This window comes from Acomys minous (genome assembly GCF_964271855.1).
Source record: "Acomys minous genome assembly, chromosome: 2".
NCBI classification, from domain to species: domain Eukaryota; kingdom Metazoa; phylum Chordata; class Mammalia; order Rodentia; family Muridae; genus Acomys; species Acomys minous.
The window spans coordinates 16,251,206-16,392,720 of NC_140484.1; the positions used below are offsets into that span (position 1 = coordinate 16,251,206).

The 141,515-nt window shown below is 47.5% G+C and overlaps 5 protein-coding genes and 1 pseudogene across 9 annotated transcripts in view; 2 read left to right on the plus strand and 4 right to left on the minus strand.

Moving 5' to 3' along the window:
• Positions 1–12,966: 12,966 nt before the first annotated feature.
• Positions 12,967–14,720, minus strand: LOC311581699 (heterogeneous nuclear ribonucleoprotein A3-like; annotated as a pseudogene). The gene has a single exon. The product of its transcript is annotated as a heterogeneous nuclear ribonucleoprotein A3-like (transcript).
• A 4,747-nt stretch (positions 14,721–19,467) lies between these two features.
• On the minus strand, positions 19,468–33,605 carry HIF1AN (hypoxia inducible factor 1 subunit alpha inhibitor). Of its 2 annotated transcripts, XM_084772595.1 has the most exons (8): positions 33,385–33,603; positions 32,889–33,139; positions 30,361–30,509; positions 27,468–27,613; positions 26,479–26,585; positions 25,884–25,947; positions 25,283–25,393; positions 19,468–24,536 (listed from the first exon to the last, which is right to left on the minus strand). In XM_084772595.1, the coding sequence occupies exons 1-8, from the start codon at positions 33,559–33,561 to the stop codon at positions 24,492–24,494; spliced, it is 1,050 nt and encodes a 349-aa protein (XP_084628721.1). In that variant the 5' UTR covers positions 33,562–33,603; the 3' UTR covers positions 19,468–24,491. The 2 variants fall into 2 exon arrangements, with proteins under 2 accessions (XP_084628721.1, XP_084628722.1); XM_084772596.1 differs by lacking the exons at positions 19,468–24,536; positions 25,283–25,393; positions 25,884–25,947 and adding an exon at positions 26,010–26,227 and having other exon boundaries at positions 33,385–33,605.
• A 7,358-nt stretch (positions 33,606–40,963) lies between these two features.
• NDUFB8 (NADH:ubiquinone oxidoreductase subunit B8) lies at positions 40,964–46,532 on the plus strand. Its single transcript, XM_084754488.1, has 5 exons — positions 40,964–41,121; positions 41,389–41,515; positions 42,930–43,029; positions 43,986–44,141; positions 46,346–46,532. Exons 1-5 carry the CDS (start codon positions 41,037–41,039, stop codon positions 46,436–46,438), a joined length of 561 nt encoding a protein of 186 aa, XP_084610614.1. The 5' UTR covers positions 40,964–41,036; the 3' UTR covers positions 46,439–46,532.
• Positions 46,533–54,731: 8,199 nt separating this feature from the next.
• Positions 54,732–81,133, plus strand: SEC31B (SEC31 homolog B, COPII coat complex component). Its single transcript, XM_084763631.1, has 25 exons — positions 54,732–54,816; positions 55,100–55,223; positions 61,184–61,379; positions 61,557–61,652; positions 62,271–62,414; positions 62,757–62,899; positions 63,668–63,767; positions 63,894–64,055; positions 64,526–64,660; positions 67,244–67,474; positions 68,954–69,028; positions 69,233–69,331; positions 69,603–69,702; positions 70,271–70,449; positions 70,685–70,811; positions 71,513–71,658; positions 72,918–73,091; positions 73,781–73,942; positions 76,846–77,020; positions 77,887–78,201; positions 78,446–78,504; positions 78,705–78,854; positions 79,120–79,233; positions 79,617–79,688; positions 79,850–81,133. Exons 1-25 carry the CDS (start codon positions 54,738–54,740, stop codon positions 80,027–80,029), a joined length of 3,537 nt encoding a protein of 1,178 aa, XP_084619757.1. The 5' UTR covers positions 54,732–54,737; the 3' UTR covers positions 80,030–81,133.
• A 2,176-nt stretch (positions 81,134–83,309) lies between these two features.
• On the minus strand, positions 83,310–103,860 carry WNT8B (Wnt family member 8B). The gene is made up of 6 exons (XM_084763638.1): positions 103,750–103,860; positions 88,036–88,069; positions 87,195–87,333; positions 86,478–86,603; positions 85,639–85,781; positions 83,310–85,470 (listed from the first exon to the last, which is right to left on the minus strand). Exons 1-6 carry the CDS (start codon positions 103,812–103,814, stop codon positions 84,925–84,927), a joined length of 1,053 nt encoding a protein of 350 aa, XP_084619764.1. The 5' UTR covers positions 103,815–103,860; the 3' UTR covers positions 83,310–84,924.
• Positions 103,861–130,457: 26,597 nt separating this feature from the next.
• LOC311587114 (polycystin-2-like protein 1) overlaps positions 130,458–141,515 on the minus strand; it is a 33,065-nt gene continuing 22,007 nt past the window's right edge. For 2 of the 3 annotated variants that reach the window (XR_014775783.1, XM_084763602.1), the window contains 3 exons: positions 134,303–134,411; positions 132,950–133,374; positions 130,458–131,304 (listed from right to left, as the gene is read on the minus strand). The gene's annotated coding sequence lies outside the window, so the exon portion shown is untranslated. The remainder of the gene's footprint in view (positions 131,305–132,949; positions 133,375–134,302; positions 134,412–141,515) is intronic. The other variant, XR_014775784.1, reaches the window with a different exon arrangement.

Below are 141,515 nucleotides of genomic sequence, written 5' to 3' on the forward strand. Positions count from 1 at the left end.
GGATTGTCTCCCTGCCTGTCTACCCAAGTCAGTCTATGTGTCTATCTGCTCATCTGTTTGTGTCTTTATTTGTCTTTTGGTCCATCTAGAAATAAACCCACTCATCAACTGTGTGTTTAGTCAGCACGCCCATCTATCCATCTTGTGCTTCTGGTCACTGTTGTCCTCGTCCTTCTTCCTGCCCCACATCTAACAAGTAGACACTTTCAAACAACTCACGAAACTCATTACCCGAGACAGACCACAGACCGTGAGGCCCAAGCAAGAATCGCAGCAGGGCAAGACCCCACATATATCGCCCTACCAGTCGGCCCACCCCCGGCCCCTTCTGTTTTGTCCAGGAGCTGGGCTTCTCTGGTCTGGTCAGGTCCCTCCCAGGCAGGAGCTCACTCTTTCATTCTTTTTAGAGGGTGTGTGAGGAATTACTTATTTTACTCATTTTAATTATTTTTCTCAAATAATGCCTTTCATCATGACACTCATTTGTTCTTAAATACGCATTTATTGGGAGTCTAGTTGGTGCCAGGCCCTTTGTTAGCCGATGAAGATGCAGAGATGACCAGGACAGGCAACACTTCTACCTCCACGAGCCTTACGGTCTGCGCACAGATGTGGCCACACTTACACAATCTTATTACGACTCTTTCTTTTGAGGCAGGGCCTATGTGGTCTCTAACTTCCTCTGTAGCCAAGGCTAGGTGCAAAGTTATGACCCACCATGTGCTGTGATTAGATGCTCTTACCCAGCTTTCTATATTGGCTCTTCAGGTATACACTTACACGTGTACAGCCACATTTGGTCTGTGTCAGCCTCTGCCAGTCCTTTCTGGACCTCATATATGGATGGCATTTCAGTGCTGTTCCAAAGCAGCCTATCTTCAGATACACACACACACACACACACGCGCGCGCGCGCGCGCGCGAGAGAGAGAGAGAGAGAGAGAGAGAGACAGACAGACAGACAGACAGACAGACAGACAGACAGACACAGAGACAGAGAGACAGAGTGAGAGTGTGTGAGAGGGTGCCTACTGCTACGGGTACAGGATCCTTTATTTCTCTTCCCAGCCCTGTATGACCTTGAATAGTCATTCCTGACTGGTGTTTCCTGGTAGAAACAGGGCAACTCATGGTGCAGGGATGGTCAGACACCTTTCTCTCTCTCCATCCTGTTCACATCCCTTTCTGGCCCCGGACTTGCTATCCATCTGTCTCTTCCCATGCATGTGTCTTTCTCCTTCTTCCTGTTTCTGGCTGCCTGACTCCACATGTCCCCAGAAGATCCCCTGTGACTGTTCTGAGTTTTGTTTCCACTGAGTGAGTCTTCGGATCTAGGATTGGCTCTCTGTCAGTGTGGGGTGTTTAAGGATTGGGGTGAAGTGCTCAGGGTCATGTCTGAGTGTACATTTGAACTGTTGTGTGTTGGTACCTCTGTCTGCTATGGAACTCTGTGTGTTTTTATCCAAGCACCCATTCGCGCGCGTGCGAGCGCGCACACACACACATACACACACACACACACACACACACACACATACACGCACGCACATGCCTGGCTCCCCTAATATGCTGAACGGGCCATTACACCTCTTGCATGCGGGGCTGAGGATGGGTGGGGGGACAGAGGGAGGCAGCAGGCTTCTGTAAGAACATTAAATCCCAAATAAAGTAGAAAATATTTTTTAAAATTACCGACTTCCCGTTTTCTCCGAAATGGGGTGAAACGAGGCTGGTCCCGAGGCAGGGGCTCCGCAGGGCCAGCCACTGGAAAGGGGCAGCGCTTTATTTTTTATTTTTGTAATAAGAGGAACTGAATTAGAAAAAACGGGGAAGGAAGAGCAGAGTCAGATTGTTAAAGGATTCAATGAGCTGTGGCCAATGTATTCGAAAGGTGCTTAAGGCGGCAGAGCCGTTCACCAAACACACACTCAAGCTCGCGTACGCACGCGCACACGCACACACACACACTGTCACATACACAGGCACACACAGCCCCACCAAGCACCGTACACCGCCATCACACTCACATGACTGAGACAAAGGCACATTCAGCTAGTCTCACATTGGGATGCACAGCCAGGGACACAAAGCCGCACTGTCCCACACAGGCTCCGTGTGAGCAGCACACACTCTGAAGTATGCAGGCCCACCTGAAGTATGCAGGTTCCAGGGTAACCAGATGTACCCCAAGAGACACCAGGCAACCTCACAAGCACAAACTCACACTCACAGTGACAAGTGATGCACACTTCTAGTCATGTACACTCACCAACTGGGATCCCCACAACTACGCACACACACCTCAGAACAGCCACAATATGAACATCTACATACCTGTACCCCCACACAGGATCACCCCAAAGAACCTACAGCCCCATACCTCCTTATTCTCTTGGCCAGGTGCCTCTGTGACTGGTCCACAAAGACTTTCAGACCTTCGAGCCCCCTCAACACCCAACACACCCCACATGCAATTATTAATAAGGATGCTGGGGTCCCAGGGGTGGGGCTCAGTAGGAACACACTTGGCAAGCATGTGCAAGACATGCACGTTTACAGTGCCTCTCTGCTGAGCTTTTCCATCTTTTCAGGCCCCACAAGCCTCCTGTGAAACAGTCATCTTATCTTTAAGGACCAGGCTAGAAAGCTGCCCAGAGCCATTTATGAGCAGCAGGCCAAGCCCCGGGGTGGTTTTAAAAATCAGATTCTGACATACAGACACATGTGGCCTTGCTCACACATCCTCGTGAACTCAGCCTCAGGAGCAACTGTTTACTCAGGTAACGTGCAGGTCGCCTCCTGACACCCCTGCACAGAAGCTCCTGGCGTTCTCTTTTTCTCCAGCCGCTGCAGTCCCCTGTCTCCTCCACACAGACTAAGTGGAGTGGAGTCTCTAGGGGCATGCGCAGGGCCCTTCCATCTTCAGCCAGCCGCGTTCCTCCTACCCCACCAAAACCGCACCTCCCGGGGGGGGGGGGCCTGGGAAAGGTGAGCCCCAGCATCTCTGCCCTACCCCTCCCACACATCCTAACCAAGAGGGACATTAAAAAGTGCTGACAGGGCAGGGGAGAGGCCACCTGCCTACCCGCCAGCCAGGCTACTTTCATCTTATGAGGCCTCCCGCCCGCCACAGCCACAGCCGTCTGCCCTGCCTTTGCCCCTCCAGATCTCTCCTTATTAATCTGTCCCATCTGACCAGCCAGGCCCACCCTTCACCTCATCTCCCCCATGGGGAAGCTCCCTCTCCCCAACATCTCAGTGCTTATAAGCAGAGAGGCTCCCTTCCTGCGTCAGTCTCCCCTGAGGTGGGACTGGGGTGAGTCCCAGGGAGCTCAGACTCCTCTGGATTAACTGTGGGAGTGAGGAGTTTACACACTACAGACACAAGGACGCATCGCACCTGCCAAACCTCACTCTGGGACACACATAGCATACACTGACACAGTATATCTAGACTGCACAGCTATGCATGCAGCTACCCACTCCTTGGGCCACTATTACTATCCCATGAAGTTACATACAACATTCACAGTGATAGCCATGCCCCACGGCAGCTGTAGAGGCTGTCACTACAGCAACACATGTGCACACAATGACATATACACTGGCACCACATAGGAACGCAATTACCAGTGACGCTGGCCGACCATATCATAATGTAATAGCGCTTGGCCCATCGTGGCTCTTGATACCTTAATATTTACAGAGAAGATAATAGTGGCCATACATTTGCACATGATGATACATACATATGGTAAGCAAGTGTGACAACCACCACAGTACGGACACAATACACATATTAGCCTAGAACCAATATACATATCCCACAAAAATTGGGACAGGCCCAGCTAAGAACACCCCAAACCACGTGACTGAGGTCAGAAACACAGAGAATAGAAATAAAGGCACATATTCCAGGCAGTGATGGCGCACACTTTAGTCCCAGCACAGAGATCCACCAAGCAGAGGCAGGCAAATCTCTGAGTTCAAGGCCAGCCTGTTCTATAGAGCAAGTTACACACACACACACACACACACACACACACACACACACACACACACACACACACACACCAAAACAAAACAAAAACCTGTCTTGGTCCCTCCACCCTCCCCTCCCCACCACTACCTCCCTACCTCCCCCCCTCCCCCGGCAAAAAAAATTTTTTTAATGGGACAGGATATTTAGTTACCTTTGCCAACAACTTTTTGAAACATTAACTTACTTAATACTAAAATAAAAAATCCTGTCTGCCATGGCTCCCAAGCACCAGTCACAGGACCTAGGCATATGATTTTCTCTTGTGCGGTCCTACTTTATCCTTAGTTGCGGGTGAGGTCCACCCCGACAGGGCATTCCTAATGCAAACTCAGCCCTCATCACCAAATCTTGTAGATAGAGCTTTCCTGATGCCCCAAGGAAGACGCCCTGACAAAAAAGCTTGGGGCCCCACAGTGTCTGCCTTTGCTTCCCTTTAGTTGTCAGGACTGGCACCTGGTAGTCCCAAGAGAACATACCGTCGTCTCCTTGGAACACAGTAAGTCCTCATAAAACTCTGCTAGGTGAACAAGTGACAAACGTGGTGCACATGAAGGAACAATAGAGTGCTTGGCTGAGGTCTGACTCCTAGAATACTAGACTCTGACGTAGGATAGTGAAATCCAGTATCTGCTCTCAATGTGTAGTCCTGAGCAGATCCCATCACTTTTGCGAGCCTCAGTTCCCTTGCCCACCTTCCAAGCACTTGGCTCTTCAGCAGTGTTCTTTAAAGCTCTGGGGGTTTTCAGACCAGAGCTGTGCAGGCAAGGATGGGGCAAGGGTGAGCACACTCCAGCCACAGTACATCTGGTGGTGTTGTACGGTCTCATGAAGGCCAGGCTGACTTTGAACTTGCTGAGGTTGACCTTGAACTCCTGATTCTTCTGCCTCCACCTCCCAAATGTTTGGATTCCAGGTATGCTCCAGCATGGCCAGCCTTACTGCTATCATGTGTCTGTATGTTGACGCATTCAGGACTAAACAGAAGGTTTAACATCCTTCTGTTGGATGGAGATTGTAGACTAAGTGATCTCTAGTTTCCCCTCTGGGACGTTGCAGAGGAAACAAGAGTGGCTCAAATATCGACCAGAACTTGCACTGCCTATTTTCTGCCAAGTTCTCTAAGTGGACCCCCATCTGCAGACTCAGCAGAGGAAGGGAGCAATAAACAGTGAATGAGCCCAATTGGATGGGGATTCCTGGGAGGGGAGTTTCCATCATCCCTTGCAGATCCCTAACTCTGGTGACAGACTCAAAGGGACCAGAGACCTGATGGGCGGAGGGAGGCAGGGCACCACTTCCCAGAAAGGACAACGATCAAAGCAACAGCTGAAAAAGGCTAGCGGGCCTGAATAGGAGTTGCAGATGACAGGGAGGGGTGGGAGCTGTGAACTATTTCAAAAGCCCACACACACTGAAGATGGCAAACAGGACTCTCTTGTAACACGCACCTTGGGGAGCTGTGCTCTATCCTCGGAGAGGCAAGGAGACATCAGGAAAGCCAGAGAAATGAGGATGGCCACAGGACGCTGGCTGCTTTTCTTGGGGCTCAAACTGGATGTTAAGTGGGCTTGGGGGGGACTCTTGCTTTTTTCTTACCCCCCCGCCCCCCCGCCCAGCCTCAGCATCTACCTCTCAAACATCTGCCTCCTGGGCTACTATTCTGTCCTGCTTGCCAAGCTTCTCTGCTCCCCCCCCCCCCCACACACACACACAATCCATCTTCTTCCTCCGCTTTCTCCCCTCATTGGCTCAGCTCCACTGTTTGCAGCCACTGCAGTGCCATTCACTCAGGTCGCCAGCTCAGATGGCAGTCAGTTCCTCTGCCCAACTCCTGCAACAACTGGGCTGGTAACAGGGAGGTCCACTAGAGCCACAGGAGCTCTCCTGGAGCCCCGGTAGGCAGAAGGCTCCATCTGAAGGTTTTCAGCGCTTCCCCCGCCACACTCTCTCCTCCAGGCAGGACTTCAAACTCAGGCTAGCAACTTCATCACACGAACAGTCCTCCAAGGGGCCCTATTTCAAAAGTGAACTGAGCATGGGGTACTCGGTGAAGGTGGATTGATGACTCCCAAGCTGGTACTTCAGGCCTGGCTTCCAACCAGCCGCTCCACTTCCCCAGTGGACATCTCCCCACAGAGGATCCTTCTTCATACTTTAAATTCACGGTGATCACCTTGAGTCCCAAACTAGCCCATCTCTCGCAGAACCATACTCCCTCGCCTTTCCACCATGCCCCTGAGAGAGCTGGCCCAGACCATTCCCCACTCCCGTGTGCTCACACTCGGCACCTTCCTTCAAGTGTCTCACACTGTCCTCTCTGTACACTCTGGCCCAAACCCCAGACCAGTGCACATGCCATCGTGGATGGTGTTTGTTTCTACTCTGTGAATGGATACTAGGTTAACCCCTCTAACCTGCCCTCTCTAGCTGCCTTGCCCTCATAGTCTTGTTCTGTCTCGACTGGGTACCACTCTTCACAGTCCCTCTCTGATCCCAAGTTCAGGTCGACGTAGACTTTCACCCAGGAGCCCCAGGCACTGGGATTGGTACCCTCCCAGACAGCTAAATCCCAACAGCTTCCGGTTGTTCCTCACATGCATCTCAACTGACGTAGAAGTGACCACTAACACTCCCGGTGCCTGTCGTTTAAAAGCTCTTCCTGGACACTGTGACAACAAAAACGTCATTGGTTGAGAACACCAGTGGATGACCCTCTTCACCTTGCCCCTGTGACCCTCTCTTAATTACCATCAACTGCCACCTGCCTCTACATCTTTAGTTTTTGGCCAGAGGTAAAGTCCTAACAGTGAAAGCAGTGACATTCTCTGTAACGGGAGAGGCTGTTGCTACCTATTCCACCCTTCCTTTCAGATGAGGAAATGGAGAAACTAAGCAACCTGCCTAAGGACACCAATAGACTTGGGTGTTGAGACCTGAGTGTCCAGTCTGTGTGACCCTGGCCGAGCTGCCTCCTCTCCGAACCTCATCTGCCTCCTTCGTAAGCTGGTCAGACTAAGATGCCATCTGGCTCACGGGGGTTTGAGAATTAGTAGCACAGAACAGCACTGGGCACAAAGCAAGGTACTTTCTGCACCTTCCTTTTCTTCTCTACCCTCTGAGCTCCTCCTGGCCTTATACACTAGCCCCACCTTTCCGCCATGAGGCATCAGATCAGACCATGCTCGCTTGCCCAACCGTATTGTCCTGCCTCCCATGCCCCCCCCCCCAGTCCTATTGTCAACACTGCAGACTTCTCTAACTGGCAGCTGGATTTTCCTCACAGCAATTCAACTTCTTCCTCTACTACTCTCCAGCCTCAACCGGGGCTGCCTGACTGGAAGGGGCTGCCCTCAATCCCTTGAACCTAGGGATTCCTTCCCTTCTTTTCTACCTCTCCAAAGGCGTTGATGTCTTCCAGTGCCTGATCCTGTTTCTTCCTTCCCCTTCTAGAACTCAGATCCTCCAAGTATAGACTTTCCCTCTCCAACGGCTCCTTCTCAGACACCAACCTGTATCCAGTCTCCAGTACTTCTGGAAGGGCGGCCAGCAACTGTCTCTACCTGTAGCCTCCATTTCCTCTCCATCCTTACTCTCAATTGCCTTCCAGCTAGCTGACTCCTCACCCGCTAACTCCAATGTACTTTGCTGCCTTCGCATATCTTCTGCACCCAAGCTGCTCCTCAGAGTTGACCTTGGACCTGACGTGGCTGGGCACAGCTTTAATCCCAGCCCTCAGAAGACAACTACAGGCAGATCTCTAGTTCTAGGCCTGCTTGGTCTACATAGTGAATTCCAAGCCAGCCAAGGCTACATAGTGAGACTCTATCTCAATAAATAAACTCTCAGGCTTGATCTTGGTGTAGAGACCTCCTGTCTCTTTCCTGCCATCCCAATGACCTCTGTTCTTTTGAAGCGGTGATTGGGATTGAAGCTAAGGCCTTGGGTATGCAGGGCAAGTGCTGTACCACTGAGCTGTATACCCCAGGCCATGAAGGTCCTCCCCTCTCATGGTTCCACACCCACTTGCCTGGAAAATGCTTCTCGGGCATTTTCACATTTATTGCGCTTAAACCATCTCCTTCTTAGGGGCCTTCACCTGTCCAGTGCTCTCCATTCCTACTAGGTTGAGACCAACCCTCTGGTACTAGCCAAGCGGCTTCTTCAGCCAGACCCCAAGCCCTTCTCCCTCACTCTGCCTCTACAGTGGTCCCTGCTCCCATCGCGCTGGTCTCTTCACTGGCCTCCAGCCCTCAGGCAAGTCCTAGCTTCTGTGGTTTTGCTCTTGTAGAACGTGTCATTCCTGTTCTTTCCCACTGCTGTGTTTTCTTCCTTCTCATTAACTCATACACAAAACACATCTTCCAATAGATCCTACCCATGGTAAGTGTATCTCCAGCTGCCCTCCACCAAGGAGCCCCTTCCACCCCACAAGATTTACTTACATGTGTGTGTGTGTGTGTGTGTGTGTGTGTGTGTGTGTGTCTGTGTCTGTGTGTCTGTGTGTGCCATATATGTGTGGGTACCTGTGGAAGCCAGAAACAGGTATCAGAGGTGGTTGTGAGCCACCTGATATGGGTGCTGAGACTAAACTTGGCTCCTCTGGAAGTTCAACAAGGGATTTAAAAAAAAGATTTATTTATTTATTATGTATACAATGTTCTGCCTGCATGTACACCTACATACCAAAAGAAGGCACCGGATCTCATTACAGATGGTTGTGAGCCACCATGTGGTTGCTGGAAATTGAACTCAGGACCTTTGGAAGAATAGGCAGTGCTCTTAACCTCTAAGCCATCTCTCCAGCCCCCAGCAAGGGCTCTTAACTGCCAAGTGCCTCAGCTCCAGGAGCCTTCTTTTGTAGGGCTTGATGCTACCTCTCACCTTTGCCAGCATGCTCATGACTGCTCTGACCACTGTGCCTACTTTTTCCGTGGATAATGTGTGTGTCTCACTTCCTACACCAGGCTGTGGGATCCTCAGAAGTATACAATGTTGTGCATTTGAATTGGCATCTACTCCTAGGGGTAAGCTAGAGTGACTGTATTACAGGTGCGCAAGCCCTATTGATCACCAATTTGGAACTGAGGGTTCTTTCCAGGATGTTCCCCTGGAAAGGTCTTTAAGGTCTGGTCAGGCAGCAGATGGCCGTGTGCTCATGAACTGCTGAAGGAGTGCTCTCCTTTCAGGGAGCTGGGACCTACAAGATATTAGGAGAGTAAAGTGATGTGGGAGTGGGTGGGCAAAGGTGATGGGAGTGTTTTGGAGATCGATTCCTTTGCCTGGAGCCCATCGGGAAATCCCAGAAGAAGCTTCTGGAAATCTTCTCACATAAGCCAACCTTCCAGAGCACGCACACATCAGCTTCACTCATACTCCCAGGGTGACGAGGTAAGGTCCCCCAGACCCTCTAAGAGAGCATCTTTGTCTCCTCTTAATTAGAGCACCGAAGAGTCCAGTATCTTGGGGCTACAATTCATAATGAATGGCTGTCCGCATGGGGCTTCGCGGGGCATGGTGACCTCCTTCCCATTCCTCCAGGGGTACAGCACCACAGGGGTACAGCAAGCCTTCCCCTTCAGTCCTCCAGTGTACCCCTCACTTCCTTCCTGTTCTACTCTCTTCCTACTTGCCACCTAATACCTCCTGCTCACATTTCTTCCAACAACGCATTACACTCAACACTAGACCCAGCACCCAGCTATCCAGTGTTCCCAGCCTCTCCATCACTTTGGCTAGTTACCTGGAAAGCAAGCTTGAGTTCCTTTTACCAGCCCAGACCCATGGTGGCCACACCGAGCCCAGCTGGGCTTAAAGAAATGTAGTCAGAGGACATCAAAATCAACTGGGAAACTGGCTAGGATTAGGACTCCGAGGTCCTAGACAGAGTTGCTAAGTGACTCTTTAGTTGTAACTAGAAACCCATATTTCCAAGACCCTCCCCTGGAGACCCCTGTTCCTGCAGGCCTTGCCCTAGACGGTGAGTGTGAACTCCTCTGCAGAGTTATTCGGCTTCCACCATTAAAGACATAACAGAGCTGAGGTGAACTAGTGCCAGTTACATGGCCTGTCAGTGACATTTGGGGTCTTCTATGACTCCACAGCTGTGGAGCTCTGGAACTCTGGGTGCTCCAGCTAGGAGAGTAGGCCCTGGTATGATGGGCTTTCCAGAACAGACAACAGGCCATTTGAACTGCAACTCAGATTGGGAAACATGGTGCCAGCCGGTGCCACAGCCAGAGTCCATGAGAGACTGGGCTGTGGATTCACTTCCAGAATTTTGCCTTCTTGTCACACAGGAACCTCAGGCCTAGCTGGCCTGTGCAGAGTGGGCCTCGCGGGCTCCCCGCGGTGGGCAGTGTGGGTAGCACAGCGCCATACTTGCCAACCACTGCGACACCCAAGTTGGCTCTGGATCCCTGCATGGAGCAAGTGCGCCACGCTGTGGCCACAGCAGGGGCGGCTGGTCCCAAGGGAGCACATTGGAGACAGGCGTGCTTGAGATCTGGACCTGCAGACTCCCTTCCATCCTACTAGCTCCTAGATCCCCTTTGGATCCCTCATCCTGAGACTTGGGAAGGCCGACATAAGGGAATGCAGGCTCACATTATATTTTCTAAATCTCAGAAAAGTCACCCCTGTCGGAGTCACAGTAGACTTTTGTCCATCCCAAAAATCTTAGCACCTCAGAGCCTCTGGCAACCTTCTGACAGCATTCATTCTCACGGCCCTGCTGGCTGCCTGTCAACTGAATTCAACCCTTAAAAGCAGAACAAAAAAACAATGATCATAAAATTGGACCCTGCATTCCAGAGGTGACTTGGCCATCTCAGCAGGCGGTGGCACACACACACATTCCTCCATCTGGCTTTTTGTTGTTGTTGTTAATACTACACATGACTATATTAGAGTTTTAGTAATCACATCACACAGTTGACTCATATTGAGCTTTCAGTCAACTAAACCCCCCCAGGTCTTTTCTCCGTGAACTGCTGTCAAGCTGGGTCCGCCCCCCTATCCAGTACTTATGTCATTGATTTTGTTTTAACCTAAGTGCAGGACTCTACATTTATCCCTGTTAAATTTAATCTTGTTGGTTCCAGCCTGTTGAAACCATTTTGAATCCAGGCTCTTTCATGCAAAGTATTAACTGCCCCTCCCACCTCCTAGCTCTATCACCTGCAACTTTGATGAGCCTGCTTGCTTCAGTCCGTTGTCAATAAAAATGTCAGACAGGACACATGCCTAGCCTGGGCCCTAAGGTGTACTTCTGGAGACTTCCCTCATACCCAGACTGACATGGATCCATCAATCAACTCTTCACCAAACCTCATGGCATTGGGTTCAGACGCATCTGCCACATGCACAGATATAATGAGGGTCTGTCAGCTGCTTTGGACGGTGTTCCTGACCTCAGATCACACCTGCCCTCCTTCTGTACCCCAAGGCATTTGCTCAGTCCTAACTTCCGGTGGTGCCTCTCCTGTGTGACTCTGGAGCATCAGGAGCTTCCTGGGAATATCTGGTCTTCACTAGCTGACATCCTTCTGAGCTTCAGGAAGTGTGTCCACCATTTTGTACTGTTGTTCCTCACCTCTGGAGATCTGTTTACAGTGGAGAATGGCCTCCCTTGCCTACAAACTAAAAAGCCCTCTACTAGCTGGAGTCTATCCAGCACTCCCAAACCTACTTCCTGTCTCTGAAGGCTTCAGTAGAAGACCTAATCTAAGTAGTGCAGTGGGCAGTGATGATGGAGATGGAGGAATAAGTCCACAAGGCTGTCGCTTCATAAGTGAGAGCCTGTTAACTCTCAGACCAGTAGGGTTGTATCAAACTAAGCAGGTGACCAGAAGTATGTTAGAACTGAGACAAGGTGGCGGGGGGGGGGGGGGGGCCGGGTTGGAACAGCCTAGTCTAAGCTAGAGATTTTCTCACAGTTCCTTTACAAGCTGGGATCGGCCCTTAGACTCAGATGAGAAGGGAAGACAGCCTAGTTGGAGATGAGAGCAGAGGAAAGTGCAGGGCTTGCGCTCTTCTTGGCCGTTATCCTCAGCTCTTAGGAACCCTGGAAAGCTTTAAGTTCAGAGGTCATGTAATAGCTCAAGCGTCTATATGGGGTGCACGGGTCACTTGAGACAAACCAGGTGTTAAGGCCCAGAATGAAGGCTGGAGACTGACCACTGTGATGGACACAAATGGAGTGGGGGTACAGACAGGTGCTACTCAGTTCCAGCCAATTGCTGTCATGTAGAAAACCTGATTTTATTATCATTAGATTGGCTGATTTTCCAGAGATGTCAAAAATCTCTTTAGATGGTGATTTCGACTTTTAATGCTATCAATTTTGAAAGATCTTTAAAGCAGTTATTGGGAAACAGAACACCCGTACTCTGACAGTGGCATCCTCTCTTAGCTGCCAGATATCTGGTACTTGGAGAGATCAAGTGACACGGGTTGGCATTTTGCTGTGAATTTTATGCCACAGGGATGACTTTTCTGCTCCACAAAGACAACTACTCAGAGGTTAATCTAAGCCCTAGTTCCTTCTGTCAGCTTTTAAGCTTAGCTTACAAGTCTCTGGATTTATTTGATTATAAAGCAGAGTATTCAAATTACATTTAAGCCCCTTCAATATGAAAATGGCAAATGTAGTTAATGTATTACTTTCTGATTTGTTTGAGACAAGGGCTTGCTATAGCTTTCAGCAAGGCCTCCCAGATGCCGGGATTACAGGTATGTGCCGCTACAACCATCTTTGGTTTCTGTAAGTACTTCATCGTCTGACCCAAACTAACTTTTGTAAGGACTTAAAGCAAGTTTTGGTCATTTTAAATCTCCCCAAACTACACAGAAACAAGTGAGACTGCAGCTTTAAGAGTCAACATAACCACTCAGTACATTTTTTTTTAACAGAGCAATGTACCTGATGTAATGAAAAGAAAAAGAAAAGAGCTGCAACAGATAAAAGACCTCAGGAATGTTCACCGAGCTGACACTACACTGCATTCATCAATAGCTGCACCTTTTGCCAACTGTGGCTATGACGTCCTGGACAAGAAGGGTTTCCTGTTTAAGCTGCAGTGACTTTTCTGACTGTGGATCATCGTTCCTTCTGTGGCAGATTTTCACAGCTCCTCTAATGCATCGGGGACGACTGTCTCAAAGTATCAAAGTCACCTGCAGCTTTCCTGACATCTCCTTGCTCTCTCTCCTGGTAAGAACTGTAGCCTTTTTCTGCCTTTTTTTTTTAACCTTGTGCTACCATATCCACCACTTCCACCACCAGATCCATAACCACCACCATAGGGACTGCCTGAGCTTCTTCCATCAGAACTGCCCCCCTTAATTGACTGCTGTTGTCCATAATTTGATTGCTGTTGTCCACTGTAATTTCCAAAGGCATTACAGTTCCCACTGCCACCATAATTACTTACCTCCACCAAAATTCCTCCTTCACTGTAACCATCATATCCTCCTCCTCCTCCACTGTATCTACCAGCTTGGTTTCCATATCCTGGTCCACCACCACCATTGCCTCCTCTACTACCATAACCAGGACCACCACCATAGCTGCCACCGTCATCTCCAAATCCATTATATCCACCACCTCTGTAACTACCTATGCTGCCACCACCTCCACCACCATAGCCTCCTCTTCCACCAGTTTCCACCATGACCAAAGTTACTTCCACCACCTCCAGAGTTTCCACCATAACCCATAAAGTTGCCAGATCCACCTCCACCACCTCTCTGTGATCCAGCAGGCTGCATCTCTTGTTTAGAAAGAGCCTTTTTCAGTTCACAGTTATGCCCATTAATAGTGTGGTATTTCTGAACAGCAATTTTATCAACTGTGTCATGATCATCAAAAGTTACAAAAGCAAATCCTCCTTTTTTCCACTCTGCCTGCCTTCCTTAACTTCTATGGTTTCGATCTTGCCATACTTTCACAGTAGTCTCTCAGGTTATATTCTTCTGTACCTTCTTTAATACCACCAACAAAAATTTTCTTCACCATTAAATGGGCACCAGGCTTTACAGAGTCCTCTAGAAATGACTCTCTTTGGTTCCACCACACGCCCATCAACCTTGTGTGGCCGAGCACACATCGCAGCATCCACCTCTTCAACACACGAGTAGGTCACAAAAGCCAAAGTCTCTGGAATGTTTTGTTTGGGGATCTCTCATTACCACACAGTCTGTAAGTGTGCCCTGTTTCTCAAAATGTTCTCTTAAGCTATCATCTGTGGTTTCAAGGCTCAGACCACCAACAAACAGCTTCCTCAGCTGCACTGGTGCCTTTGGAGCATGGCCCTCCATTCTAAAACTGGACTCACCTCTTCCAACTCGAGTTCAATATGGGCCGAGAAGAAGAGCACACTCAGTACTTTTTAAATGTTGGTATTACGTGGCAAATCTGCTCATCTTAACAAACTCTCTTCTGTGTATCTAGGACTTAAAACACACACTGAGAGAGCATGTGATAATGCACAGACACTAGGCTGGCACTTAAAGAGGGGCAGTAGGACAGAGAATGAGTTCAAAGCATGTCTGGGTTACCATCTCAAGGAAAACATAAATGAAAATCAAAACAGCTGGGTCTCTAGGTGAGAGAAGCATGGGAGAATGGGGAAATAGAAGGATCCAGAGGGTCCTAGAAACCTACAAGAATAACATTATGATGGCAGATCTGGGCCCAGGGGTCATGCTCAAAACTATGGCACCAGCCAAGGACAATATATGCAGTAAATTTCAAACCCCTACCCAGATCTAGGCAATGGACAGGACATTCTCCACAGTTGAGTGGAGAGTGGGGACTGACTTTCACATGAACTCTGGTGCCCCACATCTGACCACGTCCCCTGCATGGGGAGGCCTGGTGGCAGTCAAAGGAAGGATAGCAGGCTACCAAGAAGAGACTTGATACCCTATGAGCATACACAGGGAGAGGTGGTCCCCCTCATTCACAGTCATAGGGGAGGGGAGTAGGGGGCAAATGCGAGGGAGGGAGGAATGGGAGGATATAAGGGATCGGATAACAATTGAGATGTAATATGAATAAATTAATAAAATATATTTTAAAAAATCAAAACAGCCGGGTGTGGTGGTGCATGCCTTTAATCCCAGCACTCAGGGAGGCAGAGGCAGGTGGGTCATTGTAAGTTCAAGGCCAGCCTTGTCTACAAAGTGAGTCCAGGACAGCCAAGGCTACACAGAGAAACCCTGTCTCAAAAACCCAAACACCAAACATACAGATTATTTGAAGCAAACAGTAGTAATAGGGTTTGGCACACTTAGACATGCTTAGCATTTATTCTGAGGCCTTCACCGAAGATGCTTGCTTAGCAAGGAGGCAAGGAAGTCACCCCATGTATTGTGGGCTACTGTTCTAGATGCCTGGATATGCAAAATAGTCAGAAACGTTGGTTAGGCACCAACAGGATTCCGAAGGAACACAGAAACTCCTGCTTACAGGTGAGTAAAGCAGCCACAGGGTTCACATCACAAGCCAGAGGTGTTGGTCAGCCCACATGCTGGGTTCTTGTTCTGCACCTAGCTGAACTTGCTCACATGAGTCTAGAACCCAACTTAGATGATGTATTGTACATCTATCTTGACTAGGCTGGTCCAACTTCTTGGCTCTAAAAATAATCAAAACATCTTCCCACCTTAATAACATCTGCCTTCTATTTCTTTTCTTGGTGGGCCATCACTCCTACAGGTTTCCAGATGAAACCTGACTGGTTGTAGGGTCTCTCCTGACCTTGATCTGTGTCACAGTCTCTATGGTTCTGCTGAAAGTTCTCTTGTCTCCTCCCCCTTTGTTGAGTTCTGTCTTTACCTGGCCTTTTCCCTAGAGCACTCAGTGGTATCCTCTTAGGACTCCTCTCAGTCTTAAAAAAGACTATCACCTATCCCCAAGGGGAGTAGATGATCAAAGACCTCCCCACATGTTCAATACTGTAGAGTCCTTACCCCACTGCCCCCCTCCGTGACTCTATTCATAACCCCTTGGGACTACACATCTCCCCAAAAGAGAATGGAAATTTTGGCATTGTTCATGCTACGACATGAACAACCAAGTCTATGTTGGACAGACAAGCTACCTCCAAAGGACGAAAGGAAACTAACAAATTCTGAGCACTCAGTGGGCACTAGGCACTGAGGTCACAACCTCACTGTCTCCTTCATTCCTAGCAGCCATTCCTAGCATCTGAACGTATTCAAGCTCAGAGATAGTAATGTAACAGGCAAGACTAGGCAGAGGCAAAGCCAAGATTCAAACCTAGACTACACAACTTCAAAAGGCTTTTGTATACAACACTGCTTTTAGTTCTTAAAGAAAATTCTAGCCAGTCACATGGAGCAGAATGGCTCTGAAAACTTCTGAACTTTGTGTCCCATTTCTCTATAAAAGCTCCCCTAAAGCCCCCACTCTCAGTAACACCTCAGAAATTGAGTATTTACAGTATTCATTTTCTGTAATACTTTCACCAACTGCCACCAACTCTGAAAGGCAGTGGAAATTCGCAACTTTGGAGACAGGGACTGAGGCATGGCAGGACTAGTCACCCACTCTGCGCTTTGGTCACTGCTCTTGAAACGTAAGCTCTTCCCACTCAACAGCTGTGTCCTGCGCACTCATCCTTGCAGGACACCTGCTTGCCTCTCACCCTCTGTCCTGGGGTCAACATCTGTGCTCCTTGAGATCTTGTCCAGCCAGAACCGTCTTTGACCCCAGCCCTTCCTTATGGATTTCCAGTCCACTCTACTGCCTTGTCTCCATTTTCCTCTCCTTGCTCATGTGCACCTCTCCTGTGAACTCCTTGAAAACTGCACCTGGAAAACCAAGATGGAGTCGGACAAGCTCTGCTACCAGCACTTTTTCTTCTTGTACCAACAAGACGCTAGCTTTTAAAATAAACACATTTCCCAAGTGCCCTCCCTGAGCTGGCTCTGAAGCTAGCCTCACAAACCGTCAAACCTGTGATTTCGCAGCCCTCAACAGGAAGCTGAGGCCCAGAGAAGTTAACTCACCTCACATCAGAGTTAGGAAGTGAGTAAGCTGGAGTTCGGACTCACCCATGGTGTCCACATCGGTGCATCATGCAAGTCCTTGTGAAAACAGCTATGCTGACTGTGAAGATCAGTCAGAAGTGCAATTTTTTTTTTTTTACTTTTATTTATTTATTTATTTATTTATTTTAGATTTTTCGAGACAGGATTGCTCTGTGTAACAGTCCTGGCTATCCTGGACTCACTTTTGTAAACCAAGCTGGCCTTGAACTCATAGCGATCAGCCTGCCTCTGCCTCCTGAGTGCTGGGATTTGAGGCATGTGCCACCACGCCTGGTCAGAAGTGCAATTGCAAAGATGTGCAGAGGCAGCAACCTCTAGGCATGGTGATCTGCCTACAGACTACACGGCAGCCTGTGACAACTTGGTTTGCACCACTGTGGCCCTACTGTGACACTCTACACACATCAGTGTGTCTCTTTCCATCACCTGACTACTGTCACAAGCTAGCACACACCTTTATGCAATTAATCTTATTCCTGAAGGAAGGAAAATAAGTCTGTATTTTGGATTCACATTTTTTTTGTTTTGCTTTTCAAGACAGGTTTCTCTGTATAGCCTTGGCTACCCTTTGTAGACCAGGCTGGTCTTGAACTCACAGAGATCTGCCTGCCTCTGCCTCCCAAGTGCTGGGATTAAAGGAATGTACCACCATGCCCCACATTCTTTCTTTTTATAGTGTAGAAAATAAATTTTGTAAATTCACTGCCCAGAGATGGCAGTAGTGATAAGGTCCTTGTTAAAGCTAAAAGTCACTAACAAGAAGGGAGCCTTGAGCAGGAGTGCATGTCATCCCTCTCTCCTCCTGTCTCCGCCTACCTTGAGATTCACCACAGGGCCTTGTCGGGAAGCTGGATAGAGAAGTTGACTCTGGGAAGGACAGAAGGCTGGACCCTGGAGGCTAAGGAGGATGGCTGAGTTCCCACCATGGTCATCCTGCTGCTGAGCCTTTCCTCACCTACCTTGTTTTGTGTTACCATCAGAGTGCGTAGTTACGAAGAAGTCAGGCAGTTTGTCGTTTCCCTAACGTCAGGCAGAATGGCAGACCCAGGATGCACTCTTCATTCTCAACCTCACCGCACAGCACACTACATACTCAAGTGGGATTAAAAACCTGGCCCCCACACACCCTGATTTGGCGTTAATGTACAGAGCTTCCCCAAAGACAGGGCTCACATTAATGACCAAGTGTGAACAGATCTTAAGCAAACAACGCAAATTTGGCTGGTGCAGTAGAGAAGAGAGCCAAGGCCAGAGTTACACAAGAAAGGGTGACCGCAAAGTGACTAACTGTCCTGCAGCCCAGAGGGATGGCTTGGCCTAAGGCCTCTTCCCCCACGGGGCCAGTGCCAGAGCTGGAGAGGTTGCGTGGCTATGGAAGGAAAACAATCAAGTCTGGCACCATGACATAGAGGGAGGGAGGGAGCTAGGGGTGGTGCAGTGTAAGAGGTCAGTGGGAAAGCACTGTGGGAGGCGCTGAGAATCCCACCCAGCCAAGTATAGCTGAGGCTGAAGTCTGAGTAACCCCACTCAACACCTTCTCCAAGCAGGGGCTGTTCAGGGGCTGTATGTGAGGACAGTGGGGCACTTCCCATCTATCCGCCCTTCACAGCAACCCGACTGTCACATTGCCATGACTAGCCAATGGGTTTTACTCTTCTCGTGTCCCTGCATCTGGCTCTTTCCCTGGTGTGATTCATGCCAAATCCTTTGGACTAGGCAAAAGAGAAACCCGGGCAGAAACATGCCTTCTGCTTTTCCTGCAAACCCGGAGTGGCTCCTTGTCTTCTGGTCATCAGCTCAGGCTGTATGACTTCCTGTGGAAGGCCTACCCTGCTGTGAGCATCCAAGTTGAGTCAGGTGCTTGTCCTTGTGGTCCTTAGCTTCCCTACTGAACTGAGAGCACTCAGTACAAGGGACTAGCATGGAGCCTGGAACAGAAGCACTTAACAAACAGTACCCACTAATACTCCCTCATTTTTCCCCTATGCCCTCGTATAATCTTAACATACTTGTAATTTAAACACACTGAATGTCACAAAATTGAACTGAAGGGGCCCCAGCTGTCATACTCTCTTCCAGATGAGTGCAACAGGTCCTTGTGGCAGTCAGAAGTGACAAGAGGTAGGGACTGACCTGCACCAGTGCCTTGGCATGTGAGGGCAAAAGCTTCTCCAGGTGGAACAGGAGCCACTGAGCTCCCATGACCTGTCGGTGAGGGGCTCAGAGCTGAGAGTACTGCAGGAGTCTTAACTGACCAGGCAGAAAAGGCATTAGGTACCAAGAGGATGAGTCGCCGGAAGTCTGTTAGACATCACTAAAGGCAAATGTTTAAAATAAGTCACATACTGTAAACCAACACCACAGCCATTTATTAAGTGCTTGCCAGGCACTGTGCTAAAGCTTTACAGACATTATTTCAGTTAATCCAGCAACCCTGAGGTAGATATTTTCAAACCCCATCCCCACAAGTCATTGTAGTAAAGGAAACTGAGACTCAGGTTAAATGAATCAACCAAGATCAAACCCAGCCGGTAAGTAGCAAGCTAGAAATGTACTGAAGGGATCAGACCCCAAACACATGCTTCTAGACACGAGACTGTTTCCCCTTGAAAGTTAAGGACACACATTCCTTGCCAAAATGAGAACAGATTTTAGGTGAGGAGGGCGGGCAGTTTTAACCTGACTTCTTGAAGCAGTTCTTGTACTTATTCTCTTGGAGGAATGGAGAGTTATCTGGTGAGAAGCTGACTGCTGGGCCCTTCCTCTTGTCCCCCTCCTGTCCCAGCCTTTCCTATAGGAGGCCTCCACTCTTGACACCAGACTACTCAATCCGCTGCATCCCTTCTAGCAAGCTCAGGAACTAAGGGTCTGTCAAACTTGGTGACACTGAGCCAAAGACCTGAGAGAAATTAGGAGACATTCAGAAAATGTCCCTCATCCCTGAACTGCTGGACCCTAAGGCACAAGGACACATTCAGATGGCAACACGAAGTTCACTCCTTCCATTCTGGTTCCCCAAGCCTGGCCTCTTTCTTGCAGTCTCCTCACCAAGTCCTTCACCTCTCCAGGTCCCTCCCCAATGGTCTCCAAGGCATCGCTAATCACAGGCCCACGGGCCTTGGAGGACTTCCCCAAAGTACTCAGAGGGCTCTGTTCAGGGCCCTGTGGATTTCTAATTAAACAGAGCTGAGCAAAGGAGAAGCAGAGTGAGACAAGCTGAACTGGCAGGTACAGACAAGGAAATGGCAAGAGGACTGAGCAGACAGAACACGGGACTAACCAGGGACGAGTCAGCGGGGCCACCTGAGGTCAGAAGTGAAGAGGGAACAGGGAGGAACCCTTTGGAGAGGGAACCTAGAGCCACACTGTCCAGCACTTGTAGCCAGAGAGCTTCTGTGAGGAAAAGAGCCTTGTGAAGAGGCCACTGAGAGCCTGGGTAGAAGGCTCAAAGATCAACTTAGAGGTGGGTAAAGAGGACACCAAGAGAAACAGCAAACGGACAGGCCTGGGCCTCTAGAACCCCTAAGCTGCTACTTCTGGTCATCCCCATACCTGCCCATCTAGGTAGAACTGGTCAGAGGGTCACTGCTGGTAGCCCTTTCTAAATTCTGCACCAAGTTTTGAGGGATGAAAGACAACAGAGGTAGGGAACTTACCAAGGACTGAGATAGCACCATCCTTGAGAAGTTCACATTATGAAAGGAGACCCTTGAGGGGGCCTGGGATCTAAGCAGCACACTAATGGTGAGGACTACTGCTTGGTGCAGATTAATATTGTCCTAGGCCTTTGAAGGGACAGAGGGTGAGTGGTGAGGTGAATCTCAGACACTGGAAGATCTAAGTTGGATTCTTCATACCTTATTAATACTTAGCCACATCCCTGGGTCACTAGCCTGAGCCAGGAACCTCAATGTTCCCCCCAGCCATGGCTCACTAGTCCAGAGGCCTCCTTGCACACATCTGGGCTCTGCTACTTTTTATGGTTTCCTTTCCACTTCCACCAGTTCCTGGGGTTTGGTAAAGATCAGGTTTCCTGCACAACCTCAAGTGCTGGAAAGTGACAAGTACTTGTCACAGGTGGGAGATCAACAGTGTTGACTATGACAGATACATTTCCCGTAACAGTAAGCACATATCAAAACTACCCTATTGTTATTTGTTGCCCTAGGGCTTGTACTTAACACTTACTCATCTATCTTTAACTTCACTGGCTCATGCAGAAAGATATGCGGTTCTAAACTGACCTTGAGCTGGGACTGGGCTCCTAGCCTGTGAAGGCATGCAAACTCCACCCACACTTGTGGGAACCTCCAAACAGGTACTTGGCCCACAAGATTCTGGGGGTCAGAGACAGGGGGTGTCTCCCTATCCTGGGTTGGCCCACTAGTAAGGATCCTTCCCCTCTCTGTCTCCTAACAGATTCAGATTAATGATGGCTCATTCCTAATTGTCAAATTTCTTTTCCTTCATCCTGTGTCTAATCACCAGTGACAGAAACCATTACGCAAATGAGAGCAGACGACTTCCCCCAACTGTTCGCGTTGGTAAAAACCCTGTAATTTAGAGCTCTGATTTGTAGGGGAAGCTGGTCTCCCCCAAGGCATCCTGGGCATCTGCTCAACTGATGCCCAGAACGGCCCCTCCTCCACCCCATAACTCCAACCCCCCAGCAAATATTTGACTTCACAAAACAGTAGTTTTCACTATACTGCTGGTATAAAAAGGAGAGCTCGTAACATGACTGACCCCTGGACAAGCCCAGGTCTCCACCTTCCTTGGCACAGCTGACTCCCATGCTGCTGGCTAGCATGGGGAAACACTGTAGCAGCAATGTTTCCACTATTGCAAGTGCAATTGGAGCCTAAAGAGCCCTAAGCTAGGAGCGAGAAGAGGCCTTATCCCTAGGAGGAAGTAACACAGCCGAACATGAACCAAGCGATGTAGAAGTCCTTCAGCTCTGATGCAGAGGCATGCTCAGAGGAGCCGTGAGACCCTCACAGTACCCTCTCCCCAGCAGAGCTAGAGCCCACGCCTCCAGTTGTTCCCAGCACCGTTCACTTGTTAAGGTGGCTTTCAGGAAGCTGTTCCACGTCTCTTGCCGGAGCCTGCCTGTACACTGCCTAGGGAACAAGGCCTGAGGCAAGGAAGAAAACCAACAGAGTTGGAAAGAAATGAAGTGAGGAGCAGGGGTAGGGGTGGGTCTATAGCCAATAGCATTGGGTTGCTCTTGACCACCACTTTTCACCTACTCTCTGAGCCATTTCTTCATCTATGAAGCGAGAAGCTTCCATGCAGCATTGTGAGGGACAGAACTAAAAGCACTAGACACACATCAGGTGTCTAAATCAGGAATAGCTATTACATCACACCAGTATCAGGACCAATCTTACAATGGTCCTAAAGTTCACCTTTTCTCTCTTTGTTCCCAGCCACCCTAGGTCAGACCTGCGTGACGCAGAGTATCCTGAAAGATCAACCAAGCAGACCCAGATGCCTGGCTACCCGTCCTGGACACGTTTGAGGACAGAGCCAGGACACACAAGATCTGCTGAGAATGAAAATATGCTATGGTGGCCAAACTGATATTGCTCTCGTTTCACTCCTCTTTCTCACGAGAGATGGAGGCATGAGTTTATTGCAATCACACTGCCCATTGCTGGCTGTACCTGAGAAGGTACCAGGTCCACACAGCCATATTGCATCAGATGCCCAAAAACACACACAGGGGCGCACAAGCATATGCATGCATCTTCTCAGTCCACAGGGCACTATAAGCTGAGCTTCAGAGCTAAGAGCCACAGCTCAGACAATGGAGGTCAATCCTGGGGGGAGGAGGATAAAATAAGTGGCAAAGAAGGGAATAAAATCAGACTTCCAACTCATATCTTAAAGAAAAGGATGATGGAGAAGGGATTTGAGGTAAGTAGAGACACACGGCTACCAAACTGCAGGGGCCCCATTCCCTCTGAACGGATGTGACCAATGGGGCTGTGTTGTGTAACACTGAGCTGCCCAGCTATAAGCTGCAGCCCTCAGGAGTGTTCCCATAAATAGCTACCAACAGAAAAGTAAGCTCTATCTCCATGCTCTACCAGTTGTCCTATTCTAGCTGTCATGCGACATTATGTTGGGTCTGGCAGAGGCGCTGGCTCTAAGAGGCAAGAGGACATTTTTGCCCTTGCCCTGAGGTGGAAGAAAGGTATTGAGTTAGCTGCCTAAGTTTGACCCCATTTCATCTACTCAGCCAGGAAGCTCAGCAGGAGCAGGGGATGTGGACTGGACAGGGAAAGACATAGGACCTGGAGGCTCCAGCCAGTCAGCTTTAGGTAGGCTGCAGTGAGATCTGACCAGGATAGGATGGCTAAAATCCGAGTGTGAAAGCTACAGGCTAAGTCAGGCAGTATCTGAGGTTCACACTGTACAGTCACAATGGACAACGTAAGCAGTAGAGAACCTTGGTAAGCAAGAAGGATGGCAAGTGTGAACACCCATACATACAAGTGTGCAGAGGTGTACACACACACGTAGAGGTTCATATCCCTGGAGCCCAAGAAGTCAGAGCTAGAATTCCCTCAATGCCTAGCACAGGGCAGGAGCTGGTACTGAGAGAGAATAGCTGCATGTGTCTGCATTTGGAACATATGCACAATCTCCATCCTTAGGTCCCCAAGGTGTCCTTCTGTGTATGGCTTGAGCTTGAAGTTCTCGACTGGAACTCTATCTAATCCTCTTCTACTAGAAGCCTATCTAGGCTCCCAAAGACACGCCTCCTTCTCAATGTCCCCACCGGGGTCCCAGCAGCTACTGCCACCTGGTCTGTAGCCTGACTATGCTGCAAAACTGGCAGAAGACAGACTGATGCGCAGATTCATTCTGGCACCACAGCCCAGATGTTGTAGGGACACAGGAGCATCTCCTCTCTCAGGCTGAGGCACTAAGGCTTCAGGAGACAGGAGCTGAGAGCCAGAAGTGATATTCTGACCCAGGAAGAGAGAACAAGGAACACATAAATGCATGTGTGTGTATACATACATGCATATGCACACATGTACACACATACACACCCTGAGGTTGACAGACTAACACAGACATGATGACAACCAGAAGGTGGGACTCCACACACTAAATATAGGACTTCAGGGGGGCAATGAGGGAAGGTTCTGGGGCTCAAGAGGCAAGGGTGAGAAATCTTTCCAAATGGAGTGCAGTCAACTACCCTGCCTCGCCGCAGACACCTGCCTCCAGGGCCATGGCAAGAGTCCAGTCCATTAAGTGCAGCGTGCAATACTAGTGCTGGAGTGTCCTGTCCTCATCAACGAAGCATGTGGACGGGATGGCAGTCACCTGGCAGGAGGCCTTGACCTCTGGCAGGTTAGTTGTAACGGCCTTTAATCATGGTGTTCAACAAAGGCCCCACCTGTGAAGAGATATGAGGAGCCCATGAGAACTGCCTGTCTCCTGAGTAGGACTGGGTGGTCCTGGTGACATTCAATACTCAGCTAAGGACAGGGACAGGTGATCATCAATCAGACCTGGTTAATTTTCCAATCAACTTTTCTGATTGTCTTCTTAATATTCTAGAGCATGACCCTTTGGAGGCTATTTATTTTTCCTCCCCTTTTATAATATCCTGTGTATCTGCAAGCAACACCCATCAGCAGAAGATGGCCTGAGGAGCCAACAACCCCCAAACACCTGAAAGTGCGTCTGCATGTTTCTCCAATGTGCCTGAAATTTTTAAAATAATTCTCTACCCTCAACAAAAGGTAACCTGCAGTTAGTGTTGGGGAGCTCTCAACCTCACAGGAAGGAGTTAAGGCAACTAAAATACAAATCTCTCTCTTCTACCCAATGAACCAGTGACGTGCCTGGGTGAGAGGCAGGACCAACATACCTAGAGAAGCCCTGGCACAGCTGGGAGAGCACAAGGAGATGCTTTGTTACACACTTCCCATTCCAGAAGAATCCTCTCAGGGGTCCCCAGATGGCACATACACCCCAGGGCAGACATTACTACTAGCATGGAACGAATTCTAATGGATCTGCCAGTCAAGCCTAGCTCTCTCCAGAAAACAAGATTCCCCAAGTATGCACATGAACTAGGGGAAGACAGCAGCTACTGAGCTGCAGAAGCAGGAGCTACAAAATGCAACCAAGCCTTACCTCTTGTGGGTTCCCCAAGGCCTCTCCAAGCATCTTCTCAATGTTTCTCATGATGGCTACTTTCTGATGAGCTTTGAGCGGATATTCAATTCTCTTAGGGGTGGGAGCCCCCTACAAAGGAAGCAATAGCTCAGGAAATACCTTCAAGCCAAGCTTTCAGCATTACCACTCTAGTACCATGATCTTTTTGAAAATACAATTCAATTCTATTCTTCACCATCTCCCTGAGAGTCACTTCTAGGGATAACCAAAACCCCATCCCAGCCAAAACCACTTACTTCACTATGGCTACTTCACCCCAACTTCAGTTCCATATGGATACACACACACACACAAATAAAATAAAATACATGTCTGTGTGTGTGTATTATCAACAACAATAATACAAATAAAACATCACAAAACTGGAGAGATGGCTGACAGTTTAAGAGCACTGGCTGTTCTTCCAGAGGCCCTGAGTTCAATTCCCAGCAACCACATGGTGGTAGCTCATGACCATCTGTAATGGAATCTGATATCCTCTTCTGGTGTTCATGAAGACAAAGCGCTCATATATATAAAATAAATAGATAAATCTTTTTAAAAAATCACTAATATTCACCTTATACCAGAAGTTCACAGTGATGGTAATTCCCCCATTTAGTAATGATTCTATGTGGTGCCACCTATTGAACAGAAAGAAGAGGCTCTTGTTTACTTTCCAGAGACAAGGATGGAAAACTAGTAGAGTCCATTTAAGGGAACCAGTGCTTCACGCTCATCCTCGGAAACACACAGTGGGCTGGGGGCTGTTCAGTCTCCAAATAATGAAGAGGTGGATACAGTGATACAGATCTCTTTGGATTTGAGGAATTGTCTTCCTTTCATAAGAGACAGGGTTGTCCTTTATGCTCAGTACGCTCAGGTGTGGACACACTATCCTTCCTGCAGGCAATCCTGCCACAACTGAGAAGGGAAACAAATAAAGCTTTCTCAGAACAGGAAAGAAAAGGCCGGGCGGTGGTGGCACATGCCTTTAATCCCAGCCCCTGGGAGGCAGAGGCAGGAGGATCACTGTGAGTTCAAGGCCATTTTGGTCTACAAAACGAGTCCAAGACAGCCAAGGTTACACAGAGAAACCTTGTCTCGAAAAATAAAAAAATCTTTAAAAAGGGAAAGAAAAGGGTTCCCGATTGCCCCACCGCGAGCCTCCTCACCAGTACATGGGGATGTAAAGAACATCACCGGGGCCAACCACTGTTTCATAGCCAACCACATTTCGGAAATTGGGGAAACTCTCGTAGTCAGGATTGTCAAAGTCCACCTAAGGGTCAAGAAAAAGAAAAAGATCAGTCCAGAGATTGCTTGATATGGCAGCTTAAAAAAAAAAAAAAGAGTTTGTATCCCAAAGATATGGTGGCTATTAACTGTCCCCCAGACAGCAACGTCAGGAAGCCCATGCTCATACATTACACAATAAAGGATTCTAGATTTCAGTGCTCCTGAGCTCCAAAAAAGGCCTCAAAAGCCTTAGCACACGAGGAGTTAGGATTCATCCATTACCCAAACCTCCCCCCAAAACAAATTCTAACCAGAAATCACCTACATGAAGTAGCAAGGCATCATCCTCCTCAAGAGGATGTCAGGAGCTAGAGAGATCGCTCAGTGGGGCAGAGCACTCGCTGCTCCTGCAGAGGACCCAGCACCCACACGGTGGCCCCACAACTGTCCACAGCTCCAGGGGATCCAACGCCCTCTTCTGACCTCCACAGGCACCAGGCATGCACATGGTGCACATACATACATGCAGGCAAAACACTCATACAAAACAATATTTTATTTACCTATCTCCCTATCAAAAAGAAGTAGCATACATGATAAAAGAAAACAATTATTAAAGTCAGTGGAGGCATTCATATTTTGATGAAACTGAGTCAAAAAAAAAATCAAATTAAGTAATCTGAATCCACCAACAATAATGATGGAGTTTGCCCTCTAACTAGAAATATCTGGGATCATCACATGAGCCTGGAACATGAAGGCTACACTGTGAAATTCTTCTTTGGGATTGTTTGTAGGGCAAGACCAGCAGCAATGCTGACCTGACACACCCCTAAAGGGATGGGCAAAGATATTCTAGCCTCTAATCTCAAAGGCATTCTTAAAACCCAGCATTCTGTACCCTCTTCAGGCCACATAAGCTCACCTGGCTCTGCCTGTCACAGGGGTGATGGACAGGGTACGGGTAGAGGCACTCAAACTGATCTGGAGGAAATAAGATGCATCGCTTATGGCCTTTTATCTGAGCAAAGAAGTTCTGTTGCTCATCATAGTGAGCAGGTGTCACATTTCCTGTAAAAAAAAAAAAGAGGCATTTTCTCAGCTGAGGCAGCGGCTCTACTGCACAGGTGAAATGCAGACAGAACCTACTGCTGAGGTAAAGCCTAGCTGTCCTCCCAGCTAAGAGTTATTAAATCTGAGGCAGGATCAGGAAGTTGCAATTACAAAGCTGAGTAGTAAGCCCCAGCAACCATCACTGGTTAAGGCCCATCATCAGCTAGGAAACTGTCCTCACTGGCAGTGCATGCCTTACTGGCAACAGGAGTTCAATAAACACATCTGACAGGCCACAAGCTTGCACTCTTCCTGACTACGGCAAGAATCCAAGGGCAGCAAAACATGAGAAACAACCAACAGGGCTGGTACCAAGAGCACGCAATCTACTCTGAGGGGCTAGCCAGTCACTCTGAGTTCTAGGAATATGCCCTTGCTTTAGGGAGCTCTTTTTCTGGAGCCTGGAGAGTCTCAATTCTGTTCTCACTTTGCCACACTCGTGGGAGCACTGCTCAGGACAACACTGGGGCTGTTGACTCTCAATGAGAGAAAGATTACTAAGTTGCTGGAGAGAGAGCTGTAGAATGTAACAGACATAGCTTTGGATGTCACCTTGGCCAGGCATTATAGTGCAGGTCTGAAGTAGAAGGACTGTTATTTCAAAACCAGCATGGGCAACTTAATGAAACACCCCACCCCCACTCAACATGAAAACATTTTTAAAACAGCTGGTGCAGCTCAGTGATACAGCACTTGCCCAGCTCGCACAGGACCTATGTTCATACACAGTGCCACATGTTTATATATATACACGCATATACATGTTGCTACCGTCAATTAGTTTTGCCCTGATGCTCTCTACTCCTGTATAACCAGGGTCACTGCTGTACCTTCTGTATAATCTGAGCCTAGAGAATATTCCCAGGGTGCATGGTGGCACACACGTGTAATCCTAGCACTAGGGAGAGAGAGCGGGCAGAAGGATGGCTGTGAGTAAGAGGCTACCCTGAGCTATAGAGTAAGTTCAAGCCAACCAAGGATATTAGTGAAACTCTGTCACAACCAAACATCTCATGAGCCAAAATAGTTGCCTTCCTACTGCAAACAGTCCAAATATTCCTCAAAGTAACCTCAACAGCTCTACCAGAGGCATCTGCTTCCCTGCACCTGGCCACAGCAAAGGAAAGCAATGGCTTAACCCAGAATCAAGGAAAACAGAACCGCATTCTTTCTGAAAAGCCAAAGCTGGTGTTAAAGGGGCAGGTGAGTGTCAATTCCTAAGCTGTAGTGTGGGAAATCTCTTCCATATTGCTATCAAATCTGAGGAAATAACAATCAAAGGAGAAGAGACTTAGGGGCTCAATGACATTATTCTGTTTCTTTATTTAACACAATGTACTCACCACTCTCTACACAGCTGTTGATGGTCTAATGCTGGGCTGGTGCTGGAAATGAGAAGATATTAACCCTACTCTGCAAGTGTCCCTTCTCCTCAACAGCACTTAGATACTTCTTTCAACTCAAAACAAAAAACAAGTAAGTGGCTAGTTAGGTGCCTCAGCAGTTTGGTGCACTTGTTGCAAAGGACCAGAGTTTGATTCCTAGCATCCACGTGGTGGCTTATAACCACCCTACTCCAGTTCCAGGGGATCCAGCGCCCCCTTATGTCCACCTGCAGCACGTACACAGAAGGTGCACACATGCACACGCACACACATATGTAGGCAAAGCATTCATACGCATAAGACTAATTTTTTAAAAACATTTTTTAAAAATCAGAATATGGCCAGGCATGGTGGCACACACCTTTAATCCCAGCACTTGGGAGGCAGAGGTAGGCAGATCTCTGTGAGTTCGAGGCTAGTTTGATCTAGAAAGAGAGTTCAGAACAATCAAGGCTACGCAGAAAAACTCTGTCTCAGGGGGAAAAAAATCAGAATACATTTACATATTTACTTGTGTGTGTATATAAAATTCCTCAGCAAGAAACACAAACAAGCATGCCATGATGCCTCCAGAGAGGGTGAGCAGCTGGGAGTACGGGGAGAGGAAGACTGATAACTAATACCTATTTATATTCTTTCAACTTTGAGCTCCATAAATATGTATTTAAGAGACAAAGTGTCACCATATTAGAAAACTAGTTTCTGCCAGGCATGGTGGTACATGCCTTAATCCCAGCACTCAGGTGGATCTTGTGAATTCAAGGCCAGCCTGGTCTATATACTAAATCTAGGCTGGCCAGAACTACAAAGTGAGACAGTCTTAGAAAGGAAAAAAAAAAAAAAAAGGTAGCCTGGCATGGCAGCGCACACCTGTAATCCCAGCACTCACGGAGGCAGAGGCAGGTAGGTATCTATGTGTTCAAGGCCAGCCTGGTCTACAAAGTGAGTCCAGGACAGCCATGGCTACACAGAGAAACCCTGTCTCAATAAAAAACAAAAAACAAACAACAAAAATTTTCATTTGTATAGGAATAAAATCCTCACAATATACCAAAATGCATCTCAGCCTCCATGCTCACACAGCAACTGAGAAAAGAACTTCAAGACAGTGTGGCACTACCCAAGAGTCTTAAAATACACATTATCTCACTGACATGTGCTAGCCATTTATAGATATTATCTTGTTCCTTTTGCAGGTAAGGAAGGTGAAGCCTCAAAACGTTCCATGACTGGTTCAAAGTCACAGAGCCAGTAAGTGCTGGAGACAGGCTGGAACTCAGGACTGCAGGATGCAGCCACGCTTTGGAAGCCATCTCTTACCTTCCATGCCGATGAGCAACAGGTTAGAGGTCAGCTGCCCCCAGCCACGCTTGCCCTGTTGCTTATTAATCCAGTTCCAGTTGAAACCCAAGAAGTCCATAACAATCTTCCTACCCACAGTGTCGTTCAGCGTTTGCTGCAGATACAACCTACATTTCCCAAGAAAACAAACTTCATCAGTACCCTCGATCGGTCCCTGGTATGACCTCTCTGTGCCTGGAAACCCAAGTCTGTCACTAGCATCGCCAACAGAGGACAGTTGTGATCATGCTTGAACGTGGACGGACTCACAGAGCTGAATTCTTTTTCCTTGTCTGAGCTCTGTTCCACGGAAAGTTCTTTAAAGATGTGATTCTGAACTTCCTATAAAAAGGTCCGTACACACATGTACATTTCACACACTTAGTTTCCTGGAAGGCTTCTCCAAAGTCTATGGTGAATATGCCTTCTTCCAGACATTCAAGACCCAACACATCTCCCTTGGCCCAAGATGACCACCAGGGCTTCCTTGTAGGGGAGTTAACTCCTTGATGCACACATAAATCTGTCTTATTTAACTTGCTTTGACCAATAATATGTCCACAGAGGGACTTGTATAATTCTGAGAACTAGTCCATATTATCCTATTTTCCCCTTGGCTACATCCAACTGCAAAATTCCAGCTTGTAACTACGGGGACAAAATGTGTCTGAGAATCAACAAGATGGTGTGGTCCATGACGAACATATATCAGAGTGAAAATCAGGAACGTCACTGCCTTAAGTCCTAACAGTTATGGCAACGTTAATTAGGAATCTCAGTAACTCGAGAAACCAGCTACAAGGACCCTCTAAGGCCCTCTCACAATGACAGAGGCTAGCTGTAATTCTCCATTCTTCTGCCTCTACCTCCTGAGTATTGGGATTACAGGCATGCACCACCCTGCCTGGCTATAACTTACATATTAAAAACAAAAAACAAAAAGCCCACAAAAACCCAATCTCCCCTCGCAAAAAGGCCATGAATCTAAACCATATTCCTATTACAACAGAGTAATAAAATCTCAAATACCTCACAGTACATGTGGAGGTCAGAGGACAACTTGTGGGAGTTGATCTTGGGGATTAACTCGAGTTGACAGGCTTGGCACCCGGCACCTTTACCACTGAACCATCTCACTGGCCCAGACATTTAAAAATCTATTCACTTGGTTGCACACTGCTGACAGGAAGTCAGAGAATCAAGACGGGAGACTACAGAGAAGTCTAGACACAACCACTAAATCACTCACTATTAAGTACTTGGCGAAAGCAATTCCCCAGGGGCAGTTTTACAGAGTGGCACTGGCCGCTGTCTGGAACCTGTATCACTGGGCTGTCCTCAGAAAGAGGACAAAAGAATCACTCTTGTGAATGAGTTCTGCCCACTGGCAGCCAACAGCGTATCAAGCAGTGTGTCCTGATCCTCCCAAAGCTCCTTAGCCCAAACCGTAACAAACCACCTAACTTTCCAGCCTAAACTGTCCCCAGACAGGACAGCATTTGAGCATCAAGATGGCAAACTGTCAATTTCAGGGCTAAGTCCAACAGGCAATTTTGTCTTACTCTGTGTGCATGCGTGTGCGTGCATGTGTTTTCAATGTCAGAAGGGGCTCCAGAGAGATGGCTCAGCTGGTAAGAGCTCTAGAGAGGACTGGAGTTTAGTTCCCAGGACTCACATGGAAGTTAACAACTGTCTGTAATGCCTTTGCAAACACCCATACGCGCCTTTAATCCCGGCACTCAAGGCAGAGGCAGAAGGATCCTGGTGAGTTTGAGGCCAGCCTGGTCTAAATGACAAGTTCCAGGCCAGTCAGAGCTAGATCGAGAGACCCTGCCCCACCCCCCAAAACAAACCAAAACCCAAACAATAGCAACAAAAAGCAAACATCCCTTAAATAAAATATTATTTTTTTTCTCAAGCAGCCAGAAGATTTTAAGTAAGAATCTTTCATTTTGCCAGGCACATACCTATAATCCCAGCACTCAGGGAGACAGAGGCAGGTGGATCTCTGTGAGCTCAAGGCAAGCCTGGTCTACAAAGTGAGTCCAGGACAGCCAAGGCTACACAGAGAAACCCTGTCTCAGAAAAACTCATTTTGAACTTGTCTTGAAAAGTTAGAAGCATGGGACAGGCCTCCCAAATAAAAACACACCAACGACTTCTCACTCTGAACAGGATGGACACCTGCAGCCTTATTCTACTTCCAGCCTGACTGACATCAAGCCTGCCTTTCTTCTGACTGACCCTGTAAGGTAACTGTCACCCTCCATGCCTCAGATAGCAAATTAGACTCACAGTTCAAAGCTAACGCTATTCTCATCCAATAAACTGGAAAGAGCCATCAAGGACTCACAGCCCTTACACAATAGCAGAGCAGAATAATATTCATTCGTTCAGCAGCGGCACCCGGAGGCCGGAGATGTCAACCTCTTCTTACCCAATTCCACCACACCTTCAAACAAGCACAGGGAAGTGGGTGCCCTAAGTCTACTGACGGGGCAACTTACCGCTCTTCTCCCCCACGCTGCTGTATATCTTGTAGCTTCTCAACAAACTCATGAAATTTAATTTCCTCCCTGTTGGATCTTGGCTTAAAGTTCTGAAAGTTAGCCATCTTCTTCTCATCGTAGTATAGGAACTTATGGGTGCTGGCACTGTACACTGAAAAATCGCCGTTGCCAATATTCTCTTGCAGGTATTCGAGGTCCCATTTCAGAGCAGGATACACAAGGTTTGTGTCGGTCAGCACCACGGGCTCCTAAGCAAAAACATCAAGGGAAAAAAAAAAGAAAACCAATAAAGTAATTTTAAAGCGCTTATATGTTCTTTTCGTCGGTACCTGTACTTGCCAAAATCACAACAATTTCTCCTGTCGAGCATTCCTGACACACCATCTCTCCTTCCCGCCCCGTAAGTCTCTATCCACGGTGCGGCCAGTTTCCCAGCTCTCCCCTTAACTGGGTCCCGTCCTCCATCCCTTCAGCAGCAGCCCCGCCCCCCCACCTCATTTTCGATGAGTTCTTCCGCCCGAGGGTCACTCTGGCTCAGACGAGGAATGGGTCGGGTCGGGAAGCTGTAACTTCGTAGCTGGGACTCATCCCAGGCGGGACCCGGAGCTTCAGCCTCTTCCCGGGACTCGCCAGAGCCAGAGGCCGTAACCTCGGCTGCTGTTGCCGCCATCTCTGCTCGGGAGACGGCCCCCACCGGAAGCGGAAGCGCTGCCCTTTCCGGAAGCAACCACAACGGACACCATAGAGATGAACTGCAAGAAAAACCTGTCCAGACCCTTTAAGAAGGTGGTGCCCTAGGTTGAAGGAGCTCTCCCTAATGGTGACCTGCAGCACTACAGCCTAGGCTCCGCTCTTGGTTAGTGCCTCAGAAAAGGGGCAAACAAGACCACAAAATATTGTAGCCTCCGCGTCCTCAAGCTACAGAGGCAAAGACGGAGGCAAGTGTAATTAAGCTTTAATTACATGGGCTGGAGAGATGGCTCAGCGGTTAAGAGCACTGTCTGTTCTTCCAGAGGTCCTGAGTTCAATTCCCAGCAACCACATGGTGGCTCACAACCATCAATAGTGTGATCTGATGTGCACTGTATACATAATAAAGAAATGAATCTTTTAAAAAAAAAAAAAGCTTAGCCGGGCGTGGTGGCGCACGCCTTTAATCCCAGCACTCAGGAGGCAGAGGCAGGCGGATCGCTGTGAGTTGGAGGCCAGCCTGGTCTACAAAGTGAGTCCAGGACAGCCAAGGCTACACAAAGAGACCCTGTCTCGAAAAAACAAAACAAAACCAAAAAAAAAAAACAACAACAAAAAACAAAACAAAACAAAAAAAAAGCTTTAACTACATAATCTCATAGGTGAAGAGAGAAACCAACGCTAGATCCACTTAAGGAATGAATCACTAGAAAAATCAGTTAACACAGAGATCTTGGGTAAAGCTATCCTGAAGACTTAGGCAGACAATAAATGAGAAACTGAATTCCAACTACTCCAGAGGCTGAAGCAGGAAGATCACTTGAATTCAAGAGTTCAGAGACGCCGGGCGGTGGTGGCCTGCACACCTTAAATCCCAGCACTCGGGAGGCAGAGGCAGGTGGATCCCTGTGAGTTTGAGGCCAGCCTGGTCTACAGTGCAAATCCAGGACAGCCACCATGGCAAGCCACCATGAAAAAAAAAAAAGTAAAATAAAATCAAGGGAAAGATCCTTTTGTTTAGTATTATTTGATTCAAATCTATTCTTGAAATGAGACCAATGTTATTCAGCCCTAGGCATCCACATTTTCAAGCAATATAGACTGATTATAAAAGACCATGTCTATTGCTTTGCTTGCGTACTAGACAGTTCTAATGGATAACCACAGGAGACCAAAGGTGTCATCCCATGGTGTATATGTCCTATTTAAGATTCTCCCCTTAAATGACAGCAGGATCTGTGACTATGACAGGGTAGTGCTCCTGAAATTAGGTTACATTATATGCCAAAGATATAGTCAAATTCCCTAACCAGTCAAATTTGAGAACATCAAAATAGAGACTTATCTTGAGTAGGGCTGACATTATCTCTCTAGCCTTTTAAATCTGGGCTCACTTGTCAGAGACAAAAGTCTTGGAGATTTGAAGCCATAACACACGCCTGCTGGTTTGCCTTGAATATGTGTGTGTGTGTGTGTGTGTGTGTGTGTGTGTGTGTTTATGTTAGAGGTTGACAGGTGAATTCTATCCCAGCTGAGAAATACTATAGGCTAACAGCCAACAAGAAAGTGGGAAACATAGGCCTATAAATTTAAGTAATTGAATTCTGCCAATAACTGCCATGCTTATAAAAGGATACAAAGCCTCAGATGATATGGCAAAAACCTTGGTTTCAGACTAGTGAGAGACCCTGAGCTGTGGACCCAACTAACTGGAACCAATACTCATGGGAAATGTGAGATAATAAGTTGGTGTTTTGGGGCTTCTAATTATATGATTTGTTTAAAGAATACTAAGTTTAACTTAACAAAATTTAACTTACTATATGCAGCAATAGAAGTTAGTACACAGTCTTAGTTACATAATTTTGCTACATAGTAGCTATAATATAATCAACTGGCAACAGGGTTATCCAGATGAAGGGGTTTGGCAGCAAAATTTTATCTGCAATGTTTGAATTTTTCCAAATACATCAATTTATAACCTTGGGAATTAAAAATAAATCATACCTAGAAGTTCATATTACTAAAATCAGGAATGAATGCAGGAATATAATAGAACTTTACAGATATAAAAAGGAATATATAAAATACTATAAACAAGTATATGTTAAAAATAGAGAAGGTAGGGGCTGGAAAGAAGGCTCGGTAGAGGGCACTGACTGCTCTTCTAGAGGACCTGGGTTCAATTTCCAGTACCCATATGGCAACTCACAACTATCTGTGACTCCTGTTCCAGGGGACCCAACACCCTCACATAGACATACATGCAATCAAATGCCAATGTAAATAAAATTAAAATAAACATTAAAAAATAGAGAATCCAGATGATATTGAGGAATTCCTGTAAAAACACAAACTATAATAACTGATTCAAGAAGAAAAACAAAAACAAAAAAAAATCCCTAAATAGACCTATATCAAAACTACATTATGAATTTTTTAATCCCATAGGGAAAAACCTAAAACAATATGGATTCATTGATGAATCCTATCACTTAGAACAGAATTAATAATAATCCTTCAGAAACAGAGGAGGGAAGACTTGCAAATTCATCCTATGAAGCCAGCATTACCCAGATACCAAAATGGATAAAGACAGTGAAAGAAAAGCATATCAATATCCCTTATGAATATGCGTGCAAAAGTCCCCAGCAAAAAATATTTAGCACCATACAAAAGGATTAACACACCATAACTAAATGGGATTGATTTTTAGAATACTTACAGCCTTGACTGTACTGGAACACACTCTGTAGACCAAACTGGCCTTGAACTCACAGAGATCCACTTGCCTCTGCCTCCTAAATGCTGGGATTGAAAGGCGTGCACCACCACTTCCCAGCTTTACAGTAGACTCTTTTGACAGATGTCAAGGTGATATTTTTCATGATAAAAGCAGAATTCCAAAGGACATTGTTGAGACAGTAAAAAGACAGAAATGGTGATGATATAGCTCAGTTGGTAGAGTGCTTGCTGGTATGCAAAAAATCCTGTGTGCACTAGGGAGGCAGAGGCAGGTGGATTGCTGTTAGTTCAAGGCCAGCCTGTTCTTCAAAGTGAGTCCCAGGATAGCCAAGGCCACACAGAAAAACCCTGTCTCAAAAAATAAAAAATAAAAAATAAAAATAAAAATAAAGACCTGGATTTGCTGCCAAGCACCATACAGATCAGCCATGGTGTACAGATCTGTTTGTTACTCCAGTGCTTTAGAGGTAGAGGCAGGACGGTCAGAACTTCAAGATCATCCTCAGCTATATAGCAAGTTCAAGGGCATCTTAATCTACATGAGACTCTGTCTTAATGGGGGGGGGGAATGAGCTTATAAAATAGAAGAAATATTTGCAGATTATGTATTTAATAAGGAAACTGCATCTGGAATCCATAAAGAACTCTTAGAACTCACCAATAAAAAAGAAAACCCAGTTTAAAATGAACAAAAGTCCTGAATAGGCATTTCTCCAGAGAAGATCTATCACAGCCAAATGCACATGAAAGGGGGCTCAGGGGAGCAGAGGACAACTTTTTGTGCAGGGAACTATTTGAAGGGTCATAAGTCACACGCCTTTAATCCCAGCACTCGGAAGGCAGAGGCAGGTGGATCGCTGTGAGTTCAAGGACAAAGTGAGACTAGAAAAGCCAAGGCTGTTACACAGAGGAACTCTGAAAGAAAAAAAAAATAGAATTTCTGTACTCAGCTGGGAGTGGTGGCACACCCCTTTGATCCCAGCACTGGAGAGGTAGAGGCAGAGGCAGGTAGGTTGCTGTAATGTCCAAGCCAACTTGGTCTACAAAGTGAGTCCAGGAAAGCCAGTGCTCTGTAATACAGAGAGAAACTCTGTCTTGAAAAAAACAAACAAACCAAAACAACAACAACAACAAAACCCAAAAAGGAAAACCAAACAAACAAACAAAAAGAATTTTGGTTTTGGTTTTTGGTTTTTCGAGACAGGGTTTCTCTGTGTATCCTTGGCCATCTGGGACTCACTTTGTAGGCCAGGCTAGCCTCGAACTCAGAGTGATCCGCCTGCCTCTGCCTCCTGAGTGCTGGGATTAAAGGCGTGCGCCACCACTGCACAAAAAGAATTTCTGTACTCATTTGTGCAAACTTTCGCCCTGGGCTGAGGCAAGAAGGTGCATATAAATGAAATCCATGTCTTGGAAGAGAGCAGAAGGCTTCCCAGCCAGGTGTGGCGGCACATGCCAATACTCTCAAGCACTTCCGGAGTTTAGGCAGGAGCAGAATGAGTTCGAAGCCAGCCTAGGCACATGATGAGATCCTTTCTCACAACAAAACAAAACAAAAGAATCACGGTGGGGCGGGGGGAGGCAAGAGGATTCTTGGGTGCCATTTCATTTCAGACAGTCTACCCATTCCCATTAGCATATGTTCATGTTAGTGTTCCCAGTAGGCCCACCTCTCCTCATGTACCACTTATTCATCTCTGGAACAAAACACATGACAAGACCTACTTTTGGGTTTCTTTTAGCTTACAGTTTGCAGGTCCAGGCCATCAGGGCGGGGAAGTCATGGTGGCCAGAGCTTGAGAGAGCGGGTCACATTGCACCCACCGTCAAGCAGCACAGAGTGATAAAAGTGGTCCCGGGGCTCCCTTTCTCCTTTTTATTCAGGCAGCAACCCAGCCCATTGAACAGTGTCGCCCACATTTAGAATGTGGCCCACCTCAATTAACTTAATCAGCAACCCCCCCCCTCCCCCCTCCCCCCCCCCCCCCCCCCCCCGTCCCCGGATGCCTGGAGGGTTGTTTACTGTTGATTCTAAATGCCATCAAATTGAAGATTAATCTACACTCCCCATTATTATCTTTATTTTTTTCCATTCTCCGTGCTACATATCACCAGCCATCACAGTCAAGCAAATGAAAACGAGGCCCTGTTATCATTTGCTTGTGTTCCTCTAAAAAAGTATGTACTGGAAATTTACCCCTAATGTAAGTGTTGGAAGGTAACACCTAATAGGAGAAGTTCAGGTCGCAGAACCTCATTTTCATGAGTGATTCATAACCCTTATTATTAAAGGGCTTGAGGCTGGGAGCCCAACTGACGCTTCTGCACGTGACCTCTTGCCCTTCACCTCCTGCCTTTTGCCTCTGAGTGACACACAGGAGACCATCACAAGGTGTGGACCCCTCAAACCTTGGATCCCTCAACATCCGGAACTGTAAAAATAAAGCATCGTCCTTTTCCAAAGTACCCGGTATCCAAGCATAGCAAGAAAGATCAGCCACACCCACGGGCCGGTTATTACAGGAAAGACAGTAGGGAGCGTTGGTAAGGATAGGAAGGCATAGCGCTCGCTCTTGAGCTGCAAGGGTGAACAGGAAGAGCTGCAGCTGCTTACAGCAATCTGGGAGGTTTTCAGACAGTGAATCAGATGAGATATCCCGAGTGTGGAAATCTGTTTTTAGGGCACAGCCAGGAGAATTGAAGCCACACATCCAAGCTTGATGCAATGTCTTTCTTTCTCTGGAATCCCAGCACATGGCAGGCCGAGGCAGGAGGGTCTCAAATTTGAGGCCATTCTGAGTTTCAGAGTGAGTTCAAGGACAGCCTGAGTTATGGATGAGACTTTGCCTCAAGAAGCCAGCAAACTAGACCAAAGAGCAAAACAAACTCATAAAAACAAGAAAAAGGAAAATATACTATGTAAACTCACATTATAATGTGTACAAGAAAATTCACAGTAGGATTACTCACAAAAAACCCAAATGCTCATTAATTGATAAGTGTACAAAGTGTTATATATAATAGACTATCAGTTAGTCATAAAAATAAATATCTTAATACATATTGCAACATATTCACATTATGTAAAAGAAGATCCACACAAAAGCCACATATTGTTTGATTCCATTTCTATAAATATACAAATTAGGCAAAAGCATAGAAACAGAAAGGAGATTAGTGGTTGCCAATGTGTGAAAGTAGAGGGAACTACAGCTGGTATGAGATTTCTCTGGCGTAAGTGATGAAATGTGTACAATTTGAGAGAAGTGATGGTTACACTCCTTTGTAATGTATATTTTAAAAAAATCATTATACACTTTTTTTTTGAGATGTAGTCCAGACTTGCCTTAAACTTATTATATAACTCAGGCTGGCCTTGAACTCCTGATTTTTCTGCCTTTACTTCTCAAGTGCTGACTTACAAAAGGCATACACCATCATGTAAGTAAGAGTCCATTGTGGGGCTGGAGAGATGTCTCAGAGGTTAAGACTACACTGTTTTCCAGGGAAGTACGGACTCGGGACTCAAGTCCAGTGTTCAATTCCCAGGACCCCACAATCCACTGTAACTCTGGACCTTTTGTAACCCCAATTCCAGGGGGATCTGATGCCCCTGTGGCCTCCCCAGCACCACATGCATGTGGCGCACAAACATACAAGTAGGCAAACACCCATATACATGATTTTCTTTATTTAAAAAAAAAACTATATTCTACATAAATGATCTCCTAAACAGATAAATAACTTAGACCAATTTTGTTTTGTGAGCCACATGAGATCAGGGCTTGCTACTAGTTAAATGCAAATGCAAATGTTGTCAAATTAATTCTGACGATGTCTAGAGATTCTACAAGAGGACAGAGTGCACTACAATAAACATCTCCAAATTTATAGGTGAACACTACACGTTCGTGTTTGGTATGCATTCGAGCATGGATTCTATTCCAGTGGTTGTGTCTAAAGAGTTGACGGAAATATGTGTATACTCATCACGTGTAAAGTACCCAAACCCTACTTGTGTAGGTAAAATGAAAACGTAATAATATGCAAACATGTCTCCCAGTCTACCGTGTTAAGAGTTCGATAATTATAGTCCGTTTGAAATCTGGGGTGTTTTTTTTTCCTGGCAAATGGGAAGTTGGGCTGTATCAGGAGAGCCGCTGCCTCCGGTAATAGGCTTGGTTTTATATTTCTTGAGTTGAAGTGACTGACACATTTAGATGAACTGAGATTAAGGAGGCAAGTCTGAATATATATAAGGAAAGAGGTCAAACGATTTGGAGAAAGGATCAAAGAAAACCAAGAACTAAATCTGAAAAATGACTACATATGAGGACAGAAGGTGGAAACGTCAAAAGAGGGGGGGTGCGGGGGGGGGGCAAGCAACCTGAGAATAAGCTGATTTTACTTCGATCAATCGTCTGTGACGTTCGGCGGTGGCACCTTCGGAGGAGCCTCAGACAGCTGAAGGCGCAAAGGAACACCATAACTTGAAATATCAAATAAATAGTAGCTTTGTTTTCTCTCCTCTTGTCGTCTGTTCTGGCACCTCGTCAAGCCCTCAACACCCACAGCTCTACAGCGTATTTAAAGCCCGCCCAGCTTGACCCTGTGCACTTTTGCACTGGCTTCTACGGTCGCGTTTGGCCCCGCTCAGCCACCGTGACCCGCCTTTGCGCATGTGCAGGGTGAACAGCCGAGAAGGTGAAGATGGCGGCTGCCGGGGCTGCGGCCCTGGGAGTCCGGTGGCTGCAGAGGGCAACCCGCGGCGTGGTACCACTCGGGGCACGGACAGGTCCGCAAGAACGCGCGTGACTCTGGTGTAGGAAAGGGTTGTCTGAAGTTTGCAGTTTCCGGAGAGGGGGCGGCATTCTCGATACGATGGTGGCGGTGTCGCGGCAGGTTTGGGAAGCCCATGAGTTAGTGTGTCCTAAAAGGGGGTGCAGGGTTGCTGTGGTCCGGCAAAGTGGGGAACTCCGACCTCTGCAGTCACTGAGGTTTAGTGCTTTTGGGGGTGGCTAAAGAACCGTGCCCCATCTAACCTGCATCCCTCTGCATCCAGCCTTCCACATGACCAAGGACATGCTGCCGGGGCCGTATCCAAGGACCCCAGAAGAGCGGGCCGCGGCCGCCAAGAAGTATAATATGCGCGTGGAAGACTACGAGCCGTACCCGGACGATGGCATGGGGTGAGGTAGAAGGGGTCGCAGTCGCATCCGGGGCAGTGGTGGGTGAAGACTGTTGGAGTTGGTGGTGCGACTCTGATGTTTTCTCCGGATCCTTCCGGTGACGGCTCAGAGTCATTAAGTGTGGGTGCTTTTCTTGCTTGGGGGAGGTGGGAGTGTGTGGGTGAGCAGCTGCCGCCAAGAGGACTTCAATTTTTTTTCCTTGGCTCAGGCTGTTTTCGAGGAAGCTGAGGTTTTAATAGCTCCCTGGAGGACTCCAGAATAGCAGAATTCTTCCTTGGTTCCATCCAGAGCATTGGGTTTCATGTAGAGCATCTGCTGGGCTCAGGTGCTGTCATCTAGGCACGTGACCAGGCTGGACTCCTGTCAGGAGAACCTTCTGGTGGATGGGGATGGGGTCTCCTGTATTCTCTGTATGTCTGTTCAAAATCTTGTCTCTTTTTTTGCCATTAGGGATGTGAAAATCCCATTAACTGTTGAGCAAATTAAATATCAACCTTTATTCTCTGGTTGGTGTTAGTCCCTTTGCCCCTGTAGCCAAGCAACATGGTTAATTATGTAAGTGGTTAAAACATCCTCTTTACTTCCTGTGTTAGCATTTCTCTGTTCTTGTTTTCCTGTCATTCTCTTTGAAACATGTTCCATTATCGTTTTCTCTGGTTTTTTTTTGTTGTTGTTGTTGTTGTTTTTTTACTTTGTTGTGGACAGGAACAGCCTGTGTAGTCGTCTGTATAAGGTGAACTTGGATTTGTTGGGGGAGAGCCCAGTTAGGCAAGACCTCCTATGAGGCGTTTGAAACATGAGGGTATAGATCAACTTGTGGTTAGGAAACGTGGTAGCAGCCTGGCGTCATGCGTCATGGCCCACACCTCTAATCCCAGCACTCAGGAGGCAGACCCCCGCAGATCTCTGTGAGTTCGAGGCCAGCCTGGTCTACAAAGTGAGTCCAGGACAGCCAAGGCTACACAGAGAAACCCTGTCTCGAAAAACCAAAAAAAAAAAAAAAAAAAAAAAAAAAGAAAAAGAAAGAAAGGAAGAGAGAAGCTATGAAGAAGAAAAGCCTTTTCTAATGTGATTCCTTTTTGTTATTATTTCAACAAATGTGCATGGCATTTTATTTAGAGTCAATCTGATGAAAGTGAATTAATTGATTGTCAAATGCCCTTTCGTTCTAATTATAGAGTTGTGTGACTTTTCTTTGTAACTGAGGATAAGGCTGTGTTGTTTCAAAATTTGACTTAACCTCTAATGAGCCTGGACTTTTTTTTGGTTTGTGCTTAATACTAAGAGATCTTGATTTGGGGTAAGTTCAGTCCTAAGTGAAGTAGTTGTATCTGTGGCTTTGTTCCTGATCTTTGAGACTGCTCCCAGCTCTCTCCAGAAGTCCTCGCTGGCTATCTATCTATCTATCTTTCAGGCGTGGTGACTATCCAATGCTCCCTGACCGCTCACAGCACGAGAGAGACCCGTGGTATGAATGGGACCACTCAGACCTGAGGTTGAACTGGGGTGAACCGGTAAGATGAGCCGTTGCCCGTCTTACTGTCTCTCAGTTTCCTTATGTTTTCCTGGGACTCTCCCTTTAGCTCAAGTGATACTTTTTTTTGCTAAGCTTTTCTGATCATGGGAGCAAGGTCCAGCGATCTGAGACCGTGAAGTTCTACACATGGCACACAAAGTCTTCTGCGCTGTGAACACTGTATGTGTCCTGCTTGAGTAAGCTTTGATGGAGCCAGCACTCATCTTTAAGGCTGGCCCGTGTGTTGTGGACCTGGCTCTCAGGAAATTGCCCCCCACAGCCGGGCGTGGTGGTGGTGGCGCATGCCTTTAATCCTAGCACTCAGGAGGCAGAGGCAGGTGGATCGTTGTGAGCGCGAGGCCAGCTTGGTCTACAAAGGGAGTCCAGGACAGCCAAGGCTACACAGAGAAACCCTGTCTCAAAAAACAAACAAACAAAGAAAAAAAGAAAAGAAAAGAAAATTGCCCCCACGAAGTGTGATGCTTTTCTGAAGCTTTGTATCAGGCTCTGGCCATTCTAGATTGCCTGCTGTCTTAGTCAGGGTTTCTATCGCTGTGACGGAACACCATGACCAAAAAGCAAGTTGGGAAGGAAAGGGTTTATTTGGCTCACACTTCCATAGCACTGTTCATCACCAAAGGAAGTCAGGGCAGGAACCTGGAGGCAGGGGCTGATGCAGAGGCCAAGTTTACCGGCTTGCTCCCCATGGCTTCTTATAGAACCCAGGAGCACTAGCCCAGGATGGCACCAGCCTTAATTGGCTGGGCCCTCCCCCAGCAATCGCTAATTAAGAAAATGCCTTACAGCCAGATCTTATGGAGGCATTTTTTTTTCAGCTGAGGTTCCCTTCTTTCAGATAACTCTGGGTTGTATCAGGTTGACATAAGACTACCCAGCACACCTGTCGTTTACAAGGAGAACAAATGGTGACAGTCCTATGCCCTTCTACCACAGATACACTGGGACCTAGACATGTATATCAGGAATCGTGTGGACACATCCCCTACACCTGTCTCCTGGGATGTCATGTGTAAACACCTCTTCGGCTTCGTGGCTTTCATGGTTTTCATGTTCTGGGTAGGGGATATGTACCCCTCCTACCAGCCTGTGGTGAGTATCGTATGTGCTCCCCAAAGCACGCCTGCCTCCTTTTCTGAGGAAGTCAAGTCTCTGCAGTAGGAAACTAGCGAATACCAAGTTTGGCTTCCTCGAGTTTTAGAAAACAGGAAAATGAAGGGCCTCACCTACCATCCCAGCACAGGCATCAGAGCACTGACTCATGGACCAGTTTCGTGGAGAAGACAGACTTTATCACTAAATAGTGGGTGAGACTGTGGAAGCTAATCTTCAAAGCTTCCATTTGAGGACAGTGGGCACCATTTACATTTTAGTGACTGGCCTTTCAAGGCAGAGTCTGAGAATCTAGAGTTGAAACCTTACCCTGTACTGAGTACGGAGGCGGGGCGGGGGATACTGGGAACTGTTGTCCACGATGAGCATAGACAGTTGTGGCTCAGAGAATGCAAAGGCCATAGAAAAATATACTTTCCTGCTGAGTATAGGCGCACATCTGTGATCCCAGCACTTGGGAGGCAGAAGCAAGTGGATCTCTGTGAGTTCAAGGCCAGCCTGGTCTACAAAGAGAGCCCAGGACAGCCCGGGCTACACAAATAAAGAAAAAGAAAAGAAAATATCTATTCCTGTTTAAAGGAAGTATTAAGAATTTTTAGATAAATGACACAATGAGCGTCGTTTGAGAAGATGTGTGACAGCCTGGCATGGTTTGTACGTGGCCACCGAGAGTAAACGTTCAGAGTGGGATGAATGACTGTGAGGGAGAGGGTTAAACTAGAGGGTGGTGGGGAAGTCAGAGAGACCATGAGGACAAGCGAGTACAATAGGAGGGGCAAGGATGATGCGACAGGTGACAGATAACAATAGGGCCCATGAATGGCTCAGTGGGTAAAGGTACTCGCTGACCTGAGTTCAGTCCCTGGGGCCCATGTGGTAAAAGAGAGAGAACTGACTCCTGTGAGTTGCCCTCTGACTTCCTCATAAGTGCCGTGGCAGGAGTGTACCCACATATCTAGGTATTAAAAAAAAATTAATGTAATAAAAATATCCAAAAATTTAAATCAGTTACTAAAAAAAATAGTTCCTAGGTAAGCAGCTCTGTGGGTGTCCTAGAGAACTACAGTGCATTCACGTTTCTCAGGCCTGGGTCTTGGACGTCTGCATTGCATGGCTCTACAGTAGGCTTCTAGAATCAGCATTTTCAGCAATCTCTAGGTAATTATGAAATACATTTAGAATTGAAGATCGCTATAGTAAAAAGATTGTGAGGTAGCTGATTAGTTGCTTCTATTGTACAGCTAAGGATCTGAACTTGATGGCATAGTGGTGTAGTAGTTAACAAATAGTTACACAGCCTCTGCTATGTACCAGATGTAGGCCGTGCCAGGGAGGGGGGATGCAGGCGTCTTGGTTGCCTCTGGTACCAGGGAGCCGTCTTCGGTTTTGACTGGGAACCTGACATGATGAGGGCCAGGTTCTTAGGAAGATTGATGTAGGAGTGGTCCTGAGTGTTTGGGGACAAGAAGAACGGAAGGCAGGGAGGCTGCAGCGTTGTAGTCGGCTGCCCAGTACTGCCTCTGCAGAGATAACATCCTGAAGCTAGCTGCTACGGTGTGTGCACTGACACGAGACTTCTTGCCAAGCCCCAGGGACTCTTTGCTGGAGAGCATGTGGGGCTGTGGTGAACACTGACTTCAGGAGAGCAAGAAACAGTGTGGCTCTTGCATTTTTCAGTTCTGTGAGCACATCACCGTCTTCTCCTCCCTCTGAGCTGTGTTCTCTGACAGCTGTTTGTTGGTAAAGCCAGCAGCCCCGAAAGCACATCCCAGCCGCGGCTCCTCTGTACTTTCCCCCACCGCTGCTCCTGCACGCCTCATTTGCTAGGCCACTTTAGTGGTGGAACCATTAGAGGCTGAGTGACTTAAAGGAGATTGAGTCTGTCTCGACCCCGAGAGAGAGCAGGATGGATGGATGCATCGTCTCCTTTAGAAAGCTGTGGCTCAGACTTCCCCCTTCCCACCTCTCACTTCTTGTACAGTTTAGGCTCCCTCTGCTGTGTGTTGAGCAAGGCAAGGAGCATCACTTCTGCCGGCTTAGCTCAGCTGGGTCTGACCAGAGGCACTGTATGCCCATTCGCTCTGCGTGATTGTTAACTCAGAGTAGGGTGTAGTCGGGCATTGGCTGGCTGGCTGTCATTCTTGCTGACCTGTGTGCTTTTTGTTTTTTGTTTTCTTCCTTAGGGCCCGAAGCAGTTCCCTTATAATAATCTGTACCTGGAACGAGGCGGTGATCCTACCAAAGAGCCTGAGCCAGTGGTTCACTATGAGATCTGAGGAGGCTTCATGGGCCTTTGTGCCCTCTAACTAGGACTCCGTCACTCCTAGAGATTTAACCTTAATGAAATCCCCAATAAAACTCAGTACTGTGGTATCTGTGTCTCATTTTCCCAGGAACAGTCACTGCTGTGAGGAGCCTCATCCTTGCCCTACCCTCTGCCTGCTGCCTGCCACCTGCCTGCATTCCTGTTTTCCTGCTCTGAAAATGGAAGCATGGGAGGGAAGGCTAGGGAATAAGGGTCAGAAAATATCAGGTTGTTTTATTGGGGCTCTGAAAGCGGTTGAGGGCTGAGCTGCATTAGCACATAGGAAAGTGTCGGTCCTTCTCCGCTTACAGGGCCAAGAAGGGAAGGTGTGTGCTGACTTCCCAATGTGGAACAAGATTTGTTTCCTTTAAAAGCCTTTTTTTTTTTTGGTGGCACATACCTATAATCCTAGCATTCGGGAAGCTATAGCAAGAGGATTGCAAGTTTGAGGCTGTTCTGGGCTACGTAGGCTATAAAATAAAAACAATCAGAGGCTTTTAGTTAATAATTGTTAGGTTTAAAAGACCTGTGGTGTGCGCCTCTAACCCCAGTACTTGGAAGGGTGAGACAGGAAGGTCTCCGTGAGCTCAGGACTAGTCTAGCCTATGTAGTGTGTTTGAGGCTATCCTGAACTGCATAGTAAGACTTTGAAAACAAAGACCATTTATTTAAACTCTTAAATAATAGGTTTTAAAAGAAAGTGATGGAACAGTGGGAGAGGACTGGTAGAAAGCTGTGGCATTTCCGCATTCCTCCTTTCAAAGCAAGTTTTCTGAAACAGCTTCTGAGTAAGTTAACATTGTCCATATTTGTGAATTAAGGGATGCATCCAAACTCTGGGACAGCCTTAGAAGAAAGCTGTGTATCAAAAAGCATCTCTTATTTCCTTAAACATTTTCTAAAGCACATGTTACCAACCACAGATAAAAATTATAATAGACATCACCAAATAATATACAGGGACATCACGGCCATTTTGCCTAAAAGGAACATGTATCACCGAGAACTCCAGCCTTGACTTCTAGGTGTTACACAGTGGGAAGTTGTTATATCTATAGTGATTGGTCACATGGCTTTAATCCCAGCATTCAGGAGGCAGATACCTGAGCTCTACGCCAGCTAGTGAGATGCCATCTCAAGCTGCAATGGGGAAAGAGCTTATTTTTTAAGGGCATTGGCTGCTCTTCCAGAGGACCTGGGTTCAATTCCCAGCACCCACATGGTGGCTCACGACCTTCTTAACTCAGTCCAGGACATCTGACACCATCCTCTGGCCTCTGGGGACACTGCATGGAGTGCTCATATTTATTTTTTATTTTATTTTTATTTATTTATTTTAAGATTTGGTGTGATGGCATACACTTAATTCCAGCACATAGGGGCAGGGCAGGTGGATCTCTGAATTGCAGGCCGGTCTTGTTTACATAGTTTCAGGTCAGCAAAGCCTGCATGATAAGGCCTTGTCTCAAAAACACAAAACAGACCCCCCCCAAAAAGATTAAAAAATATAACGATCAGATTAAAACTGATTAAAGCAGTAGCAGTCATCAGGTGGTTATAGAATCTGCAGAGCAAAAGCAGCTACACTGCAGTCTAAGCACTAGTCACATTGGGTAGACGTGACTGGTGTGACTGCTAAAGAGTCAGGTGCATGGGTGTCAGGCAATTCAAGAAGAGAAAGTATTTGTTAAGCTTCAGAGGGTAAGAAGTGGCAGAAGGAAACGTGCCTGATTCTTGAAACTCAGACAAATAAAAGAAATGACACAAGTATCATTTCTGGATTTTGTAAAATTATGTGTCCGGAGAGCTATCCAAAGACGACGAGCTGAATACGAAGTCTGTCAGGGAGTCTTCCCAGTGACCAGTGATTCTGCTGTGTCAATGCATCTGCTTTTTCAGGTGACCCAACAACATACATCCTGAGTTTAGGGTTTTGTTTTGTTTTTTTGACAGAGTCTTACTATGTAGCCCTTGCTGAGATTAATGGTAGAGTATTTTCTTAACCTCATTTCGCTTGGAAATTGGCCTATAAGAAAACACGTATCTCAAGCTGGGCGTGGTGGCGCATGCCTTTAATCCCAGCACTCAGGAAGCAGAGGCAGGTGGATAGGGAAGTTCGAGGCCAGCCTGGTCTACGAAGGAAGTCCAGGACAGCCAAGACTAACACAGAGAGACCCTGTCTCGAAAAAACAAACAAACAAAAAAAAAAAAAAAAAAAAGAAAGAAAGAAAGAAAAAGAAAAAAGAAAACACGTATCTTCTGTATCTGTACAAATAGACCCACTTGACTTAGTGACTGTTCTATTGTTCTGACCATGACTACAGCAAGTATGAGTTTAACTAGGGCCTGGCTTACAGTTTCAAAAGCTTGGTCCCTCACCATCATGGTGGGGAGCGCGGTGGCAGGCATAGTAGGTGCGGTGGTGGAGAGAGAGAGACACACACAGAGACACAGAGACAGAGAGAGGGAGAGGGAGAGAGGGAGAGGCAGAGAGAGAGAGAGAGAGAGAGAGAGAGAGCGAGCGAGAGAGAGCGAGAGCATGTCTGGATTATATAGGGAAGAGTCTTTGGGGAGGGGAAGCCCAGCTCAGGGCAGAGGGCAGGGTACACCAGCCACACCTTGCAACAAGTGGGGACTGAGGGATGCTGGGAGAACCTGGAAGTCAGGTCTGATTTGATATGTTAAGTAGCTACCTCAGCCACTTGTCCTAGGTCTGAAAACCAACAATGTATGTATGTATGTATGTATGTATGTATGTATGTATGTGTTTATGTATATGTATAAGATTTGTTTAAATATATATGATTATATGCCACCAAAAATGGTGTTGGATACTCTGGGACTGGAGTTGGGCAGTTGAAAACTGCAATGTGGGTGCTTGAAATTGAACCTATGACTTTAGTTCAGATTTCTTCTGTCGTAATCCATCAGTGTGGATGAAGCTTCTGCTTTATTCCTTAATTTTAGGGTTTTGGTCAAAGTCAGCTTAGGGTGTGTGTGTGTGTGTGTGTGTGTGTGTGTGTGTGTGTGTGTGTGTGTGACAGGGTCTCATGTAGCCCAGCGTGGCCTTGAACTTGCTGTCCAGTTGAAGATGACTTTGAACTTTTGAGCCTCCTGTCTCCACCTTCTGAGTACTGGGATTACAAGGTAGCCACCACCATAGCTGTTTTATGTGGTGCTGGGAAATAAAGCCAGCGCTTCAAGCATATAGGGCAAGCGCTCTACCAGCCAGTCCATACCTCCAGCTCCTCAGGTTCTGTCAGGCATTGACCTTGTTCACTCCCTCACTCCACCCCATTCTCCACCACAAACAAGTCTCACCTGTTTCTGTGCTAGGAGATATATGCCTCCTAGCGCCACCTATGGCAGTCGCGGGCGAGAAGCTGTGTTGACCTTCTTCTCCCTGGGGACTGGATGGCCAAAGGGTAGCAGGCGCCCTGGACCTGGTTCCCCGACCCCATCCCACCCACTGCCACAGCGTTCTGACCCTACTAAGGCTTTTCTCAGAGCAAAGTGGATGAAAAGAGGTTTTTTTTTCCCCAGAGCAAAGTGGACACACACACACACACACACACACACACACACACACACACACACACTCACACACTAAATGTTTACTGTGTAGCAAGAATGGTCCTGGTGCAGACAGTGCCATTCATGGATTTCTGGCTGCTCCCGGAACTTCATAGTCCGTCATCAGCTATAGTTTCAGAGATGACTCAGGTAGGGATTACCATACAATTCACGCATCAAGTGGAACTTTCGAGTCAACCTAATTGGTTATCTTCGCCTACTACAGTTCTCTCAACTTGAAAAAGCATACGTGGTATCTTTGTACACTCTCTTTGCTCTTCCTTAAGGTTTCTAGCCCTGTTAACAGAGCCATTGCTCTCCCTGGCTCTCAAGTCTCAGCAGGTTTGAATCCTTGCCTTTCTCAGTCAGGAGAGCCTGGGCAGCTCTCCTTCAGTCACTTACTTAGTTACTATATTTATTTATTTATCGAGGCAGGGTTTCTCTGGGTAGCCTTAGCTGTCCTGGACTCGCTTTATAGACCAGGCTGGACTCGAACACACAGAGAGCTGCCTGCTTCTGCCTCCTGAGTGTTGGGATCAGAAGCCTGCACCAATGGACCAGGTTCAGCCGCCACTATGAATTCAGGTTTTCTTCACTTGTCCTTGGGCTGTTCTATTCCACTTGTAATTGGGTCCCTGCCTTCAGCAATTCTGCCTCCAAGGGGATCCACACCGCCAGATGCAGAATACAATCGCCACTAGTGCCTCTGGCCAAAAGTCTTCAGTAATTCCCTGTTAATAACAGAATTGATTGGTATTCCACGATCTATCGCCACCCGTTCTCATCCAGTCTTTTTGATTTAGGTGTGAGAAATGTCAGGATACCTATAAGCCACTTTGACCCTCTTTTGCTGAAATATCACCTAGTGTTCTTTCAGCTCCAAGGAGTAATGCCAGTGTCATGTGCCTGAAATCTTCCGTGAAGCCCCTGGTCCGTTGTCATCTCTTTTTCCACACACAGCCCTTAATCAGTTTACGGACACCCGCTACTGGTGTGTGTATCACTACTATTTATAAGCTCGGTTGGCATTTTACGTTTTTAGCTAAATGGACGCCACTGAGAGCTCATGGGCTAAGGGCCGGGTCTTCCCTCGTTTTAATAACTACATAATATCCTGAATTAGTGTTTTCCCTTTCCATACACAGGCTATCTATCCATGGAGGCTGGCCCAAATAGAATAGACTAGAATTTACTGGTTTTGGTAACCAAAACTGTGCAATCGTAAGCACACGAGGCAGGCACTGTCCGTGCGGCGGAGCTCTGCTGAGCAAGCTGAGGGAAGCGGGCGGTGGGTCGTGGCCAGAGCAAGTTTACTTTTGGCCCTAGGCAGCTGCCGTCCGCGGAGCAAGGGGCCCTAAAGCCCTTCGCTCGGACAGGACCGGCTCTGGCGGTCGTCCATGACCCCTTACCCGGGCGCTCGGTACAGGTGGGTACCCCCCCCCCCGAGGGTCTGGGGTCCTGGAGCACTGCTCCTCCCTCTGGAGGGCTCCGGGTAGCTCGCCAGTCGCCGAGACCGCACCCCGGGCCGCCGCGCCTCTGGAGCACCCCTACAGATCCCTCCGGCTGGACCTGGTCCCGCTCCCCGAGCCGCGCCGGGTCCCCAGCCCCCCAAGATCCAGAGGCGCGGCGCGCACCTTCTCCCCCTCCCCAGGCCCTGACTTCACCCACCCTGAGCTCGCACCCAGTCGCGGCGTCCTGGCCATGTGTAACTGGCGGTCAAGTGCCTCCTATGGCAGTCGCGGGCGAGAAGCCGTGTTGACCTTCTTCTCCCTTGGGACTGGATGGCCAAGGGTAGCAGGCGCCCTGGCCCTGGATCCCCGACCCCATCCCACCCACTGCCACAGCCGTTCTGACCCTACTAAGGGCTTTTCTCAGAGCAAAGTGGATGAAAAGAGCTTTTTTTTTTCTTCCCCCAGAGCAAAGTGGAGGAAAAGCGCATTTCACCTGTTGCCACAGTCAATGTTTTAAGCACGTCAGGAATGTTTTTGCTTAAGTTAATATAATGGTTAAAATCACGGGGTTTACGTTGCGGCTTTAACACGGGGTAGCAGTTTACAGAACTCTTGAGAGAAACTCATGCGCTGTGCCTGTCAAACGCGCTGTTGGTGATCACTGCACTTCTGTACGGCACAGTTCTGACCAGCAGGTGGCGCTGGTGAATAGTACAGTTTGCTGGTCGCGGGACAGAACAGAGCTTCAAGAATTTAGAAATTCCCATAAAGAGCTAAACTAACAACCTTAAGTTTCTTCGAACTGGAAAGTACAGTAGGGATTAAGTAATATTACCTCATGGTTTTATAGGTGGGACCGACGTGACTGGCTTGCTCGAGCAGGTCCGGCTCTGGCGGTCGCTCTAAGTGCCCCCACCCCTTTACCTTTTTATCTTTCTGCCCTCTTGTTAGCCTGTGAGGATGAGACCTTGACTGTACACTCGTTAGAAGTAGAAATCACAGAGTTAAAATGGATGTGGGTGGTGGTTCACGCCTGTAATCCCAGCACTCAGGAATCCGAGAGAGGAGGGTAAATACCTCATTCTCAGTTACATAGCACGTTTGAGGCCAGCCTCGGCTACATGACCTCATGCCCGGTCCCAACCCTCAAGAAGAGAAACAGGGCTGGAAAGATGGCTCTGCGGGGAAGAGCAGCAGCATACGGCTCTTGCAGAGTATTTGGGTGGGTGGGTGGGGTTTCCGGGGTTTCCCAACACTCACATGGTAGCTCAAAGATGTCTGAATCTTCTGAGCTCTGAAGATATTAGACACCCACGTGATACACAGACATGCATTCAAGTGAAAACACTAGTGCATATAATATGACACTCATACACAAAAATAAAAACAAATATTTAAGAGGTGAAACAAGACGAAAAGTAAAATGAGTATCAGCACCCGTTCATCACCCGCTTGCTCTTTCATCAGATGCTAAGCACTTAGTCTGAATTATCGTAGGTTAAAACACGGCCACGAGGCTGGCTTTTATGAAGCTTGCGTGTTAATGGGAGAGATTGACAATGGGGATGTCAATTAACAGATTGCTAGAAAGAAAGCAAGTGACACTGTTGGTTGGGAAGGTCCCCTCTGAAGATGTTAGACGCTCAGCTGGAAAGATGCGATAAAGAGCTAGCCATGCAGAGAGTGAGGGGAGGTGCATGCAGCATATGGGAAGCAGTATTTGTGAAAAAGCTCCAGTGTAGGCAAAAGCCACGAGAAGAAAAATGACCTGTGTGGCTGGGGTACAGTGCCTAGGAGGAAAGTCAGGAAGAGGAGGAGGTAAACTGCAGCCTGGGTTTTCTTTTCTCCATGCGCTAGGTCACTGGTTTCATGTGTGGAAAGCCAATGGTCTGGTTTTTAAGTTCAGTGATTCTTTGATGTGGAAAACAAATTAGATGACGGCATGGGTACCAAGGAGAGGATCAGCTGGGGGCCCTACCACCTTTATTATCAGTAGTAATACAAGCCAGAGATGATGGGACCTTCAGATGGGCTGGGGGCAGTGATTATAGAAAAAAAAGGATATTACAGCCAGGCGTGGTGGCACAGGCCTTGAGTCCTAGCACTCAAGAGGCAGAGGCAGGCAGATCTCTGTGAGTTTGAGGCCAGCCAGGTCTACAAAGTGAGTCTAGGCCAGCCAGGGAAGCACAGGGAAAACTCTGTTTTAGGGGGTACGGGGGTAAGGAGGGGAAAAAAAGGACATTCAAATCAGGGCGATGACGTGACGGATTAGAAATGAGAAAAGGTGAGATTGAGGGTGATTTTTCAGGTTTCTGGGATGAGAGATGATAAGGTAGAAATGCCGTTTACCACAAGGAAGAACGCTGAATGAAGAAGAGACGAGTGTAGGGAAGAGATGGGAGAATAGAGAGTCCTGCTGTAGGTAGGCTACCTCAGGTATCTTTGCTGTGTCTGTGAATATATATATATATATATATATATATATATATATATATATATATATATATATATATATATTTAACACATTTAAAATTTTACCTTTATTTTATGTGCACTGGTATTTTGCCTGCATGTATGTCTATGTGAGAGTGTCAAATATTGGAGTTACAGACAGTTGTGAGCTACCATGTGGGTGCTGGGATTTGAACCCAGGTCCTTCCAAAAAGCACTCAGTGCCCTTAACTTCTGAGCCATCTCTCTAGAATCTATCTATCTATCTATCTATCTATCTATCTATCTATCTGTCTCCCGGGCTTGTCTGAACTTATGACCCTAATGCCTCCATCCTCTTGAGTGCTAGGGTTATAGATGTACATCACAAGTAGAAATGTTTAATTTAGAATTTCATTTACTATTTAATTAGAAATTGGTACTCAGAGGGCAGATGTGTGTCAATGACATAAGTACGGGGTTCATTGGCACAAATACAATATTTAAAGCCAAGGAATTAAGGCAAAGTTACTGAGAAATTATCTAGTTTGATGGTTATCATCATTAGACCTGTGGTCACCAATGTGATTAAATATCTGCGGAATTTAGATAATTCAGTTTTAGCAACTGTGTAAATGAACTGTCCTTAACTCCTCAGGTGATCTTGTTTTTTCTCACTCTGTGTTTTGCTGAAACACTTCATCTCATGGAGAAGAGAGACCATCTCTGTGTCCACAGATGCTCCCTGGATTTTTTAATTTCTATTTTCAGTGGGCCAAAGGCCATATATGTTTTCTGCAACCCACAGGGCAGACCATGAAGTTGAAGGAACTTGAGAGGCCAGCTGTCCAAGCATGGAGCCCAGCCAGCCAGTACCCTGTGTACCTGGCCACAGGTATGTGATGCTATGGAGTAGGAGCTCCTGGGAGTCCTATGTCGTATCTAGGCCTCTTTAATGACCGTAAGAGATGGCTGTAGGATTTTGTCAGGTTGAGAACAGCCTTGGTCTGTGGCTGAAGGGGGACACATCGTGCTTCCCATGAGAACCTCTTGAGGAAGGATACTCCTAACCACCTCCTGTTCTGTTTCCCCTCCACTCCCTAACCTATTAGTACCCTAAGTCCATGCATGCGTTGGTTGCTCATTTGCTGCCTCTTCTTTCCTTTTCTTGTGACTAGGAACATCTGCTCAGCAACTAGATGCCTCTTTTAGCACAAATGCCACACTGGAAATATTTGAGGTTGATTTCAGGGACCCTTCTCTGGACTTGAAACACAAAGGAATTCTTTCTGTCTCAAGCAGGTACTATGTTGGGTCTGTGAATGGGTATTCAGGTCAGACTCGGATGGATTATGTCCTGGGGGTGGTGAGTACAACCCAGGGATCACGAGGCGGCAGCAGCAGCAGCAGCAGCAGTAGCAACAAGCAGCACACAGGTGATAAAGCTGCCTTGCACAAGCCAGGACCACGTGCCCCAGGTCTCTCTTGGAAGCCATGGATAGTGATTCCTTCCTCCCTTGGCTTCTGGTAAGACAGCAGCCTCACACAATATCACCTTCTTCTGCCAACAGGAGGTATGGTCTCTCTGCGTGGCCCTTAGGTGGTTATCGGGTACAGACTTCATGGCTCTGGCAAGCTGTGGATGCTCATGGATCTCTTGGGTACATTGTATAACAGCAATGAACCATTCTCTTCTTTATTGGCAGAGATGTCTACAAGAGGTCCTTGTAGCACTTGACAGGCTCTTGTTGACACCCGGTGCCTTTTGCTCACTCCTCAGGGGAAGCCTAAAGCGTAGATGCCGTTATGTGCATCTTCCGTGGGTAAGGGAAGCCCTGAGAAGCTGGACTTGGAATATAAGTATGCTCCTAAGTGCAAAGTCGGCTTCTCTCTATCATATCACAGCTTTTGGATTTTAGACAAAGTCTTGCTAAGGCTGGCTTTGAACTCGCAATCCTCCCAGCTCACCCTCCTGAGTAACTGGTACAGGCACGTGCCACTGTACCTGGCTCTTTATTGCCTTTTTAAGGGTTTTGTGAAGAAGGCTCCTATAGTCGGACACAATAGTCTGCAAGTTTTTGTACCATCAGAAAAAATGTGAATATTCATTACAGTATACTTTATATTTAATATAAATAGCATACATATATTACCATACTACTGATATATATGCATATATATATATATAAAGTATGTAAAATTTTAAAGATTTATTTATTTTGTATAGTGTTCTGTCTGCATGTATACTTGCATGGAAGAAGAGGGCATCAGATCACATTATAGATGGTTGTGAGCCTCCATGTAGTTACTGGAAATTGAACTCAAGACCTCTGGAAGAGCAGGCAGCACTCTTAACCACTGAGCCATCTCTCCGGCCCGTAAATGTTTTTCTTATAGGCCAGTGTATTTCCTTGCCCAGTCTAACTTAGAGATTTCTGGTCTCCAAGGCAGCCTTCCATCTGATAATTGATGGTTCCCTGTTCTTTTTCTCTTCTGCAAGCCATCCTATGCATGCTGTCATGGCAAGCATAGTTGTGCTGGGCTGTAGCCTAGCTGTGACGCCCGCTAAGCTGAGTGATTTGAATGAGTTATATCGGTTGCCTTGGATTTTCTCTCTTACTTTTGAAGAAGAGATCATACAAGATAATTTCTAAGAATCAGCTTATTAACATGCATCGAGATCTCACATTCAGCTCCCTCACCCACACTCTCTTTGTGAGTTTCTTTTCTTTCTTTTTTTTTTTCTCCCTTAAAATTTCTTGGGGATTGTCAAGGTGGCTCACGAGGAAAAGGTGCTTGCTACAAACGGCTGGCAGCTGGAGAGCTGGAGTTCACTCCTTAGAGCCTACATAAAGGTAGAAGGAGAGAACCAAGTTCATAAGGTTGTCCTCGGACCTCCACTGAGTGCAGCAGCACACATGCCGCACATACACCTTACAGAACCACAATAGCAATAATGTGGCCTTGCAGAGTATTTGGGGGGGGGTTCCCAACACTCACATGGTAGCTCAAAGATGTCTGAATCTTCTGAGCTCTGAAGATATTAGACACCCACGTGATACACAGACATGCATTCAAGTGAAAACACTAGTGCATATAATATGACACTCATACACAAAAATAAAAACAAATATTCAAAAGGTGAAACAAGACGATAAAAAAAAAAAACCTAACCCCTTCTGGGAATTTTTGATGAAAATAGCTCCTGTAGGCTCCTATGGAGTGGCACTATTAGATGTGGCCTTGTTGGAGGAAGCGTGTCAGTAAGGGTAGGCTTTAAGGTTTCAAATGCTCAAGCCGGGCCCAGGCCACTGCCTGTGGATCCCAGCTCCTTCTCCAGCACCATGTCTGCCTTCGTGTTGCCTGGATCCAGATGTAGGACTCTCAGCTCCTTCTCCAGCACCATGTCTGCCTTTGCGTTGCCATGTTTCCCTCCATGATGACAATGGACTAAAGCTCTAAACGTGCTCCTTTACAAGAGTCGCTGTGGTCACAGTGTCTCTTCACAGCAATAAAACCCTAACTGAGACACCTCAGCCCTCCTCTTGGCCTTTTCCTATTAACAAAATCCCTTCCTCTGCCTGCTCCTTCCTTCACACCCTTAGTCAGATTTGGGCCCTGAGCTGGGCAGTGGTGGCGCACGCCTTTAATCCCAGCAGTCAGGAGGCAGAGGCAGGCGGATCGCTGTGAGTTCAAGGCCAGCCTGGTCTACAAAGTGAGTCCAGGACAGCCAAGGTTACACAGAGAAACCCTGTCTCAAAAACAAAACAAAACAAACAGATTTGGGCCCTGGAGATGCCCTTTTTGCTCAATCTATGATGCGTCTGAGAAATCTCCCTATCGAGAAACAGCTGGCGGGAAGCAGTGTTCTGAAGTAGCCACGATAGTATCAATACAGAACAGCTTGAGCTGGGGGTACACTGAAGGGGTGCCATGGATACAGGCCGCCTGCTGCAAGCAGGATCGGTACAGGTCAGCACAGCCACCCAAGAACCCATATGCGGACCCTGGAGGTCAGTGTGTGACCTGTTGCTCTCTTCTGCTTACACTGAGACTCCAGATTTCTGAATCTCTGTAGAATCTCTGTAGAATCTCATCCTGGAACAAAGTGGTGGTCCATCTGCTCTTGTACCTCCATCTCAGCTCTCTGGATACTCGGAGAACACAGTTGGCCTCTCTTTGAGTGCTAAGGGACAATAAATACCAAGCTGGGAAGACAGTCATTCTGAGTGCTTCTCTTAGTGGCTGTCCCCCAGATTCGCCTTCCTTATAGCTGTATCAAAATCAGAGCGGAGAGACTGTGGCCTTTATTGTCTCATAAACCCAGGTTCAAACACAAGTTCTGCTAATTGCTGTCTTTCTGGAATAGAACCCACCTTTTCGGACTATTTTTTTCCCCACTATTAGCTCAGGATATAAAGTAGAAACAGCACTACTGTGCTCGCCAGGCATTTGGAGCAGTGCGTTGACTCTCTCACGGCCCTGCCCATCCCACTGCCGTTCTCCAGCCGGGGCCTGCTCTCTCCAGTCTGCTTCTTAAGGAGACTGCTTTCTCCCAGCTCTTTTGCTCTTTTTCACTTTAGTTAACTGTTACAAGGTTGGGAGTTTTTCCTAAGGAACCCAGTTAAATGAAAGCAAAATCTAGAATGAGGACGTGACTAAGATCAGGGGGGCATTTACGCAGCAGATGTTTGTAATCACGGGGTGGGGACGCGCTAAGTGCTGGTCTCAGGTGTACTCAGCTGGTCCAGCCTCCTGGTCCTGTCGGCTTCCGTTGATCCTCATCCCATGCCTGTCATTTGGTCAGTAACAGCCATGAGCTGCAACCGTGCCAGGAGAACTTCCGTGTCTCCTCTCACAGGCTGATGTGTCGGTACGTTGGTTCTCAGCCCTGGCTGCTTCTTTGGGTCACTTCAGTTAAAATGTAAAGTCTGGCAGTGAGTCTCTTCTCTGTTCCTTCTGTTTCCTGGCCTCTTATAGCAATAGTGAACCCGTATATTGTTTAGATACAGCCCCTCATAATCCTGGGAACTCCTTTATCAGAGAATTCCACACATCCTCATATTACAGTCTGTTTCTCTATACAAACTTATCTTCTAATGTCGCCTCCTCTACCTGTTCTCTCCTATTTTCATGATAAATGCCGTCAGTTTTACTCATACCTGTATTTCCTCTAAATAGAGATTTAGTTTTAGTTAAGTGTCTCTGTGTGTGTGTACATGTGAGTGCTTGGTGCTGCCTAAGGAGACCAGAGGTGTAGGATCCCTTGGCTAGAGTCACAGGCAGTTCTGAGCCACCTTACGTGGGAGCTGGGACTTGAACTCGGGTCCTTTGCAAGAGCGGCATGTATTCTTAACCACTGAGCCGTCTTTCCAGCCCTTAGCTTTATTTGTTAAAATTCCAAATGTACAGGAAGATAATGGAAGCTATAACGAACAGTCACATGGCCCTCACTTGAGGCCATGGTTACCTGGCCGTGTGTCCCTGCTCTCGCAGGTGCGCTCCAACACAGCCTCCCCGAGAGTTGGCTTCACCTCACTAACAAAGTAGTGAACAACGGAAACGGATTTGCTGCATGCGTGAAGAACCAATGTCCTGCTCTGTGTTCAAGTGGTTCCCCTCTTCTCCTACCATACAGTGATTTCCTCTTGAGGGCTCAGGTCCTTTTACTCTTATCTAAATGTCCTGTGATCTGACCTTTCTGGAGTCCCTGCCACCTTCCCATCTCTGGTTCCTGTGTGACCCTTGCCTCTTCCCTCCATCTCAGTCGTTTACCCATAGTGCTCTAGTTCCCAGATGACATGACTCCGTCTTGAGTCTGCCCCATGAAGACTGGTGCCGCTTTAGAAAACTGCTCACTGCCTGGTTGTAGCGGCAGAACCGCTTCAGTTGTGTTACCTTCCTCAGGTGTAGGCTCTGCCTGGACTGGTACTCAGCTCCGTGCTCTTGCCAAGTGGGCTCTGCTCAACTGCCTGGTAAACAAATTCTTGCTCTGTCCATTCTTGCTCACGCTGTCCCTTGCTGGCTCTTCTCAGGGTGTGGAAATGTCTCGTTGCAGTTAGGGATCTTGTGACATTTGATGTGAACTTGCCTCTCATGGGTAGCCACAGTGAGAGGGAGAGACAGGACTGCCCCCCATCCCCGCACCCCCCCCACCTCCACCCCCACACTCAGGCTTATGGATTTCAGATGTTTTCCCAAGGGCCTTTGCATGAGACACAAACTTTCTTGTAGGAGACAGTGTTTGTCTTTTTATTTTGTGCAAAGCACTGGCATTGTTTTTTTGGGTTTTGTGTTTTTAGAAGCATCCTTAGAAAGCCAGAGAATTGTTTCCCAATTGAGATGTTTAGTATATTGTGTTTATGTGTCTCAAAGCTGACCCATTGCATCCGCATGTCGATTCCAGTGGGCACGCACATGGGAAAGACAGGGTGCCGGGGGGGGTCCCCTAAGGTTTTCTCACTTGCAGTTTGAGGTGAGACAACAGTTGTTGTAGGGAGCTGATTCTAATCCGTACAGGAGAGGCTGTGGGATGAGATGGGCCGGACCTTAAACCTTGACACACTGAGCTCTGTGACGATGAACTGACACAACAGCTCTGTGTACAGAAGCTCTGTCATTCTCCAAGCTTGCTTTTCATACCTGAGACTGGATATAACAGACCTTCCTTCTAGAACTGCTAAATATTAAACTAGTGAATTCTTGTAAAGCACTTAAAATAGTATCTGTTACTGGACAAGTCGTCAATAAATGAGATTGACTTTTTTTTTGAGACTTGGTTTCATGTAGCCCGGGTTGGTCTTGACCTTGCCTGTGTAGATGAGGATGACCTTGAATCCCTGATGCTCCTGCCTGTAGTTCCCAGCTGTGGGGTCACAGGCAGGAGCCGCCACGCCTGGCCAGGTTGTGTTCCTTGACTATTTGAGCTGTGAGGACTAAATACTTCATTTGAGGTAGTTATCACAGTGTCTACATAGGTCAATTTTAACTTTAAAACAAAACAAATGAGCAAAACACTCCCATATGACCCACACAGTGGCTTTTTAGATTTGTTTAACATAGGTAAAATATTTTTTTCTAAAGAAAGGGCAAGACTGGACTGAAGAGACTTCCCTTCTGGGCCTGGAGAATGAAGAAAGCAAACAAGCAGACAAAGGCTTGGGCTGGGGACGCTTGCAAGGTTGGAGGGTTGGCAAAGATGTCTGACCTCTGCATGCTGCCATACCTAAGTTGGTGCTGATGCAAATTCTCTTCCTTTGTAGATTTCATAAACTAATCTGGGGAAGCTTTGGCAATGGGCTGCTGGAAAGCTCCGGGGTTCTTGCTGGTGGCGGAGACAATGGCATGCTTACTCTATACAATGTGATGCACATCCTTTCTTCAGAAAAGGAGCCCTTGATTGCCCAGAGACAGAAACACACAGGAGCTGTGAGAGCCCTGGACTTTAACCCTTTCCAGGTACTGTCTTAGTTTATTAGACCTGTTCAAGGCCTTACGTTGTCTGTCTGGATGGAAGCATTCTCTTGTGGCCTCCAGGCTTGTGGCTGTGAACCCTTTCCAGGCTGTAACAGGGTCTCCTCCCTCTCTTTTTCTGAGGTGGGACGGAATCTTTAGAAATATCTTTTGTTCATGCAGGGCAATCTCCTGGCCTCAGGAGCCAGCGATTCCGAAATCTTCATTTGGGATTTGAACAACCTGTCTGCTCCAATGACACCTGGGTCCAAGTCACAGGTGAGGGAGCAACCTTAGACCTGGGGGTACCTCTCAGGATGTTTTCTCCCGGTTAAGTTTTGAATTCTGGAGCCAGCGGAGTAACAGAAATTTCAGGCTTTCCCACTGGAGGGCGATAAAGCGCCACACATGGGCACCCTACTAGCCACCTAAGAATCACAGAGAGGGTGTGCAGAGCAGTTGGCTCACAGCGGTGAGCTGTTTAAAGGATCCCTGGAAGGAAGTGAAGGGCAGGGGAATCAAAAGGAGCGAAGAAAAGCAAGGGGTGATGTTTATTATAGTTGGGGGACAGGGCTGGGTAGGTCCTGTGCTCAGTGTTCTCTCGTGGATTTTTCCTCTCCTTTTCTATCCTAGAAAGAGGGGTTATTTTCCAATTTTGACTCTATACTTTTAAGAGAACTTTGGTGTAGAGCTAAAGCCAGATGTGCCAGCTGTTCCCTCCCACTTCCGTACCAAGACCTTAAAGCGTCTTTCTGGGAAAAAGTATTCCCAGCTCCTGAGGCCATGTTAGTGGGAGAAACCTCTTGCCTCCTTTGGGCATCCTGTTGATTGTTGGGAGGAGTGAAATGGTAGGTGTCACTTTATTCAGGGGATGACAGGTTGTCTCTTTTGTCTCAGAAGCCCCCAGAAGACGTCAAAGCGCTGTCTTGGAACCGCCAAGTCCAGCACATTCTGTCTTCTGCTCACCCCAGTGGCAAGGCCGTTGTGTGGGATCTCAGGAAGAATGAGCCCATCATCAAAGTCAGTGACCACAGCAGCAGGGTGCGTAGTGGTCAGGACACAGGCCTGCACTCTGGCTTCTCTCGTGTGTGTCAAACAGCTGGAGCTGCTCTTGTCCGGGACAGAGATCCATTCTCCAGTGTCAGAAGTGTGGCCTCAGCTCTCTAGCACAGTTCCTGTTAAGAGTGAATGACTGGGAAGCAGCTGACTTGGATTCCTGTAGTGTCCCTTCCTTGCTTGCTCCTGGTCATCACTTATCCCCGATAGCTGTGTTGTTGAAGAGACACAGCGTACCCTCAGAGTAGTCTCATTCCAGCTGCACAGACAGGTTTATAATCTGAGAGCTTAGGTTATATCACCCATTGGGATCTACTTTGTTCACAGATGAACTGCTCGGGCCTGGCCTGGCACCCAGACATAGCCACCCAGTTAGTGCTGTGCTCCGAAGATGACCGGCTCCCAGTGATTCAGTTGTGGGACCTGCGCTTTGCTTCCTCACCCCTGAAGGTGTTGGAGAGCCACAGCAGGTAGCATCCCAAGCCCCATCCACATATTTGAGCATCATTTTAGCCACTAACATATTCCATGGCTTCAAAGCCATTGCAGAGAACACAGCCAATACTCGCTGTATCTCTAGCTAAGAGGAATTTCTTTGGAGCCTTGGGAAATGACTTCCAGGCATGGGGTCTGGAGAAATATTTGCACCTCGTGTTAGTGTCCATCACCATGAGAACTACCTGATCCTAGGTCCTAGGTCCTGCTCTGAGAACAGAGTTCATTTCTCTGAGTGGGGAGCCTCCTGCAAGGCCTTAAGAAAAGCAACTTGGCTCCTATCTGTTCAGGAAGACCTGCACCCCACAGCTGTAGTTCTTAGGGCCCACAACAGAGGCAGCAACTCCACCATGTATTCTAACCAGGGGGCCATGCTCTCGTTATTCCTCCCTTAGAATCCATGTGGTGTGTGTGCCCACGCTGGCATGTGCGTGTGGTGTGCATGTGTGCGCACAGGCCAGAGGTCAGCCTCAGGTTTGTGTGACTCATGCTAATTCACGGTTCTTCTCTCATTGCTGAAAGGCGGCGGTAGGGGGATGCAGGGCATAGTGCTCAGGCTGTGATGTGGACTTCGGCTAGGCAACCGTCTAACGGATACTCACTTTTCAAAGCTTGGTTTTCTCCTTTGAAAAATTAGGTTAGATCATCTGTTTTGTAGAGCTGAGCCTTAGCGAAGACGTATAAGGTGCCTACTCAGATCTGGCATCCAGCAAACATTCGTTCCTTTTTGCTTTTGTTCTTAGGGGAATCTTGTCGATATCATGGAACCAGGCTGATGCTGAACTGCTGCTTAGCACTGCCAAAGACAGCCAGATTTTTTGCTGGAACCTGGCAAGCGGTGAGGTAGGCTGGTCCTTCTGCGGGCATGCTGTAGTGCAGAGTGACCACAGGGCGATCCCAGCTGTGCGTTCTGAGTTGCTCACCCCATCAGCGCTTCCGGTCCCTGATGGCTGTGCTCTCTCGTGGCAGGTGGTGTACAAGCTGCCCACACAGGACAGCTGGTGCTTTGACGTTCAGTGGTGCCCCCACAACCCTCCTGTGCTCTCTGCTGTCTCCATCGACGGCTGGATCAGTTTGTACTCTGTGATGGGTAGGAGCTGGGAGGTCCAGCACATGAGGCAGGCTAACAAGGTTTGAAGGGCTTGGGAGAGAGTGCTGGAGGGAGGAGCTTTCTGTGTTTGGGTGATGAGAGAAGGACGCATAGCTTGGGAAGAAATGGGAGCTAGTGAAGAGAGGGAGGCCAGGCTGTGGGTTGCAGAGGCTTGTGTCTTGCATCTGTACCTGGTTTCCTGGGAGGGAGTCAGTTTCTGCCACGGTATAAAGGAAACCTTATACTGTTCACTCTGAACCTCTGCTTGGGTCGGCTACCTCATAGTGTGTATAGCATAGCTCTCTCTCTGATGTCACACTCCAGTGTAGACTTTCACTACAGCTTTGCACAAGGCTTGTAGCCTCCCATTCATCCCCCATCGCCTAGACTGTGGCAGACTGCCTTTCCTAGGTCAGATTGGGCATCACAAGGATTCTTCCCCAAGTTGCGTTTAGAGTGCCTCGCTAAGCTGCCTCTCAATACTGGTGACACAGGTGGCCTTTCGCTCTAGATTGTCTCTTCCTTTAGCAAAGGCCAGCCTCTCCCACTGCTGCAGGTGCCTCAGCAGGTGACCCAAGAATCACTAATTCCTCCCTTGAAGAAACCTCCCAAGTGGATGAGAAGGCCAGCAGGCGTCTCATTTGCTGTAAGTGTTGGCAGTGTGCTGTGTTTGTGTGCAGCTTCTCACGTACCCAGCAAGGAGCTACATTCAGGAGATTTGTTCCTGGTGCCTGTCTCAGACCAGGCCCCACTCTACCTCTCAAGCAGATGTTTAACCTAGCTTCTCCCTTTGCCCTGTCACCATTCCACAACCTGGTTGACCCGCCAATCGTATCTAAAAGCAACCTCCCGCTTTAGCCCTCCTGCTCACGACGGCCAGCCTGAGCTTCTACCTGAGGACTCTCTAACTCTTAGATGTCTGGACAGTGAAGGAAGGAAAAGACTTGTGGATTCTTTCCTGTCCTTCCTCCACTCAAATGTGCTGCGCTTCCCTCGCCTTGTAGACTTAAGGCTGATCGTGCATGGGCTCCACTCACGTCCCAGTTTCTCTTTCCATCTCATTCTCATGAGTTCCTCGGGTTCCAGCCACACGGCTCATTTCCACCCCCGAGCAGCTCCTCACCTCTCTTGTATCTGACCCTTCAGCTTCTCCCCTGTTTCCACTGAATCCTTTGGCAGACTTTGAAGACCTTCTACTTAAATACCACCGCCTCCACCATCCCTGTCCTTAACCCTACTTAATATTTGCTCCTTCTAGAAGATCTATATTATTTTAGCACGTGCTACACACACACACACACACACACACACACACACACACACACACACTTATATGGAGACCTTGCCAAGTAATAGATTCTGTAAGGGCAGGCTGTGCCTTGTTGGTTCTTATATCTGCTCTGCATATATATTCACACTCTTGTCTGAGTAAAGGTCACTTGAGGATCTTACTAAAGCTCAGGTTCTGGTTCCGTGGATCTGATGTAGGGCTCTACATTTCCAGTATCTAGCAAGTTTCCAGATGGTATCTTTACTGCTAATCTGAGGACCAAGCACTCTGAGTAGCAAGGAGGCCCTGAAACACCTAACGCAATGCTTTTGATACTAGATTTGATTTGAAAAAAAGATGTATAGGAGGAGATTTTCTTTGTGTTCAGAGTCAGCAGTCTTATTATGAAGCTATGACATGCTCAGGAAAATAAAGAGGGGCGGGCGCTGGCGGTGGAGCTCATCAGGAGAAGGCACAGAGGCAGGGAAGTGAAGAGTTCTTGTCATAGCTCTGTTGCTAACTAGTTAGGTGGCTCTGAGGAAGTCATTTGTCCCCTCAGGACAGCAGTATCTTATTTGTAAGACAGAAGCAGGGTCCGCCCAGTATGATCTAACACTGAGATTCTAGCAAGTTAAGTGGTTTCGTTGAGCACAAAGCTGCGCTCCAAAGTTTGTTCTGTAAGTGACATAATTCTGCCTGGAAAATCCTCTAAGCAGGTGGGGTTTAGGAAGGGAAAGAGTGGCTGGCTGGGGATGGAGCAGTGCGTCAGTCTTGGTAGCACGTTGGAATAACTTGAGGGTTTCAAATTACTAATGCTCCTCTCACCCAGCTTCTGGTGTCATTGTCTGGGCTGTGGCCTGGTGACTGGAGAGCATTCCAGAGTCTTACTGTGAGGACTTCTAAACCTTTGATTTTGTGCCATGTGCTTGATGTAACGTGTCAGATTTGACTGGATGCCTCAAGTGGAGCAGTGTTGTAGGTAAAGGCACAGAAGTGGGGACAAGCTGGGCATTTTGGGGATGTGGAGCAGTCATATGAGTGATTGTGAAGAAAGATACTGGCTGGGGTAGACATGTTTGGTCCTAGTTTGTTTTGGATTTTGTGCATGCCAGAGAAGTGTAAGTGTGGGCTGCCAAACCACTATTCAGTCTGGCTAGCAGCTTGGCGGTGTGAGCAATGCAGCACACTCTAAGCCTCAGATTGGAAGAGTCGGGAAGGCAAAGGCTGGCACGGACTTCTAGTCATCTAGGTGTGCAAGCAAAGGGTGTGGGGAAAGAATAGCTGCATGGGAGACGTCGGACAAGGAGAGGGAAGATAAGCTTGGTGGTGGTGGTGGTATACCCTGAGAAAGTGCCACCTTGTTTAGGCCAGGTACCTGAGCGATGGCGGTACTAGGACTGGGAAGTAGGAGAGAGTACCATGTGGGGACAGGAGGATGGCTGTGGGACCCATCCGGCACTCAGTTTCTGATCCTGTTCCATCCTAGCAACTCTCTGTTGATTTCCCACGTCTTAGTCGTTATTCTAGTGCTGTGAAGAAACACCGTGACCAAGACAACTCTTACAAAAGAAAGCATTTAATTGGGGGCTTGCTTGCTCTTTTAGAGGTTTAGTCCATATCATCACGGTGGGGGTGCATGCTGGCATACAGGCAGACATGGGAGCTGAGAGCTGTACATCCAGGTATACAGAGCAGGAAGAAAGAAAGCCTTTGAGCCTGTTTCAGGCCCTTGAAATCTCAGAGTACCTTCAGTGACACATTTCCTCCAACAAGGCCACACCTCCCTATCCTTCCCAAGCAGTGCCACTCCCTGATGACCAAGCATTAAAACATCTGAGCCTGTGGGGGCCGTTCCAAGGCATTTAAACCACCGCACTACTATCCAAGGCATGCTCAACAGATTGCCTGCTCTAAAATCTTGAAAGAATAACCTTTTTCTTTCTTATATTTCCTCACCAGTTTGGGGGAAAGCTGGTTACTTTTGGCCTTCCCAGCGTTCCTGTCCAGCAGGTGCCACAGCCTTGCCCCCGCCCTGTCTACATCAGTCAAGTCATCACAGAATCCGAGTTCCTGGCGAGGTCAGCTATGCTGCAGGAGGCCTTAGGATCTGGGAATCTCCTTAATTATTGTCAGAGCAAGATTCAGCAAACTTCACTGCCGTGTGAAAAGATGCTTTGGCAGTTCCTGAAGGTAGGAGGCTTGAAGGCTGGCTGCTCTTTTCCAAAGATCCAGAACCCAGGCCCTGCCAACTCCAGGAGATGTAAGAAGCACTCTGTGACCCATTCAAGAAGCCCTTCCCCAGACTCGCTGCTTTTTATGTCCTCTGGACACATAGACTTTACCCCTTTTTAGAGGCTCAGAGGCCACTTATAAGACTGGGGTGGTGGGGTGTTGCCGCTGTTTTCGGTGTTCTGGATATTTTACCAGCCAATGCCTTCATAGCATCATGCCAAAGGGACGATTCCCTGGAGGGACACATGGAATAAGGAGTTTTGAGGTTGCTTTGAGGTAATCCAGGGCAGGTCCCTGTTGGGCCCCTCCACTGGAGCACCAGGGATGTAGCTGTAGTCTTTGCTGTGGCGAGTTATAACAAGGAGGAGTGTGTGCGTGTTAGAGATGTGAGAGCTTGTGGCAGAGTACTGCCTAGCATGCACGAAGCTTGGCACAGCTCCCCCCCCCCAACAGAGTTACATGCAAACAAATTTAAAGCACATGTGTACACATATACATGTGCTTCTACACATACACACACAAAATAAGAAAAGAAATGTCAAGTAAAATACTCGGTGCTGTCCATCGTGAAGGTTCTGAAGCTGGGTGTGAAAGCTATTTCCAAGAAAGAGCATGGAAAGAGGAGGAAGCAAGAGATGTAAGAAAGATTATAGTCAGAGAACATTGCTCTGTAAGGAAGAAGCAAAGGGTGGAGGTCAGCTGACCCAGCCTCTTGGCCCCTGGTGTCTGAGATTCTGTGTGGGAAGCTGACTGTGCACTGTCTCTGTATGTCTTCTCAACCCTGTGGTTAGATCCCCAAGACCACTGTGGTCACACTTGGCATCAGTGTCCTCAGGGTTTGAGACCAGGAGCAGTGGCAGTGGCACTCTTCTGTGGCAGTCTTTTCAGTATTACATGCAGCAGTTCAGAGTTCCCTCCAACTCCGCAAACAGTTCAGAAATGATCCAGGTGCCCTGACTACCAGGCTGCTAGGGCAGAAAAGCTGAGCATCACTTTCAGAGTCCCCATAGGGATATGTCCAGTTGCCAGAATCCATGAAACCAGAAAACCCTGATGTGGTGTCCATGTCAGTTATTTATGGCTGACTGAAGTCCAGGCCAAATGTGATAACCAATCAGTTAGAAGCAGGAGCACCTCAATACAGTCGGTGTTTTATTCTCATCAGGTCACCAGGGTAACTGAGTTAGGAAGTCAACTGAAGGTACAGTTCTCATGTAGGAGTGGCAAAGGGTTGTGATAATATTGTCTACAGCCCAGGAAATAAAAAACAGATGTGAGGAAGACAGGTAAGAGTTGGGTAGCAGCACTGTTTGAGGGTGCTTTTGATGGTACGTGGACCTGGATTTGAGGGTACACTGGCACAGATGCCCACTGTGGTATAGAAGGGTCACTCACATCCATTTGATGGAAGTGTTTCTGTATTTCCTGGTTCCTTAGGTGACCTTAGAGCGTGACTCCAGGCTGAAATTTCTCAGGCTGTTGGGCTACAGCAGAGATGAGTTTCAGAAGAAGGTGAGAGCAAATAATCCTGCTTAAGGACTCAGCCCAGGGTGACTGCCTTAAGTCACCACATATGTGTATTTTACCTCCTGGGACTAGGCTTTTCTCCAGAAATGTGGGAGAAGGATCTTGAAGAGTATGCTGTTGGGGGAATGGGGGCATGAGACTTGTGGGAATCTCACTGGAAAAGTGGTATTCATAAGGCTCTCCTCACAGGTGGACTCATGCCTGAAAAGTGACTCGAAGTTAGAGAGAAGCCCTCCCCTTGAGGCAGTTGACCCCAAAAGTGATAGAGCACACACCTTTTGCAGCCAGGTACGGTTGGAGGTCAGGCAACCTGACTGAGGTAGCGTAAGGAGACCTGCCTTTCTGGGGAACGTTCCCCTGAAGGCCCTTTCACTTGTTCTCAGTAAGCTTCTGGAGAAGTCTTTGATCTCTTGGAGCCAGAGTAGCACACAGAGTCCAGGGGTACTCCCCAAACCCACCTGTGCAGTCCTTTGGTGTTATGCACTAAGGCTCAAATGGTAGAGCCCTCTGTGTCTTGGCCTCAGTTCCTACACAGCCACACCTGTCCCTCTGTGTGCAGGCCTCCACGCATACCACCAAGGAAGCCTCTGCATCCTCAGCTTTCTTTGATGAGCTGGTCCCTCAGAGCCTGACTCCTTGGGAGATCCCCATCACAGAAGGTACGCGCCCTGCGTGGGGGCAGGTGGGGCCAGGGGGGTTGGTTTTAAGAGCCCCTTATTGTCTCCTGCCTGCCACCTAGGATCTCAGATGCTGGTGGGTCTTTCGCCAGTCAGTGCTGTCTCTGGTCATAGAGTCTAATAAATTGCCTTCCGAAATGGCCTTCTGCTAAGGCCTTTTTTCTGTTTCTGTTTTCTTGTATTCCTGTTTCTTTCCATGCTGGGCAAGCACACATCCTGCCTGGGGTCCTGCACACAGGCCCTTTCTGTTTTGAGTCCTGTTTTTGAAAGTGACAGTTGGACCAGGGCATCTCTGGGACATGACATTTTGTTGCCCAGAAGTGAACCTTGGGAGTTTTGTGGAACCAGGCAGCCTGAGTTAGAGAGAGTGTTTGTGGACAGGCCTCCAACACACCATGGCGGGGGCGGGAGGGGGGCACGACGGGGCTTCACTCTCTCAGCCTTCTCTGAAGAGCTGGGACCAGAGAGGAAAGGAAGCACCGTGATCTGGAAGGACAGGAAGTGAGTGTGTGAGGGCCTGCAAATGAGGAGGGGATGCCTCTGTCTGCAGACACTGATGGGCTCCTGAGCCAGGCCCTGCTGCTTGGGGAACTGCGGCCTGCGGTGGAGCTGTGTCTGAAGGAGGAACGCTTTGCTGATGCCATCATCCTGGCTGAGGCTGGGGGTGCAGAGCTGCTCCGTTGGGCACAAGAACACTACTTGGCCAAGAGGAAAACCAAAATCTCCCCGGTACTGCCCATCCCCCAGGAGAAGGGGGAGGCATTGCTTGGACCCCGACAGGTGGAGTCCCATGCCGTGGGTCGGGTGTTTGTAATCCACGTGTCTCCCCACTCTAACAAGCTCTACTTCACTGCTGTCCCTGTTGAGTGTTCTAACATGAATGGCCTTGTCAGAACATCCCTGCATGTCACATCTACTAACTCGATGGAAGCTGAAGGTCTCCTTCCCTTTCTGCCCAGTACAGCTTCTAGCCTGTATTGTAAAGAAGAATTGGAAGGACCTAGTATGTTCCTGTAGCCTGAAGAACTGGCGAGAGGCACTGGCCTTGCTGCTGACATATTCAGGGCCAGAGAAATTCCCCGAGCTCTGTGGTAGGCGTGACTCCAGTCCACATGTCAACAGATTTATGCAGGGAGAAGGCGAAGGGTCAGTCAGCCTGGACTCTGGAAGGCAAGCCTCAGCCAGGAGGCATCACATCGGTTCTCTCTTATTTCTCTGTTTCACATCTTTTTGTTTTGTTTTTAAAGACATGGTTTCTCTGTGTAGTCTTGGCTGTCCTGGACTCACTTTGTAGACCAGACTGGCATCAAACTCATTGATCCACCTGCCTCTGGCTCCCTGAGTGCTGAGATTACAGGCATGTGCCACTACCACCTGGCTGAGAGTTACCTTTTCTTTAAAAGATTAATTTTTTTATTTTTGTTTGTGCATCTGAGTATTTTGCTTGAATATATATATATATATATATATATATATATATATATATATATATATATATATATATATGTACCATGTGTATGCTTGGTCCCCGTGGAAGGCAGAAGTAGACATAGTCCCTGGAACTGAGGTTGTAGATAGTTGTGAGCTGCTTTGTGAGTTCTGGGAGTGGAACCCAGGTCCTCCAAAAGAGCAGTATGTGCTCGTCACCACTGAGCCATCTCTCCCCCTGAGTTATCTTAAAGCCATTGTAGACGCTTGTCTCAGAGCTTACGGTCCTCTGCTTGTTTCCGAACATGTGGGGAAGAACAGCACAGGAAGGTGTGCTGTTACGCAACCTCGCATCTCTCCACAGACATGCTGGGGACCCGCATGGAGCAGGAGGGAGGCAAGGCACTCAGCTCGGAAGCCAGACTCTGCTATGTGTGCTCAGGAAGTGTGGAGCGGCTGGTAGAGAGCTGGGCGAAATTCCCGCAAGCCTCCTGCCCCTTGGCTCTGCAGGTACCTCTTTTCTACAGAGTTCCAGACACTCCAGGCTCTTAGGAGAGACTAGGAGTGGGGATGTGTAGATGAGAGAGTGCCAGTCCACGTCTTCTGCTGCCCTCACGCATCCAGAGACCGTTTGTACACGGGCTGGGCTGGGAGGAATGAAGCTTAGCCAGGCTGGTGAGTTAGCAGACACTGGTGTATGTGGGGTGGGCTGGAGGAGCAAAGCTTAGCCAGGCTGGTGAGTTAGCCGACTCTCAGTCCAGCAGTGAGTGTGAGGAGAAAAAAGCCTTCTCCCAGACGGTTTTCAGTGAAACAGCTCTCCTTTATTTGGGGGAATGAGGGCTACATAAACCTTGGGGAAGTCAAAAGTGGGTTTTGGGATGAGTGTACATCATTGGCTGGGACTGAGGAACACTTCATTTGCATGATGAGGAATTCCAGGTGCTAGCTGCACATGTCCTTATAAGGAAATAAGTTGTACCTAAAACCTGGCCACCAGGTGAGTACCTCAAGGACGGCAGAGGTGGGGGTTACAAGGCTGTGTGCACCAGGTCATTCAGGCCCAGAACAGGGGGGGGGGGCAGCTGGTCCTTACTCTTGCCGGTCTCAAGATGAGATTTTTGGGGTTTGAACAAATCTCAACCTCACTTTTGCTCCTGGCTCTGGGGCAGCTTCCCCAGTAGCATGGCTCACCTGCCCCTCAAGAGAAGAGAGTTATCTGGGTAAGGTACTGCCAAGTGTTAGAGAAGAGCAGGAGCCCTCGGTTTCTGATGCCTTCTCCCAAGGGTGAGATGATCACCCTATTTCCTCAGGATGCCTAGGTTGGGTACGAGCCTTCATAAATTTTCTTCCCATCCAAGGATTCATTATCAAGTCAATTTAATATCTGACTAAGAGTTAGCTTCTGTGAAACAAAACACTCTGTGGATCTAAACTGTATCAGGTGCTCTGTGGGTAATCAGAAAAGGTGAAGTCATAGACTTGTGGGAAGTCTCACGTGAAACAATTAGTACAGCAGAGTCTGGTTGATGATACACAAGCAGGAAGGGATAAAAAGGTCCCAGGAAGAGACAGAGATACATAAGAACCCGAGGCCTGGATGCAGCCCACTGGTTCCATCCTCCATCGTGTCTCTTTCATGTGATTATCTGTTGCCTTCACCGTGGCGTGTCCATGTTCTCCTTCCCATGGCATGATGGTCCTGAATGAGCCACCTGGATAGAGCAAGATGTGCTTGGAAGAAGTTGATCCCTTCATCCTTGTCGCTACAGGACCTGGTGGAGAAGGTGATGGTCCTCAGCAGGAGCTTGGAGCTACTGCAGGGTTCTGACAAGATGAGCCCAGGTCCTGCCACAACGCACAGGCTCACCCAGTATGCCGGTCTCCTGGCAGCCCAGGGCAGCCTGGCCATTGCCATGAGCTTCCTGCCCAGTGACTGCATCCAGGTGAGGAGGGCCATGACGAAGACCAAATCATCATTTTCATTCATCCAACACCAAGCACGTCCATGTTTTAGGTCCTATGTGAATGCTGTAGCTCCTAGGAGAAATAAGAGCATGTTCCTTTAGTGGCTCAGTCTGTTGGGAGAGGTCACGTGCTAGTAACTTACGATGTCATAGCAGAAGCTTACACTAAGCACTGTGGGACTGGAGGGAAGAGGCCAACTTTTCTGGAGAAGTGAAGGACGGCTTTCCAGTGGTTAAAACAGTTTACTGAGCCTTTGGCGGATCTCTGTGAGTTTGAGGCCAGCCTGGTCTACAAAGCAAGTCCAGGATAGCCAGGGATACACAGAAGACCCTGTCTCAAAAACCAAACCAAACAAACAATCAAAAACCAGTTAACTGAGCCTTCAAAGAGAAGTGCATGTAGGAAACTCTGTCCAAGGGGAACAGCGTGAGGGGAGTTGTGGGAGGTAGGGAAGGTGTGGGAGGGAGGGGGAAGGAGAGGGAGGGGAGGGAGGGGGGAGGGGAGGTGTGCAAGTGTTGGGCAGGGATTAGGGAACTTTGTGTTTTTTCAGGTTACTAAAGAATATAGAGGGAGTAATCCAAAGTTTGTTGAAAGAGGCCAGGCTTGTAAGAGGAAATGTTTGCTTGTGTTAATTTCCTAACACAGCTCTCCCTTATTACAACTTTAGCCCGCAGTTCAGCAGCTGAGAGAGCGGCTTTTTCATGCCCAAGGTTCTGCTGTCCTGGGCCAACAGGCTCCTGCTTTCCCGTTTCCGAGGGTCGCTGTAGGAGCGGGCCTCCACTCGAAAGAGACATCATCGTACAGAATGGGGTTCCAGCCCCCTCACCAGGCCAGACCTCATTCGTTAATTAACTGGTTTATTCATCTATCCAAAAGTACTTATGCATCACAACTGGTTGTAGACACTTGGAATAGTTTAGTGAACAAAGCCAGATGAAAATTCCTAGCTTCCTAGAGCTGTTCCAGAGTCAGTTAGTTTCTAATAACTGTTTATTGAACAAACACTAGGATCTTAGGGCAGAAGGGACACAAACTATTTTCTTTGCCCTCCAGCAGTTCATCTAGTGGAAGGACATATATAGTAGAATTCAGAATAGGCATGATTGCAGTATGGCAGGGTGCTATGGGATTATGTAGAAAAAAATAAATTTTCTCCCCGTGTGTGTGTGTGTGTGTGTGTGTGTGTGTGTGTGTATGCTACATGTATGCAGATGCCTACAGTGGCCAGAAGAGGATGGCAGGTTTTTTTAGCACTGGAGTTATAGGTGATTGTAAGCTGCCTGATGTGTGTGCTGGGAACTGAAGTGTTAAAAGTGGGTTAAGACTGACAATCAAGAAGCCCGCATGGGTCTGCCATAGGCCCTCTGCATATGTTTCAGCTGTGTAGCTTGGCTTTCTTGTGGACTTCTAACAGTGGAAGCAGGGAAGGGGGGGCTGTCCCTGACTCTTTTGGGACCCTTTTCCTCCTACTAGGTCACCTTGTCCAGCCTTAATATGAGGAGAGGTGCCTAGATTATTGTAACTTTTGGTTGATATCCATGGGAGGCCTGCCCTTTTCTGAAGTGGGAGTGAACCTAAGGAAGAGTGGAGGCTGGGGGAGGGGACTGGACGGAGAGGAGGGGGTCAGGGTGTCATATATGAGAGAATAAGTAAATAATAGTGGGCTAAGAGAGAACTCCATCTCTCCAGCTATCCTACTCCCTGTTAAACATTTTATTTACCTCTCTTCCCAGTCTCTCTCCCCCACCTTCCTGCTCCTGCCTCCCTCCCCCGACCCCATCCATCCTCCTCATTTCTCTCCAGAAAACTCCAGACCTCCCATGGATATCAGCTAGCCATGGCAAATCAAGTTGCAGTAAGACTAGGTATCTCCCCTCCTAATAATACTAGACGAGGGAACCCAGTGTGAGGGAAGGGTCCCAAGGGCAGGCAGTAGGGTCAGAGACAGCCCTTGCTCCCACTGTTAGGTGTCACACAAGAAGACCAAGCTACACAACTGTTACACATCTGTAGAGGGCCTAGGTCAGTCCCACACAGGCTCCCTGGTTGGCAGTTCAGTCTCTGTGAGCCCCTTTGGGCCCAGGTTAGTTGATTCTTTAGGTTTTCTTGTGGTGTCCTTGGCCCCTCTGGCTCCTACAATCCTTCCTTCCACTCTTTGACAGGATTCCCCAAGCTCTGCCTAAGATTTGGCTGTGGGTCTCTGTATCTGTTTCCATCAGTTGCTGGGTGAAGCCTCTTTGCCGACAGTTGGGCTAGGCACCAATCTATAATATAGCAGAATACCATTAGGAATCATTTCATTGATGACTTCTTCTTCTTCTTCTTCTTCTTCTTCTTCTTCTTCTTCTTCTTCTTCTTCTTCTTCTTCTTCTTCTTCCTCCTCCTCCTCCTCCTCCTCCTCCTCCTTCTCCTCCTCCTCCTCCTCCTTTTCCTCCTCCTCTTTTTCTTTTCTTTTCTTTCTTTCTTTCTTTCTTTCTTTCTTTCTTTCTTTCGCCATTTGGTTCTATCCTAGATCTCTGGGGAATCTAGCCTCTGGCTCCTAGCCCTCCAGGCAATGTCAGGGGCGGGTTCCCTCTTATGGGGAGCATGGTGTCTCAAACTGAACAAGTCATTGGTTAGCTACTCCCACAATTTCTGCACCACATTTACTATCTTGTAGGCAGGAAAAAAATGTAGATTGAAGGTTTTATGGCTGGGTTGCTGTCCCAATTCCGCCATTGAAAATCTTGCCTGGTTACAGGAGATGGCTGGTTCAGGCTCCGTATTCCCCATCGCTAGGAGTCTTAACTAGGGTCACCCTGATTGATTGCTGGGAGTTTCCATTTGCACTAGGTTTCTATCTCATCCCAGAGATTGCACGCCCCCCACCACCAATATCAGTTGTCCTCCCCAGTACACCCTCTCTCCCTCTGTCCTCCCCACACTCTCCCCCAACCTGATCTCTCTCCATTTTAAAAAGCTTTTCTTTTCTCTTCATTTCTCCCTCCCTCTCCCTCCCACCCCCTCCCTCCTTCTCTCTCTCTCCCTCCCTCCCTCCCTCCCTCTCCCTCCCTCCCTCCCTCCCTCCCTCCCTCTCTCTCTCTCTCTCTCTCTCTCTCTCTCTCTCTCTCTCTCTCTCTCTCCCCCCCTCTCTCTCTCTGTGTAAGAGAGGGGGTGGTCTTACAATGTAGTCCTGGTGGGTCTAAAACTCTCTATGTAGACCAGCCTGGTCTTAAACTCACAGACCTATGCCAATTTCTGCCTACTGAGTGCTGGTATTAAAGGCCTGCACCACCATACTGGACTTGAAAACAATTTTTTAATGTATTGCATTTGCGTGTGTGTCTGTGTGTGAGAGAGAGTATGTGTGCCATGTGTAGAAGTTAGAGAACAAGCTGGGAGCCAGATCTCTCCTACCATGTGGATCAAGGCATCTTGGAGCCCTTGAGTGGATATGAAGGATTCCATTATTTAGACAAGGGAATGAGTACATTAAGTCTATTTTAGATGGTGGGGACAGACACGCAAGCACATTGAAACAAGCGGAAACAGCCTTTTGAGGAGCCACTAAACCTTCACTGGATTGTGGTCTTGGGGCGGGGTTAAATAAAGGAATAATGGGTGGGAAGTAGATGCTTGAGTCCAGTATTTTGTATTAAAGACCTTAGGCTTGACCCTGGTGTGGCTGCAGAGATGGGACACGGGAGAAATGGCCACCACAGCCAGCTCCCTGACCCTTTTCTCTCTTCACAGGTTCCAGCTCCATCTGCAAGGCCGAAGGCCACAGCACAGCCATTGTTAGTGCAGCCCTTCGTACCCTCCCATGACATCCCTTCTCAGGGCTCGGGGACACAGTCTGCAAGCGACTACGGGGTGCCTGGGCCCCAGGCGCCCCTGCCTTTGCATTTTGGGCCTGGAGGAAGGCCCGGTGAGTGAGTGAAGCTCTCTCTGGCAGAGTACAGAGGTCTCAGGAGAGACAGACAGACTGCCTCACTAGTCCCTGCTGATGAGTCCTAGAGAGAACATTGTTTTGTTTGGGGACACCGTCTTGTGTAGCACAGGCTAGCCTCCAACTTGCTGTGCAGCCTACGATGACATTAAACTGACCTTTCTGCCTATACCCCCGAGTGCTGGAATTACAGAAGTCTTTTGTCTTTTTAACACGTTTTTTAAAATTCTGTTTTTAAGAAAATTGCTTTAAGATTGAATTCCTAGACAGGCGTGGTGGCACACGCCTTTAATCCCAGCACTTGTGAGGCAGAGGCAGGTGGATCCCTGTGAGTTTGAGGCCAGCCTGGTTTGCAAAGCAAGTCCAGGACAGCCAAGACAACATAGAGAAACCCTGTCTCAAAAAACCAAAACCAAAAAAAAAAAAAAAAGGATTTACTTCTTAGTAGTGTCCTTTTATTGAATCCCTCGCCTCTCTGGTTAAAGGCTTTGTGTTTTTGGCAATTTACCAACATAGTTATGTCAGTCGTTTCGAGTCACTAATATTTTGAGGGTCAAATAGGCAATGAAGTTAAAAGGTGCTTTGCAGATTGCAGATTTCTCTCTGTGTGTGCTGATCATTCCCTGCTAGTCTCAGGTGTGGCTTTGCTTTTTCTTTTCTTAATGGACTCTTGCTTGGTTCAAATCCTGGCCTCAGAAGATCCGTCTCAGCCTCCCACGTGTCACTACAGCATGTGCCACCAGCCTTGCTTTTCTTGTTTGGTGGTGTCGGTTTGTTCCTGTGTGGCGCTCTCTGACCTTCTCCCAGATGAAGCTGGGTGATGTCATTTTCCTATTCTCCCTCAGCTGTATCTCAGCCACAGCGGTTAGGAGGACAGAGTGCTCAAGCTGACAAGCCGGCTGGATTCTCTGGAGGATGGCCTCTCCCTGGTCCTACTCCACTAGTGGCTTCCCCAGACATCATGCACCCTGGCTCCACCTACCTGCCTGAGACTCCTAGACTACTCCCTCTGCCTCCCATGGGACCACCTGGCCCCAACCCTCTGGGCTCCCAGCTCTCGGCCTCTCCTGCCAGTTTCCCTCTGGCTAGCCCTCCTGGAGGGCCAGGAGCTCCATGTTCTGGTGCCCTCACAAGCACTGGTATCTTCACTCCTCGTCCAGGTCAGTGCTCTTTCCATGGCATCCTCTTAGGGGTCATTGCCTCCCCCCACCCCCTCACCACTACTTCGGGAGTCTTCTCCCTCAAGCCAATGAACTAAGGCCCTTTGTCAGCCAGGAGTATGACTGATCTACAGGGGAGGTGTGGCCGCCTCTAGCCAAAATAATTTTTCCAGCTTTTAGATTAAACATTTTCAAGGCTTATGACTATGTCCCTAAAAATCCCCAATTTGTTTTTCCCCTTTAGGATCCCAGGATGCCTGGAAAGTTGCTCCAGCCACCCCGGGAAACCTCCAGAGGAAAAAGGTCCAGTGACCCCGCTTTCTAGTTCTTTAAGAAGTCCGCCCCCCACTTCCACTTACTCTCTTCTTCAAGTTAGTCTCTGCCTCTCAGCACCTCCCTCTTGTCCTCCCACATGCGTCGTTCTGTTTTCCTGTCTCCCTTTTTCAAAATCAGAGCCTGTAGTGTTTCTGGATTCACTCATATGCTTTTCTTTATCTCCTTAGTTGCCAGAGATGTTTGTGCCTCCGGCACCGATCACAGCTCCAGTTATGAGCCCTGGCCCTGAGCCACGTCAGGCTCTGCTGCCACAGCCCCAGGTCTCCGGGGTGAGCCAGTCTCCTCCTGGAGCCCCACGAGAACAACACAGCCTGCAGGTGACAAGAACAGTGGCTCCCCTCCCCTGGGATGCTTTTCTCACCTTACTTGGGCAAGAAAAATGAGCTCATAGAAAATGGAGTCCTTGCTCAAGGCAGAAATAACTAATCCTTGAGCCCGAAGACATGTCCTTTCTGCAGACAAGGGGAGGGGTGGCTCTCAGCTCTGCCTGGATGGCAAGGATGACCTTCAGTCACAGGGGACTCTGCCTTAGGGAAGCCATGAGGGCAGCTTGCCTTCAGTTCTTCCTCACTGTCCCCTCAGCCCCCTCAGCCGCGTCCTGAGAAGGTGGAGAAGGGGCTGCCCCCAGAGCATCGGTGTCTGAAGGACAGCTTTGAGGCTCTCCTTCAGCGCTGTTCCCTGTCTGCCACTGACCTGGTGAGTCTGAGCCTTCCTGCGCCAGCCTCCTCATCCTCGGAAGCTTCTAAATGCCCCCTTGCTGTCCCAGACATACTGACTGCATTTTGTGCTTCTGTGATGCCCAGATGAAGTGGGGGGCGGGGCTTGGAGTCTGCCCTAAGTCCAGCTTCTCAGTAGCAGGAGCAGAGAGCATAGGGATTTGCAATTGCAAGGCGTATTAGAAAGAGGGTGGAGTGTGTGTCACCTGAACAAGCCTCCTGCCATCTTTGGGCCTCTACTTGGTCTGTGAAATGAAACAAATAGCCCTGAGCCATTGTAGTTGTTACATTATCATGAGTGTTTATAGTGCTGTTTAGTGTGAGCCTTAGGGGGAGGGTCCGAATCCATTTCTCTCCCTGCAGAAAACAAAGAGGAAGCTGGAGGAGGCAGCTCAGCGTCTAGAATGTCTGTATGAAAAGCTCTGCGAGGGGACAGTAAGTGCTAAGTGACTCCCTCCGCCTGGCACCTCTCTACTAACCTCCCCAGTCAAAAGAAGCCCAGTGCCCTTCTTGAAAGGGGGTCTGGAACTTTCCCTCTCATGCTGTCAGACTCCGGCAGGGTGGGCTCATCTAATCTAAGCGTCAATCCTCCACAGCTCTCACCCCAGGTCCTGGCTGGGCTCCACGAGGTTGCCCGCTGTGCGGATGCAGGAAGCTTTGAGCAGGGCCTTGCGGTACACGCCCAGGTGGTGGGCTGCAGCAGCTTCAGCGAGGTGTCCAGCTTCATGCCTGTCCTGAAGGTTGTCCTCACCATCGCACACAAGCTGCAGAGCTAAGCCGAGCAGAGTCTTCTCCAGGAGGCCCCTTCTGCTGTTACTAAGCCCCTGGCAGAAACGGGGAGTTTTTCAACTGACTGTTTATTTCTCCCAACCCTCTTCCCTTGTCGCCAGTTTGTGATGCTGGGGGCTTGGGTCCACACCAGATGAGTGCCTGTTTCTTAGCCCTTTATGCCCGGGCCGCCTGGGGCTTACCCCCCGGAGCTGTCAACCTGGGAGGTGAGCAGAGTTGGATCTTACTTTCCCTAGTGTAGGAGCCTAACAGGCCCTTCCCCAGCACGTCTTACACAGCGATACTCTGTTCAAATGGCTCTGAGAGAGTGAACAGCGTCATTAGTTCAGTCTGCCTCTGCCACGACTCATCTTATAGGTCTGCCTTTTCTCTTCTGGAGTTTGAGTCTTAACTGTACTTTCTCCTTGCCTCTGTCTTCATATTCTATGGTCCATGGTCGCCCCAGGTTTTGGGGGAGATTTGGTTAATGTTCACTTTTTGAACAAGTCATGGGCATAAGGATTGGGTGGGTGTTGATCAAAATCAAGAGCAGAAACTAGCCCTTGAAAACATAGAGCAACTTCTTGTGAGGTAGCATTTCTCAGGGTGGGCTGTGTCGGGTGGCAAATGGAAGAGGTGAAGGGCCTTTTGTTCAGACTGCAGAGCAGTGGTTTTCAACATGTGTGTTGCAGCCTCTGTGGGTGGTCAACGGCCCCTTTGCCAGGGGTCCTCTAAGACCACTTGCATATCAGATATTTGTTTACATTACGATTCAGAACAGTAGCAAAACTGCAGTTATGAAGTAGCATCAAGAGTATGCTCATGACGGCAAGGTCACCGTAATGTGAGGACCTGCACTAAAGGATCTCAGCATTAGGAAGGTGAGAGCCACTGCTCTAGAGAGTGACCCTTGACCCCACCTGGGCTGGAGCCTGGCCCAAGGCCTTAAACTGTGGGTTTTAAGGCCCGTTCTGGCATCAGAGCCCAGCTTCTCGAAGGACCCAGGGCCGCTCTTCCCCTCAGCTAGCTTATATCCTCAGCTGCTCTCTCTGGCCACAATTTCATGCAGACCTCTTAACAGTGCAATAAAGTGCATTGATCTGCTTTCCAAAGTTGTTTCCTCTGGATCCTACTTTGCTGGTGCCTCTCTAGAGAGGTCTTCCTTCCTGTACCATAGAGGAAGGCAGGAAAGAGGTCTGGGAGAGATATGAACTCCAAAACTGAAGAAAAGACCTTTTAAAAAAAAGTGTATGAGTGTTTAGCCTGCATAGAGGGCATCCTGTGGGTGCTGGGAATTGAACCCGTGTCCTTTGGAAGAGCAGCTATCTCTCCAGCCCCAGAAAATAATTTTTTAAAAGTGTAGTCCCATGGACTTGTGCTGTAGGCCTTTCCTTGTAGCCACAGTGCTTATGGTGTGTGTGTGTGTGTGTGTGTGTGTGTGTGTGTGTGTGTGTGTGTGTGTCTGTCTGTCTGTCTGTCTGTCTGTCTGTTGTCTGTCTGTCTTGTCTGTCTCCATCTGTGCCTGACAGTTAGCTGCAGGGTTTCCCTCACACCACTTCAGGGCCAGCTCAGCTGCACAAAGGGCCCGGGTGTGAAGCCAGGGGGTACCATCCCTAATCCTGTTGTCGATCCCATCACGTCTGCAGGCTGGATGTGTGTGTTTGGGAGGAAGGGATTGTTAGGCAGTATTTGTTTGTAAAGCCACTTGCTCTTCAGATAATACTTGTGCTAACTTCTATTGATGAAGCAGTGTGAGCCCCAGCCAAGTCCTTTCCCAAAGTGTCTTTGAAGCCAAGAGCCCATTGAAGGGAAGAAAGGCCGGGAGAGGGGATTAGTTTGTTCAGCAGCTGTGAATTTCAGTGGGAGGTTGATGAACTCTGAAGTCTTTGTTTAAATTAAAGGGGGGGGGGGAAGAGAAAAAAATGCTGCTGCTGGAGTGAGAGCCCCACTTGGGGCCCTGAACTAACACAAGGAGAAGTCTGAGCTGCAGGGAGCTGTGTACTGACTGGGAAGACTTTTCCCAAACACTTTCGGAAAAGGTGTTGTGAGAAGAGAAGGGGGCGGAGTGGAGGATTAACATGTGAAATGAAGTTTTCATTGACTCCGGCGGCGGGGGTAGAAGGCTGTTTTAATGGTATTTTGTTCCCCTATTTTCTCCCCTTGAGCTCTTTAGAGATATTGTTTTGCTAAGACAGCCTTTCTTCCCTCTTCTTTCCAGTCTGAGGACTGCCTCTATGGGAGCCAACATAAATATTTCTCCTCCAGGAATGTGGGTTAATTAAAAGGAAACGAATGAGTGGAAGCATCCAATCCAGATGGACAATAGACGAGTGCCCGGCCTGCCCTTCCCTCCCACCACCACCAGCGCCACCAGCGTGCCAAGGCCGACCCTTTCTCTCTTTGCACTGACCTGCTCCTAAGGCCAAGTGAGGCTGGGATTCTTTTAAAGAAAAGAAAGCCCTGCTTATGTTAGGCTCACAGGCCAGGGACAGGAAGGAGACAGTGTTTTGCTCACCCGACCCAGTGTTCTCGTCACTTCTCAGGACCTCCCTCCTCCTCTGTCCTCAGACTGAGACAGATGGGCTCCTAGAGAGTACACAAGAGACGGGAAGGGGCCTGGGTTGCTGTGCCACCCGTTTTTCTCAACATCAGTTTAAATGTGTAAAACAAAGGTTTGACTAGCTGACCTCAGGAGGTGCCTCATCTTCCCAGTCAGTGTCTGCACAGCCTCAGTGATTCAGTGTAAGACAGAAGCCATGAACTGAGGGACGCTGGTGCACTGTCAGCTGTCCCCACTCGGTGTTTATTGCATGAACAGATGCCTGGAGGCGGAATGCATAAAGGGGGCAATATTTTCTTTATAGAACTGAGATCAACTGGGTGTCAGTCATAGCCGTTTGTGGATACAAAGCAACCATGAAAGAAGTGGCAGCCAGATGCGTTTGGGGTCTGGCTTTAAAGTTCTGAACCTTTGAAGCACAGTGCTTCTACCTTTATGCTGAGAGCCCTGGAAAGATCAGCTTTACTTTCCAACATGGAACCTTTATAGTTTTCGATTGCATTGCCACGTTTTCTTCTGTACACTATGGAGTGTATGTTGCGTGAGATGGTGGGATTCGTGTATACCATTGCTTGATTGGGAAAAAGAAAGGATAGCTTGGGAGATTTAGAAGTCACAGATAAAAACTGAGGCAGAAAAAGAGAGTCTTTTATGATGGAGCTGGAAGTGAAGTACCAGGAGCCCCCGAAGTTCCCTGCTAAAGGAGAGGACTCCCCTCCCCCCCCCCTGCGCCCTTAAGTGTTAATAAGACCTGAAGACGCACAGAGGTCTGACTCAGCCAAGGTCCTTTCGAATGTCCAAGGCATTCTACTCTGGAAGGGCAGCAGCCCCTGGGACTTTGGCATTGTGACCTCTGTGCCAGTAGAAGAGGACTGAAGTATGGAAGTTGGCTGGCTTCTGCTCCAGCAGTGCTGCGGATGCCCACAGCCAGGACTAGCCTGGGACAAGGGGCAGCTATGGGGAAGGTCTGGCCTCAACTGGCTCTTCTGTTGCCAGATCCTCATGGGCTGCTCCTCTCCAAAAAAGGAACCCCGGGCTCAGAAGTCCCAAGCTCTGAGCTTGCAAGGAGAGGCACTGGGGGAAGGTTTATGTGGATGATTTACTAATCCCAGGCAGATTAGCCTCAGTCAAATCGTGCTAACTACTTAGGCCATCAGGGAAGGCTACAGGGAGATGGTATCCTGCCAAACTGGGAGGGAGGAGAAAGTTTAGACTTTAAATTTCTACTCTGCTTCCCTCTACAGCCCAGTGAGCTCAGGACCTGAGGAAAGAGGCACATATCAGTGGCTGCTGTAAACTAAAAGGGTCAGGGTTCTAAACACCCTAATAGCAACAGTTTCACAGTGTGTGGGCAGAGGCGGTGGGGGTTGTCGGTGGCAGGGGGCGGGAGGGAGGTAGTGAGTGGGGTGTCGGTGGCAGACGGAGGGAGGGGTGAGTGGGGTGTTACTAAGCAAGGAAAGTGTCCATTGTTCTGAATCCTGCCTATCTGAGAACCAGGGGGGCTGGTTTCTCCTTCTGGTGCCCTGCCTTTAGAGGTACAGATCCCAAAATTGGCTTCATTTACCAGTTTTGGCTCAGAGGCTCAAAGCACCTGTGGAGAAGACAACAACGTATAGACAGACGGCTGCTGTGAGCAGAAAATGATTGTCACCTGACCACTGCCGACCTCTGCGCTCTGAGACCCCTTGGGAGTGCCTGGAGTATCTTTGGTCTTTAGGAAGGTCACTGCTCAGCTGATGAAGTCTGTCAGTGACTGGTGTCACGGAGGAATAACGCATTTGGTATGCAAGTTGGACTCTGGGGTTCCCTCTTACCCCGTATTCAAAGGATTACTTGTTCCCGGTTTTTGTTTTGTAGTTGCTGTTGTTTTTTCCAGGGCAAGTAGGGAAATGAGAAGACAACATTTAGATTCCCGAAGAGTCAACAGCAGGGAGTCTAATCACAGAGGCTCCGGCTCACAGGAGGCAGGTGCAGCTGTGGTGGGCAAGAGAAGGCGCGCGTCTTTACCTGGACTCTGCATATCTATCTGAGAGGGGTCCTTCCTAGGCCTGAGAAGCTAGGTCCAGCATTACAACAGCTGGGCTCCAAAGCAGGGTAGGGTGAGGTGAACAGACCCGCCTGTTTTCGTCCTTTTCTCAGGAACAACTTGTAGAGTTTTATAACAATTTTGAGACCTACGAGTGAGCTACAAAGACCACGCGGATGAATCCAGGAAATGTTTGGAAAGTGGCGCTCGGCCTCTCCCTGGGCTAGGGAGCACGAGGTCCCCATTCTGGCTTCCTCCTCATCCAGGATCTCTAAACGAAGCCAAAGACGTACAGGGAGGGAGTCAGGAGGGTACCCTTACGGTTTCTTGCCGGGTTTGTGCGCAGCGCCTCTCGGCGGCCGCTCAGCGCGGCTGCAGAAGTACTTGGTGACGCGCCGGCGGCATTGCTCGCAGCGGACCGCGCAGCACCAGTGAAACTTGCAGTTGCAGCTGGACACTGTCTCGGCGCGGCGTTCCTCCACCGCCAGCCCGCAGTCCCCACACAGCCGGCGGCAGCTGCGGCGCTCCCAGCGGCCCAGGGCGCGCCCGCGCCGCAGGCACTCTCGGCCCTCCGTGCCTAGCAGCCCCAGGGTCTTGTTCTCTAGGCAGTAGTCTGGGGAGTCCTCCAGGTGCACCAGCTCGCGGGTGGAGATGGAGCGGAAGGTGTCAGCGATGGCCCCACGACCCGCAGCGCTGTTGCTCGCACCCTGTAGCAGGTCCACCTTGAGCGCCGCATGATATTTCTCCTTCAGGTGCGCGCCTACCTCTCGGAACTCCGGCAGCTGCAACCAGCAGGTCTGCGTGGTGCAGCTGCCAGACACTCCGTGGCACTTACACGTGCGTTTCATGGTGCCCTTGACCGCCTGGGGAGAGAGCTGCGCGTAAGCAGCGGGGCCAGAGGAGTTGCAAGGCGCCTAGCTAATGAGTGGCCAACCGACTGGGTAGGATCTGTTAAGGAACCCAAGTGTTGGACCAGGTAGCGGATGGAGCCAGCAGCCTAATGCAAAAGGCTACGGAACTCAGGAACTCACCTTGCGGCCAGCTTCGTTGTTGTGCAGATTCATGGCTGCCCGGGCATCTTGTCCTGTCTCCAGGGCATCCACAAACTGCTTGGAAATTGCCTCTCCGAAGCCCACGTTGTCACTGCAGCCTCCCCAGAGCCAGCCTTGGCCTCCTGAAAAGGCAGGGGCAGGAAAAGCCATTGAGTCCAAAGCATCCTGGGGTCATGTGTCTAGTTGGGTAGAGTGGGTGTGTGGAGGAGACTCCCCGGTGGGGGTAGGGTGGGAAAGGGTTAATGTCGGAGGAGTGCTCTGTTTCTGGACTGGTTTCAATCTTGCTTTGTTTTTGCCGCCTTTTCTGCCCTTATTCAGTCTGAGCCAATCCCTTGCCCAGACCTACATGTCCCGTGCTCCTCTGCAGGAGAGCGCACGTGTCTGGCTGGCTGGAGGTTGAAGCCTGCAAAGGGACAAGAGTTCAGCCTTTGAGAAAGAAAGAGGGACCTAACTGAGGTAATATGGAGAAAGGAAGTCAGGAAGGCAGTGGAAAACCGCGGGACCAGGGAGGAACAGGGGACAAAGAAAGAGGAAAGGAAGCCCCTCCCCTTCCCCAGGGCCAGATGATTGAGTCTGCACACTACTACTCTGTTATTGTGTGTTTAAGTTGAGGAAATCCATCTGGGAGAACAAGGCCCTAACCTACCTCTGGGCAGGGTTGTCACTGTAGTGTGTGGGCTGGAACTGGCTCACTCCTTCAGCATCACTTCCCTCACGGTTAGAAGAACACAATGTACCCCCAGCTTCCCACCATGTCTTCTGCTGTGTACGTGAACTTCCCGCCTGCCTGCTCCCCTCATTTCCACATTTCTACTCACCCAGTTGTCCATTTCGGGAGTCATCACAGCCACAGTTGTCAAAATCTCCAAGGCTGCAGTTTCTCGTCAGGGTGTACATCACTCCCGCGGAACTGATGGCATGTACAAACGCTGTCTCCCGGTTAGCTGGGGGAGCCAAAGTCCCTCAAGAGTTAGAAGAAGAGGTTGCAGCCCCAAGAAATGCCATGTGCTACCTTCACCTGGGGCCTCCATCACACATGCCTCTGCCAGCCCTAGCCTATCCATGCCTAGCCTCAGCTCTATCCTCTTTCCCTCCCGTCTTTTCAAGTCACACACCGTGCAGTCAGTCTTCAAAAGCTCCTGAAATGGGCAGCCTTCTCCTTGTTTATCATTTCTATGGTAGCCTGGTCTCCAAATGTCTCCTGGCTCAGCACCGCTCTCTATGCTTGCTGCAAGGAGGCACTAAGCAGGATTCATGGCCCTAACCTACATCTTGGTATTATTTAGATGGTGAGGAAGCCTTTTTCCAACTGGGCAGCCAAAGGCAGCAAGGGACTGGAAATGAGGCGGAGGGTATTGAACAGTGAGGAAGGGAAGGAGGGAGGGAGAAGGAAAGAAGGAAGGGAAGGAAAGAAAATATAGGTAAGAAACAAGGGCCAGAGAAGGAAAAGAGAAGATCTCAGAAGAGAGTGATGTCCTGAGCAAAGGGATTGAGTGAAAATAGAGGATGAAGAGGAAGGACCAGGCTCTGCTTACCACTACGAAGTCCACCATGGCTGGACAGCTGTAGAGCCCTCTCGGGGCAATTCCAGCGGTCCCAAGCAAACTGGTATTTACATTCTTCAATACCACTCTGGGCGCCAGCTGCCACGCTGCTGGAGTAGACCAGGTAAGCCTACAGAAATATAGGCTCAGAATTTAGCCTCAGCATAGGAGACATTTGCCCCACACTGGCCAAGCAACTCTCTTACTGTCTGGTCTCCCAGCCTTCTAATATTGACCGAGAAAGCAGTCTAAAAATGCCATCTCATATGGTGTCAGCATCCCTGTGGATAAGGACCATCTTGTAGGTAAGGAAACCCAGGCTTGGGAAGAAGTGCTTTGCCTGGGGCCTCAGTTAGCAGATGGCAAAGGGAGAAGTTGAATTTGGTTTCTATCAAACTCCAGTTCCCACCAGTCTTTATTCATTAAACTAAACTGTCTCTCCAAAATGAGCCAAGTTACACAGTTCTTGAAATTTCCAGTGTTTGAACCCCACTACTAGCTAAGGATTGGTGTTTTGGAAAAACTTTTTGTGTGGCAGCCATGTAGTGCAATTCCCGCATGTGAGAGGGCTTGCACAGACAAGGATGTGGGATTGCATCTGTCAAAGCTGGTGACTTTTCTGGCTCTGGAGATTCAAGCCATAAATGTAGTAGCAATATACTCAAGTTCTCATCTCGGCTTTGACCATGTGCTAAGTGGCTTTGGGCAAGTCCCTATCTGTGCTATATACTACAGTATAATGGAAATTGTAAATACAATGAAGCCAGCATGTGTTTTCAGCCAACAAGTTAAGACTAGTGACATCCGAGTTAATCAAAGATCTTTTTCTTACCTTTGGACCAGTCATCAGAAAATTGTTCACTGACCTAGAAGAAAGAAAAAGCAGAGTGCAGTAGAGAGACATCGGTTTGTTTCTGCTCCCGAGAGTCACAGAGATTATTTCCACAATATCATTGAGAGAAAGAAAGGGAAATTTCATTTTCATAGGAAACATTAGACTTTGTCAAAAGGCCAGTAGCAATCACCTGCTCAGGGCCAGCAAGATAGATGACCCAGTGGGTAAATGTGCCTGCTGCCAAACCTCACAGCTTGAGTTTGATCTCAGGAGCCCACATGGTAGAAGAGAAACAGCTCCTGCAAGGGTCCTCTGGCCCCTATTACATGCTATAATGTGTGTGCTGGCTCCAACACATGTGCACACCCCCCAGAAATAATTTTAAAATAATTTTAAAAAATTAAAGATAGCCCATTTAGTTAAGAAAAAGACTAAGTTCAAAGTAGTATATTTCTTTCCATTAAAAAACTTATTTTTATTTTAAGTGTATGGGTGACTGGCTGGCTGGCTGGCTGGCTGTGTGCACACCATGTACCTGAGGAGCCCAGAAGAGATGCCAGATTCCCCTTGGACTGGAGTTAACAATTGTGAGACAGCCTGTGGATGTAGGGAACTGTACCCATGTCCTCTGAAAGAGCAACCTGTCCGTGTGCTTAACCACTAAACCATATATCCCCATCTCTTTGGAATTTTAAAGTCAGTTGTCATTCCCAACACCATAAAAAAATATAAAGTTATAGCTTTCAAATGGAAACGGAGCTAATTTTAACTCTGAGTATCAGATGCTATTCAGTATCTCACATCATGTAGTTCTTTGAAATCATCTCTGCCCCCAAACGTTATTATCTCTGTTTTGTCCAAGAGAGTCTAAGAGGAGGCAGCTAACTACATGTTCAGGATCACTCAGCTGATATCTGTGGAAGTAGGATCTGAAGCCAGGCGTGTCCGTCTCCACGGAACTGGAGACAGATGCCCATCTAATTAGGAACTGGCGAACAGTGGAATATCTGCCCAGGCTTCCGGTAATTGAAATACCAAATGAATGCCCAAAATAAAGCTGAATCTGAAAAAGTAGCCTGGCCTCTGTTTCTTCGGACTGAAAGTAGGCCAGCTTTCAGTGGTCCAGTGGCTTCACTCTTCAGTCTTTATCCCAGAGGAATGAAGACTTTTTAGCTTAGGAGTGAGGGGTGTGTGTGTGTGTGTGTGTGTGTGTGTGTGTGTGTGTGTGTGTGTGAACTTCTGAGTGTGAAAGTTAAAACTGTAGCCTTTGCTGGCCTTGATGGTGCATGATTGTAATCCTAGCACTTTGGAGTTGGCAGCAGGAGGTCAGGAATTCAAGGCCAGCCTCCTCAGCATGTTCCAAACCAGCCTGGACTACTTGAGACGGTCTCAAACCAACAAACAAAAACATATAGTATTGCTTATCACACACAAGGCCGCTGAGTTCAAGCCTTAACACTGCACCATGAATAAACATACTTACAAACAACAAAAATCACCAAGTATAAAAACAAAAACCCAAACCCCCAAAACTGGCGATTCGAACCATGGAATACGACTCAGCAATAAAAAGAATGAATAAAAAAGAGTGAGTGCAATCCAAGTTAATCACAAGGAAATTAGATAACGTCAGTCTCAGGCTGCAGTGACAGCTCAGTCATGTGTGTGACTGCTGACTAGCTAGCTAAATGACCCAGTGAGCTCTGGGTTCGAATGAGAGAGCCTGCCTCACTATGTAAGATGGAGAGCAAATGAGACACCTAATATCAACTTGTAGCCTTTATGTGCATTTACACAAGCAGCGCCACACAGATGAACACACCCACACAAACACCACACATATACACCCCCAAACCAGTCAATTCCAAGAGAATACCTATTGCTGGGTCTGGTGGTGCCCGCCTGTCATGGTCACCACCTGTGAGGCAGAGGAAGGAAGATCACAGGTTAAAGGTGTGCATGAACTACAGAGCAAGTTCTAGCTCAGCCTGGTCAATTTATGAGACTTTCTCTCAAAAAAGTAAAAAATGCTGAAGATAAAATTTAAACGCTCACCAAACCTGAAAGGATCAGATCCATGTAACAGTGTTGAAATAAGGTAATTGTAGAGCTAAAAACAAAGTAGTGTGGCTAATAACAGGTCACTGATTTGCCATGAGTTTGGAATGGGACGATGGATGTGGCTATTAAGAGTCATGAGCCTAGCCGGGTGCAAGAGCAAAACAAACAAACAAACAGAAAACCACAGACATCTACAAAATCTAGCAAAAGGATGGCCTGCCTGTTAGAGCTCGGCGGACAGAGCTAGGTCAGCAAAAACGAAGCTGCACTGTACTGAGGGGGCGGAATCAAAGAACTCACAGAGAAGTTCAAGATGGCTTGAACGAGTTCACAATCGTCAAAGCCATGCTAGGTTCCGAGATAAGTTTCTGATCCTTAAAGCCTTGTGCCAGAGACATCAGAAAGGTCAAGGAGCTTACCCTGTCACAAAAGAGCAATCTTTACGTTCGGAATAACTTGCAAGCTACACATTACCAGACCAGACAGAATAGTTACCAATTTACAGGACAGACATTACTGGGAAAGAAGATGGAGCGAAACAAAACGTGAGTGACAATGAACAAAGCTTTGGCAAGCTGGACTAGATTCTCTCTAGGGAAGTGTCTAAGGTAGGACAGTGTGGGGGTAAGGGACAGAGAGCCTGGAGGATATTCCTTTCCTAGAGAACCTATAGTATGAAAAGTCTTGTGTTACATGCTTGTCAGCTGAGCCAGTTAAAATGGCGGGTTTAACTGGACACCTGTCGCGTGACGAGACTGTGGGCCTTAATTGGCCAACATTCCCACGGTCATGTTCTTATTCGTAGATACACCTGGTCCACCTTTACTGCTTTACCTTTATGTAAAATATCCAACATCTTAAAAAGACTGTGTCCTCCTGGTAAGCACCAAAACAGGGTAGGCTTAGTTTTGATAAAAACTCAAAGCAGCAAGGATGCTCATGTGTTGCTAGTTAGATTGTAAAAGAGTGCATGCACTTTTGAAAAATTGTTTAGCAATTCCTCCACAGGTTAACTACGACACTGAAGTTCTACCACAAGGAGGACATATTCAATAAAACATATCCACTGTGTTTATAGCAACATTAATTAGAATATCCAAAACCTAAAACTGCCCAAATGTCTAGCAGCTAATGAATGAGTGGCCGCAATCTGGTATATCCATGATAGAATATTATCTGACCATAAAAGTAGATGAAATACCGCATATGAGCCAACAGAGATGAGCATCGCTCTAAGAGAAAGACCAACAACCATATGAACTCTTCTTGCTCTTGATTTTACAAGAAACATCCAGAAAAGACCATTGTGGGTTTTAAAAATATTTACTTTTAAAAATTTTTATGTGCACTGGTGTTTTGACTGCGTCTATGCCTGTGAAGGTGCCAGAACCCCTGGAACTGGAGTTACAGACAGTTGTGAGCTGCCATGTGGGTGCTGGGAATCGAACCTGGGTTCTCTGTAAGAGCAGCCAGTGCTCTTAACCACTGAGCCCTTTCTCCAGCCCCTAAAAAAGACTGTTCTATGGAAACTGAAATTAGATTGGCAGTTATCAGGGGGACAGGGGAGAACACTGGGGCATGGCTGATAATGAAAAGGGCTTTCTGTCAGGGTTGATAAAAATCAGAAATGGATTGTGTTGAGGCTTAGACACATGTGGATCCACATGTATGTGGATTTCCTAAAAAGCCACAGGATCTTACTCCTCAAAGAGTGAGTTTCCTGGTGTGTGGATTCAGTCTCAATAAAGCCGTCATCTAAGTCTTTCTTATTTTCAGGCAAAGCTCTAGTTCAAAAGGCAAGCTCAGAAATTCTGTTTAAACATTTGTGTGCTTATATTTATGTGCATGTGTGTTTGCCTGTGTGACTGTGTACAACATGCATGCAGGAGCCCATGAATGCCAGAAGAAGGCACAGGATCCCTGGATCTGGAGTTACAGGCAGATGTGAGCTGCCACAAGGGTCCTGGGTCCTCTGCAAGAATAGTAAATGCTCTGAGCTGTCTCCCCAGGCTCTTCAACCAGCACCCCCTGAAGTCTCACTGTGAGTGTTTTGAGGAGTTGAAGTGGGTATTGGACCCAAGACCTCAACATTATTAACCGAGTTACTAATTTTATAATCCAGAGACTGCTTGGCCCAGCCCTCGCTTGCTTTTTCTCTTTTTCTAAGATAGCGCCTCACTATGTAGTCCATGGCTGGCCTTGAGCTCACAACCTTCCTGCTACAGCATCCTAACTACTGGAGTAACAGGTGTGTACCACCATCCCAAATATCACAGCGCTCCCCACCCCCACCAGGTCTCACTTTTTATCCCAAGCTGGCCTTGGTTTTCTTTTACTGCCATGCTTCTGATCATAAGTATGGCTTGCCTGACACATTGGTGCCCCCCCCAGCTCCCCTTATATACTGCTTTGACATAGAAAGCATTCTGTACAAGTGGGTTGAATTAAAGGGTTTGGAAAGGGAAAATAATGACAAGATTCTTAGAGCCAATTGGAAATTCCAGAAGAAAAAGGATTCCAAAAAGATTTGTGGGGGAAAGCCATGGCTCCTACCCACTGCCATCTCAGTTTGTTTATATGGAGGAGATTCTAGCGGAGACAGAGGGGAACCCACAGATTTCAAACCCAGGGGCTCCTTTTTCATTCTTTCTAAAACGTTTACATCCTCAGCCCAGAAGGCAATGCCCTGTCCCCTCCCCAAAACCTACAAACCTAGAAGTGTGCATGACCCGGATGGATCTTTGTCCTGGAATATTATTTGTATTCGAGGCAGTTCATAGGCAGCACTTAGTCTTTTAATTAAAATGTTCTGCAAAGAGAAGATGTGGGGGACATAAGGAGGAAATCTGGGGCCAGCAGCGGCGCCCCCTCTTACTTGTTGAGATGAGTAGGGGCTGCATCAGCAGATGATCATACAGCAAAGGTGAAAGCAAGGACCCCCGAGTGAGTGCACACGGTGGTTACCGTAGACACATCCACAGCACCGCTTAAGGCTATGATAATCATCATTGTGGTTCCTAGTAACTCGGAATGGGTATAGGCGGTTTGCATAAACTGTAGTTTTTCTATTATACTGCCAAGTAAATATTTTATTGTTTCTTCTCCTTTTGTTACACACACACACACACACACACACACACACACACACACACACACATATTCCATATATGTATCTCTGTATAAAGTGTGATATCACAGTCCCAGGGATGGTAGCACATTTTTTTATTCCCAGTCCTCTGAGGCAGAGGCAAGTGGATCTCTGTGAGTTTGAGGCTAGCCTGGTCCCAGACTAACCAGGATTCCATAATGGGAAGCTGCCCCAAACAAGTATAATGTAACATAAAATTCAGTTTGTGTCACATACTAACATCTAGCATGATCACATATGTCAGAGCAGTAGTGTTTTACCTGTAACACATTATAAATTTTCGTAACAACTCAAGTGTTTCTGTTGTGCACAGAAAACCTACTGTAAGAAGTTTAGTGCTTGAAGCCCACGCCATTGCCACAACAGTTAGAGAAAATAGAACGAGTGGGGCGTGGTGGCACACACCTGTAATCCCAGCACTCGGGAGGCAGAGGCAGGAGGATCACTGTGAGTTTGAGACCAGCCTGGTGTACAAAGTGAGTCCAGGACAGACAAGCCTACACAGAGAAACTCTGCCTTGAAAAACCAAAAGGAAGGAGGAGGAGGAGAAGGAGGAGAAGGAAAGAAAGCAAGAGAGAGAGAGAGAAAATAGAATAGAACGAATCTGTTCTCCACTTCACAGATACGCAAACCACATCATGGCACCATAACACACTAGTTCAGTGGGGGGTGGGGGTGGGTCTGGAACCTACACTGTCTCACTCTAGAGCAGTGGTTCTCAAACTTCCTAACGCTGTGACGCCTTAGTACAGCTCCTCATGTTGTGGTGGCCCCCAACCGTAAACTTATTTTGTTGCTACTGTAGCTGTAATTTTGCTACTGTTATGAATTGTCACGTAAAGATGATATGCAGGGTACCTGATATGTGACCCCTGTGAAAGTGTCATTTGATCCCCTTGTGGGGGTTGAGGACATACACCGCTGACCATGTGACTCATCTGTCCCCTGCCTCAGTCCTTCCGCTAACCCAGGACTCTTAATTCCTCAAAGTCAGAAATGGGTCTTTTGGAGGTCTTAGTGACATTCTACTTAGTGGTTGGTGCCTAAGCTCAGGAAAGAAGTCCAAATAGTGATCACATGGTCTTGGCTACATTTTTTTTCCTTGTAATGCTCCACCTTTCCCTTCTAGAAGCTTCCATGCTCACAGGGACAAGGGTTCTGGGAACTACCAGATCTTCCCCATAACTGATACTATTCACCCAAGCTCTTGTAGAAATGAACAAGGGGATGGTATGGGAGGACGCTACACTTCTTGTTTCATTTTTCTCTAGAAACATGCTAAAAATAATTGTGCGTTGGTTTTTTTTAAGTAAGGACAAATGTCTTTTATCCCCCTACCCCTGGGGTTTAATTTTCCTGTGTGAGTTTTCATATTGTCATTTCCGCAGAAAGGTCATAAGGAGGTTTGCTTACATTTTGGCCCAGATGTGCCAAATCTAAGTAGTGGCCACCTGAGAGGCCCTGCAAAGGGTGGTCCTTTCAAAGAGTACCATTCTTACAAAAAAAACGTGTGAACGAAGCCTGAGGTGACTGCTGCTGCTCTTCCTGGGCTCAGCCTTTGGGGACTTCGAGGGGCTGCTCACCACCAGCGATGCACAGTCAGTCTTGGCACGTGGCCTGTCTATGTTCAGCCTCGTCCAACCCCACAGTGACACCAGAAAAGCACCCAAAGCTTGGCTGACTAGAAAAGACTGTAAGGCTAGTTATTATCTTGGGAGCTGGCAGTTTTCACCCATGGATACTTGGGTCTCCCAGATTAGCATAATTCCTCAGTAGATTCTAGCTCTGTCAAAGTCCCCAGGTGCTTGAGGTGGCTTTGGTGACAGCATCTTTCCCAGACAGCCATCTGGTCTCACTGCACCCCAGAACAGGAGGGCATAAGCAAACAGTTGCTCTCTGCCAACTCCCATAGGCTGCCGGGAAACTGAGGTGCCTGGTTGAGGTAGGGTTGGACTGTCTGCTCCTGTTCCTGGCTTCTCTCTTTCTCCTTGTACCTCAGGTGGTTCCCTCACAATGTGGCTGATTCCTGCCTTCTTCTTTACAGCACAACGAAATGTTTGCAGAGGTGGCTTATGTTCCGAAGGATTCCGAGTCTGGCCAAGGCCCACCCGTTCTTCTTCTGGCCCTTCACTCACTGCCTCTGCTTCTGGAAGTCTTTGATACGTCAGCTTCCTGGGCTTGCCTCTAGACCACATCTACACTCCAGTCACCATGCCTAGAGTGAAGCTTTGATCCACAATTTGTGCTTTTATTTTTCTTATACTCTTCTACCTTATTCTTATGCTACCTTATTCTTATAAATTACTTCACAGCAAGAATTAGGGAGAGCAGTCAGATCTCCCTGCCTTGTCCTCTACACACTTCCACAGAGTCCCTCTGCTGTCACAGGCTCCCAAGCCAAGCTGCTTAGCCAGGCCCTGTCTTCTTGGGCTTGACCTCACCACCTTCAGCCGCAGCACCCCTAACACAACCCCTAATGAGGGGGTTCCTCTCTTTCAGTTTCCCGAGTATCTGAGTCCGCACTGTGCTCGTCATCTTAATTCACCCTTCCTTCATTTCAGGGCCGTCTGGGATCCAGCTGCACACCCCGGCCCTATGTGTCACTGGAGCTGTGTGGGTGGTCTTCACAGCAGAGCTATGCCGAAGTTACCTCCCTTCCCATTGCTTCTCCTCTCAGGGACCTTCTCCCATGGAAGAACCTCAGAGACTAGGCAGTAGGCAAGTCTCGCCTTGATTCATGAGGCTTTGTCTATAGCACCGCACTTGTCCGTTGGTTCACCCACTGAGATCTAGTCCACAACCAGCCTCATCTCAATAGCTTTTCTGAAGGAGGTGGAGGAGGAGAGGAAGGCCTTTGGAGCAATTCACATACAAGTGCCATTGCAGCTCTGTCAGTGCCTGGAAAGCCTCCAAAATTTTTCCCTTAAGAATGTATGTTTCCTCTCCTAATATTAATTACACACATGCACATGCACACATGCGCACATGCACACATGCACGAGCATATGTATATATACACCCAAAGCCTTTTTTACCTGATTTTTTTTTAAGAAGTTTGCATTATTTTTCCAACTTAGGGAGCTAAGAGACAACTGCAAGCCCCTGTCTCTATGGATTAGAACTTCTCGTAGGCAGGAGTTAAGCCACTGCCCCATCACCCCCCAGTGTGAGGATGATTCTTCGTCTTGGCAGTTTGTATAACAACACCATTTTGTCATCAGCAGGTTCTCAGCCATAGTCAGGACTCTGCCTCACTATGGGACTGACAGACCTAGACCAGAAATGTTCAAGCACAAACTCTGTCTGCATTCATCTCTTAGCATGACTAGGACCTTGTCCCTGGGCTAATTTTGGGTGCCTGGCTCCCACTCCCCTTCCTGTGTAGGCGTCTCATTCAGTGAGGTCCCACAGACTGGCTACTGTGCCAGGCTTATTTTGAGTCCAGCGGTTGATGTGGCTTAGACGTCTGATGAGGCCTGATCTCCTTTGCTCTGTCCCACTTACGCCTTTTAAAGACAAGTTTGGAGTGGCTTTCTAGAACTTTTTTTTTTTTTTGGTCCTTTCAAAACAGAGTTTCTCTGTGTAGCCTTGACTTTCCTGGGCTCTCTTTGTAGACCAGGCTGGCCTTGAACTCACAGGATCCTCCGGCCTCTGCCTCCTTAGTGCTGAGATTACAGGTGTGCACCACTGTGCCTAGCTGACTTTCTAGAATTTTATGTTTTATAGTCACTAGCCAGAACTTTCGTCTGAATCCCCTCTGCCTCACTTTTGTCCTGTCTCCCTTTGCTGTCCTTACAGGCCTGTGGCATCCTCCCTTCGATTTTCTTATAGATCTTTGACATTTTTGGCTCCTCCCTCATCTTTAATTGTATCTCTTAAAGAGACACAGAAAGTCTGGAGTCACGAGGCTCCCATTGGTTCAGACTGTGGGGTTATGGGTAGGCCAGGGGAGGAGGCATGATGGTGAGTGTGGACTACAGATCTTACGTCGAGACACACAGAGGCATTCAGGGAAGATGCTCAAAGGCTCCAGAGTAGGAAGATGCCTGGAGCTCCAGCTAGAATGGCCTCGCTCACAATTTTCTTTCTCAGTGGAGTTCACATCATGCTTGGCACTGGGAAAGCTGAGTCAGCCCCTTCTGGGATTTCCCCAATGATCCCCTGCATTCCACAACACATGTGAGCACACATGTGCAAGCGCTCGCACACACACACACACACACACACACACACACACACACACACACACACACACACCTGCACAGGCAAGAGTCTCACTAATCTGGATCCCAGAGTTCTAGAAGTTTCTCTCACTGCCTTCTAACAATACCCAGGGGTATTTAAGCCAGGGGTCTCCCGCTGCACAAGGAGCTGAAATTCTTGTGCATTGAAAACTACAAATCACAGGAACTGACCTGTTATAGTCAGGGGAAATGAGAAGGTACAGACAGACATCTGAGACCTTAGAGGGGAGAAAGTATGTAGAATGTCAAAGATCAATTTCCTTCTACTTTCAAATGTGTCGAGAAGGAAAAGAATCGCAAGAGGGCTGGGGATATAGCTCGATGATGGAGTCCTTGCCTAGGTATAAGCCCTAGGTTCTGTGCCCCTCACTGGGCATGGGAGACAGGGACGAGGGAGAGCCACTGTGGACAAGATCTTGTTGGGGGGTGAAGAACACAAGCTTGGGTTCAGAGAATGATGTTTTCAAGCAAGAAAAGCAGCACGTGTGAACTTGAGAGAGCAGTGAGGCATCAGAAGAGATGAGAGAGAGCAGACAAGATTGTGGCCAATTCTGTGGCCAGAGGAAAGGGTTGTTGTTGTTGTTGCTGTTGTTGTTGTTTTCAAGATGGGTTTAAAGGTGAAACTCAGGAGCTCATGGAGTTGGGCCATGTTCCTGTAGCTACTTCATGGCTTAAAATGCTCTTAAAACACGTTGCGGCCCTACAAATCAGTCTAAAAATATTTTTGTGAATGTAAAATTTCTATATGATGCTGAAACATACTATAGATGAAAGTCTTACAAACCAGTTGGCTAAAATAAAATGTTAAGCATTAAATATGCCCTAAAATGCCACATCAGTTCAAATTTTGCCCTTGCCAAATAATTATTGGCAGAGATCAATGGCCAGCCTTTGGGACAGCATCAAGCCAAGAAGCTCTGCCAAACAGGCTCAGAAGGATTTCTTTTCACCCCACCCACCCCCAAGAAAGTCATCAGTTTTCAAGGAGTTATTTTTTTTCCCTGCCAAGGGTTGTGCTGTCAGTCCAGGGGACCTCACAGAGCCAGGGGCTCTCCTCTCTCCGTTTCCACCGTTCTTTGTGCATTGCAGCAAGCTCCACCGAGAAAGCCAGGCTGCAGGAAAGCCCTTGGCACTTGGCATCTAAATGAGGAGGGAAAGGACCCAGCAGCGGCCCCTTCCCAGCCTCTAAGTGAAAGTTGCTGAGAGGCAGTCCAGGACACTGCCCCTGAGAAGCCTGGCATCATGGCAGCTTCTTAGCCATCACTGTGCAGGCAGCTTATGTTTCCCGACCCTGTCACTGAGGTCTCTGTGTAATAGATTTGAAATGATTCTTGTTTGTTGCACAGATGGACACAAACCCACTGATTTCCAATACCAGAAACCTCGTGTGACCACAGGAGTTACTCCCCACCCCCTAAACCAGCCAGTGAACAGCTCAAGGCATCAGAACCAACAGATGTCCTCAGCATTTTAGGACCGTTTTCACTACCTAATAGAACGAAATTCAAGTGGAGAGTGAGACATCCCTCCTCCCAGTCTGCCCCAGCCACTCATCTTGTTGCCTTTGCTGCTCAAGGCACAAACAGACCCAAGCCTGTATCTGAATGATGCTCTCGCTTTTGTTAATGGCTATTCCTGACTGCCCCCCAAGGACGATCGTAACTGTATACTGTCCCCAAGATTCTTTCTACTTGATGGCCCTAGATCTCTCAGATGTCTCTCTCATGCCCTTCCTCTTCCTGTTTTGAACTGTTTGACAGATTCAGAGTCAGAGAAATATATGCAGCAGGAAATGCTACAGAAAGTGTAGGCAAAACAGAGTAGACAGGAGTTCACACTGGTTGGAGCTGCATTATAGGGGTTTCTGACATATCTGTTCACTGTGCTTTTGTGAAGGAGGAAGATGAGGAGGAGGAGGAGGAAGAGGAGGAAGAGGAGGAAGAGGAGGTAGAGGAGGAGGAGGAGGAGCCCATGATATAAACTTACAACTAATCAGCATGCCCCTGAAGCAATAGCTGTGGAGTCCGAGCTCCGCAGAGACGCTGATGAAGAAATGCCGGCCAAGCCAACATGAGCAACCTGCTGGCTTGCTGTTGTCATGAGTTAGCAGGGTAGGGCACTCAGACTGAGTGTAAGACCAAAGACTGGAATTTGGTACAGCAGAAAATGACTAAAACACTAAATGGAGGGGACCTTTTCCCTTTGTGGAATGGCTTTTGTCTAGCCCAGAGAAGGCAAGAATGTCATGCCAGAGGTTGACAGAAAGACTAACATCAACTTTTTATGGAGTCTGACTGGCCTGGGGGATGGGAACACCGGAAACACAGACTGTTTGGAACAATGGATTTGGGGGTATGGTGGTTAGACAGTGGTGAGAGTAAATGCCCCTGTATAGTCTGATTTTTTCTTTTTTCTTTTCTTTTTTCCTGAGAGAAAACTCTAACCTCAGAAGCATAGAGAGAAATGACACGATCGATACCAGGGGCTTGCAGAAAAGATTGAGAAAAACAAACCGTAAAAGTTGGCCTCATAATGAGGCTGCAGGTCCATCCGTGTCCACAGTGGATGCTCATTTCTCTCGCGAGACTTCGGGAACTAGGCACATTTCAAATGGGATCAATGGGCTCTGTATTGATAGGACCCAAGCACACAGTTTCCCATGGCTGTTAACCCAGCCTGACCTTTGGTTTAGTGAGAAAAATATGCTTTCAGGAAAAAAAAATTTATTCTTTTAAAAAAAAATATTGCCTAGACCTCACTCTCTAAGCCATATGAACTCTCCGTCTTCTGATGAAAATAGAAAAGGGTCGTCAGAGCCCAGAAAAAAAAAGGAACTTTATTCATTGTCCTAGTCAGCTGACAGAGAGCAGAATCGAACCAGCCGTCCAACCACAGGAAATAAACAACAGTCTCTTCCCATGGACGGAAGCCAGTGTGGATGAAAAGGCCTTTGTTTCTGCTCCCTTCTTAAGTCCACTTTATCTCTATATAATGTCCCAAAACAGAGATCCTTCTGTGCCATATTATTTTTGATGCACATGCACACACACACACACACACACACACACACACACACACACACACACACACACGAACGCACACACACACGCACACATACTATGTACCTACCTCAGAGCATCCTTCCCATTACAACAAAAGCAGTAGTTGTGTATTTTCTCAGAACCTAATGCTTTTGGTTACAATCAGTATAATAGTACTATCACTGTTGTCATTTATGATCGGAGACATAAGGATTGTGAAAGGAGACACGGGCTGCCGTTCTTCGGGAAATGACGAGTAAGTGGGGGCTGACTGTTGCTGGTCCTGTCTCTAGCCCAGCCTCCTGCCATGCGGCTGCTCAGCTAGGCCACCTCCCAGATGCCCCTCCATCCCTGCTGGGTTTGAACTGTGTACTTGTTGATAGGCCAGGGAATGCTGCTGGTGAGAGCATTGCACGTACACCTTAGCACACTGTTTCCTAGATTCCAAAGCAGCTCCTCACGCCTCTCTCCAGGCTCTCTGAGGAAGAACACACCTGGCTGATATGACCAGCTTAGTGGACCTGCCCTTGGCTGAACTTCCCTTTTTTCATGTCTGGTAGGGGGTAAACTCATTACGAAACATATAATACAACAAAGAAACTATCATGAACTCGAAATGTTTAAATGTGTAGCCTTGGCTGTCCTAGAACTCATTGTGTAGGCCAGGCTGGGCTCAGACTCCCAGAGATCCACCTGTATCTGCCCTCTAAGTGCTGGAATTAAAGGCATGGGCCATCACACCTGGAATAAATTTGTATTTTACTTTCTATAGCATCCATTTAAAGACAGTGGCAGAAATATTTAGAGACCAATAGTATTAGCTATATATAGTGCTTGGTGAGGCTGTGCATGTAAAGATCCTCTGACAATAGTTTACCCCTGTGTGGTGCCCTAGCTCAGCGGTAGAATCGACTGCCAAGCGCAAGGAGACTCTGAGTTTAATCCTCAGTGTCACCAAAAGCAACACCCCAAATTGATTTGTTTCCTAGTCAGGCACTAGCACCTCAATATCAGATGTAATTTCAATATCCATAAAAATGTTACTGAAAAACAAACAAACAAATACTCAGCTAGGTGGTGGCACCAGAGGATTAGAAGAGGTGGGGGCAGAGGACCTGATCACCCATTGCTATTATGGGATATTAGCTGGGGTGAAATAGGGTGAACAGTTAAGGAAAAGCATTTTATGCCTATTTCTTCCTGAGAGAAACTATCAGGAAGACAGCCTCAGTTCATCTGGTCCCACTGAGGCAGTCACTATTTCTCTCCTTGGCTGTTTTGTGCATCCCTATTCTCTGTTTTAAGGAACCATTGGAAAAAAAAACATTTCTCAAGTTACTGAGGAATAACACTTTTCAAAACCAGGAAGGTTTGCTGCCATACTCTTTTAGACAATAATTTCAAGCAGCCCGACAACTGAACAGCCGAGCAGAAATTGTGGTCCTTTCTTAGATGCTTTTGAGGTCCTTACATAAAAAGTTGATAATGAAGTATTTACGAGAAACATGTCAAAGGCTGTGCTTGGTCAAATTTCTCTGCCCGGAACAACGGGATGACGACCTTCCACAAAGCCTGGAGTGCTTCGTTAGAGGAGTCATCAATATTTATTGTGAAAAGTCACTTTTCAAACGTTACTCAGACACAGGACCTTGGCAAAGTGTGTGTTTTAAATTCCAATCAAGACTTTTAGGAAGAAACAGTTAAAGTCTGAGCGCCTTGCCTAGGAGCTTTCGGGTATTCCCCCCCCCCCCCCACACACACATCAGGCTGGGCAGGGAGGGCTCTAAAGTCCTGTGTTTAAATTAAAACGAACTTTCACATTTCTTTTCTCTTGTTTTCTTTTGGAATCCAGACCCTTGAATTTGGACAGACAAGCAAGGCAGCCACCCTTCACTGTGGCTGTGTCAAAGTCGGAATGGAGTGAGAGCGTGACCCCCTTCAGCAGGGAGGGAGACACACAGTAAAGGTATTTTTTTTTTAATGGAACAATTCTTCGCACTGCCCTGGTGACTAGGCAGAGGCGTCTCGTGTTTCTCTTTTGCTGATATTGAATCAGCTGAAGACACCAGTAGCAACGCCCTGAAATAGTCTCCCGGCCCTTTTGTCGTTTTGTTCTTGTGAAGCAGAGATGGCCTTTTCTCTCTTTTCATGTCGAAATATTCAATTAAAAGGCCAATTAAAACTGGCCAATTATTTGGCAGTTTTGCTCATAATCAGGAGTGTTGCAAATCGTTAACGTTTAGCTGCAAGTACCTTGTACTAAGTTGGCGAACTTTGAAATCAACGCTTTAAATAGAGATCGCTAGGCTCATTTGCGACAAGAATACACTCTCAATTAGCACCGGAAGCAGGTTCCGGCAAAGGCATTGCTACCCTGGCTTCCTGGGTAGGTTGTGGCGCAGTTGGACTTGTATCTTAAGTAGATGGCCAAAGTGAAAACTTAAGCAGGGGGAGTAAGGGGGTGTTGATTGAGACGGCATCTGAATTGAGGAGAAACTCCAAACTGCCTAGCGACACGCGTTCCCCAGGTCAGGCCTCCTTAAAATGCTCATATTCTTGCTTATTACCAAACGCATGTGCAGATGCTTTTCCTGGAGAGCGAGGAGAATGACACCTAGCATTTGTCCCTGAGTTTGCAAAGCGCTCTCACGTCTCATCTGACTCTCAGAGCAACTTAGGGATTTCTGTACACTGAGCAGATAAATATGTTTGTAGAGAAGCTCACGTTTCTCGAATATTACCCTGTTCGTCAACCCAACTCCAATAGCTCCAACGCACTTTAGACAGTCTAGGGAGTGCTAACATGAGTAGTTTCTTAGACTATTCTGGAAAAAAGTCAGAAAGCGCAGAATCGGATCCGGCTCATTCTGTCTCTAGCAAGGGGAGCCCACTGGGAACTTGCCCTGCAGCACCTGGCCACAGCAGGGTCAGGAATTAGAGCTCCAGGCTACTGTCTGTTTCTCCCCAAATCACTTGAAATCTGTGGTATAAGCACTTACAAAAAAAATATACAAAATCCCTCATTTTTAAACCCAACCTTTTATTGGCAAGAATCCTAAAGATTTGCGGAGCCCAGCTACACACTTACAGAGCAAGCCCTACTGCATAGACTGGCTCTCCCCTAGACAGATCTCAAGGCCTCCTAGGGAAATGGAAGCTAGCTTTCTCCAATGTGCCACACACCCATACACATCCCACGCCCAAGTAGGTGACTTACCAGGCATGGCTGAGGTGGAGGACACAAGTGACAAGAAAGATGCACACAGGCTTTCTAAGAAACATAGTCTTCCGAGAAACAGAGGGAGAAATTCTCCAAAGCTGGGAGGCAGAGGAGGTGGGCAGCCTTCCCTTCAGGGGTAGAGGGATCTCCTCAGAGCTCTACTGCTTTAGTGTGTAAGCGATCCCAAACAGAGTTGAGGGGTGGTGAAATGGAGCTACCAAACATCCAAAGAAGAGATTATCTACTTAATTAAAGTTTTTCCCCCTCGAGGTCCTTCAGCCAATCAGAACTCAAGTGCCAGAGAAAGATTGAGTCGATCAAAAGAACACTCCAGGATCCTCCCAGACAAATGCAGAAGGGGACGAGGAGAATGGGGACAAAGAAAGGAGGGGGAGAAAGAGACATAGCCAAATCCCCTCCACACAAGCACTGCGTGGAGTTGCCTGTCTCTTGCTTTTCTCTGCCCACTACAGCACGGTCGTGCCCCTACTGAAGCGTATGTATACACAGGCACATCCACACAGGGAGAGCCTGGTCCCCAACAGGGATTTAGAGGGGTCTTTGTAGCACTTTGAGACTGGATTTGCATTTGGGATAACTTTCCTTTCGTCCTGGGGAGCCATGGGCCCTCTGATCTGGGGTCGCTGGCTGTGCATCTTTCTCCGAGGAAAAGAAAGTTTGGGGACTTTGGGAGGTTGATATCCTGACAACTTTTCCACCAGTACCTTACCGAGTACCTGGTACATTCTCAGCCCAGTACTAGACACTGTGAAAATTACATGCACGCACGAACGTATGTACGCACACATGCATGCACAGGCATGCATGCACGCACACGGATATGCACACCGCGCGTGCACACACACACACACACACACACACACACACACACACACACCCGCACACACGATTTCTACCAGAACTATATTTATGCATAGTACTGTGGTAATAAAAAGGCGTGGGTGCGTGAAGTAAGACACAGCTACAGATTGCTTGTAACTCACACAGGGTGACTCAGGGCAAGTTTTATGAGAAGATACACCGGGTGTTTGAAATAAAGGAGGTTCAACAAGTAGATGAAGGTGACTCCAGAGTCCCTAACGTCTCATCTCAGGAGCGGGGGGGCCAGGGGCGTTCCTCTAGGTCACACTGTTCTGCATGCTCCCCTAGGGGGGAAGAGTCACCTCAGCCTCAGTGTGGGTGCTCCTCAGAGGGCTCCTCACTCACTCTGAGCCTTCCTGCCACTTTGCTCCGCAGCTCCCCAGAGGCTGCGCTCCTCTTTTATTTGCGTTCCTCTTGCCCCTGAGCTCTCTGGCCAGATTGATGCCAACAAGCCAAAGAATTATCGAGCTGAATTGTTATCTGTATTGCTCAGACAATTTAGAGGTCTAGCCTTTGCTATTCTGGTAAATTTATCGTCCACTTGGAAACTTCCAGACCAGGTCTTCCTTTAACATCACAGTGATCTTGGTTGTTAACAACTTTGGTTATGTCATCTGTCCCCATGCAGAAAGGCAGCCGCAGACTCACCAGGGTTCACATCTCTTTTTCTTTGGCTAGTGTTAATACTGGGATAGTATAAATTGCTGAGTTTGCAAGTAATCTTAGTTTCTTGGGTTTTTTGTTTGTTTGTTTTGTTGTTGCTTGAGATAGAGTTTCTCTATGTAGCTTTGGCTGTCCTAGACTCACTTTGTAGACCAGGCTTGCCTCAAACTCACAGGGATCCACCTGCCTCTGCCTCCCAGTGCTGGGATTAAAGGCGTGCGCTACCACCGCCCGGCTAATCTTAGTTTCTTTTTGAGATAGAGTCTCCCAAACAGGCTACCCTCGAACTCTCCTCACCTTCATCCCAGCCTCCTCAGCAGGGAGTTACAGGTCCAAGCCACCAACCCAGGCAAATAGCATTATTCTGCTGCGTGTTTGAGAACAGGCTCTGTACGTTTGTGTTTTAAGACAGTTTAATTCATATAAACTGTCAATTGTGTAAGCAGTCTTATTTTGCTGAACATCTGGCTTGTTTTCATTCTAATAAAGGGGTTGGTAACTTTTCAGTTCATTTCAGTATTGCTGTTTCAATCAGTTTGGCATAGGAGAATAAAAAGCATCGATTTATTGAGCTAGAGGTCTCAGCTCGGTGGATTAGATACAATAGATTATCAATAAAGGTATGAGACCCTCTGTACTTTTGTTCCAACTTTATAACCCCATAAAATCCTCTCATCAGCTGCGTGTGGTGTTGTACGCCTTTAATCCCAGCACTTGGGAGGCAGAAGCAGGCGGATCGGTATGAGTTCAAGGCCAGCCTGGTCTACAAAAGCGAGTCCAGGATAGCCAGGACTTTTATATAGAGAAACCCTGTCTCAAAAAACAAAACAAAAACAAAAACAAAAAATCTTCTCATCATTTCCAGGTCCTAGGGCTGCTTCAAATGTCTCCAGAGCACTGGGATTAAAGACGTGTGCCACCATGCCTGGCCCTACTTATTTGCTTAGATTTATTTTATTTATTTATGTGTGTGTGTGTGTGTGTGTGTGTGTGTGTGTGTGTGTGTGTGTGCCAAAAGAGGGTATTTGCAGGCATGAGTATTTGCAGACTTTTATGTGGGATCCACACTGTGGTCTACCTGATTCTCAGCGAGCGCTCCTAACCGTAGAGAACCAGGGAGCTCAGGTGCAGAGTCGGGGTTGAGCTCAAGTTCCAGGTCAGCTTGGCTCACATAGACTCTATCTCAAAACCAAAAAGAAACACAAACAAATGTAAATCCAAAGAAGAGATTATCTGGAGAGTAAGGGAGAGTGGAAGTGGTTCCCTAAAGGAGCAGAGAGGCAAGGCAGAGTGTCTGTCTAGAAGATGCAAATACTTGAATGAGTCTAAGAGGGGGAAAAATGATTATGACCTCTATGACAGTGACAAAGAAGTAGGCTTTGTAGAAAGGGAATAAAATCTGTGAGACAACAGCCACTGTGACTGACATGTATGTAGCGTAGGAATAGGCTGGAACATCCAGTAGGGTGCAGGTGTGGAGGGGCCCTGTGTTGAGTTTGGAGGTCATCATCACTGAGACACTGGAAACCAGGAGAAATACACACATACGAACACACATACACACACATACACATACACACACATACACATACCACACAGACACACAGACACACACATATACACATACACACACACACCTTTTAATTTTATTTTTTATTCATTTGTATGCATGGGGGGGTCTATGCACATGCTAGAAGATGTTAGCAGAGGCCACAAGAGGGTGCCAGACCCCCCAAAGTGGAATTGCAAGTGATTGTGAGCCACCAGACAGGAATTCTGGATGCCAACCTGGGCCTCTGGACAAGCAGGAAGTGTTTTTAACCCCTGAACTATCCCTCAGCTCCCTGCTTAAGCAACATACAGTTTTGAGGGTCAGGGCATTATTTTTCAGAGGCCATGAAAGATGCATAGAGCAAGGTGGAACCAGAGGCTGAGACGATTTAGCCCATTTTCAGAAGCCAGGTGAGAAAAGGCAAAGGCTGAAGTGTGGCAGTAAATGGAAAACACCAGATTTAGGTCACTATCTAAGACAACAGAGGCTCTAGGTAGGCCCAGGAATTAGTTTGACATTTATTTACATAAAAGCATAATTTAAACTTACCCAGGCATTAAAACTCTCCCTGAAACAAAAACTTCTTCTTATAAACCAAATAAAAAAAAACTGATATAAATGGGAATATTTTCAACATACTTTGTTAAAAAGAAATATAAAATATGACCGGCTATTAAAAATCACTAAGATGGATGGGCGTGGTGGCACACTCCTTTAATCCCAGCACTCGGGAGGCAGAGGCAGGTGGATCGCTGTGAGTTCGAGGCCAGCCTGGTCTACAATATGAGTCCAGGAAGCCAAGATACACAGAGAAACCCTGTCTTGAAACTCCCCCCCCCAAAACCAAAACCAAACAAAACAAAAACAAAAACGACAACAACAACAACAACAACAACAAAACACTAGGATGGACCAGCAATATGGCTCAATGGATGAAGGTGCTTGCTATGTAGGCCTGGAGACCTAAGTTCAAACACCAGAGTGCACATAAAGATGGAGGGAAGGAACCAGCTCCACCAAGTTGTCCTCTGACCTCTACGCGTGTGCTTTAGGTTTATAGAAGAAATGCAAAGGCAACGTAGAGTTCTCCGCTGCCCCACATTCACTCATCCTATTACCAATATCTTAGGTTAATACGATCTGTTTGACCAGTCAGTAATGGTATAATAGTAGTAGCCAAGGTTCACAAGATATTCCTAATTACTTAGCTTTTGTTTAAATATCCTTTTTCCTGTTTTAGGATCCATCCAAGTTATCATATTATATTGAATGGAAATTCCTCTTTGTGCTCCCTTTGGCTCTGATAGTTTCTTATATCGGGGCTACCTGGACCCGTCCGCAGTATAAGTAATGACCCAGAGGCTTATTAAGAGTTTACAGCTTCGGCGTTTTAGCTGGGCAGGCTTTCAGCCACTCTGTCTAACCTTATCCCAGCTAATCCTGGCACTACATCCGCCGCATGACCATGTCTTCATCTCTGTACCTGTTCGTGTCCCTTTACCCTGTCTCGCACTGGTGAGTCTGAATCTTCTCTCAGAGCCTCTCGCTCTGCCCAGAAGTTCCACCCCCAACTTGCTACCAAGCTATTGGCTGTCAGATTTTTATTAAAGCCAATCAGATACAATTCTAGATTGCCTTAGACTGGTGAGAAAGGAGCAAATATTTACGGAATATATGACTGATGAGGGGGGCCATAGCTCTCTCCCAGTACTGAATTTACAATCGTACATACAGAGATGTGCCTTCACACAGTACACACCAACAGCTTCTCAGTCTTTCTTTGTTTTTGATGACCTTGACAATTTTCAGAAGTACTGGTCAGATATACAAAAAACAAAAAACAAACTTGGTAAGAAAGAATTCAGAGGAGGAAAACTCACAACAGACAACAATAACCAGATTTTAAAAATACAAAACAGCCTACAAACAAACATAAACAAGAAAGTAACAGATCTCTCATTAAGACACTTAAAAAAAAAAAGAAGATATTGAGGAAGACACTAGAAGGTATAAAGCCCTTCCAAGATCATGGTTTGGCAGAATTAATACTGTAAAACTGTATTCATATTGCAGAAATTAATCTACAGATTGAAAGGAATCTCCACCAAAATTGTAATGATATTTTCAGAGAAGTAGCAAAAAACCATCCTAAAGCTCATATGGTAGCAGAAAAGACTAGAATAGCAAAGCAATCCTAAGCAGAAAAGGAATTGCTAGATGTGTCACAATACTTGATCTCAAACTATACTACAAAGCGGTAGTAAGGACAGCAGCAAAAACATAATCCTGGAGCAAACACAGGCGGGCAGACCAATGGGAGAGAGGACCCAGAGAGGAGCTGACAAAGCTGTAACTGGTCAGTCTCTGATGAGCAAAGACAGTCTCTTTAACACACGGCACTGGGAAAAGTGGGTAGGAAATGTGTCAAAGAATGAAACTGGACTGGTACCTCTCACTCCGCACAAAGGTCAGCTCAAGATGGATCAAAAAGCTACATCTCTGAAACTGTTAAAGGGAAGGAAATACAGGCAAAAAGCCAAGGACTTTTTGACAAGGATTTGGAGTTCACAGGAAATAATAGCAAACACTGGCAGATACATGTGTGTGAAAAATAAAATGCTTACGCACAGTCACGGAAACAGTCCACAGTGGAGAGGCAGCCTACGGAATAGAAAACATTTTCCAGCTATACATCTCGCAGAGGGGCAATATCCACACAGGGGGATGATAAGAAGGTGTGATGATCAACATGCATAAAAAATGTCACAATGAAATCCATTTTTTGTTAACAAAAATAATTAAGAAATAAACAAAAGTAGATAGAATATAAAAATAAAACTTTGCCGGGCATGGTGGCACACACCTTTAATCCCAGTACTCCCAGAGGCAGAGGCAGGCAGATCACTGTGAGTTTGAGGCCAGCCTGGTCTACAAAGTGAGCCTAGAACAGCCAAGGCTACGCAGAGAAACCCTGTCTCGAAGAAACAACAAAAACAAAGACAAAACAAAACAAAGGAATAAAATGTCAATCTACAGAAGTTTCTGAATTTAGAGACATAGATTCTTCAGAGCAGTGTTTAAGACATACTAAGCGGTGGCTGGAGGTTTAGAGCAACTTGCCTCTCTTGCAGAGGACCCAGGTTCAATTCCCAGCACCCACATGTTGGCTCCCGCCCTCCATATTTTTGAGGCAGGGTCTTCCTCGTTTCTGCCGAGGTCATGCTATCTTCAGGCTGGCTAGCCTGTAAGCTTCTAGGTAACTCTGTCTCTGTCTCCCATCTCCTCTCCCAGGACTGCTGGGATTACAGATGTTCCAGATGTGTGCTTCTGCACTGGGTTGTTGTCTTCTTATTTTGCTCCAGGGATTGAACTCCTGTCGCCAGGCCTGTGTGGCCAACGCCTTTACTGCCTGAGCCATCCTCTTGCTGTTATTTGGTCGGCATCCCGTGGACCACTGAAACTTCAGACCTGTCCCTGAAACTTCATAACCTGCTTAGAGTCATAGAAACCAAAACATAGATCAGGAGATGCTAGGCTCTGCATCCTTCAGTACTTACAAATTGTCTGCTCTGTTGAACCTGCTGGTTCTTGAGAACACCCTAGTGTGTTCACAAAGGGCTATTACATATGTGTCCCCCAAAGACAAAGATTAAGAAAGGAGCCTTTAGTGCCAGCGCGCGGGAGGCAGACATAGACAGATCTCTGAGTTCCAGGGCAGCCTGGTCTACACAGCAAGTTTCAGGCCAGCCTAGAACTCACTATTACATAGTGAGATCTTATCGTGAAAGAAAGAAAAAGAAAGAAAGAAAGGAAAGAAGTGTGGTGATGTAACAACTGCTCTCTAAGATGGGCGCTTTGAAGTGAATTCTCTCTTGCATGGCCACTATTTCAAGCCAGGTATTTGTCACAGAATTTTTACAAGGAACGGAAGAGAGGAGGAGCAATGCTAGGATCCTGAGAGCTGCAGCTGGCGTTGAGAGGCTTAAGGATATTGCTGAGCACCAGATCAATGGGAGAGACAGCACATACTCTGGGAAGCTTTGGTTCCTTTCCAGCAAGTAAAAGTGACTTCACTGTCAGAAAAAATGTAGCATCTTCTGTGTCGATGTCAAAGGAGAAAGCAGGCTGCTTTCTACCGTCAGTGCCCCAACATGTGCACTCATCCCGTCAGCATAAATGCCGTGTGTGCTCATGACATGCTAGGTGATGTCTGGGCTCTCGGGTTTCAGCTGTGATGAGCAAAAATAACCCTTGTTGCCATGGTGATGCCCTGGGGAGGCAGAAAGGGATTTCATACGATGCACAGTATAAAAAAGATGACTAACAGCCAGTTAACCAAAGGCTTATTGTAGATCTGTCAGGTCATGGATTTCTGAGGTGACATCCCAGGTGAGAAACAGGAGGAAGAATCAGGAAGTAGACTTAGGGAAGAGATTCCAGGGAGAGGAACAAAAAATGCAGAGTTAGGCAGGTCTTGAGTGCAAGGGAAAGGTCTGACGGGAAGCAGAGTAACTGAAAATAAGTCGAGAACCTGGATGCTTAGGTTTTAAGAGAACCTGGGAGCTGGGTGCTGTGGTGCATGCCTGTGATCTCAGCACTTGGGGAGGCAGAGGCAAGAGGATCTCTGTGAGTTCAAGGACAGCCTGGTCTACAAAGCAAGTCCAAGACAACCAGGGATACACAGAGAAACTTCATGACTCAGGAGCAGGGAGGAACACACAGGCAGGCTCTACAGTGGTCCAGGTGAAAGACAAGGGCAATTTTGTCAAGGGCAGAAACAGGAGACAGCAAAAAAAAAATTTTCTAGTAGCTTGAATCCATCATTTGCAAAGGGAACTATACTTCTATTATTTTTAAAATTAAAATAATACAGGCAAGCCGGGCTTGGTGGCGCACACCTGTAATCCCAGCACTTGGGGAGGCAGAGGCAGGCTGATCTTTGTGAGTTTGAGGCCAGCCTGGTCTACAAAGTGAGTCTAGGACAGCCAAGGCTCCCCGGAGAAACCCTGTCTTGAGAAAACAAAACAAATACAGGTGTATGAGAACTTTATTTATTTATTTTGCTGTTATTGTTGTTGTTTGAGACAGGGTCTGTCTATTTAGTCCTGATTGTCTTGGCACTTGGTATGTAGACCAGGCTGGCCTCGAATACACAGAGATTCCCCACTTCCTTTGCCTCCTGAATGTTAAGACTAAAGGTGTGAGCCACCAGGCTTTTGTGACACCATTTTTTCTTTTTGTTTGTTTTAATCAATGCTTTCAGAATGGTGTATGTGTGTCCATCATCTGAGGGCATTCTTAGACATGAGAGCCCTAATCAAAACAGTGTCGCTGGTGTCAGGCAAAGTCTTCTCAGCAATGGCTCTCTCTTTTGGTCCCTTCCTTGAAGTCACCCTATGCTTATTGGAAATAATGTTAGAAGGACGAGTTAGGGCATATCCAACAGAAGCTTGTGAGCCAGGCTGCCACAGTACAGATAGTTCGTCTTTGCAGTGTTTGGCATCAAATCCATAGCCTTGTGCACGCTAAGCAAACACTCTACCGCCAAGCTATCTCATGCCCTCTTTGGCCTCTGGGCACACCGGGCATGCATGTGGTACTTATAGCATCCATGTAGGCAAAGCACTCACACACAGAAATAAAAATACATCTTTAAAAATAATAGTACTCTGTGTGTATGAGCATACGTGTGTGTACATGCACGTGAATGTGCACACCTCTGCATAAATTTCTGTGCAGCATATTATAGTGTACCCACAGATAGTTGTGAGCCACTGTGTGGGTGCTGGGAACAGAATCCAGGTCCTCTGGAAGAGCAGAAAGCACTTTTAATCTCTGAGCCGTCTGCTCATTCCCAGGAAACACAGTCTTGTCACGTAGCCAAGGCTGGCCTTGTATCACTATGTAGGACAGGTTGGTGTTGAATTTTTGATCCCCCTGCCTCGGCATCCTGAGTGCTTGGATCTCAGGCATGTGCCACCACGCCCAGCTTCAGTAAAGGTGTTTATGAACACAGAGATGTCATGATAAAAAGCATTTACGGACAAAGTTAGTTAGAGTTGGTGAGGCCCTGGGTTCTATTCCTGCGATTCCTCCCTCCCTGCCCCAGTTAATAAAATCAAGACTGGAGAGAGGGAAATCATCTAGAAAACTCTTCTTATGTTGTACACATGAGAAATAATGAGGCTCTGGATTTGAATGGTGCTGCCAGAACTGGACGGGGAGGAGTGGGATGGAAGGCATTCCAGAGGCTAGCTCGGCCCTCAGGACACCGTGGAACCAATGGACGTTAGTCAGAGGGACAGAACTGCTCAAAGACTGCCACTGACGTGTTGAATCTGAACGACAGGCTCCATCACAAGGAGGCAAGAGAGGAAAATGATGATCCGGGACTAAAATAAGTAAGATTTGTTTCACAACTATATGGATATGTAGTGCTCAAAATGGCTAGGATTATAAAAAAAAAAAAAGTATGTTATTTTTTTTTAATGAAAAGAAAGAAGAAACAGGATGAAGAATTGAGCGGTCAGCACTCAGGAGGCAGAGGAGGCAGGTCTCCGTGAGTTCAAGGACAGCCTGGTCTACAAAGTGAGTTCCAGGACAGCCGGGGCTACACAGAGAAATAAAAGAAATAAACAAACAGAACTGAGTGGTAACAGGAAGCTGTTCTAGTAGCAACAGCAGGCGGGGGTGGGGGGTGGGGGACTGGGGGGGAGGGGGGAGAATGCAGCAGTTGTGACTTTCCCCACATGTCAAGGAAGCCAGTGGTGACCATTCGCTTTAGTCCTGCTATGGAGAAGCGTGATGCCTAGTGACCTGTGAGGGCTTGCCCCAGAGCCTGGATTCTCCGGAGGACAGACAGTTCTTTTGCTTTTCTTTTCTTCACCGGATGATGGTGTTAGAGGCCAAGCAGCTGTCCTCAGAGCAGGACACAAAACAAAACAAAACAAAAAACCACGTGCGCGGTGGGCTCAGATCACAGGGGTGGAGGGGACTGCAGAGACCAGGCAGGGTGCTCAGGACAGCCCGGAATCACACGTGAGTCTTACAAGCAGCCTCAGAGGCAGGTGACTGTCTCCACATCGTTAGACATTATCAATCATCCCACGGTGAGGGGATTGTTAAGTCAGGACTCAACCCGGATCTGAATGATGCTGAGAACAGCCAGGTCCTGTCCTGTTTCCCTTCCTGGGATGCTCAGCACACACTTTCCCATTTCTTCCTTTCTTTCCTTCTTTCTTTCTTTCTCTTTCTTTTTTCCTTTTTTCTCCTCCCCCCCCCCCCACACACACATTAAGATCATCTGGAGAGATTTTAGAGAGAAGTGACTGGGAATTTCCCCACATTTAGGAATCAGACTTCCCTGGGATGCAATGTGGGACCCTGTAAGACAGTTCCACCGGGGACTGTGCAGGGAGCCAGGTTTGGAACTGTTGGAAGCATCCAAAGAGCTGGCTGTCGGAAGTGAGGGTGGCTTTCCTCATTGAAAGGGTCAGATGGGGGAGCCTAAGGAAGCCCAGTGGACAGAAAGCCTGCTAGCTTTCTTCCTCAATCTCCCCCTTCTCCTATCTCCCTCATCCTTCTTTATGCCTGGTTCCTGCAGTCCTGAAGTTTTCCTGCCCTTCGCTTTTAGGACAGTGCCACTTGGAGCAGCAGCGCCGCACAGTGGAAAGGAACTGCACTACAGTGCTACGCGCACCGCCGGATGGCGCTTTATTAGAACCAGGAGCTTCAGGTGCCCACGTGTCCTGCAGGGGGCAGCACGCCCCTACTTGCTTACGCGGGGACCTTGCGTACCTTCCTGATGGATGAGCCCCGCTGTGCCAGATCAGAAAGCACAATGTTTCAGGGTCAAGTCCACGTTCCGAAACTAGAATGACGGCGGGAGAAACGAAGAGGAGAAGCCTGATAAAACCAGTGTTTGTGACCTTCCAGCGTAGGGTGAAAGTACGAGCTCCTCCAGACCTCCGGTATAACTTAAAAACAAATATAGGAGGCTGGAGAGATGGCTGGCGGTTAACAGTGTTCGCTGCACTTGCAGAGGGCTCTGTCTGATTGCCAGAACCACGCTGCAGTTCACAACCGTCTGAAACTCCAATCCCAGGTCGTCCGACGAGGCAAGCACGTGGTTCACATGCATAAATATACATGTAGGCAAAACACTCCTGCAGATAAAATAAATAATAAGCAACAACAAAGAACACACTGGCCCAGAGGGTCCTAGAAACCTACAAGTAGAACATTATGATAGGCAGATTTGGGCTCAGAGGTCCCGCTCAAACTAAGGCACCAGCCAAGGACAATACAGGCGGTAAACTTTAAACCCCTACCCAGATCTAGCCAATGGGCAGAACATTCTCCACAGTTGAGTGGAGAGTGGGATATGACTTTCTCACATACTCTGGTGCCTCACATTTGACCATGTCCCCTGGAGGGGGAGACCTGGTGGCACTCAGAGGAAGGACAGTAGGTTACCGAGAAGAGACTTGATACCCTATGAGCATATACAGGGGGAGGTAACTCCCCTCAGGAACAGTCATAGGGGAGGGGAATAAGGGGAAAATGGGAGGGAGGGAAGAATGGGAGGATACAAGGACTGGGATAACCATTGAGATGTAACAAGAATACATTAATAAAGAAAAGAAAAGAAAAAAAAGAACACATTGGCCTGTGCACCTGCTGCCAGGCTCGTCTTGGGAACAGTTATGTTTGTGCTGCACACGAGTCAGACGTTAGTTCTTGTCCGGTGATATTTTGGCCTGATGACACATGGCTCTGTGTCGCTGTGGTTTTAATTATGCCTCATTTGCCTTGATTTCCGGCACAGTTGCCCTGCCTCTGTCTGCCTTACTCTCAGCCTCCCCATCTCACACAGACACGTGCACTCCAAAGCTTTCTGATATTTATGTAGACATGACTCTTCCAGTGCCGCGGTGAGCAATGCAGCTAGATGGATACAGGGGGAGATAATATTCCTGATGTATAATAAGTCCACCTGTCTACCAAATAGCCTGCTAGCTTTCTTCCTCAAACTTCATCCCTGCTTCTGCCTCCCAAGTGCGGTGACTAAAGGTGTGTGCCACCACACACCTGTATTTGCTCCGTATTTGTACTTTTGTGTCTGGCTTATTTCATTTGACATAGTGACCTCCAGCTCCATGCACATTGCTGTAAATCACAGGACTTCATCCTTTATGTGTGTGTGTGTGTGTGTGTGTGTGTGTGTGTGTGTGTGTGTGTCTGAATGGCATCACATTTCAAACCCCATTCATCCACTGGAAGGCATGTGGGTGTCACTCCCCATTTTCACTATTGTGAATAGTGCTGCAATAACCATGACAGTGCAGGTGTCCTTTGGGGTAGCAGTGTCATGTTTGAACTTAAGCCAGTTGTGGACTTTCTGATTCCTGCAGCTTCTTCTTTCAGTTTTGTGAGAAATTTCTATATTGTGTTTATGACTGTTACAATTTATATTCCCTTTAACAACATTTCTGTTGGGGTTTATGGGAGGGGTTATTTGTTTTGTTTTGTCTCTTTGACAATAGCCATCCTAACTGGATGAGGTGGAAGGTCACTGAGGGCTTTTTCTTTAGATATGTGTATTTATTTAACCTATACGCATGCGTATATGTCTGTGTATGCTGTGTGTGTGCTCTGTGTGTGCGTGCACAGTGGGTCCTTGCAGAAGCCAGAAGAGGGCATCAGATGCTCTGGAACTGGAGTCTCAGGCCGTTGTAAATTGCATAATGTGACAGCCGGGAGTTAAAGCCAGGTCCTCTGGGAAAGCAGCAAGTGCCATCTTAACCACTGAGCCATCTTCCAGCCCCTGGGGTTCAGCTTTTGAATTCATTATACACTCTCCATGTCAGTCACTAGCAGAAGAGTGAAATTACGTCCCCTGTTCTCTGTACACAATAAGCAACTCAAAGTGGATCAAAGGCCCCAGGCTCCCACGTGTTGCAAAAGACAAGATTTCATCCTTTCGTGGTTGAATAATATTCCACAGTGTATTGGTACCGTAGGTGTTGGTTGGGGCTTGTTTGTTTGATTGAGTTAATGGAACTTTGTAGCCATTGATGGGCATTTGGGTTGCTTCCATGTCTTGGCTTGTGAGGATGACAGTGTAATAAAAAGGAGAGTAAGGTGTCTCTTTGGCATGAAAGCCTCATCTCTTCTGGACAGAATTGCAGTAGTAGGGTCTTTGAGTACTTTGGTCTTTTGTCTGTGTTATTGAGACAGGCTCTCACATGCCCTGACAGGCCTGGAACTTACCATATAGCTGAGGATAACCTTCAATTTCTGATCCTCCTGCCTAACGCTAGGATTGCAGAGCTATTTTTATTTGTGTAGGGTGTGTGTGTGTGTGTGTGTGTGTGTGTGTGTGTGTGTGTGTGTGTATGTGTTCATGCAGCATATGCACGTGTACACATCTGTGCTGATGGGAGAATCCTTGTGGAATCCAGTGAAGGATGCTGGGTGTCCTGCTCCATCACTTCATCTCTTAGTCTCTCTGAATCTGGGACCTGTTGTTTTGACTGGGCTGGCTGGCCAGTGAGCTCTGAGGAGCCACTTGTCTCTACCCCACAACTCTGAAGTTACAGGCATGTGAGGTTGTGCCCAGTGCTTTCACTTGGGTGATCTGCCATCTCTACCTTCCAGTGTAAGCAAGCCCAGCTTTATATGTGACTGCTTGGAATTTAAACTCAGGCTCTCACATTTGCACAGCAAATGCTCTTACCCACTGAGCCTTCTCCTAGTACCTTTCCCCTTTTTTTTTAATTTTGAGGAACCTCCAAAACGTTTTTCCATAACACCTCACTAATTTTCATTCCATTAGCAATGATCTTATTTTTTTAATCCTATTTTGAGAGAGATGAACCCAAGGCCTTGTGCATGTTAGACAAACGCTCTACCACTGACCTGTATCTCTATGCCCCCGCCCCCCCCCCCAAAGACGGGGTCTCTGTGTATAGTCCTGGCTGTCCTGAAACTTAGTATGTAGACCAGGGGCTGACCTCAAACTCATAGAAGTCTGCCTGCCTCTGTCTCCCGAGCGCTAGAATTAAAGGTGTGCACCACCACTGCCTGGCTAGACCCTTATTTTTAATAGATGTACTTAGGCCTCTGCTTTGGGAGTAGCGCTAAGAAGGGTGTCATTATTTTTAAACCACATAATATTTTGTTGTACAGAGGGCCAGTATGTGGCTTCTCTGCTTTGACATCTAGCTACTCAGGCCCACAGAGTGACCCTCAAAGCCAAGATTCTGTGGGCTCCTGCAATGGTTTCTGCACTGATTTGTTTCTTCTGATGGGTTATCTGCCTCCCTGATCACACCGAACTTCTGTGCTGCAGGCTTCATACCAAGACCTCTCATGCCTTCAAGCACACTGGCCTCACCTTGCTGATCTTGCTCTACCTGCAGGCTCTCCATATTAAGGCTAGTATTTTGAACGATGAAGAAAGATGTTTTAGGAGAGTGAGAAGTAAAAGAAAACTAAGAGAGAGGTAGGAATTTTTAAAAAAATGTTTCTAAAAGGACTGATTCACCAAGGAGAGAAAGTGGCAGCTACCAGAAATGTGACAATGGAGGGGAAAAAAAACAACTGAAAAGGTCACATCTTGACCTACAACTGCAGGGAAGGAGGAGTGAGGAAAGAGAGAGAGAGAGAGAGTGAGAGAGAGTGAGAGAGAGAGAGAGAGACAGAGAGAGAGAGAGAGAGAGAGAGAGAGAGAGAGAGAGAGAGAGAAGTAGGAATCTTGAACCTCAAAGCCTGCCAGTGACAAATCTCTTCCACCAAGGCCACACCTCCTAATCCTTTCCAAACAGTTCCACCAATCAGTGACCAAGGACTGAGCTAAATGAGTCATTCGCATTCAAATCACCACGTGCCATTCCTAGGCCCTCACAGGCTGGTAGCCATATCTGTTGTTGTAAATATATTAGACTCTTGAAGGCTTCTCTATCTACCCTGGCTAATTTCCAAATAATTAACACAGAGAGACTATAATTTATTTTATAAGCTTTAAAGCACTAGGGCTGGACAGATACCTAATTTCTATGCTATCTTGTCTGCTTCTCATCCAAATTCTCAAACACTTGCACATGTTCCACTTGGACTGCTTCTGCTCCATCACGTGAGTCCTCAGAGCAAGCTGCTCTTGGCCACGTGCTCATGGTCCATTCTGCCCCATGGCGACTTCCTTCTCTCCGGCTTCCTCTCTTCCTGCTACATTTCCTGCTTCCTCCTTTTGTCCTGCCTTGTGGTCTTTCCCAGACCCCAAGCCCAGGAACCTAAGCTCCACCTACCTCTCTTCTGTCCAGCCCACTTTATTAGCCACTCAGGGATAACAGGGAAGCAAAGTTACACAGCATCACTTGGTGTATGTGAGAATGTGCTTATCTGGGACATAACCAGATCTTGGAGGCCAGTAATTAACAAATACATTAGTGCACTAGACCAACCTCCAGCACATATCTTTTTTTAATTAATAAGTTAATTTATTCACTTTACATTTCAGTCATAGCCTCTTCCATCCTCTCCAATACATATCTTAATACAAAATGCAGATAGCCCAATTACAAAAGTCCCCATTTTCATTCCTAGTCTCAACACTGTTTGAAAATCCATGTCTCTTCTGAGATTCAAGGCAATTTCTTAATTGTAAGCCCCTGTAGAATTAAAAAAGCAAATTATATACTCCAACACACAATGGCACATAATATATATTCATTCCAAAAAGGAGGAGAGGGGGCAAAGGGAGGAAATGTTGAACCAAAGCAAGACTGAAACCCAGCAGTGTAAACTCCAAATCCTGTAGCTTTATACTCAGTGTCAATGGGCTTAGATGGCTCTGCCTTTTAACTTTGCTGCCTAAAATACACCTCTCTATCTGAGCTGGGTCCACTCCTTATATGCAACTTTCCTTAATGAATGTCTCACAGCTCTGGCATCTCCAACATCCTAGGGTCTCAAACACAGCCCAGGTTTCACATCCACAACTTTATGCAAAGACCTCTTAGGGTCTCTTGTCCTCTCAAGGCTTCCATACAGAGGCTTCCCTACCATATATTACCTGGCCTCAGCAGGTCTCTGAAACCATGAAGAATCTTTGCCACAGAGATGAGAGTGCCAAACTTGACTGCCAGCTTGGGATGGATCCTCACCCTGTGGAACTACATTAACAGCAGCTTTTTAAAAAAATTGCTTTTGGGGGTCAGGAAAGCTCTTAGGTCTTTTCCTTTTCCAAGTTGGAGGCTTAGCTAAGTGGGGCCTTTTCCTGAGGGCAGCTCTTCCTCTACTCCAGTGTGGATCAAGCATCTCCTTACTCTTATTATCTCGTTCAGCACAAGCATTGGCTGTAACATAAAGTTTCCTGGTGCTCCCTTTCCTCTTTAAATTGTGCTTTTTTTTCACAATAAGAGGGATCACTGATAACAATGTGACAGAGTCAGTATTAGGCTGCCTTGAAAACTCATCTGCTGAAGAACTTGTTCTTTTTCTTTTAAGTTTAGCCCCAGGCAAGTTCTTAGAACAAGGGCAGAAAGCAGCCACTGTTTTTTATCAAAGTATCACAAGAACGTTGTCTGGGCCAGTTTTGAGTACTGCGTCTTCTGAAATCTTTTGAGCAGTCAGTGAAGCTCTCAGCACTATGGTTTTCCAAGTTCTTACTACAGTGGCCCATTAACTCTGCCTGCAGTGTTTAACCACTTTCCTAACCCAAAGTCGCAAAGTCTTCCATAGTCCCCCAAAACACAGCATGGTCAGGCAGGTCTGCCACAGCAACACCCCATTCCTGGTACCAACTTCGGTCTTAGTTAGTTTTCTATTGCTGTGATAAGACACCATGACCACAACCATGGCAACTTTTGGAGGGGAGGGCTTGCTGGTCTTATGCTTCCAGGGGGATAAGAGCCCATCAGAGTAGGGAAGCTAGCAAGCGTGGCACCTGGAGCAGAGGCTGAGAGCTCACACCTTAAACTGCAACAAGTGACTTTCACATGGTCCAGCAATCTCACTTCTGGGTACTTGCCCTCAAGAATTGCAGCTTACTATCAAAGTAGCTTCATACTTTGCTCATTACGGTACTTGTTACATAGCTAAGCCATGGAATCAGCCCAAGAGTCCATCAACATGGATAAAGCACATGTGGTATATAAACTTAGTGGAGTACTGCTTAGTCATAAAAAAGAATGAAATTATGCCATTTTCAGGAAGACAACCAGAACTAAAGATCACCGTGTCGAGCGACCACAAAGATAATTATCACATTTTTTTCTCCCCTGCGTGTAGGAGAGGAAGGAGGGAGATGATGAAGGATATGAAAGCAAGAAGATAAGTGGGGGCATGAGGAGGGCATTTTATAGGAAGTGACTCTGAGCCAAATATGTCATGTGCAGGTATGAAAATACACAGTGCAACCCCATTTTGTATGCCAACTTGAAAACTAGTTGTTCAACTTATTTTTGCACATACTCATTGAGCTGGCTAGTTTTATGTCAAATAAAACACATGCTAGAGATATCTCAGAGGAAACCTCTATTGAGAAAATGCCTCCGTAAGATCTTTTGTAGGCCAGGTGTGGTGGCGCACACCTTTAATCCCAGCACTCGGGAGGCCAAGGCAGACGTACCACTGTGAGTTCAAGGCCAGCCTGGTCTACAGAGCGAGTCCAGGACAGCCAAGGTTACACAGAGAGACCCTGTCTTGAAAAAAATAATCTTCTGTAGATAAATCTATAGTCATTTTCTTAGTGATTGATGGGGGAGGGCCCAGCCCACATGGGTAGAGCCACCACTGGTCCTGGGTTTTATAAGAAAACAGGCTGAGCAACCCAGGGGGAGTAAGCCAGTAGGCAGCACCCCTCCATAGCCTCCGTATCAGCTCCTGCCTTCTGGTTCCTGCCCTTCTTGGGCTCCTGTATTGACTTCATTCAGCGATGAACACCGATCTAGAAACATAAGCAAACTAAGCCCTTTGCTCCTCAAGTTGTTTGGTCATGGCATTTCATCACAGCAATAGTGACCCTAACTAGAACACCAGATATGCTACTTCTAGAGTGTTCTTAAAGCAAAATTCAAGCACTTATGTCATGTGCATCTGTTTCTACGCAGAACAACTCTCGGCCTCTGAAGTGACTGCTTCTCTCTGGAAGCTTTTCATATTGTTGAGAGAGAAAGAATCCATTGATTTCGTGTAGATGTGAGATGCTGGGATCTGGAGTGAGATGCTGGGATCTGCAGTGAGATGCTGGGATCTGGAGTGAGATGCTGGGATCTGCAGTGAGATGCTGGGATCTGCAGTGAGATGCTGGGATCTGGAGTGAGATGCTGGGATCTGGAGTGAGATGCTGGGATCTGCAGTGAGATGCTGGGATCTGCAGTGAGATGCTGGGATCTGCAGTGAGATGCTGGGATCCGCAGTGAGATGCTGAGATCTGGAGTGAGATGCTGGGATCTGCAGTGAGATGCTGGGATCTGCAGTGAGATGCTGGGATCTGGACCAGGGATTTGGTCAGGGTTGTAAAGAAGAATGAGTGAGTCTGGAAAGAGTGAAACCTGGAACGGAGCACACTGGGTAATTGGGTTTCTGATTAACTACGGGTTAATGGGAAGACACTTTTTGTCTGAAATCTCTCGAAATTGTCTCAGCCCATTTCCTTGCTTTAATAAGTACCCTAATGAACACAATTAAGTCTCCCCTTACTGACGCTGCATCCTGCAGAGCCTCGGGATCACGGCTCTGAGCACAATGTGCAATTCCACCTGCACTGTAGCTGCAGAAGGAGCTGGCTTCCTGGGTGGCTCCTACACATGCCCTGACTTAAAAATGTAAACACAGGCTGGGGATGTGGCTCAGTTGCAGAGTACTTGCCTGTCAGAAGCAGCATAAGTTAACAAATATCAAATTAATGAATCTATGGGATTTGTGTCTTTCAATTTATGTAAATTTATGCTAGATAAACAAATAAATGTCTCTTATAGATTCTGGAAAAACAAACCAATCCTTCATTCTACAGGGACTTTCAAGTTCGTGAAACTTAACACCATTGCATAAAAACTTTTTTTTTTAATTTAAAAACCAAGGGCCAACAAGTAGCAAAGGGGATCTGTATGGCCAGAGCAGCAACGGAGTCTGTTGACTGAAAGTCTGTGTCCCTGTGCCGGGCTGCTACTGTCCATTAATATAAGATTCTGTTTATTTCTTTCTCTAAAACAGAAAAAAAGTGGAGTTCTTCTCAAGAATAAATACAAATCTCTCTAAATGCCAGCTTCATAGGGCAGGGGCTTGTGTCTGCTTCAATCAGGGATGTGTTCTTGGGACCTGGAACGGCCTGACCCTTAGGAAACCCCTAATAAATGCTAAGTGCAGGGAAGAATGAGATGGAGATTGGATTTTTATTATGCACAAGGCAACTTGACTTTGGAGCAGGTAACAAATAAACCCCATTGCCTGTGCTTTACAGCGCGCAGCTCTGCATTAGCGCATTGCACATTCATTAAGGTTGGTAAAGCATGGATACAAATCAATGTGTGGGCTGGGAATACAGCTCAGTGGTAGAGAATTTGTCTAGCACATGGCAGGCCCTGAGTGTTTATGTCCCAGCATTGAATAGAAAACACACACACACACACACACACACACACACACACACACACACACACACAGCCACCCCTAAAATTAGCTCAAACTGTGAGGTTAGAATTATAAAAGAGGAAGATACTAAATAGTTGCCACAGTCAAACACCCTAAGCTTTCTCCCTGTTTGACTATGTGTGTTAGACTCAAGCACCAAGTGGGTCTAATTAGAAGCCCAGATAGCGAACTGTAATGTTCCTTACTGAGGCCTGGCACGGTGGGCCACGTATATGATCCCATCATGCTGGAGACCGGGGCAAGGACAATGGGTTCAAGACTCCTGTCTACAAACAAATAACAAACAGCCACTGCGGCCACCACCAGTCACTTTGATGATATTTACTAGAATCCAGTAGATAGAAAAATGCCAAAATTCAGCATCTAAAGCTGTTTTTCAATCTACCATCTGCACAGTTAACACACAGCCCTTCAGTAAGGCCAACAGGGCTGTCAAAAGATGGAAACACAGAAAACGCTGACGCTGTGCCTGGGGCTGATTGTCAGTCCTGCCCTCGACCCTCAGGACTGGCGAGCGTGCTTAGAGCGCCCTCTGGATGAGGAAAGACCTCAGACACAGACAGACCCAGAAGGCGGGACCTGACAAGAGCTTCCCTAGAGGGCCAGCCTAAACTCCATCAGTGCAGGCATCTGAAGCTGTCTGGCTGCTGTTTGGACAGACCCGTGGTTTTGATAATACAGACCAAAGATGGCGCTTCCCTGCAGAGGCATGCTCACCATCCTATTCCAGAAAAGTCCAGGCCTCGAGAAGCCTTTGAATTTCATCACTACTAAAGCATAAGCTGTCTGAAGTCAAAAATCGTGTTCAGATCACAACCGTGTGTGCAGTGTTAGCTACGAAACTAGAAAGAGAAATCATCTCAAGTATGGTTGAAGGAATGCATTTCGGGGGACATACCCGAGGGCCAGCTGCTATGCTTAAAAGATCCATGGGCCATGTGAAACAAGGAGTACTTGGGGCTCAGAAACTCATCCCTGGGTGGAAGCGATGGATGAGGATGGAAGAAACGAAGACTAGCATTTTTGTCCGAGTTCCAGGCATGGATGCTTCTCTGCCTGCCTCTAAGTTCCTTAGTCCACATAATCGCAGTTACCTTCTGGAAACAGAGTTTTGTGGGAACACAGTCACACAAAGCCGTGCGCCCTGTCGCTTTGTGGTTCCACACTCCGCTTCCTCCCTTCGGGCATTCAGGCGCTGCTGCACACCAGGCTGGAGCCTTCTGGAAACAGTTCTTCAAGTGTTACAGCCTCTGAGTCCGGAGCTCTCCCAGTGGCACGGCAACTCTTAGATGACATTCTGTGAAACAGCTTGTGGGTTTTGTTCGGGGTAGACAGGGGCTATATGAACCGTGGGGAGTGGGAAGGGACTTTCAGGACAGGTACATATCATTAGCTGGGGCTGAGATGGTAGCAATCCTTTATTTGCATAGAGAGGATTTAGGTGGTAGGCCATGTGACTACCTTGAGAACTGTGAAGGGAGGGGTTGAGACTACGTGCTAAGGGCATGCAGGCACAGAACAGTGAGGGAGTGGTCCTTACTCCTGCCGGTCTCAAGATTGAAAATTTCGGGCTTTTGGCTAGGTCTCAGCCTCGCTCTAGCTCCATATGGGTTTCCCTGCTGGCGTGGTCCAGGTGCCCCACAGTTGCTAAAGTCCACTGAAAACATCTTTGCTATCACTTCCTTATTCCTTGATGTTTCTGAACACAGTAAGAGCCTGGCATGTGCCTGAAGAGTCAGTCTGCCCTCTGGGGAGAGATCGGGCTTTCTACACCCTTAACCTCAGTCGTCTGCTCAAGGCACTCTACCCTCTTCTGAGCCAGCACTTTTGGAGTTGAGCAAATGACAAGGTAGTGAAACAATTGGACATAGAATTGCAGAAGAGGGGACTCTCCTGAGCCCCTTTAGACTGGAAAGATGGCCTCCGGGGAGGAAAGGAGCCAAGGACTGGCTGCGAGGGAAAGCAGCACACTGCGCAGACTCAAGACCACAGGGCTTGTAGGATGCTGGGCCATTACAGTTCGGTCATAGACCTCGGAACGCAGGGGTGTTTTGAGGACCTGGTTTTCTCTTTACAGTCTCAAAAAGACACATCTCATGCCCAGCTCCCTGATTATATAATTCTAGAAATGTTTAAAGTGGAAGAGAATCTATGTATCAGTCCACTTTCCAAACGGGATGATGGATAAGCCACAGTGTTGTATTGAATTTGCTCTGCTTAATACCATCAGGAAAGGAGGTGTCACCTGGTGTTAAAGCACACCACACAAAATCTAAGGTTCACTTTTAATTTGTGTGCGTGCGCACAGGCATGTACGTGCACATGTGTGCGTTGGGGCATGCAAGCATGAGTGTAGGTGTCCACCGAGGTCAAAGGTCTCATATCCCTGGAGGCTGAGTCACAGATGGCTTCCAGCCACCTGATAGGTACTGGGTGGGACCTCTTGACTGCTGAGCCCTCTTGAGCCCCACCAATGGTTGCATCACTGGGCCAACATCCCTGTAACTAGAAAGAAGTACAGGGAAGACCTTCCAGCAACTCACACCCATACATAAGCAGAGGCTAACTGTTCATTTGAGTTTCTCAGTCAAGAGAACGCCTGATGCTCTTTTCTTACTCTTTACTTTTTACTCTTTCTTCCCCACTCTCTCCACTGGCTAGTTTCTTTGCAGGCCAGCCTGGGGAGCTTCCGGAGGGTTCGCAGACTTAGCCAATGCTCTCTCTTCTTGCTCTTTCAAAGAAGGGTCCCTTTCAAAGAAGGAAGCTGTCTGTGAGAGGCAGAACTCACTGGCCACCCAGACCTGATGGTCATTACAGGTGAGGACTACAGTGACCCAAGACCAAATGAGGTGAGCTTCTGTATAGCCTCCTTGTCAAGGCTGAGAGTTTTGCCCTCCCCTCCCCCCCACCATTTGTTTTGTTTTATTTGAGACAAAGTCTGGCCCAGAACTTGTTGTGTAGACAAGACTGGTCTTAAACTCAAAGAGATCCATCCACCTGCCTCTGCTTCTGCTGCCTCAAGTGCTAGGATTAAAGGCCTGAGCCAACTGTGCCTGGTTTTTCTTTACAAACAGAACCAAACCAAAGCAACCCTTGAGTTGTTCATTTTCTCCTCTCTGAACAAATCTTTTCCTATGTATTTCTAAGTTACGTGTTGTTGTGTAAGTGGGTGCGCATGTGGCAACCAAAGGACAACTTGGAGTTGTTCATCTCCTTCTGTCATGTGAGCTGTGGGTGTTGAAGTTAGGTCACCAAGCCTGATGGAGAGTGCTTTAACCTACTGAACCATCTTTCCAGTCCTGAGGAAAACCTTCAAAGTCATCATTGGAAGCTAAGGAGGTTGTGGCTCAGTCAGAGCCCTTGCCTGGCATACTGACAGTCTTTAGCATCGGGGAGGTGGGGGGTGGGGGGGATATCAACCAGCTAACTGACCAATTAATGAGTGAGCTGCTCTTACTTGCTAAGTTCTTGTCTCTCCTTTTCACTTTTACCTAAATCACTCGGCCTTATCTATTACTCTCTTGAGGCAGGTCTCTCGCTAAACCGGAAGCTTGCCTTTTCAGCTAGAATGGCCAGCAAGCCTCTGAGACCCACCTGTCTCCACCCACCTTACCGATGTGTTGACACACACAGACATCCCTTGCTTTTTGCATGGATGCTGAGGATTCGAACTCAGGTCCTCACACTTGTACAGCAAACACTCTTGGGTCATCTTGTAGCTTGCACAGCTAGTGCTCTTGCCCACCTCACCATCTTCCCAGGCCTTCCTCCATCCTTTTTTTTTTTTTTTTTTTTTGAGACAGGGTTTCTCTGTGTAACAGTCCTGGCTTACTTGGACTCGCTTTTGTAGACCAGGCTGGCCTCAAACTCACAGCGATCCACCTGCCTCTGCCTCCCAAGTGCTGGGATTAAAGGCGGGTGCCACCAACTCCCGGCCAGTCCTTCTTTTAAGTCTCCTGCCTATTCACTTTCTCTAACCCAGAACATTGGCCCCACCCCCCTGTCTTGGCTCTATACCAAACCTTTGGTTGTCACTTTCTCGTGTTCTTCAGTGGTTTCATTTCTATTCTCACCTCAGTTTGCCTGGTCACAAGCTTCTTAGTCTGCATTGCTTCTTCTGTAGCCAGGATGTCCTATTTGATTGCCTGTCCTGCTTCCCTGAAGTTGCATATCCTTTCTTTGTTTTCTGTCATGTGAGCTGTGGGTGTTGAAGTTAGGTCACCAAGCCTGATGGAGAGTGCTTTAACCTACTGAACCATCTTTCCAGTCCTGAGGAAAACCTTCAAAGTCATCATTGGAAGCTAAGGAGGTTGTGGCTCAGTCAGAGCCCTTGCCTGGCATACTGACAGTCTTTAGCATTGGGGAGGTGGGGGGTGGGGGGGATATCAACCAGCTAACTGACCAATTAATGAGTGAGCTGCTCTTACTTGCTAAGTTCTTGTCTCTCCTTTTCACTTTTACCTAAATCACTCGGCCTTATCTATTACTCTCTTGAGGCAGGTCTCTCGCTAAACCGGAAGCTTGCCTTTTCAGCTAGAATGGCCAGCAAGCCTCTGAGACCCACCTGTCTCCACCCACCTTACCGATGTGTTGACACACACAGACATCCCTTGCTTTTTGCATGGATGCTGAGGATTCGAACTCAGGTCCTCACACTTGTACAGCAAACACTCTTGGGTCATCTTGTAGCTTGCACAGCTAGTGCTCTTGCCCACCTCACCATCTTCCCAGGCCTTCCTCCATCCTTTTTTTTTTTTTTTTTTTTTTGAGACAGGGTTTCTCTGTGTAACAGTCCTGGCTTACTTGGACTCGCTTTTGTAGACCAGGCTGGCCTCAAACTCACAGCGATCCACCTGCCTCTGCCTCCCAAGTGCTGGGATTAAAGGCGGGTGCCACCAACTCCCGGCCAGTCCTTCTTTTAAGTCTCCTGCCTATTCACTTTCTCTAACCCAGAACATTGGCCCCACCCCCCTGTCTTGGCTCTATACCAAACCTTTGGTTGTCACTTTCTCGTGTTCTTCAGTGGTTTCATTTCTATTCTCACCTCAGTTTGCCTGGTCACAAGCTTCTTAGTCTGCATTGCTTCTTCTGTAGCCAGGATGTCCTATTTGATTGCCTGTCCTGCTTCCCTGAAGTTGCATATCCTTTCTTTGTTTTTAGTCTGTTTTGGCTTGGCTTGACTCTTTGAGACAAGGTATCAACTGTGTGGTCCAGGCTGGCCTGGAACTCACTATATAGCCCCGCCTGACCTCAAACTTGCATCAATCCCCTGCCTCACCCTCCCCAGTGCTAGAACCACAGTTATGAGCTACCACACCCAGCTAGAATTCCATCCCTAATTGCTCCAGGACATCTTCCTCTTAGATGCCTCACAAGCCATGTTGGAAACTCTTCTTAGATATAGTAGCCTGGAGATGACCTTGGAGTCTTCTGGGATTGGGCATCTCCCTGCTTAAATCTTTCCCTCGCCTCTGAGCACTCTCCCACTGTGCTGGCTTCTTTTTATTTCCACCATTCTCATTGTGAGTACCTGAAAATATACCTTAAAAAAACAAAACAAAACTGAAGATACTTAACAAGAGGTAAGTGACGCCTCTTCCTGGAAGCCTAGACAACTACCCAGGGCTAGTGAAGTCATGGATCTTGGAGAAGAACCTACAACCGAGACTTTTTTTAACCCAGACCAGTCTCTATCTACGCTCTAAATATCTGTTCTGACACCCACAGACGAATGTATTTCTTACCCTTCATCAAGAAAACATCTTTTTGCAACAGACAGCGACCATTATAGAAAACCACAACCAATCAAGATGCAGGGTTGTGGAGCCTAGTCCCGGTGGACACACCTACAACACAGCCTGCATCTAAGGCTCAGGAATCACCTCGGAAGAGGGGCATAAAGTGGGATACGGAAGGAACTTTTATTCACCTTCTTCAGTCGTTGTCTCGGAGGCTTACTGCCTCTGTCTGCTAGCCTAGGCTTGGTCCTGGAAGCTTCTAGGCTCCTTTCAATCTAACCTAGGCCTAGAATGTTTTCAGCCTCTGAGACTTACTGCTCACCCTTACTTGTTCTTCCTGAGCTCTGGCCTGGCTGGCTCAGCTCAGCTGTTCTGGCTCAAACACCTCTCCCAGCTGACTTATTCAATCTGGCTTCTTTCTCAGCCCCTGAATTGCTCTGCTTGGCCTCAAACTAACTCCAGCAGTCTTTTCTAATCTGGCTTCTTATTCCCTGGCTCATTTGGTCTTCACCTGAACTCTCTGTTTGCAAACTGTCTATTACTATCCTGGTAAAATTGCTCCTCCTCCTCCTCCTCCTCCTCCTCCTTCTTCTTCTTCTCTCTCTCTCTCTCTCTCCTCTCTCTCTCTCTCTCTCTCCTCTCTCTCTCTCTCTCTCTCTCTCTCTCTCTCTCTCTCTCTCTCTCTCTCTCTCCCCTCTCCCCCCCCCTCTGCATTGCCCCTTAAGTAACTTCCCTGTCCTCTCTCTTCTCATGAGAGTTGGGATTATCCTTTTCTGTCAAATCTTTCTCTGATTTGTCACTTTTTCTGCCACTCAATAGATATCACTTTCAAACATGGGTGCTTCCTTCTAAAAACTAACTTTACCGTTGTTGTTTGGGATTAAAGGCATGCACCATGCCTGGACCTAAGCTTCTCTTTACCTGACACTTTCTCTACACCAGGCTGGCCTTGAACTCAGATCTGCTTGCCTCTGTCTCCTGAATTAAAGGCATGTTTGCATTTCAGCCGGATCACACAGACCTAGAAGGTCTTTGGGTGTGATCTATTGCCAGAACAGTCATGTTCTGAATTAAAATTTCTCCACAGGTAAAAGCCAGAGAAACAGAGTGTTTGATGTGAATCTCAGAGGAATCTCAGAAGCTGCACGCACTAAGCCCTAAACATGAGCTGGCATGTTCACATGCATGGAGAAAGCTCCCAAGGCCTCAAGCCTACACGAGAACTACAGGCAACTAAGAATGGGAGAAACAGCCTTCCCCAGGGAAGAGCACTGCAAATTGGTCATCCAGGAAGCAGCGGTCAGCCCTGAAAACACACGCAGACAAGTGGCGTTATACAGACTGAAAAAAGGGGCCATGAACTTTAAGGAGAGCAAGGAAGCATATATGGGGGGCCTTGGAGGGAAGAAACTGAAGGAAGAGATGATACAATGATGTCATAATCGAAAAAAAACAAAAACAAACCATGACATCTTGCCATATGGTCCAAGCTAGCCTACAGCTGGCTGTGCAGCCCAGGCTGACTTAACATTTTTGATCTTTCTGTCTCAACCTCTTGAATGTTGGGGTTACAGGCATGTTCCCCCCATACACACCTAGCTTCCCAGTAGCCTTTCACTTGTTTTCTGCAAGTCTCTGGAAGGCTTAGCAGGCTACCTTTCCATGCCAGATCCTATCTGAGCTCCGAGTGGTTTCTCTTTGGTGACCTTCCTTCTGCTTGTACCACATGCTCTTTGAGCAGAGGCCACATCTGTCTTGGTCACTGTTGTCTCCCTAGTTACATGGCACAAGACAGGCTTTTACTATGTGTGTATTCCTCGACCTTGTTACATAAATCACGGGGGAAGGACGCTCAAGGGCTCTTCCTTTAGGCACTAGATGTGCGTTCTGCTGGAAGCAGAGGCGAGCATGGGATTCAGTGCAGGCCACGGGGGTCAGTATTTTCAGAAGCGGAGAAAGATGAGATGGTAGGTCCCCAAGGAAGGTTTTGTCCTGCAGCCATTTGGGAGCTTCCAGCAATCCTCAAACCACGCCGTGCAGTTACAACTGCTGCCTTTCACCCTAGGATCAAAGGCAGGAGTGAGCCAGGAGCAAGTAGAGATGAACCAGATACATCCTGGCCCAGCGCATCACTGGCTGCGAGACCTAAAGGAAGTTCTTTCCCTGTTCTTCCATATCATGGCAAGTATTTCAATGTGAGCTCATCTTCCTCTGTGTGTGTGTGTGTGTGTGTGTGTGTGTGTGTGTGTGTGTGTGTGCGTGCGCGCGCGTGCAACTAAAAGGCAACGTATCTCACTATTCTTTACCATTTTCAGATGCAAAAAAAAAAAAAAGTTTTTCCCATTGTGGAATTGAGATTAACTCAGATTGCTGTCGTGTCCTCCACAATGAAACCTGATCAGAATCCCATCTTTCCCCTTCCTGCTCCTGCCTCGCCTCCCTCTGCTCCCTTCTTCGTCTTCCCATCCCTCCCTTCTTCCCTCTCTCCTTCATGTCTTCCTTCCTTCCTTTCATGAATTCAACTCCAATGCTCTTGGGTAAGCAAGGTAGATGTTGTGGTTGGGATTTAGAGGCTGGGGTACCAAGAACACAGTGCTCCAGTGTGAGCTGGTGAGTGGACCTTGTGTATGGTCTGCCTGGCCCTGGGCCCTGGGGCTGTAGTGGGAGAAATGGGACACCCTCATGGAGGGGCAGCTTGGCATGTTGTCTTGGCACCCAAGTGCCGTGAGAAAGATTAACTTTTGGTGAAAGGGGGATAGATAGAGCTTGAGGCTAGAGACATTTCCACTGAGCTGTCTTATGGCTGGACACTGTGGAACTCTGAACAGTTTGATGTTTTGTTGTTGTTGTTGTTGTTGTCATCTGGTTGGTTTTAAAAATGGGTCTGGCCGAGCGAGGTGGCACACTCCTTTAATCCCAGCACTTGGGCCAGCCTGGTCTACAAAATGAGTTCCAGGATAGCCAGGGCTTCACACAGAGAAACCCTGTCTTAAAAAACAAAAAACAAAAACAGATAGATAGATAGATAGATAGATAGATAGACAGAGAGATAGATACAGACAGACAGACAGACAAGACATAAAAATGGGCCTCGCTATAGTCTGGGCTGGCCTAGAATGCCAGATCCTCCTGTCTCTTCCTTCCGAGGCTGGTGTTACAGACATTTACTTCTACGTCCTGTTTCAGTTTGAGGATTCTGTATCCAGACATGGCACCCAAAGCTGGGGAGGTTGGTGTTTTAAGGTAAAGGTAAAGAACATTTTTTTTTAATCCCATTTGATCTGACAGTTTGATAGATGGCTTTGCAAACGCCTGCATGGAGCCTTTCTTTTGTTCCCTGACTAGGCAGGCTCCTATGATGGAGAGGGCAGGCTTATTAAAAACCCCTTCCCTTCATGTTATAAAAACAGAAATTAAGCAAGTAGAGTTTTAAAAGCCCTTCGGGCCTTGCCGTGCCTTTCACCATGATCTCTTAAAACTGCTGGTAAACATTTCATAAGCCAATTGGCACGGGGCTATTTCAGCTCTGGGAACAGCTAGCTTCTGCCAAGTAGCCATCTCAGAGCCAAAAGTCAGGACTGGAGATGGCCTGACCTGATTTGAGGGCCACGAGCTCCTTCCACACTTCAGAACGGACACGTCACTGGCTCAACTCTGCGCAGACTGAGCCTCGTGGTCTTTGTGTGTGACCTTCCACATGACTCACCTTGCTCTACAGAAACCAAGCTGTCAAATTCAATAGACCAATGGTTGGCTCTTCAGGAAGTTGGCCAAAGTTGGTGTTTTTCTGAAAGGTGAATCTGAAACTACCCCGACTTCTCTCTGTCCTTCCATTTCTTCTGTTCCTGCCTTCTTCCTTCCCTCTAGCCAGGCAGGTACAGGAAAACCAAACCAAAATTAAACAAAAGCAATAAATGGAAAGTTCTTCCATCCTGGGGTGGGGGAAGAGAAGAAATTAGTTATATAAAGGAAGTGAATTAATGGAGCCAGACTGCTGCTGCTATCTCATTTCTAAGACGGTCTGTGATCCTTCTCAAGCCCAGAAACTTCTTCAAATTCTCTCTTCATCATTGATACCCAAGCTGAGTGGACAATCCTTTGATCTTTGAACTCGAGGAAGGGGCTCTCTCTCTGCATGAAGAAGGAAAAGTACAAACTGTCATGTGAAGATGTTTTATTCATGAGAAGCAGCAGGAAAACAGAGCACTGTGGAGAAAGAGTGATGGGTCACACCCACCCCCCCACCCCCAGCGCTATCTCCAGCCTCATAACCCTCTCCGGCAGTTGGATTACAGAGAACTAACCCCAGAGCTTTTGGCTGTGGCTAAGCCTGACTCAGGCCTGATTGCCGTTAACAGCAAGACTGAAAAATAGTCACACAAAAAGAGTCCTTTCCAATTCAGAGATGCTAGTATTCTGCCATTATGAGAGTTTGGGAGTATGAGTGCTCAGCTGACATGGGTAGGATTCTAGCATTATCGGTCCCTGTTGAAACTCTGACACAGCCTAGCCTACTGAGGTTGCACTGGACACATCTTACCTTGATCTTATGTTAGTTGTGGTCACACAGGTTACAAATACAGGGTTTTTTAAAAAGGTGTTTTCTTTGGCTGCATACAAAGGATTGGAAAGCAAGACTTTCACAGGCATAAGAAGAAGATTGGTCAACACTCTGAGTGACTCACTTAATACTGGACTGGTGAAAAAAGAGCTACTATAGACACCCGAGGTCAAAGATAACTGGAGGAACACCTCAGAGGGCTAGAGCGAGGGATGGGTGACAGGGCCAGGGTCTGGGCACAGCAGCACATCAGAGTCCAGTGAGTACAAAGAGCTCTGACAGAAGCCCACATCTCACAGCATCTGATGGGGGCTCTGGGGGTGCAGCTCCCTCAGCTGCTCCAGCTGCAGCTCTGACCCCGCCCTGAGCCAGCCTGTCCCCACTGAGTCTCAGGGCTTGCACCAGCTGCATGGACCCTCATCCTTGGCATGCCTCAGTGTCCCCAGGACTCTCACTTCTCCCTTGTAGTCCAGTGGCTGAGGGAAATGTCTGCCTCACCTTCAACACTGGTCCTCATCCTGAGAGAGAAAAGGCCCAAGTCTTGCACCTTCCCTCTGGCTTTCTTGGAAACCAACTCCACAGTTGTCAAAGGGGTGCTCTGTGAACTCTGGAAAGGAAGCCAACACTGCAGTTTTATGCAAATGTATTCATAAGGGCCTCTTCTCCCTGCCTCACTCCCTGGCCCTAAGCTGGATGCAAATGAAATTTGCCCAGGAAGGAGGTCAAAGCATCCTTGCAGGAAGGCAAACCCTGGCCTGTGCTTCTCCCCAGGGAAGGAGCATCACTCTGAGGGGCTCTGCATGCCTGCCTCCCAGGAGATGTTGATCCCAAACTCAGCCTGGACACCTGTGTCCAGGTGGCCTGGTGCTTCAGGGGACAACAGAGACTCCTGCATGCCTTTGTGTCTGTCCCATGATGACCTTGAACCTGGGAGGAGTGAGGGGGAGGGTGTCACAGAGGGCATGGACCAGCCAATCGAGAGGTTTCCATGGAAGTTCCCATCGCTTTCTGATCCTGTCCTTACAGATGATGGCATTACGTGGGTCTCTGCATATCCTATGGGACTAGGTTCCTACTCTCTGTAGACCTGGAGTGAAGTGTGGGCACATGCTTCCCACAAAGCCCTGCGGCAGAATCCACCTCCCTGCTCTTCATGGGCTGGGATCTGAGTTTATATGGCTGACATTAAAATGGCAGCTCAGCGGCCACTGATGGGTGTAATGTCAAGTCTCTGCCAACACTCTCTCTCTCTGGGATCTACCCTCTCCACAATGTCCCTAAAGTTCAAGCACTTCTGTGAGCTTAACTTTTGTTTGTTTGTTTAGGTTTGTTGTTTGTTTGTTTGCCTTCCCCCAACAGGGTATCCCTGGCTGTCCTGCAACTCGATCCATAGACCAGGTTGACCTTGAACTCAGATCCACCTACCTCTACTTCCTGAGTGCTGGGATTAAAGGCTTGGGCCACCACTGCCCGGCTGTCAGCCTCACTCTGTGTGACATCAGCCCCAGCTCACAATGCGACTTTACAAATTCACTATGTACATTACAAAGCTTAAAGCACATACCACTGGATTGCCTTTCACTGTTAGGGAGAGGGGGAGTCACTCTATACTGGAGATATTAAATCAGCAGCCTCCATGTACTTCCTACTTGATACCCTCTGCTAAGGCAGACCCTTGGGAAATGGCCACACAGACGGAGCTTTGGAAATGAGAATGCGGCGCAAAGGAGACAAGCAGCAGAATGTCAGAGCAAGCTCCATGGATTGGGCAGATTTTAAATACTGCGTGAAATGATTATTGGGCCAAGGAGTTAGGGAAGAGGACTCGGGGAAAGGCTGCTTTGCTCTGTGTTTTTGTCACGCTGGCATCAGTGAACAGCAAGCGGCCCTTCCAATTTAGCCAAGACTGAACGTATCTAAAGAGTCAAGTATGTGGGAGCCTGAGAGGCCATCTCTGTTTTCTTAGAAGATTTATTTTAAATTAGGTGGCTGTGTGGGGGTTGTTTTGGGGTGGTGGCTGGTGGGTGGTTTACGAGTGAAGATGTCCTCAGAGATGCGTCTCAACCTCCAGGGGTTGTGAGCCACTCGACATAGGTGCTGAGAACCGAACCTGAGTCCTCTGCCAAAGCTGTGCGTGCTCTTAACTGCAGAGCTATCTCTCCAGACATCTCTTCCTTTACATCTTTCATTCAACCACTGTTTACTCTGTGCCAGCAGTTGTCTAGGAAGTCTGGAAGAAATGAAGGCCGAAAAGAAGGGCAACACCTTCCACAGAGTATCTGAGAGTTTAGCGGAGGAAGTAAGATGCACCCTGTGAGCATCTAGTGTGAGACTGTGAGCCAGGCTGGAAGCAGCATGGGGAGCTTTCCTGGTGTGACAGGCGTTATGTGGGCAGCTGGCCTTGAACTGAGTGTGAACAGGAGGACATTACAGTCACAGAAAATCACAGAGAGGGGCTGGAGAGGGCTCAGCAGTTAAGAGCAATGGCTGCTCTTTCAGAGGACTCGGGTTCTCCCTAGCACCCACATGACAGCTCACAACCATCTGTAACTCCAATTCCCCCCTCTGGCCTCCCCTCCATGGCACTTGCACACAAGTGGTACATAGACATACACTGGGGCACACACACACACACACACACACACACACACACACACACACACACACCTAAAACAAAATAATAAATACATCTTAATAAACAAACTATAAAGTCGAAGGCCCTCCTCTGTGAGGTCTTCCCTGACTCTTCCCCCCCATTTGTCATGACGTGGACTCCCCACCCTTTCTGATTTCCGGAACAATGTGATTTGTACAGTTTTGTCGTAACAATTATGTTGTGTAACTGTTAGCAAGGTCGCCTCCCAGGTAAACTATAAACTCCTTTGGGGCAGAAGCTCTGCCTGCCCTTTCATGTTTGTTTCCCTGACATTTAGGAGTGCTCCTGACAGGGATACCCGCTCAGTGAATTCTTGAGGGAGAGAAATCAAGTACAGCATGCCTTCAGGGACCAGCGGGTATTACGGTCTGGCAGGGATAAAAGATTCATGAAGTGGGGCAGTGGGAATTAAAGCTACAGAAATAGGGCGGGGGGGGGGGGGAGGGAGGTGTGACAGTATCAAGTGTTGGTGGAAAAGTAGGGCAGCGGAAACTTGTCCAGCATCAGTAAGGCTGCAAGTTCTCACACAGCTGCCTTCGAGAACAATTTTATCAGTATCTCATAAATCACTCAGGTCCCACATGCCAGGTCCCAGTTCTTGTGAAACACCTGTGTGGACACACAAGAGAGATGCAGAATACTCATAAGCCAGGTGTGATGGCGCACACCTTTTACTCCCGCACTCTGGAGGCAGAGGCAGGTAGATGGATCTCTGTGAGTTCAAGTCCAGCCTGGTCTACGTAGCGAGTTCCAAGATAGTCAGGGCTACAAGACAGAGAAACCCTGTCTCAAACAAGCAAGCAAGCAAGCAAACAAACAAACAAAAAACAAAAACAAAAAGCAAAACCTTCATAGCAAAACCTGGAAATACCCTGTGTCCATCAACAGAGAATAGGATGAGTAACCATACGTACCTGTGCCACTGTGGAAGAGATATAAACACAAGCTCAGGACTTGTAGGAAGAGCCCATGTTATCTTTTATGTAAGGATTAATGCACACTATGGTTAGGAAGCTCTGGCTCTTTATTCCAACATTCTGGCTGCATTTCCTGTTGGCATCATTTTCATTAAAAATATTTTAAAGTGTGTGTGTCTGTGTGTGTGTGTGTGTGTGTGTGTGTGTGTGTGTGTGTGTGTGTGTGTATTGGTCTAAGTGTGGGTATTCCCGGTGACAGGATGATGTTGGATCCCCTGGAGCTGGAGTTACAGATGGTTATGAGCCACCTGATAAAGATGCTGGCAATAGAACGCAGCACAGGCCAGTCAGCGCAGCGCAGGCCAGTCAGCGCAGCGCAGGCCAGTCAGCGCAGCGCAGGCCAGCTGATCTGTCCAGTCCTTTGATGGCATTCTTTATAAGGAGGCTTTTCCTCCCTTCCCTGCTCCTTCAGTCATGTCTAAACATCAGGGCCAGCACATGCAACCTTGCATGGTTTTTTTCTCTCTCTAGGTTGTAGTGTGTTGTTACCCATTGGTTCTGTCCTATCCTCACTATTGTTTTTACTAAAGCTTGATAGACAAAGAATGACTAAAATATTTTCACTAGATGAAAAGAGACTAAATAAACAAAGATTATGGGATGGCGAAATAGTCGATGAAGTGCTTATGTTAAAAATATGAGGACCCCTCATTGCAGCCGGAGTCTGTTGGCGTCCATGGTTCGTGCGTGTCTACCACCAAGGGCCATGCAGATGTCTGTGCTCTCGGCTTGCTGCCTAACGGGCCAAGCTGCCACTGAGGACCATGTCTGGGTCCATAGTCCTACCACAGCTGGCATCTGTGTTGTTGTCTGTGGCCTCCTGTTTCCACGGAAGGCCATGTGGATTCTCGTGGTCTGTGCTGCAGCCTGAAGCCACGTTGATGTCCGTGGGCCATGCTGCAGCTGGGGCCATGTTGATGTGAGTGGCCTGAGCTACCACCTGAGGCCATGGTGATGTCCATGACCTGGGCTGCCTCTGATGGCTTTGTCTGGCTCCGTGGGCTACTCCAGCCAGGGGCCGTGTTTATGGCCTGTGCTGTCACCAGAAATCATGTGGAAGCCAATGATCCGTGCTCTTGCTGACCGTAAAGAGCAAGGGAGCTACTTTTGCAGTGATATTGATGGTTGCAGATGCACAGTTGAGAAAGAGGGAAATGGAAGGCTTCTGTGCAAGCCCTATTCCCACTTGACACCACCCCCAAGATGGTAGGAGCCTAAACAGAAAGCCATCAAAGAGAACTCTTTTAACAAGTGTGAGAAGGATGCTCAAGTGTCGCTCTCCACAGCTGATTGCTTGATGGCTTCTGGCCAGGGTGTGAGAGGAGAAAGATTCCATTTTACTTAAGGGGCAGGCCACTGAGAGTCTGACCATGCTCCAGTGAGTATATAGGGAATACAACTTGGATTTTTTGTGTGTTCTTGGTTGTTTTTGTTTTTGTTTTGTTTTTAAGAGAGAGGTCACAAGGGTTGGCAGACATGGAAGGAATAGGAAATGAGTGTGAAAGGGCACATGATATATGAAATTCCCAAGGATCAATAAAAAGTCCGAGGACCCACGCTCTAGCCCCAGAAGCTATGTAGAAGGCTGGATGTAGAGTCCAAATAGCCAAGATCCAGAAAAAGACTAACAGCAAGTGCTGGAGAAGTTGCGGGGGAAGGGAGAATTCTCATTCTCTGTTAGTAGAACTGCAAAGTGATAGAGCCACTCTGAAAATCAGTGTGGGGAAGTCTCAAAATGCTAAAATTAAATCCACTATATAACCCACTGTTAGGCATATGCCCGAAGGACTTGACCTTTTACTCTACAAATAACATGGTCAGCCATGTTCATTGCTGCTCTCTTCACAACAGCTAGAAAATGGAAACAACCTAAATATCCTTCAACTGAAGGTGAACAATGAAAATGTGGTCCACACATTATGTAATACTATTTGTTCAGCTATAAATAAAGATGAAATTATGAAATTGCAGGCACTTTGGAGCAGAAGCAGGCCATGAGTTCGAGGCCAGCCTGGTCTACAGAGCAAGTTATAGCACAGCCAGACCTACACAGAGAAATCCTGTCTTGAAACATAAAAACAAAGACAAAACAAACAAAAACTAGGAAAAAGAAACTAGGTTGAGGTTAGTGAGAAAATGCTTTTGTTATCTTTGAACCACATTTATCAATGACTTGAATACGAATTTCCCCTGGCATTTGTGCGGTTATTTATTTATTTTTGTTTTTTGGAGACAAGGTTTCTCTGTGTACCCCTGAATGTTCTGGAACTCACTCTGTAGACTAGGCTGCCCTGGAACATATAGACATCCAACTCCCTTTGCCTCCCAAGTGGTGGGATTAAAGATGTACGTCACACTTCCCCCACTGTGTGTCTCTTTTAAATTTAAACAAGTAATAATTAAAAATAAATATGGCTCTCAATGTCTCGGGTAAAAAGAAGGAGTAGGGTTGGAGAGACAGCTCAGCATTTAAGAGCACTGACTGCCCTTCTAAGGACCCAAGATCAGGTCTAAACAACCAGGCAAGTCTGCTCAGAACCGTCTGTAAACCCGTTTTCAAGGCATCTAACACTTTCTTCTGGCTTCCTTAGGGGCAAATGGTACACAAATGAAATTAAATAAGCAAAACAAGTTTTTTTTTAAAAGGAAAAGAAGCCCATCTGTAGTCCCAGTTCTGGGGAGGCAGGGACAGGTGGCTTAATCAGTGAGCCCCAGCCCCACTGGGACTCTATCTCAGAAAAAGAGAGCAAGAGCGAGAGGTGGGGAATGGTAGATGTACTCAAGAGGATGACATCCAGGTCCAAAGTTGTCCTCTGGCACTCACATCCATACTCACATATGTGCATTTACATACACACACACACACACACACACACACACACACACACACACACACACACACACACACCCTCCCCATGTGAACGCATATATGCCCCTCACACATAAAATTAAATATATGACCACAGAATGGCTCCAAGTCTATGAGCATTCTACTCCAGGTTTATTCAGGCCTTGTCTCTCCCACTAGAAGTACACACGTCTTATCACCATTTCACCAACATGCCAGTAACAGTCTTTATAGTAAAAGGAACAGGCATAGCTCAGGAGCCATTCCATGATCACATATTTAATTTTGTGTGCGAGGGGCATATATGTGTTCACATGGGGAGGGTATACATGTGTGTGTGTGTGTGTGTGTGTGTGTGTGTGTGTGTGTGTGTGTGTAAATGCACATCTGTGAGTATGGATGTGAATTCCAGAGCACAGCTCTACCGCTGACAGTACAGGCTTGGGTTTCAGTTCGCAGCTTTTCCAGCTATAAAATGGAGCCACCGTATCTTTCTTACAATGTTAGGACTAATGCCTAGAGCACAGAGGTTACTCTCTCTACTGCATGACCCTCAGGAATAAGGACTGTATTTTATTCATTTTGCACAGTGCTTGGAGTCTAACAGCCTCTCAGTTACTGTTGGTTGGGGATTGAGCCAACTGTGGAGAAATGAAAAAATAACTATAATGCTGGGTAAAATGAAATTAGTGCATCATTTCACATGCAGGGTTGTGTTACCACTTTACATTTGACCCTTAACAACGATGCCATCTAAATAGTCAAAGACAACTTCTATTTAGTGGGTATTGGAAAGAAGCTGGAACATTCCTTAATCCTAAGGGGAGAACACTAAGTCCAAGTCTTGGGTAAGAGAAACAAAGCCAGACCTTAGCTGCCCTAACAAGCAAGCACAGTTGTCCAGCAACCTTTACACAGAAAGAGGTAGAAACAGTGCTGGCAGAAATTGGCCTCCCTAATGAGTCACCCATCCAACACTTTGGATGGCTGTTGAGGATGGAGCTCAGTGGAGGGCGCTTGCCCAGAACACAGTGTGGGCCACTGTGTGACCAGAGTTTAGAAGCAGACCAGGGAAAGCCCAGGGCTATGCCACAGAGCGATGACCCAGCTCCTGTCACTTTCCCCCTGCTCATTGCCCTGTGGCTAACCAAACCAGCAAGAGTCAGAACTGCCCTCGAGGCTCATGAAATGACACCTTGTGGAGGTATGGGTGGGGATCCACAAGGGTCT

Bases quoted from the DNA above. Each gene is read 5' to 3' on its own strand.
- HIF1AN (XM_084772595.1), bottom strand. From the start codon at position 33,561: ATGGCGGCAACAGCAGCCGAGGTTACGGCCTCTGGCTCTGGCGAGTCC. The intron at 33,140-33,384 runs GTGGGGGGGCGG...GTTTTTGCTTAG, and splicing joins AAGAACTCATCGAAAATGAG to GAGCCCGTGGTGCTGACCGA. The intron at 27,614-30,360 runs GTAAGAGATGGC...TTTTTTTTACAG, and splicing joins GTTGCTCATCGGCATGGAAG to GAAATGTGACACCTGCTCAC.
- NDUFB8 (XM_084754488.1), top strand. From the start codon at position 41,037: ATGGCGGCTGCCGGGGCTGCGGCCCTGGGAGTCCGGTGGCTGCAGAGG. The intron at 41,516-42,929 runs GTGAGGTAGAAG...TCTATCTTTCAG, and splicing joins TACCCGGACGATGGCATGGG to GCGTGGTGACTATCCAATGC. The intron at 44,142-46,345 runs GTGAGTATCGTA...TTTCTTCCTTAG, and splicing joins ACCCCTCCTACCAGCCTGTG to GGCCCGAAGCAGTTCCCTTA.
- SEC31B (XM_084763631.1), top strand. From the start codon at position 54,738: ATGAAGTTGAAGGAACTTGAGAGGCCAGCTGTCCAAGCATGGAGCCCA. The intron at 71,659-72,917 runs GTACCTCTTTTC...TTGTCGCTACAG, and splicing joins CCTGCCCCTTGGCTCTGCAG to GACCTGGTGGAGAAGGTGAT. The intron at 73,092-73,780 runs GTGAGGAGGGCC...TTACAACTTTAG, and splicing joins TGCCCAGTGACTGCATCCAG to CCCGCAGTTCAGCAGCTGAG.
- WNT8B (XM_084763638.1), bottom strand. From the start codon at position 103,814: ATGTTTCTTAGAAAGCCTGTGTGCATCTTTCTTGTCACTTGTGTCCTC. The intron at 86,604-87,194 runs GTAAGCAGAGCC...TGGCTCCCCCAG, and splicing joins CCATGGTGGACTTCGTAGTG to CTAACCGGGAGACAGCGTTT. The intron at 85,782-86,477 runs GTGAGTAGAAAT...CTGCCTTTTCAG, and splicing joins CTCCCGAAATGGACAACTGG to GAGGCCAAGGCTGGCTCTGG.